Below are 116,912 nucleotides of genomic sequence, written 5' to 3'. Positions count from 1 at the left end.
CAAATTGGTGCAGCCACTCTGGAAAACAGTGTGGAGGTTCCTCAGAAAATTAAAAATAGACCTACCCTATGACCCAGCAATAGCACTGCTGGGAATTTACCCAAGGGATACAGGAGTGCTGATGCATAGGGGCACTTGTACCCCAATGTTTATAGCAGCACTCTCAACAATAGCAAAATTATGGAAAGAGCCTAAATGTCCATCAACAGATGAATGGATAAATAAATTGTGGTTTATATACACAATGGAGTACTACATGGCAATCAGAAAGAACGAAATATGGCCCTTGGTAGCAACGTGGATGGAACTGGAGAGTGTGATGCTAAGTGAAATAAGCCATACAGAGAAAGACAGATACCATATGTTTTCACTCTTAGGTGGATCCCGAGAAACTTAACAGAAACCCATGGGGGAGGGGAAGGAAAAAAAAAAAGAGGTTAGAGTGGGAGAGAGCCAAAGCATAAGAGACTCTTAAAAACTGAGGACAATGGCTTTTTAAATCCATTCTACAGATAGATGATTTTCCATTGGAAGATGTACTCCATTTGCATTAAATGTAATTAATGACAAGATAGGATTTATGTTTACCATTTGGCTACTCCTTTTCCGTACGTTTTATGTCTTTCATTCCTTTATTCATTCAATATTGCCCTTCTTAGGGGTGCCTGGGTGGCTCAGTTGGTTACACTTGGTTAAGTGTCTGACTCTTGATTGCAGCTCAGGTCATGATCTCACTGTTTGTGATATCTAGCCCTGCATTGGGCTCCGTGCTGACAGCACTGGGCCTGCTTGGGATTCTCTCTCTCCTTCTCTGCCCCTCCCCCACTCACGCTCTTGCTCTGTCTCTCTCTCAAAATAAATAAACTTTAAAAAATTGCCCTTCTCAAAGTTAAACAGATACTTTTATTATACAATGTAATTGCCTTATTGTCAATTTTACTAAATTCTTGAGTTATTTTCTTCATGGTTGCCCTAGAGATTACAAGTGACATTTTATCTTAAAATAACCGAGGATAGAGTAATACCAACTTAATTTCAGTAGTAAACAAAAACTTTGTAACTATTACCATTCCCTCCTTCTTTCTTAGAGCTACTGGTGTTATATATGTTATGGGTGTACATGTTATAGGCCCACTGATGCAGGTTTATAATTATTTTTTGTAGAAGTGTGTCTTGAATCAGCTAAGAAAAGAGAAACAAACAAAACTCCATGTGCTCTGTCTTTATATTTACCTATCTAGTAACATTTGTTTGCACTTTTTATCTCTTCCTGGAAATTAGAGTTTTTGTTTGGTGTTCTGTTATTTCAGCCTCAAAGATTCATTTTAATATTGCTTGTAGGAAATGTCTGCTAGTGACAGGGTCTCTAGGTTTTTGTTTATGTGTAAAGGTCTTAATTCTTCTTCAATTTTGATGGATAGATTTTTTTTTTAGATATAGAATTACTCATCGACAGTCTTTTTCTTTCAACACCTGAAATACATCATCTTGCTGGCTTTGGGTTTCCATGGTTGTAGAAGAGAAGTAAGGATCTCTCATATGTAAAAAGTTGCTTTTCTCTTGTTACTTTCAAGATCTTCTTTTTGCATTGGGTTTTGAAAGTTTAATTATATTGTGCCTTGGTGTATCTCACTTTGAGTTCATCCTACTTGGATCTATTGAATTTCTTGAAGGTGTAGATTAACATTTCTCAACTAATTTGGGAAGTTTTGGTGATTATTTCCTCATATACTCCTCCTGCCCTTTCCCCTATCTCCTCTATTTCTGAGACTCCCATTATGTGTATGTTGACATGCTTGATTTTTGTTCCATAGGCCTCTGACTCTTTGTTCTTAATATTTTTCTTTCTATTCCTCAGTCTGGATAATCTTTATTGACCTACCATCCCATTCACTGATTCTTTCTTTTGTTAGCTCAAATCTGCTATTGAGATCCCAATGGGGGAATTTTTCATTTCACTTACTGTGCTTTAAACTCAAAATTTTCTACATTTTAAATGTTTATTTATTTTTGAGAGAGAGAGAGAGAGAGAGAGAGAGGGAGAGACAGAGAGAGGAAGAGGGAGAGAGAGAGAGAGAGAGAGAGAGAGAGAGAGCACGAGCGAGCAGGGGAAGTGTAGAGAGGGAGGGAGACACAGAGTCCAAAGCAGGCTCCAGCACAGAGCCCAATGCAGGGATCCAACTTATGAGCCCTGAGATCATGACCTGGGCTGAAGTTGGACTGAGCCACCCAGGTGCCCCAGAATTTCCATATTTTAAAATTATGTCTCTTCATTGATATTTTAAATTTGGTGAAATATTGTTCTCATGTTTAACTTTAATTATGTAGACATGCTTTCCTTTAGTTGGTTAAACACGTTTATAATAGTTGTCTTACAAAATCATAATGAGATGACATACCCATATGTCAGAATGGGTAAATTAGAAAGACAAGAAATAATAAGTGTTTCTGAGACTGTGGAGGAAGAGAAACACTTTTGTACTGTTGGTGGGAATGCAAACTGGTACAGCTGCTGTGGAAACCAGTATGGAGGGTACCCCCAAAATTAAAAATAGAAATACCATATTATTCAGTAATTCCACTCCTGGGTATGTACCCAAAGAAAATGAAAACACTAATTCAGAAAGATATATGCATCCCCTATGTTTATTGCAGTAGTATTATTTATAATAGCCAAGATATGGAAGCCACCTAAGGATCCACTGACAGATGAATGGATAAGGAATATGTGATACACACACACACACACACACACACACACACACACACACAGGCTAGAATATTACACAGCCATAAAAGAGAATGAGATTGTGCCATTTGTAACAGCATGGATGGACCTAGAGGCCACTGTGCTAAGTGAAATCAGTCAGACTGGGAAAGGCAAATACCATATGATTTTCATTAATATGTGGAACTTAAAAAAAACAAAACTAGTAAATAAACAAAAAGCAGAATCAGACCTATAAATAAAGACAACAAATTGATGGTTGCCAGAGGGAAGGGGGATGAGGGGATGAGTAAAGTGGATGAAAGGGAGTGAGAGATACACCCTTCCTATTATAGAATGAATAAGTCATGCGAATAAAAGGCACAGCATAGGGAATATAGTCAATGGTATTGTAATAGTGTTTTATGATGACAGATAATAGCTATACTTGTAGTGAGCATAACATAAGGGGGGGAAAAAGTTGAATCACTATGTTGTACACCTGAGACTAATGTAACACTGTGTTTCCACTATACTTAAATTAAAAATATTAAATTAAAATAAAATAACACAAAATCAAATTTAAAAGAATAGTGGATTTAAAGTCTTTGTTTGGTAAATCGTATGCCTAGGCTTCATGAGGAACAGTTTATGTTCGCTGTTTCTTTTTCCATGAGCCATACTTTCTTGGCTGTTTGCACAATATTGTAGTATTGTGTGTTTTTTTTTAAAGTTGAACTTTTAAAATAATACATCGTGGAAACTCCAGGAGTCACACTATGCCTCCCTCTCCAGATTCATTGTTATTGTGTGTTCCTTTTGTTGTTATTGTTTAATTGTTTATTGTTTAACTTTGCCTAAATAATTCATTAAAACCCGGATACTTTTTCAACTGTGTCCACTCAATTCTCTTGTCTGATAGCTTACTGATGAGCTAGTGATCATACAGAGATTTAATTAAATCCCTCGAACCAATAAATCTTCCAGTCTTTATCAGGGTACTTTGTGCGTATGACTTGAGATGGCTTCGATGCTCGGGTGGGCAGTTTACAACTCTGCCTGACCCCTTCAGGTTCTGCATGGACGGGGCATTCTTGTCAGCTAGAGGTGAGAGCTCGGCCTCCTCAGATATTTTCTGAGCACGCACACCAACCATTCTACACGTACTCATGACCTTCTAGATCCCAGTTATATGTTGGAACTTTTCAAAGCATCTTATGGACATTTCCTTTCCCAGTTTTTCATCTTTAATTTTTTGAATGGCTTCTTCTTATTAGCCCCAACTAGTAGCACCACATTTGGGAGCTGCAGTGATAAACAATTGCTGCTGAATATTTTTTCCAAATGCCTTGAGGATAGGCCCGTTTACACAAAACAGATTCTAAGGGAAAACAAATGAAGTCATGTCTGAGAATGGAACATTTAGAGAGCTGCCAGACAGGCCAAATATTGACAATCCTTTGAGGATGGGATTGTTGGGGAGCTCTCAATCTTTCTGCCCCTCCACTAGGTGCCAGGCTGCAGTCTCACGGGTCACACGATTTCAGATCTATCGCTTTTCAATGCTACCACAGATCTGGGGTGAAAGGGTTCAGAATAGGCCAAATTAAAATACCATACAGCTTATTGTTCATAATAAAATTGGGCCATTTTCCTTGAATAAATGTTCTTTGGATGACTGGCAGCGTTTCATTAATTTACAGAGTTCTGAAAATTTGATTTTGGCAATCTTTTCCAGTGTTCTCATTGCATATATGGAAGAACAGATTTTCGGAGGTCCTTACATCTCCATTCCAGAAGTGCTACTCTAACTCATTTCTTCATCTCAGTAAGTGTTCCTTTTAGTTGTAGAAATTCCATTGTGATCTGTTTGTTTTCCTTGTAGTTCCACCCTACTTTTTTAAAGTTTATTTATTTTGACGGGGGGGGGGGAGAGAGAGAGAGAGAGAGAGAGAGAGAGAGAGAAGGAGTAGGGGATGGGAAGAAAGAAAGGGAGAGAGAGAATCCCAAACAGGCTCCATACTGTCAGCATGGAGCCTGATGCAGGGCTTGATCTCACAAACCATGAGGTCATGGCCTGAGTCAAAATCAAGAGTTGGATACTTAATGGACTGTGCCACCCAGGTGCCCCCACCCTACTTAGTTTTATAGATTCCAAAATTATGCTGTCATGTCCTTACATTTTATGATGACTAGTTTCTTCCATTAGAATAAAACGTCTCTCCCAGGTTCTCTGAAGGTTATTTGTCACAAATTATAGTTCTTGGACAGACTTTGCTATATTTGCTTTGTTGTCTACATGTGTTTTCTCTATTTTTTGTCCCTTTATAGGCTTTTAAAAAGTAAAATTGAGTTGCATACCTGAATCGTAAGGTCATCCTTCTTGTAAAAATTTCAAGCATTATGAGAATACTAAAGTCCTGTTTTACCACCTGTCACCATCTTCATTCTTCCTCACTTCATATGTTAGCCCATCATCAGACAATGGTATATCCTTCAAGACCTTTATTATGTAGATTTACATGCCCTTGTGTATTCTAGGAAATATATTCTTTTCTTTATACATATTTGTGATTTTAAAACAGAAGATATAATTTAGTACTTGTTTGCAATCTTAATTTCACTTGAATTGTCTTTCTATTTGTTATGTTTGTATCAGCCTCATGCTTTCTTCTTTTTGTAATGTTTATTTCTGAGAGAGAGAGAAAGAGAGTGCGAGCGGGGGAGGGGCAGAGAGAGAGAGGGAGATACAGAATCTGAAACAGGCTCCAGGCCCTGAGGTGTCAGCACAGACACCGATGCGGGGCTCAAACCCACGGACCCTGCGATCGTGACCTGAGCCAAAGTCAGATGCTTAACCGACTGAGCCACCCAGGCGCCGCAGCATCATTCTTTCTAATTGATGCATAATATTCCATTTTCTGGGTAGACTACAGACTATTTTTCTTTCATACTTTGATAGTCACTCTAACTTCATGAAAGGACATTTTCTTGTTATTACAGAAGATAATGCAGTGAATAACCGTGAAAACATCTCCTTATGACAACAAGACACTGTGTGTACCGAGCACCATTGAGGATTCTCAATAGGTGAGGAGAAAATTACCTACTCCACTCTCCTGGAAGTCATAATGGAGGTCTTAACTTTGGCAAAGGATGAAATGATTCTTGCCTTTTTAATATAAAACGTCATTCAGTAACTTATTACAGTAAAAGGGATTTGGAAATTCTCGGCCATGGCAGAGCATGAAAGTAGGAATCCACAATAAGAAGACATGGGAAATTCACAAAAATTAACAACACAACCCTAAACGACATGAATAAAGGAAAAGAATCGCATTAGAAATTAGAAAATACTCTGATATGAAAGAAAAGGAGAAGACAAAATATCAAAGCATGTTTATAATAGTTGTCTTGCAAAATCATAATGAGATATCACCTTACATCTGTCAGAATGTTAGATAAGTTAAAAAGATAAGAAATAATAAGTGTTTCTGAAGATGTGGAGGAAGAGGAACACTCTTGTACTGTTAGTGGGAATGCAAACTGGTACAGCTGCTGTGGAAACCAGTATGGAGGGTACCCCCAAAATTAAAAATAAAATACCATATTATGCAGTAATTCCACTCCAGGGTATGTACCCAAAGAAAATGGAAACACTAATTCAGAAAGATATATGCATCCCCTATGTTTATTGTACTACGATTTATAATAGCCAAGATATGGAAGCCACCTAAGGATCCACTGACAGATGAATGGATAAGGAATATGTGATACTCACACGCACACACAGACGCAGACGCAGACACACACAGACACACACACACACACACACACACACACACACTCACCGATGTATTACACAGCCATAAAAGAGAATGAGATTGTGCCATTTGTAACAGCATGGATGGACTTAGGGGGTATTATGCTAAGTGAAATAACTCAGACTGGGAAAGGCAAATGCCATATGGTTTCACTAATATGTGGAATCTAAAAAACAAAACAAATGAACAAACAAAAGGCAGAATCAGACTTATAAATAAAGAGAACACATTGATGGTTGCCAGAAGAAATGGAGATGAGGGGATAGGTAAAGTGGGTGAAAGGGAGTGAGAGATACAGCCTTCCTATTATAGAATGCATAAGTCATGGGAGTACAAGGCACAGCCTAGGGAATATAATCAATGGTATTGTAATAGTGTTTTATGATGACAGATAATAGCTACACTTGTGGTGAGTATAACATAAGGAAAAAGAAGTTGAATCACTATGTTGTATACCTGAGACTAATGTAACACTGTGTGTCAACTACACTTAAAAATTTAATTAAAATAAAATAAAACAAAATCAAACTTAAAAGAATAGTGGATTTAAAGTCTTTGTTTGGTAAATCTTATGCCTAGGTTTCATGAGGAACAGTTAATGTTCGCTGTTTCTTTTTCCATGAGCCACACTTTCTTGGCTGTTTGCACAAATTTGTAGTAGGGTGTGTGTGTGTGTGTGTGTGTGTGTGTGTGTGTGTTTAAGTTGAACCTTGAAAATAGCACATTGTCAAAACTCCAGGCGTCACAGTATGCCTTAATGTTACACAATGTTCCAGACCTTTAGCTAGATTGACCAAGGAACAATTTGAGGAGATTTAAATTGAAAATATCAGGAATGAAAGAAGGGATGTCACAGTTGTTAAAAATAAGACAACAGACCCAAAGTGAATCATTTATGTTAAGCCCCATGTCTGTCATCAAACCAAGACTGAACTTAAATACAGTTTCAGCTCTCTCAGAAATGGAAACTTAAACCAGTCAATCAGGAATCACCTAATCAGCACTAGATAGGTAATCTGCCTGATACACCACTGCCATCCTCAAAAGGAAAGTGCCTTGCTACAACCAATCCACGTTTTCCTCGCTAACTTCCTGGTGCCTGCTCCCTTCTGCCTATAAAACTCTTTCATTTTGCACAGTTCCGTGGACCTCTTTTCTATCTGCTAGGTTGAATGCTGTCTCATTCATGAATCATTGAATAAAGCCAATAAGCTCTTTAAAATTTATTCAGTTGAATTTTGTTTTTTCACACTATGGACGCTACAAAATTAAGGGGGATTGAAAGGTAGGGCTATGAAAAAGTGTATTCCAACAAATTAGGTAATCTGTATGAAATGCATAAATTACTGGAAAGACACAAAGCAATGAGATTGACTCAAGAAGAAGTAGAAGATATGAATGGACCCTATAACAAGAGATTGACTTGCTAATGACCGCGCCCGCACCCACACCCCAACACACGATAAAAAGCCCAGGACCAAATGGCTTCACTGGTCTACTCTATATTTAAAAGAGACCTAACATTGGGGTGACTGGGTGGCTCAGTGGGTTGAGCAACCGACTTTGGCTCAGGTCATGATCTCACCGCCCAAGGTGTTTGAGCCCTGCACTGGGCTCTGTGCTGACAGCTCAGAGCCTGGAGCCTGCTTCAGATTCTGTGTCTCCCTCTCTCTCTGCTCCTCCCCTGCTCATGCTCTTTCATTCAAAAATGAATAAACATTTAAAAAATTTAAATAAATTAAAATAAAAGAGACCTAACATCAATCTTTAAAAACTCTTCCAAAAAACAGATGAGGAAGAAACATTTCCCAACTCATACCGTAAGTCCAGTATTACCCTAGCACTCATAGAGTCAAAGTAATAACAAGAGAAAAAAAAATCCCTGCATGTCAAAATTCCTTACAAATAGAGATGGAAAAATTATCAACAAAATATATATATTACTAATCCAGCAGCATAAAAAAAATAATGATTTACCATGGCATTGTGGAATTTATTCCAAGAATAAAACATCAAGCAAAATATGAAAATCAGTCAATGTAATTGTGGGGAAAAGTACTTGTGCACAGTCCATTCATCCCTGATCCACTGCATAAAAATGGGCCTTGGGATTGTGGTCTAAGACGGTAGAACAGGAGGATCTTGAGCTCGTCGTATCCCATGGACACACTGAAGCAACACGTACATCTATGCAATTAACTTTGTAATCGACCTGATGACTGGTAGAACAGATCTTCCACAGCTAGTCATAGAGAAAAGACCACACTAAAAAGGGGTTAGGAAGGGTAGAAATGCAGTTGGAAACCAAACCCTCAGTGTGACTAAGCACCAATGGGAGAGACATTACAAGCACAGAAAAGTGAGAGGACCAGACCCCTCATCAAGCACTTCTGGCACTGGGGACCCTCACTGGGAGGACAAGTCTCCATTATGTCTGGTTTGAAAACCAGTGGGGGTTAACTTGGAAAGCTTTAAAAATCAGTGGGGCTTAACTCTGAGAGAGTCAAAGGGTGATAGACAACCAAGTCCCCACCTCTAAGGAGCTAGCATACTAAATAACTCAGCTTGAGACACAGCACAGAAGCAGTAGTTTGAAAAGTGCCCAGGCTATATAGTGAAGACTTATTGACGAATCTTAGAACTTGTGCCAGAGGGGCAGGGATCTGCAGGAGATTTTTCCAGGAACAAAAGTGCTGGTGGGTGCCATGTTTCTTCCCTTCCCTCAGCCTAGATAGCCAGACACTTGCACGAACCACTTCCAACACTCCCCATCTATCTTGCTAGCATGGCATGCCCTGTCCCAACATTCCTCTGTGGATGTGTCCCACCCAAGCCACCCTCCTCAGCAGGCATCTCGTCAAAGTGGTTCCTGCCTCTGCCACACCTGGCAGGCAGCCAGAGCCAGGACTAGTGCCACACTAAAGTGATTCCTGCTCAGGGGAGGGGGAGAGATACCCCCACACCCCAGTTCACCCCTAGTTCCTGCAACCAGACCTTTCAACAGCACAGGGAGCAAACTCTGCCCAGCGCACCCACTATAGGCAAAGTGAGTCATTGCAGCTGACTGGGCTGAAGGCAATCACAGCTCACACACAACAGGGTGGTGCATGCAGCCCATACAGTGGACACCCCTGGAGTTCCTGGTTCTCTGCTGACTGGGGAGGTGTGCTGTAGGGCAAAACAGGACCTCTTCTACATGAGGCCACTACTTTTGAGACTGGGAGATGTAGCTGATCTACCTAATACATAGAAACAATCACAGAGAATTGGACAATTTAAAGAAACAGATGAATATGTCCCAAATGAAAGAACAAGACAAAGTGACAGTAAAAGAGCTAAATAAAGAGAAATATGCCTGAAATTGTTCAAAGTAATGGTCATAAAGATGCTCACTGTACTTGAGAAAACAGTGGGTGAACTCTGTGAGAACTTCAGACAAAAGACAGAAAATGTGAAAAAGAACCAGTCAGAGCTGAAGAATTTAACAGCTAAAATGAAAAATACACTAGAAGAAATCAATAGCAGATGAGAGGATGCACAAGAATGGATCAGTTATCTGGAAGACAGAGTATTGCAAAGCAACCAAGCCAAACAGCAAAAAGAACAAAGAATAATCAAACAATGAGAATAACTTAAGGGAGCTCTGCAAACTAAATTAAGCAAAATACCAATAGCATTTCACAGATCTCAGAAAGGGAAGAGATAAAGAAAGGAGAAGAAATGTTATTTGAAAAAATAATAGCAAAAAATCTTCCTTAATCTGGGAAAGGAAAAATACATCTGGGTCCAGGAATCACAGACAGCCCTAACAATATGAACCCAAGAAGGTCCACACCAAGGCACATAGTAATTTAAAAGGCAAAACATAACGATAAAGAGAGAACTTTAAAAACAGCAAGAGAAAAGAAAATAGTTATATACAAGGGAAACCCCACAAAGCCATCAGTTGAAGTTTCAGCAGAACCTCTGCAGGCCAGAAGGGAGTGGCATGATATATTTAAAGTGTTGAAAGGAAAAATAAAACCAGGAATACCTGGTTATCATTCGGAATAAAAGGTTATCATTCAGAATAAAAAGAGGGATAATGAGTTTCTCAGACAAACAGATGTTAAAGGAGTTTATCATAACTAAACCAGCCTTAAAAGAAATGCTAAAGGGGATTCTTTGAGTGGGGAAAAAAGACATAACTAGAGGAACATTATGAAAGTTATGAAAAGTTCACAAGCAAAAGCAAACGTATAGCAAAGGTGGTAGATTAATCGGTTACAAAGCCGGTATGGAGGTTATAACGCAAAAGTAGAAAATCAATTTTATCTGCAAAATATTCATCAATGGATACAGAAAATAAAAAGGTATAAAATATAGCATCATATGCATAAAACATGGAGGGGAGAGTGAAATTTAGCGCTTTTAGAATATATAGCGACCTCCAACTGCTATACACACAAGATGCTAGATGTGAACTCCATGGCATCTACAAGTCAAAAACCTATAATAGGTACAAAAAAAATAAAGAAAGAAATTGAAGCATAACCCTAAAGAAAGTCATCAAACCACAAGGGAAGAGAGCAAGAGAAGAAGAAAGGAACAGAGAAGAACTACACAAAGAGCCAGGAAACAATTAACAAAATGGCAGTAGGTACATGGACTAAGTGCTCCAATCAAAAGACATAGAGTGACTGAATGGATTAAAAACACGACCCATCTGTAGGCTGCCTACAGGAGATTCACTCCAGACCCAAAGACACATAAGGATGAAAGTGAAGGGATGGAAAACGACATTCCATGCAAAAGTAAGCAAGAAAAAAATATATATATACACACACACACACATATATACACATAATATATATCATTGGTGACAGCAGTACTTGTATCATATGAAATAATCTTTAAGATAAAGAAAGAAGTATATCACATAGTAATACATCTATCGATCCAACAAGGGATATAACAATTGTAAATATCTGTGCACCCAATATAGAAGCACCTAAACACACAAAGCAAACTTGACATAAAGGGAGACATTGACAACAATAAAATATTAGTAGGAAATTTAACACTGCACTTCCATCAATGGACAGATCATTAGACAAAAAACCAACAAGGAAACAGTGGCTTTGAATGATACATTAGATCAGATGGACCTAAGAGGTATATACATAACATTCCATCCACAAACAGCAGAATACACATTACTTCCAAGTGGACATAAATCATCCGGTAGGCTGGGGCACCTGGGTGGCTCAGCTGGTTGAGTGTCCGGCTTTGGCTCAGGTCATGATCTCACAGTTTGTGAGTTTGAGCCCCGCATTGGGCTCTGTGCTGACAGCTCAGAGCCTGAAGCCTGCTTCAGATTCTGTGTCTCCCTCTCTCTCTGCTCCTCCCCTGCTCATTCTCTCTCTCTCTCTCTCTCTCTCTCTCTCTCTGTCTCACACCAGTCAGACTGTGGCCCCAAAATTGGGCTTGGGGCAGACAACTGGTCTAACTGCAGGCCCCATCCACCAATGAAATATTCTCAGACAACAATACAGGGAATATGCCCTGAAGTTTGGTGCTACTGAATCTTGTAAATGCCTCCTCTGGCTCAACTCAAGCCCAAGGTGTCTCCAGACTGGCCCACTACCACCACAAGGACCAAAAACTGCTGACAACAGGCAAAGAGATCCACTATAGATTACTGGCCTGAAGGAAGAAGTGGCTTAGCCACAAGAGCAAGGCACATGCAATACACATAGGACAACCTCTGAAGTGTCAGGTTCCAGTGACCAATGGACACTGCACAGCAGGCCACTATAAGACCTCTTCTTCGTAAGGCCACTACTTTCAAAAACAGGAGGCATAACTGAATTTCCTGCCACACAGAAACAAACACAGAGAGGTAGACAAAATGAGACAGAGGAACATGCTCCAATTGAAAAAAAAAAAAAGACGAAATCACAGCAAAAGACCTAAGTGAAATGGAAATAACTGATATGCCTGATGGAGAATTTAAAGTAATGATCATAAAGATACTCACTGGATTTGAGAAAAGGGTGCTGGACACAGGTAAGTTGCTTAACAAAAAATAAAAATAAAAAAGAGGCAATCAGAGATGAAGCACACAATAAATGAAACTAAAAATACATTAGATGGCATAATGGAAGACAGAGTAATGGAAGTAATCAAGTCAAGTAGGTGAAAGAAAAAAAATGTGCACAATGAGAATAGACAGGGAACTCAGCAACACCATCAAGCATAATAACATTGGCATTACATGGATCCCAGAAGAAGAATATAGAAAAGGGGGACAAAATTTATGTGAAGAAATAATAGTTGAAAACTTCAAAAATCTGGGGAAGGAAACAGAAATCCAGATCTACGAGGCACAAGACCCCCAACAAAACCAGCCAAAAATAATCACCCCAAGGCACATGGTAATTAAAATGGCAAAAAGTAGAGATAAAGAGATAATTTTAAAAGCAGAAGGAGAAAAGAAGACCTTTACATACAAGGGAAACCCCCATAAGATTATCAGCAGATATCTTAGCAGAAATTTTGCAGGCAAGAAGGGAAAGGTACGATATATGCAAAGTACTGATCTACTGGGTTATTTTTATTTTATATTGTTTATTTCTGCTATAATCTTTATTATTTCTCTCCTTCTGCTGGCTTTGGGGTTTCTTTGCTCTTCTACTTCTAGTTCCCTTAGGTGTGCATTAGATTTTGTATCTGGGATTTTTCTTGTTTCTTGAGATAAGCCTGAAAGGAAAAATATCTCAACCAAGAATACTCCGCCCCGGAAGGCTATGAACCAGAATAGAAGGAGGGAACCAGTGTTTCCCAGACACAAAAAAAGTTAAAATAATGACCATAAAGTAGCCTTTCAAGTAATGCTAAAGGGGACTCTTTGGGTGGAAAGGAAAGGCCACAACCAAGAATATGAAAAGTCAGAACCAAAAAATAGTAAAAGTAAGTGTATCTGTAAAAATCAGGCAAGGGACTCACAAGATAAAAGAATGGAAAGTGTCATACCATATACCTAAAATGATGGGGAGGAGGAGGTTCAAACTGAAGCGACCATCAGTTCAATAGAGACTGCTATATGCAGAAGGGTTTTCATACAAATCTCATGGTAACCACAAATCAAAACCATTAATAGACATGTAAAAAATAAAGAGAAAAAAATCCAAGTATATCGCTAAAGAAAGCCACCTGATCATGAGAGAAGAGAACAAGAGAAGAAAAAAAGGAAGGCTACAAAACAACTACTTAACAAGTAACAAAATAGCAATAAATACATACCTATCATAATTACTTTGAATGTAAATGGACTAAACACTCCAATCAAAAGACATAGGGTGACAGAATGGAAAAAATGCAAGACACATCTATATATGTTGCCTACAAGAGGCTCCTTTCAGACCTAAAGGCACATGCAGATTGAGCATGAAAAGATGGAGAAGCATTTATCATGCAAATGAATGTGAAAAGAAAGCTAGAGCAGCAATATATATATCAGACAAAATAGCCTTTTTAAAAATTATCATTTAGTTAGTTAGTTATGCTTCGAGAGAAAGAGAGAGTGATTGGGGGAAAGAGGCAGAGGGAGAGAGAGAGAGAATCTTAAGCAAGCTCCATGCACAGTGTGGGGCCCAATGCGGAGCTTGATTCCATGATCCTGAGATCATGACCTGAGCTGAAATCAAGAGTCAGACACTCAACCAACAGAGCCACCCAAGATCCCCAACAATATAGACTTTAAAGCAAAGACTATAACAAGAGACAAAGAAGGACACTATATAAGCACAAACAAAACCCTCCAGTAAGAAGATATGACAACTGTAAGTATTTATGCACCCAACATGAAGTCACCCAAATACATTAAGCAGTTAATAACAAACATAAAGGAATTAATCAATAGTAATACAATAATAATAGGGTACTTTAACACCCCACTTACATTCATGGACAAATCATCCACACAGAAAATCAACAAGGAATTGTTGGATTTGAATGATGTCTCGGAGTAGATGGATCTAATAGATATTCAGAACATTCCACCTTAAAACAGTAGAATACACATTCTTTTCAAGCACACATGGAACATTCTCCAGAATAGATCACATATTAGGCCACAATAAAGTCTCAACAAATTCACAAAGATCAAAGTCATAAGAGGCATCTTTTCTGGACAAAAGAAAAAAAATCTGGAAAGAGCACAAATACATGGAAGTTAAATAACATGCTACTAAACAATGAATGGATCAACCAAGAAATCAGAGAGAAAATTTAAAAATGCATGGAGACAAATGAAAATGAAACAGTGTGGTCCAAAATTTGGGGAATGCAGGAAAAGCTTTCCTACAAGAGAATTTTACAGCAATACAGGCCTAATGTAAGAACCAAGAAAAATCTCAAATAAACAACCTACCTTATCACCTACTTGCTTAATCAGAGGAGCTTGCAACTCTTGATCTCAGGGTCATGAGTTTAAGCCCCATGTTGGGTGTAGAGATTACTAAAACTGAATGAATGAATGAATGAATGAACAAACTTTTAAAAACTGAAAGAAAAAAAAGGAAAAAAATCAACCTAACCTTAAATCTAAAGGGGCTAGAAAACACAAGAGCAAACAAAACTGAAAACAAGTGGAAGAAAAGAAATAACAAAGATTATAAGCAGAAATAAATTCAATAAAAACTAAATAACAAGACAGAATAGATTGAAGAAACTGGATCTGGCTCTTTGAAAAGATGAATAAAATTGATAAACCTTTAACCAGAATCATCAAAACACAAGGAAGAGGATTCAAATGAACAAAATCACAAGGAGGAAATGAGAGATAACAATTGACACCACAGAAATACAAAGGATTGTAAGAGAATATTATGAAAAATTATATGCCAAAAATTGGACAATCTAGAAGAAATGGATAAATTCCTGGGAACATAACCTCCCAAAACTGAAGCAGAAACTAATATAAAATTTGAAAAGACGAATTCCCATAAAGGATATTGAATCAGTAATCAAAAAATCCCCCCCAAAAAAGTCCAGGTCCAGATGACTTCACAGGTGAATTCTTCTCACACTATTTCAAAAAAATAGAAGAGGAATAAAACCTTCCAAATTCATTCTATGAGACCAGCATTACCCTGATACAAAAACCAGATAAACACTTCAAGAAAGCGAATGACAGGCCAATATGCCTGATGAACATAGATGCAAAAATCCTCAACAAAATATTAGCAAACCAAATCTAACAATATATTAAATCTCATTCTTCACAATCAATGTGATTTATTCCCAGGATGCAAGGGTTGTTCAATATTTGCAAATCAATCAACATGATACATCACATAAATAAGAGAGAAAGAATGAAAATCATATGATCATTTCAATAGATACAGAAAGTTCGTTTGGCAAAATACAACATCCAAACATGATAAAAATCTTCAACAAAGTAGGTTTAGTGGGCCCTTGGGTGGCTCAGTCGGTTAAGTATCCAACTTCAGCTCAGGTCATGATCTCACAGTTGGTGAGTTCGAGCCCCACATCCGTCTCTGTGCTAATAGCTCAGAGCCTGGACCCTGCTTCGGATTCTGTGTCCACCTCTTTCTCTGTTCCTCCCCCGCTCGTGCTCTGTGTCTGTCTCTCCCTCTCTCTCAAAAATAAATAAGCATTGAAAAAAACAATAACAAAGTAGGTTTAGAAGGAACATATCTCAAGAAAACAAAGGCCATATATAAAGAAAACCTCACAGCTAACACACCATACCCAATGGTGAAAAACTGAGAGGTTTTCCGTTGAGGTCAGGAACAAGACAAGGTCTACTCTCATCACTTTTATTGAACATGGTATTGGAAATCCTAGTCACAGCAATCAGACAAGTAAAAGGAATAAAAGGTATCCAAATTGGTAAAGAAGAAGTAAAACTTTCACTACTTGCAGGTGATATGACACTATATATAGCAAATCCTAAAGACACCACCAAAACACTTCTAGACCTGATGACTGAATTTAGTAACGTCACAGGATACAAAGTCAACATACAGAAATTCCTTTCATTTGTATATACTAATAATGAAGCAGCAGTAAGAGAAATTAAGAAAACAATCCCATTTACAATTGCACCAAAAATAATAAAATACCTAGAAATAAACTTAATAAAGGAGGTAAAAGACCTGTACTGTGAAAACTATAAAACATTGATCAAAGAAATTGATGATACAAAGAAATGGAAAAAGACATCCCATGCTCATGTATTGGAAGAACATATATTGTTAAAATGTCCATACAACTGAAGGCAATCTACATGCTTAATGCAATCCCCATCAAAATACCGACAGCATTTTCCCGAGAACTAGAACAAATAAACCAAATTTTATGTGGAACCACAAAAGACCTCAAATAGCCAAAGCAATCTTGAAAAAGAGAAAGAAAGCTGGAGGTATCACAATTACACATGTCAAATTATACTACAAGCTTTAATAATCAAAACAGTATGGTACTAGCACAAAAATAGATATTTTGATTGATAGAACAGAATAGAAAATAAAGAAATAAACCCACAATTACATGATCAATCAATATTTAACAAAGGAGGGAAGAATATGCAATGGAAAAAGACAGTGTCTTCAACAAATTGTACTGGGAAAACTGGATAAGTATATGCTAACAAATAAAACTAGGCCACTTTCTTTCACCACATACAAAAATAAACTCAAAATGAATTAAGGACCTAAATGTGAGACCTGAAACCATTAAAAGCTTAGAAGAGAGGACAAGCAGCCTTGTCCCTAACATTGGCTGTAACATTTTCCCATATATATCTTCTGATGCAAGGTAAACAAAAGCAAAAATAAACTATTGGGACTACATTAACAATGGAATACTACGTGGCAATGAGAAAGAATGAAATATGGCCTTGTGTAGCAACGTGGATGGAACTGGAGAGTGTTATGCTAAGTGAAATAAGTCATACAGAGAAAGACAGATACCATACGTTTTCATTCTTATGTGGATCCTGAGAAACTTAACAGAAGTCCATGGGGGAGGGGAAGAAAAAAAAAGAGGTTAGAGAGGGAGAGAGCCAAAGTATAAGAGACTCTTAAAAACTGAGAACAAACTGAGGTTTGATGGGGGGGTGTTAGGGAGGGTAGGGTGTGTGATGGGTATTGAGGAGGGCACCTTTGGGGATGAGCACTGGGTGTTGTATGGAAACCAATTTAACAATAAATTTCATATTTAAAATAAATAAATAAATAAATAAATAAATAAATAAATAAATAGCTTCTTCACAGTGAGGGAAACAAACAACAAAATAAAAAGGCAACCTATGGAATTGGAGAAGATATTTGCAAATGACATATCTGATAAAGGGTTAGTATCCAAAATCTATAAAGACGTCATCAAATTCAATATCTAAAAAACTAATAATCCAATTTAACAATGCGCAGGTAGGGGCACCTGGATGGCTCAGTCGGTTGGGCGTCCGACTTTGGCTCAGGTCATGATCTCGCAGTTTGTGAGTTCCAGCCCCACATTGGGCTCTGTGCTGACAGCTCAGAGTGTGGAGCCTGTTTCAGATTCTGTCTCTCTCTCTCTCTCCCTCTCTCTCTGCCCCTCTCCCACTTGTGCTCTGTGTCTCTCAAAGATAAATAAATGTTAACAAAAAATTAATAATCCGCAGGAAACATGAACAGATATTTCTCTACAGAAGACATACAGATGGCCCATGGATACATGACAAGATGCTCAACATCACTCATCATCAGGGAAATGGAAATCAAAACCACAATGAGATATCACCTCATACCTGTCAGAATGGCTAAAATCAAAAACACAAAAACAAGTGTTGATGAAGATGTGGAGAAAAGATATCTCTTTTGCATTGTTGGTGGGAATGCACAGTTGTGCAACCACTGTGGACAGCAGTATTAAGCTTCTTCAAAAAATTAAAAATAGAACTATCCTATGATCCAGCAATCACACTACTGGTTGTTTATCCAAAGGATATGAAAACACTAATTGAAAAAAATGTATGCACCCCTATGTTTATTGCAGCATTATTTACAATAGCCAAATTATGAAGGCAGCCCAAGTATCCATGGATAGATTAATGGATAAAGAAGTTGTGGTATATATTTGCAATGAAATATTATTCAACCATAATAAAGAATGATACCTTGCCATTTGCACCAACATGGTTCGATCTAGAGAGTATAATGCTAAGCGAAATAAGTCAAGAAAGACAAATATGATATGATTTCACTCATCTGTGGAATTTAAGAAACAAAGGAAAAGAACAAAGGAAATAAAAGAGACCAAAAAACAAACGCTTTACTATAGAAAACAAATAGGTGATTACCAGGGGGGAGGTGGGAGGGAAGATGGGTGCAATAGGGATAGGGGATTAAGGAGTGAACATACCTTTTTAAAAAAAAAAATTTAATGTTTATTATTTTGAGAGACAGAGACAGACAGAGTGCGAGTGAGGGAGGGACAGAGAGAGAGGGAGACACAGAATCTGAAGCAGGCTCCAGGGTCTGAGCCATCAGCACAAAGTCCAACGTGGGTCTCGAACTCATGAACCGTGAGTTCATGACCTGAGCAGAAGTCAGAAGCCAAACCGACTTAGCCACTCAGGAGCCCCAAGAGTGCACTTATCTTGATGAGCATGTAGTAATATATAGAATTGTTGAATCACTATATTTATATATCAGAAACTAATTTAACACAGTATGTTAACTATACTGGAATTAAAAAAAAAAAAAGTATGTGTGCTCTTTGAGGCCTGACCACAGGCAATTACAAAGGCTCTCCCCAAACCAGACTTGTACAATGAACTGAAGTCTCTAAAGGGAGTTGCTGTCAAGAATTCAAGTTGTCCTGGCTGGCCATGCTGTTACACAGAGCTGCATTCCTAGCCCAGGCACCTCCATTTGCTTTGGCAGAGACCTTCCTTGGGTACCTCATCTGAAATCTCCTTAGAGGAGATGGAGAGGGAAGGAAGACTGAAGACATTTTTTCTTCTTTCTATATTAGTACTCATTACACTCTGAGCCCTTTCCCTTCCAATATTCCTGAGATTTTGTATCCATAAAACTACAGGAGCATTTTTTTCAGGGGTCCCTCCACAGTGACACAATCCTCACTTCTGTGTTCATCAATTTGACCCAAACTGGTGCTCATCCACAGGCAAGAATGGAACAGAGAGGAGTCCACACTCTCTCCAGTTTAGCTTTTTGCTTTTTTTATGCAGTAAGTGATTTAAGGCTTCCTTTCATTTTGGTTTGTTGTATAAAGCATCTACTCTGACACATGGCAGATTAGCTTTCTCTCCAGGTCAACTGAGCTCCTGACAAATTCATGTAGTGAGCCAGGCAATTATCCACAGTGCCATTTGAGAGAAGCAAAAAGCCCACAGATCCCATGAGGTACCTTTGGAGAATATTCACATAATCTCTAGGGCATATCAGAAGGGTGCTAGTAGATAATTTCCAGAGTCTTAATGTCCCATGGGGCGTTTTGTCAGCCATGCCTATGGGTCTTGAGGAGTGCTAGAGGAAAACCATGCAGCATTCTTGGAAGGTCTTAGCAGATTTTTACTATAAACTTTTCAGTTCTGGGGGAGACCTCTTTAGTCTCTGACTTTCCAGCCTATCATTCCTGGCTGGTCAGATAAGTGATAAGCCACTGCTTAAGGCTTTCCAACGATGGCACTAGAGTGGGGATGGGGACTCTCACACCACTGAGTAACTCTAAGTATGTTGAAGTTGTTAAAACTTCAAGAGAGAACAGTGTAGTACCCTTCCAGATTGCTTTGTCCATCAGCCCTGAAAAGACCTTAGAAACTGACTTATATTCCTCCAGATGTAATCTGGCTAAAGTTAATAAAGGGAGAGAGGCATAAGTGGAGTGTGTTACTTCAAACCCCCTGCTTCAGAGTGTCTGTATAGCAACCGTTGCCAGGATAATAATGCAAACAGCAAAAGCAAAAACAGCTGCAGGCTTCTGGTTGTTGCCTCCCTTCAGAGAAGCCTGGGCTCTGCTTGAACAGACCTACCCAGCATGTCCCCAGGAATCTCAGCCAGGAAAAAGCTGTCCATCCAAGCCAGTTGCTTCACCCACTCTCTGTTATTTCTCTCTCTCTCTCCAGAAAACTTTAGACCAAATGCAGTGAGGTGGCCCTACTGGGGCATGTGACTAATGTTGGTCCTGTTCACTCCTCCTGTCCTTGTGAGCTTCAGGATAGATTAAAAGGCCCAGCAGCTTTTGTCTAGTCTCAGCTCTCTTATTTCTTCTTTTTTTTCTTACTATTTTTTTAAGTTGAGGTACGATTAACATATGACATTATGTTAGTTTCACATGTACAACGTAATGATTCAATATTTGAATACATTGTGAAATGACCACAAGAAGTCATTGAGGCCTAACCATAGGCAATTACAAAGTCTTTATAGGTTTTCCTGTGATGAAAGCTTTTAGGATTTATTTTCTTAGCAACTTTAAAATATGCAGTATGGTATTATTAACTATAGACACCATGGTGTACATTACATCTCCATGACTTACTTGTTTTATACCTGGAATTTTGTACATTTTGTCCCCCTTCAACCATTTCTTTTACCCCTACACACTGCCACTGGAACCATCAATCTGTACTGTGTATCTGAACTTTTTTGTTTATTTCTGTGTTGATTTTCTATTCCACATATAATTGAATCATACTGTGTGTTTGTCTGATTTATTTCACTTAGCATAATGCCCTCGAGGTCTATTCATGATGTCACAAATGTCAAGATTTCCCTTTTATGGCTGAGTAATATTCCATTGTATATATATACCTTATCCCTCCCCATTAATGGATACTCAGGTTGTTTCCATATCTTGGCTGTAATAATGCTGTAATGAACATGGGGGTGAATATATCTCTTTGAGTTAGTGTTTTCATTTTCTTCAGATGAATGCCCTTAAGTGTAATTGCTGGATCACATGGTACTACTATTTAGTTTTCCAAGGAACATCCATACTGTCTTCCATAACGGCTTCACCAATTTACATTCCCACCAATAGTGAGCAAAGGTTCACTTTGCTCCACATCATTGTCAACACTTGCTGTTTGTTGTCTTTTTGGTAATAGCCATTCCGATTTGTGTGAGGTGATATGTCACTGTGGTTTTGATTTGCATTTCCCTGATGATTAGTGATATTGAGCACCTTTCATGTTCCTGTTGGCAAGCTCTCTATCTTCTTTGGAAAAATGACTACTGGAGTGGCTGGGTGGCTCAGTTGGTTAAGCATTCGACTTTGGCTCAGGTCATGATCTCATGGCTCATGGGTTCGAACCCTGCATTGTGCTCTATGCTGACAGCTCAGAGCCTAGAGCGTGCTTTGGATTCTGTGTCACCCTCTCTGTCTCTGCACCTCCCACACTCACACTCTGTCCCTCTCTCTCAAAAATAAACATTAAATTTTTTTTATATGACTACTTAGATCTTCTGCCCATTTTTAAATCAGATTGGTGTTGTTGTTGAGTCATATAAGTTCTTTATATATAATTTCTTTATATATATTTAGATATTAAACCTTTATCATATATACATTTGCAAATATTATCTCCCATTCAGTACGTTGTCTTTTCATTTTGTTGATGATTTTCCTTGCTTTGTAGAAACTTTTTCTTAGTTTTAGGTATTTGTATTTGTTTATTTTTGCTATTATAGACTTTGCTTTCTGAGTCAGGTCCAAGAAATAATCACCAAGGCCAATGTTAAGGAGCTTACTGCCTATGTTCTCTTCTAGGTGTTTTATGATTGCAGGCCTTAAATTCAAGTCTTTGATCCATTTTGAGTTAATTTTTGTTTATGGTATAAGAGGGTGATCCAGTTTCATTCTTTTGCATGTGGCTGTCTAGTTTTCCCAGTACCATTTATTGAAATAAATTTCCCCACTGTATGGTCTTGGCTCTTTTGTCATAGATTAATTGCCATATATGTGTAGGTTTATTTCTGGGCCCTCTGTTCTGTTCCATTAATCTATGTGCTGTGTTTATGACAATATAGTTTTGATTATTAAAGCTTTGTAAATATACATTGAAATCTGGGAGTGTGATGCCTCCAGTTTTGTTCTTTCTCAAGATGGCCCTGTCTATTCAGAGTCTTTTGTGGTTCCATAAAAATTTTAGAATTGCTCTACTTCTGTGAAAAATGCCATTGTAATTTTGATAAGGACTTCATTGAGCTTGGATAAATATCTTTGGGTAATATGAATATTTTAACAATATTCATTCTTGGAATCCATGAGCATGGAATATCTTTTCATTTATTTGTATCTTCTATTTCTTTTACCAATGTCTAATAGTGTACAGGTCTTTCATCTCCTTGGATAAATTTAATTCTAGGTTGTTTATTCTTTTTGGTGCACGTGTAAATGAAATTGTTTTCTTAATGTCTCTTTCTGATAGTTCATTATTTAGTGTGTAGAAATGCAGCAGATTTTTGTATATTGATTTGTATCCTACAAATTTGTTGAGTTCTTTTATTGTTTATAACAATTTTTATGGAGTTTTAAAGGTTTCTATGTATATTATGTAATTTACAAAGAGTGGCAGTTTTATTTCATCATTTCTATTTGGATGCTTTTTATTGCTTGTTCTTGCCCAATTGCTCTTGCAAGGGCTTCAACTACTATGTGAAATAATAGTGCCAGAGTGGGCATACTTGTCTTATTCCTTATCTTAGAGGAGAAGCTTTATGCTTCTCACCATTAAATCTGATGTTTGCTGTAGGCTTTTCATATATGGCCTCTATTATCTTAAGGCATACTCCATCTGAACCCACTTTGTTGAGAGTTTTTATCGAAAATGGATGTTGAATTTTGTTAAATGTATTTTCTGCACATATTGGGATGATCATATGATTTTTATCTTTCATTTTATTAGTGTGGTGTATTACATTGATAGATTTGTGGATGTTAAACCATCCTTGCATTCCTGGAATAAATCCCACTTGCTCATGATGTATGATCTTTTTAACTATATTGTTGAATTATGTTTGCTAATATTTTGTTGAGGTTTTTTGCATTCACATTCATCAAAGATATTGGCTATAATTTTCTTTTCTTGTGGTGGCCTCGTTTGGTTATGGCATTTGGGTAATAATGGCTCCTTAAAATATGTTTGGAAGCATTTATTCTCCCATTTTTGGAAAAGTGTGAGAATAATTTTTATTAATTCTTATTTGAATGTTTGGTAGAATTTACCAAATTCTGGTTCTTGAATTTTGTTTTGGGGGAGGTTTTTGTTTACTGATTCAATCTCTTTACTAGCAATCTGTCTGTTCATATATATATATATATATATATATATATATATATAATCGTTTAGTCTTGGTAGGTTTATGTTTCTAGGAATTTGTCTATATTTTCTAGGTTGTCAAATTTGGTCATGTATAATTTTTCATAGTAGTCCCTTATGATCCTTTGTGGTATCGATTGTAACATCTCTTTCATTTATGATTTTATTTATTTGAGTCCTCTCTCTTTCTCTTGGTGAGTCTAGCTAAAGTTTTATCAATTTTGTTTATCTTTCCAAATAACCAGCTCTTAGTTTCATCATTCTTTTCTCTTATCTATGTAGTCTCTATTTTGTTTATTTCTGCCCTGATCTTTGTTAATTTCTTCTACTTTGAACTTCATTTCTTTCTTCTTTTTCTACTTCTTGAGGTGTAAATTTAGGTTGTTTTAGATTTTTCTTGTTTCTTGAGGAAAGCATTTATGTCTATGAACTTCCCTCTTAGAACTATTTCTGCTGCATCTCAAAAATGTTGGTATGTGTTATTTCCATTTGCATTTGTCCCAAGATATTTTTACTGCTTCTTTGATTTTTTTATTTTCTACTTTCTCATATTTTCCATCTTTGTTGAAATTCTCACTGTGTTCAATTTTCTCCTGAGTTCAGTGAGCATCTTTATAATGATTACTTTGAACTCCTTCTCAAGTAAATTAATTATCTCCATTTCATTAAGGTTTTTTTTTTCCTGAGGCTCTATCTTGTTACTTCATTTGGAACATATTCCTCTGTTTCTTCATTTTGTTTGACCCTCTGTGTTAGATTCTATGCACTCAATGAAACAATTACCTCTCCCAATCTTGAAATATTGCTTTTATGTAGGAGATGAAGCTTGCCATTCAAGCTTGCCTTAGAAATTTTTGTCTCTCAAACCTTTAAGAATGGCCAAGCAGCCTATTATATTTTTAATAGCTTACAGTAGTCAGGGGTGTACCAAGACCTGTTAGTGTCCCGAAGTCAGAATCTAGATTCAGGCTGATTAGAACACAGACCTGTAGGCATCAGCTTTTAAAGTCTGGAAATATATACAATTCTATAGGAATACAAACATAAGCCCCACTAGCCATTAGAGTCGGGAAATATGGAAGTGTCCCATGGGTGGCAGTTGCAAAAATTGAGGCTCCAGACAAGTGTGTAAGCTCTTTTCTGGAATATACCAATGAGTTGTAGCAAGGCAGAGGGAGAGAACACAGATGGCATCATTAGCCTATGTTCCTTGAGAGCAGCTCTGTAGACATCTAGGTGTGAGCTGAACCTGAAGCCTGCAGTCTACAGCCATAGACCCAGGACAAATAGGCCTCTTTCACAAAAAGACTAGGAATGTGTTTCAGTCTGTTGGTTGTGCAGTCTCCTCTGGTGGTAGCCTGCTTAGAATCTTCTGATTGTTATTGTACCATGGGACCCAGAAATATAAGCTTCCCTGGCTACCAGAGCCAGTGGTCATGAGGCATCCCATGAGTAGCAGTGATAAAACATAGGTTACCAGGGGTGCCTAGATGGTTCAGTTGGTTAAGTGTCCAAAACTCTTGGTTTTGGCTTAGGTCATAATCTCATAGTTCATGAGTTGAAGCCCCACATCAGGCTTGGTGCTGCCAGTGTGGAACCTGCTTGGGAGGTTCTCTCTCTCTCTCTCTCTCTCTCAATTTATCTCTCTGTTTCTCTCTCTCTCTCTCTCTCTCTCTCTCAAAATAACCTAATAAAAAATAGGTTACCAAACGTATAAACCAGGGAACTAGATTTGTGTAAGAGTTCTTCTGTGATTGATACTGGTACTCTGAAGCATGGAAGAGAGAGAGTGTGAAGAAAGCACCCACCCTCTGATATGTGTGGAAAGGATTATTATTAACCCTTAGATATGTGTTTAATTCAAAGCCCATCCATCAGACTGCATCTATGCTAATAATCTTCTTTCATAGAGACTGAGATCCTGGGTCTGTTGCCTCTTGCTATTCCCTGTAAGTGGTAGCTATTTAAAAGCTCTTTTTCCATTGATTAGAGTCCTGTGGGACCTGTGAACATAAACCCTGATGGCTACCAGACACACGCCATGTAGATGTGTCCCCTAGTAGTAGCTTCAAAAATCAGGGAACCGGACAAGGATATAAGATCCTTTCTGGGAGATACAAGCAAGCTTAACAGAGCTGAAAGAGAGTACAGAGACTGCATCTACCAGCCTCTGTTCCCTGAAATCACTTCTTAGGCCACTACATGTATGTCAAACCAGAAGCCTGCCCCTCAAACCAAAGTTCATAGAGAAGCAAATAGGCTTTTCACAGAAAAACTACAGTGTGTTTCAGTCTCCTGCCCATGCAATGCCCTCAGGGTGGTAGACTGCCAAGAACTATCCTTGGGATTGTTTCAGTCCCATAGGACCCAGGAATGCAAACTATCTTGGCCTCTAGGGCCAGACCATGAAGGGGCTTCCACTGGGTGCTGGCTGCAAAAGTCAGGGCACCAGATGCATGTGAAAGCTCCCTTCTGTGAGATACTGGTGCTCTGGAGAATAGCAGAGGGAGAGTGGGAAGATGGCACCACCTGGCTGCAGTGAGGCAGAGAGGGAACATAAAGATGGTACCCACTGAGAAAAGAAAATGAGGGGGGAGAAAGATGACACCCTTGGCTAGAGCAAGGCAGAGGGAGAGTGCTAAGGTGATGCCCATCAATCTTTGTCCCCAGATAGTGTCTTTCAGATTCTTAGATATGTGTGCTAAATTAGATGCCTAGCCCTCAACACTTTACTATACACATATGAGTCTCTTTCTTTTAAGGTTGCAGTGAAACTGCCTCTGAGCTTGGCCCTGGGATGGGTGAGCCCAAGTGCATGAGTCCGTTAAGAAGTTTTGCAGTTCACTACAGTCTTGTGGGTCTTGTGAATACTAGTTGCATTGGTTTTCAAAGCCAGATATTTTAGGAACTTTTCTCTCAGGTTCAAATCTTAAAAATTAGGGTGCCTGATGTGAAGTTCAAATCCTTCATTTCTCAGAGAGATGCTCTTGGGTTCTAAGGCCCTTCCCAATATGTAGGTTGCCATGTTGTGGGTGGGGTTTACAGTGAAATTGTGTTCCAGCCTCCTCTTACCACTTTGATGTAGTTTTCTTCTCATTTGCCCAATGTGTAGCTTTTGCTCAGCCACCCGTTCAGTTGTTTTCGGAGGAAATTCTTCCATGTGTAGCTGTAAACTCATGTAGTGTGACTGTAAGAGGAAGTGAATTAAGGATCTTCCTACATCACCACCTTGAACTAGAGCCTGACATCTCAGCTTTTAAATATAAACAAGACTAGTGGGCAAGCCAATGTCGCTCTGTACCCACCGGAAAGAGGAGTTCCTATACTAAAGTTTAATATGTGAACAAATTAAACTCCTTGGCCTTCTAGGTATTATTTCATAGATGATTGTGGTCCCCACAACCCCTGGCACCAAGATGAGAGAAAAGTTGGTAATACACTCTGGTTTGGAATCTAAAGCCATAACCATAAAGACCCTTGCCCAAGCTGGCCTATAGGTGGGTCTCTTAGGGCTTCTAAAAAAAAATCTCTATTTTAATGGCCCCTACTAATGACTGTTATTGATATATTATCCGCATACATCCCTGCTAGTCTTGCTCTCAATCCCTGATGGGAATTGCTACATTTAGTGCCAGTTAGTGAGACATGTGGAAGACATGAAACTTATGCAACTCATGGGATATAGCTTGTGGCGTAGACATGTTTCAGGCCACTAGCAAGCCTCAGACTGGCATGAAAAAAAAGCCCCCTTGTGAGGCAGAGACTTTTAAATAAAAATCAGTTCTCCATAAAGTTTTTTTATTATCCATGTTGACACTCACCAGAAAGGCCCCTAATAGTAATAAGGGATAACATATTCAATGAGTAGATTATGCTTATCAGTTAAATACTGAGACCAATGTGTCCTCTGCATTAGAGCAGGTAGATGTGTGATAGATTGCCTCTTAATCCACAAGAGGACGGTCAATAGAAACTCAGACACAGTCCTAGACTTGGTCTACACACATGGAATGCCACTACCATCAGAAAATGCTGAAGCAACATGGAAAAGTTGTCACACCTGCCAAACGCTGGCCAAAGCTAAAAACACTGCCCAGGAACAAATTTTCCACAGCTATGTGCCAGGACATTCTTAACCATATTGAACCTCTGGTCCTATTTAGAGGGTTTTAATAGATACTGACTGCTATTGACATTTTCTCTGAAGTTTTTGGCCTAGCCATTCCTGTGTATTCCGCTGACATGGGCCATATTATCCAGGACCTGAAAAACCATTTCCCTTTAAGTTTTCCTGAACACGTTGTATCCAATAATGGCTCCAGATTCATGAGCCAAACTGCTCATCAGTGCATCCAATCATGGGTGCACGATATGAATCTCCATGCTTTATATCACTCTCAAGCCACAGAGGTGATTGGGGAATCTGAAGTATAATTAAAGGATAGGCTGATGAAATGGGACAGGATCATCCCAGTTTGGACTACATATCTCACATGAGTAGTCTGGGGTATCAACAATAGCAATTTCCCCAAAAAATCACTTGTCATTTTTACCATATGTTTGATCCATCTCTCTACTCCCTTCCTTCAGTTGTGTACCTTTCCCTTATAGTACTGACACTTTGGTCTCTGTATTAGACCCTACAAAGGCCTTCCATATCCTCTTACTCTTTTCTAAATACCCAAATATGTGAGAAATAGAAATAGCCATTAAACATGTACTGGTTTATTATAAAAGATACAATTCAGGAATAGTGAAGTAGAAGAAATGTATAAGCTGATATATGGGATAGTTGCATGAAGCTTCTTTGCCCTCTGCAGGCATTCCACTTTCCCAGCACTTTAGTGTATTCATCAACCTAGAAGCCTCCCCACATTCTGTTGTTTAAGGTTTTGTAATGGAGATTTAATTACATAGGCATGATTGATCAATCATTGGCCAGTGGTGATTGAGGTAGGTCAATCTCCAATCTCTCTCCCCTCCCTAGAAATTAGTGTGTGGGGCTAAAAGTTCTAACCCTGTAGCCATGGCTTGGTCTTTCTAGTGAACAGCCCCAATCTTGAAGCTATCTAGGGTCCAGTTAAATAACCTCATTAGCATAAACTGAGATATAGCTGAAAGGAGCTTGTTACGAAAAACAAAAGAAGTTTCCATCATTCCTATCACTCAGGAAATTCCAAGGGTATAAGGAGCTCCGTGACAGGAATTGGAGACAAAGACTAAATATATATTTCCTATTATACTATGCTTGTGCAACTTTGTTGTCCCTTCAGAACTTGCTCAAGCCAATTCTTCCATTTTCAAGCTATACTACTGTCATTCATTGATGAAATGCTATTGTTCACCTCCAACTTTATGGTTTAATGGTCTAAGTAACATTAGTTCATCATGAGTTTAGGTCACATTAGTGTTTGGTGGTCCATGGTCAAGTAAATGGTTTATTCTAGAATTCAGGATCAAACAAGAAGCTTCTCTCAGACAATAATGAAGAAAAATCTAATTGGGCAGTACTTCCAACAGTGTACCAGATTGCTTATTTTCCCTGAAAAGAAATATGAACATATATTTGCATCTACCTTAATTCATGAATATTGATTAATGGTTTGCCTGGATGTTTGGGGACATGAAAAGGACATGATTGGAAAATAAGTGATAAGGAGGTCTGAAAAAGACATATGAGAGTAACTCTCTGCAAACGGTAATGAAGCGTGGATATTTGTCTCATGTGAATATTCACCAAAAATTAACATCAGCAGAGGAGACGTTTAATTATCAGGTGCATTAGATGATGCATCCTGTGGATGGCAGTCAACTGCTTTTCCCAGTTATTCCTGGATGAGTTCATAAAGAGTGTTGCGATGCCAACTGGGATAAAGTTTTATGCATGGGTCACAAACATGGACAAAAAAAAAAAAAGACCTCCACTTACCAAAATCGACATTGTTGTCATCACAGCATATACCAACACTGAGATTCAAACATGGCACAATTCCTCACAGGGACTAGCAAGCTGCTTGATTTTAGCTTGATTACATTGCACCACTTCCATTATAAAATGAGCATTATTATATTCTCACAGAAATAGACATTGACTCTAAACATGGCTTTGCCTTTCTTGCCTTCAATGTTCATACAAAAACTACCATCTGTGTACTTATAGACTGCCTGATCTACAATCATGGTATTCTTTATTTTTTTTATTTTAATTCCAGTATAGTTCTAAAACAGTATTATATTAGTTTCAGGTGTACAATATAGTGATTAAACAATACTATATATTACTCACTGCTCCTCAAAATAAGTGTGCTCTTAATCCCCTTCACCTATTCACATATTCCCCCTGCCACCTCCCCTCTGGTAACCATCAGTTTGTTCTCTATATTTAACAGTCTGCTTTTTGCTTTGTCTCTTTCTTTTCCTTTGTTCATTTTTTGTGTTTCTTAAATTCTGCATATGAGCAAAATCTTATGGTATATGTCCACCTCTGACTTATTTAGCTTAGCATTATACTTTCCAGGACCATCCATGTTGTTACAAAAGGAAAGATTTCATTCTTTTTTATATATATATAAATGTCTAGGCCACAAGCTATATCCCATGAGTTGCATAAGTTTATAGTCTTCCATATGTCTCACTAAATGGCAATAAATATATATATGTATATGTATATATATATATATATATCCAGATATATATAAATATCTTCTTTATCTGTTCATCTATCAGTGGACACTTGGACTGCCTCCATAATTTGGCTATTGTGAAAAATGCTGGAATAAACACAGGAGTGCATTTATCCCTTTTAATTAGTGTTTTTGTATTCTTTGGGAAAATACCCAGTAGTGCAATTGCTGGATCATAGGGTAGTTCTGTATTTAACTTTTTTAGGAACCTCCATACTGTTTTCCACAGTGGCAGCACCAGTTTGCATTCCCACCAACAGTGCACAAGAGTTCCTTTTTCTTCCACATTCTCACCAACACTTAACGTTTCTTGTGTTTTTGATTTTAGCCATTCTGACAGGTGTGAGGTGATATCTCATTGTAGTTTTGATTTGCATTTTCCTGATGATGAGTGATCATGAGCATCTTTTCATGTGTCTGTGAGACATCTGTATGTCTTCATTGGAGAAATATCTGTTCATGTCTTCTGCCCATTTTTAATTGGATGATTTATTTTTCTGGTATTGAGTTGTATACGTTCTTTATATATATATTTTAGATACTAACCCACATCATTTGCAAATATCCTACCATTCAGTAGGTTGTCTTTTAGTTTTGTTGTTTCCTTTACCATGCAGAAACTTTTTATTTTGATATGGTCCCAATAGTTTATTTTTGCTTTTGTTTCCTTCGAGTGAAGAGACATATCTAGAAAGATGTTGTTATGGCTGCTGTCAGAGAAATTACTACCAGGTGCTGTCTTCTAAAATTGAAAATTTTAGTGGTTTTAGGTCTCACATTTAGGTCCTTAATCCATGTTGAGTTTATTTTTGTGTATGATGTAAGAAAGTGGTCTAGGTCCATTCTTTTACATGTGGCTGTCCAGTTTTCCCAGTACCATTTGTTGAAGAGTATCTATTTCCCGCTGCATATTTTTGCCTGCTTTGTCAAAGATAGATTGACCATATAATTGTAGGTTTATTCCTGGGCTCTCCATTCTGTTGCATTGATCTAGGTGCCTATTTTTGCGCCAGTACTACATTGTTTTGATTTTTACAACTTTGTAATATAATTTGAAGTCTGGAATTGTGATGTTTCCAGCTTTTTCTTTTTCAAGACTACTTTGGCTATTAAGGATCTTTTGTGGTTCCATACTAATTTTAGGTTTGTTCTAGTACTGTGAAAAATGCTGTTGGTATTTTGATAAGGATTGCATTAACTGGATAGATTACCTTCAGTTGTATGGACATTTTAACAATATTTGTTCTTTCAACCATGAGCATGGAATGTCTTTCCATTTGTTTTTGTTGTCTTCAATTTCTTTCATCAGCATGTTATACTTTTCATACTACAGGTCTTTCACCTCCATGGTTAAGTTTATTTCTAGGTATTTTATTATTTTGGTGAAATTGTAAATGGAATTGCTTTCTTAATTTCTCCTTCTGCTGCTTCATCATTAATGTATACAAATGCAACAGATTTCTCTACATTGCTTTTGTATCCTGTGACCTTGCTGAATTCAATGATCAGTTCTATCAGTTTTTCAATGGAGTCTTTAGGGTTTGCTATACATAGTGTCATGTCATGTGCGAATAGTGAAAGTTTGACTTCTTCTTTGCCAATTTGGATGCCTTTCATTTCTTTTTGTTTTTTATTGCTGTGGCTAAGATTTCTATTACTATGTTGAATAAAAGTGGTGACAGTGGACATTCTTCTCTTGTTCCTGACCTTAGCAGGAAAGCTCTCAATTTTTCACCATTGAGTATGATGCTACATGTGGGTTATTCATATGAGGACTTTATTATGTTGAGGTATGTTCTCTAAACCTACTTTGCTGAGGGTTTTTATCACGAATGGATTTTTTACTTAGTCAAATATCTACATCTATTGAAATGGTTATATGCTTTTTATTCTTTCTCTTATTGTTGTGATGTATCACAGTGATTGATTTGGGAACATTGAAGCACATTTGCATCCTGGGAATAAATCCCACTTGATTGTGATGAATGATTTATTTAATGTATTGTTGAATTCAGTTTGATAATATTTTGTTGAGGATATTTGCATCTATGTTCATCAGAGATATTGGACTGTAGTTCTTTTTGTGTGGTGTCTTTATCTGGTTTTGCTAACAAGGTAATACTTGACTTCATGGAATGAATTTGGGAGTTTTCTTTCTTCATCTTTTTTTGGAAAAGTTTGAGAAGAGTAGATATTAACTCCTCTTTACATGTTTGGTAAATTCATCTGTGAAGCTGTCTGGTCCTGAAATTTTGTTTCTTGGAAATTTTTTGATTACTGATTCATTTTCATTGCTGGTTATTGACCCTTTCAAATTTTCTATTTCTTCCTGTTTAAATTTTGGTAATTTATATGTTTCTAGGAATTTACCCATTTATTCTACGTTGTCCACTGTGTTGGCATATGTTTTTTCATAACATTTTCTTACAAAACTGTGTGTTTCTGTTGTGTCAGTTGTTATTTCTCCTCTTTCATTTCTAACTTTGTTCATTTGACTTCTATCTCTATCTCTATCTCTATCTCTATCTCTATCTCTTTTATGTGTGTGCCTAGGCTTATCAATTTTCTTGAACTTTTCAAAGAACTAGTTCCAGGTTTCATTTATTCCATTGTTTTTTTAGATTCTGTACCATTTATATCTGCTCTGATCTGTATTATTTTCTTCCTTTTTCTGGTTTGTGGTTTTGTTTGTTCTTCTTTTTCTAGATCCTTTAGGTAAAATGTTAGGATGTTTATTTGAGTTTTTTTCTTGCCTCTTGAGATAGGTCTGTATTGCTATAAACTTACCTCTTAAAACAGCTTTGCTGCATCCTGAAGATTTTGGACCATTGTGTTTACATTTTCATTTGTTTCCATGTAATTTTTTTGTTTTTTCTTTGATTTCTTGGTTGACCCATTCATTGTTTAGTACCATGTTAGATAACCTCCATGTATTTGTTCTCTTCCAGATTTCCTTTTGATTTCTAGTCTCATAGCATTGTGAACAGAAAAGATGCATGGTATGACTTCATGGGTTTTTTTTTTTAATTTGTTGCTACTTGATTTGTGGCCTAATATCTAATATATTCCAGAGAATGTGTGTTCTGCTGTTTTAGGATAGAATGTTCTGAATATATCTGTTATATCCACCTGGTCCTGTGTGTCATTCAAAGCCACCATTTCCTTGTTGATATTTCATTCGTATGATCTGTCCAATGATATAAGTGAAGTGTTGAAGTCCCCTACTATTATTGTATTACTATTGATTAGTTCCATTATGTTTGTTATTAACTGTTTTATGTAATCGGGTGCTCTCATGTTGGATGCATAAATTTTTACAGTTGGTATATCCTTTTTTTGGATTGTACCCTTTATGATCATATAGTGTTCTTCTTTGTCTCTTGTTGCAGTCTTTCTTTTAAAGCCTATTCTTTTCTGATATAAATATTCCTGCCCTGGCTTTCTTTTCATATCCATTTACATGATAAATTCTTCTCCATCCTCTCACTTTCAATCTGTGTGTGTCTTTAGCTCTGCAATGAGTCTTTCATAGGCAGGATATAGATGAGTCTTACTTTTTTATCCATTCCTTCAATCTATGTCTTGTGATTTGAGCAGTTAGTTCATTTACATTCAAAGTAATTATTCAGAAGCATATATTTATTTCTATCTTGTTACTTGTTTATGGTTGTTTTTGTAGTTCTCTGTTCTTTTCTTCTCTTTCTCTCTTCTCCCATGGTTTGTTGGCTTTCTTTAGTGATATACTTGGGTCCCTTTCTCTTTATTTTTGGTATATCTAGTACTTTTTTATTGTGTTTACCATTTGTTTTATATGTAAAGCTTCTACATATATCAATCTATATTAAAGTGATGGTCACTTCACTTTGAATCCATTTTTTACTCTTTTCCCCCTGACATTTTAAGTACATGATGTCATAGTTTACATTCTTTTATTTTGTGAGTCCCTTGAGTGATTTTTACAGATATGCTTATTCTTACTGCATTTTGCTTCCTACTTTTCTTACTCTTACTTATGGTCTTTCATTTCCACTCAAAAAGTCCCCTTTAACATTTCTTGAAGGGCTGCTTTTGTTGTCAAGATTTACTTTAATTTTTGCTTGTCTGGGAAACTCTTTATCTCTCCTTCTATTCTGAATTATAGCTTTGCTGGATAAAGTATTCTTAACTGCAGATTTTTCACACTCACCACTTTGAATGTATTGTGCACTCCCATCCATCCTGGCTGCAAAGTTTCTGCTGAAAAATCCCGATAGCCTTATTCAGTTTCTCTTGTATGTAACATTCTTCTTTTCTCTTGCTGCTTTTAAAATTCTCTCTTTATCACTCTCTTTGTCATTTTAATTACTATGTATCTTGGTGTGGACCTCCTTGTGTTGATCGTGTTGGGGGATCTCTGTGACCCTTGATCTAAATATCTGTTTCCTTCCCCAGATTTGGGAAGTTTCAGCTAAACGATTTTTTTTTACCCTCTTTATCCTTATTTTTTCTTATTTACATAAGATGTGTTAATTATGACTAATTTTTATTTCAGTAGACAAGTTACAAGATGTCAAAGAAAACAGGGAAGAAGAATGAACATCACTCTAGGTGGATAAAAAGGAACTTGTAATATCTTTTATGAAGAAGGTGAGTGTGTTCTCAGTTGTTCATGGGATAGTTGTATCAAGATAGGCAGCAGCATGGCTTTGCTCTTTTCTTTAGTTGTTAGTGTTTATGTGTGCCAAGTTGACAAGGGCTGGACTGTAAAACTTATGTAATGTGTCAACTTGGTTAAGTGAAACCACATTTCCCAGAATCATTTATTTTGCATGTTTTCAGTTAGGGTTGGCCACTGTAAAATTTTGCCTAAAATCTAGAAAACAGAAATGAAATAGTAGCCATGTTTCACTCTTGGAAGGATGATGTAGATCAAGAGCCGTGTTGTAGATCACTCACTCTTTTGTGCATCTGCTATTTCCCCTTGTTGGAAATGGCTGTAGCCAGGCTCACAACTTTTGCTACCAGTCATAACCTCCAGCTTCTCTATTTTCTGGACCAGGTTTAATGGAGGATTTGTAGTAGGAGTTCCATTTCTCCTGCATGTCTTTCATGGCAGGAAATTTTTAGGCTGGAAAAGAGAGAAAGTCTGACCTGGAGTTCAGTGAGAGAAAAGATGCAGATTCCATCTTATTTGCATACTTCAGTTTTCCCTACATTCTCCCAGTTCATTTTCATTGTTACTTCCTGAATATGTGCCCTGTATGTTGAGGATCAGCATAAGACTCCAAAGAAACAGCTGGACCAAGATTATTTTACCAGTTTCTATAGTAGTGCAAATTCAAATCTCTATTAGAATTACTTTCTACCACAGAAAGTCACGAATGCTCTGGGAAGACAAGGGCATTCTGAAGAGGCAAAGTGAAATCTGTCTTATCCATTTAGAGGTCTGCTATCTTTTGGTGTCTACTTTAAGTCCTCCATTTTTTCTTGAGAAGAGCCCACCCACTGTGACCCCTTCTGATTCTTCCAACTACACAGTTTGTAGTCAATGTACTACATGTAAAGATAGTTTAGTTATGGATTTACTTCACATTTACCCTTTTCTCCAAGTCAGATTTTGGGCCTGTTGTCTCCTGGGACTATGGAACTTCTTTCTCAGTCCCTGAAAATGTTTTCAATCAATGGTGGAAGGGCCATGCTCGTGACAGCTTGGTCTGGTCCTTTCAGATTCTGCCAGTCAGGGCCATTGACTTTGTCTGTGGCTGGTTAATTAACCTTTAGTTGTCATGATTTCCCCCAAGCTGCATAGAAAAGAAGCAATCCTGTCTTAAATGCAAATTACACATGAGGAAATCTAGATGGGATACTTGACTCTGCCACTAATTTGTGTGACCTTTGGCAAGTCAATTAGGTGCTCTGTGCCATTGATTTTTTCCTTCTTTCTGGTTAGTTACCTACTATATTTCCTTCAAATTTAAATCAATGTTTTTGGACATTGCCATGCTCCCTTCTTGAAGTGGGATCAGAGACAAAATTAAACACATTGAAAGTGGGCTTGGCTGATAAAAGGGATTTCTCAGTGTTATTTTCTGAAATGTGATGTTTCTTAATTCATTTGCAATGGTTTTAGCTAAAATATTTTCCAGAGTTGTATAACATTTTGCTTTTCTGGACAAATGTGAAAAATTTCTTGATTTATCCATCATTGTAAGAACTTTTTTATAATTGATCTCTTTGTTAGTGTGTCTAAATGCAACAGAAACCCTTAGTTTACTCAGATCATTATAGCAAGGTGCCCTTTTAAAGTCTTTACTGGTTGCCTGTAAGTGTCTCTTTTTCTGTATTCGTATTGTAAAGGCTTGATATAAAATGGAAGCATTTATTAAACACCTCAAAGCTCCCGTTTTTAATATTTCTTCAACCCTGTTCTGACTGAGCCCATTTTAATTTTATATGTTCTTTATTAAGCAGCTTTAATAATGTTCGTATTTCTTTTCTATCTCTCTTCTTGGAGACTTTTGCCACTGCTGAGATCTGAGTTTTGCAATTTTTTATGACTCTGTCCCTACTGACATAAGTTGTCTCTAGATGGAAATTAGGGAACAGGGGTGGGGATCACAGTTCCTGTGCTGCAGGGTACAGTCACATTGGAACTCTACAGATTGCTAAAAATAGTGGAATTAAATGGATAGGACTTTCATGGGCTTAAAACATAACCCAGACCTCTAAGGTCTCAAAGGTATAGATTGTGAGACTAGAACCAAAAGGCTTTGATCATTCACTGGACCCCAGGAATGTCAATCCTCACTTCCCAGCAAATGAATTTGGAGCTTTCAATGACAGGATGGGCCCTTTGTTGACCCTTACAAGCTCTGCCTCCTTTCATCTGCTCATCCAATTTTTCCCACCTTCTTAAATGCCATCTCAAGTGCAATGTTGGTTGGCCACTCCTCTAACAGCCCTCCTGCCATTCCTGTGGTAGGGCCTCCACAATTTTAAAGACTGTTGTCGCCCTTTCAGTCATATTTTTTGCTGCCCCCACTGCCTCCAGGCAGGCTCCATTGTCAATAGCCTCCCCTTGGCAGCAGTCACCTCACTTAGTTGTCATCTTCACCACAGTCATCACAGCAACAAGAATACCACTCAGGTCCAAACACAGACCCAGGAGCGAGACCCAGCACAGGAGCGAGACCCAGCACAGGTCACCAGGAGAGAGCTGAGGGTGAAACAGACCATGACCCCAGGCTCCTCAAGGTATCTGGTTCCTGCAAAAGTGTTAGATGGAATTTGGGGGACCATGACCTTTTTGACTTCCCAGGAGGTTGTGAAAGCCCTTCTAGAGGAAGAGGCTGGGGAAGAGGCCTCCCAGTCCACAGTTGAGGAGAACAGGGACATTCAGTGAGCAGAAGAAGGGTCAGGAGGAGGGCAATGAGGAGGCAGAGGAAAAAGAGGAAAAAGACTATGATGGTGAGGAGGAGGAAGATGAAGATGAAGGAAAAGACCATGACAAGGAGATACAGAAGGAGAGTGTTGAAGTCGTCCTCGTAGGGGCTCCTAAGTTCCCCACAGCATGGTTTTGGTCCCTGTTTCATGATCTGGTCTGTTCCATTCTATACCCTATCCAGAATAATGACCCCCTCCTGGTTCAACCCCATGGAGGCCACATGTTGGTAAGTCATGGTCCTTGGAAATCTGAGGATCCAGTAGAGGGACCCACACTTCCAGAGGACAAGGACATGCAGAGGGAGTGGAGAAGTGAGAGGGTGAGTACCTGGCAAAGGCAACCTACACCCAAGTGTCTGAGGAAACTACAGAGGGACTAAAGCCAGAAGGCAGAGAATCAGAAGAGGTCAGGGTCCAAGAAAGCAAGTCCACAATACAAAGGTATTTTATGAGGTGGGGCCTGTGCAGTCAGAGGGACTGAAGCTAGCAAGTGGCAGTAGTATCCTCAGGCCCTTGAAACCCCCATTGTGGTATCCAGCTCAAAAGCAAGGGGTGTTCAACACTTTCCTTTAGCAGGTAAGCAATGGGTCAAAGCTCTCAAAAATCTTCAGGCCCAATATGCTCAAGTAGAAGCTCAATTCTATAAAAAGTTTCACGATCTTGAGAAAAAATATGATGCCTTCTATCATCCTTTGTTTGATAAAAGATCTGAGATAATCAATGCAATCCATGAGCCCACAGAAAGTGAATGTCAGTGGCAAGGAGGTGTTCAGGAAGGCGTGGAGAGGGGATGGAAAGAGAGCCTGCAGGAAAAGAGCAAACAAATGGCATACCTCACTTTTGATTGACAGATTTTAAAAATGTGAAGATCGGGGCTCCTGGGTGGCTCAATCAGTTAAGCTTCTGACTCTTTATTTCAGCTCAGGTCATGATCTCAACATTGTAAGATCAAGCCCAGGTTGGACTCTGTCCTGACAGTATGGAGCCTGTTTGGGACTCTCTCCCTCCTCCTCTGCCTGCCTCTTCATATTCTCTCTCTCTCTCTCTTTCAAATAAATACACTTAAAAAAAAATGTAAAGATTCTTGGTAGGATGATCCAAAGAAATGATGAACTTCTACTTAGAGCACTTGAAACATGTAAAAATTAAATTTTCAGAAGTTAAGAAACCAATGTGCTTCACCATAGAATTCATCTTTAAGTGAAACAAATACTTTTCCAACGAAGTCCTGATGAAAACACACCGAATGCGATCAGACCCAGATGACTCTGATCCCTTCTTCTCCAAAGGGCCAGAAATTATCAGCAGCACAGGGTGTGAGATCCACTGGAGAGACAGGGGATGTGTCACTGTGAAAACTATCAAGCTGCAGAAATATGAGGGCCACAGAAGTGTTGTATCTTCCACTAGGAAGATGCCCAGCTATTCTTTTTTTTTTTTTTTTTTTTTGATGCCTAGCTATTCTATCTTCACCTACTTCTTTCCTCCTGATCGTCCTGAAGGTAGAGTACTGAATGTCGCCACTGGTCATAAATTGGGCTATTTTTTCCATGAAATTCTGCTCCTGAAGTCTGTATTATTCTTCACTAATGAAGCAATGTATATAAGTATGAAAGTTCTGATGATGAGGCCCAAGAAGCTGGAGGTGAAGAAAAGAAAGTAGAAGTGATCAGAAATGAAGAACCTGGGGCGCCTGGGTGGCTCAGTCGGTTAAGCGGCCGACTTCGGCTCAGGTCATGATCTCGCAGTCCGTGAGTTCGAGCCCCGCGTAGGGCTCTGTGCTGACTGCTCAGAGCCTGGAGCCTGTTTCGGATTCTGTGTCTCCCTCTCTCTCTGACCCTCCCCCGTTCATGCTCGCTCTCTCTGTCTCAAAAATAAACGTTAAAAAAAATTAAAAAAAAAAAAAAAAAGAAATGAAGAACCTGAAAAAGGACCTGAAGAAGATATGAACCCAGAAGAGAGCAGACCCTGAGAACTCAGGTATCTGTGTACAGCTTTGTGTAACATTCATCCATTTCTGACATACATCACTGAAATAGCTGAAAGTGAGGAGAAAAGAATGGATAAAAATGGAAACCAGAAGGACCTGAAAAGGAGCCAGATCCAGTAGAATATAGCCTGGGACAGTGCATGCTGAGTATCACCCAACCATTCTTGCCATATGCATGTTATAATCTTACATTTTTCCAGTAAACTTAATAATTAAAAAATATTTTAAATTTAATTTTATAAACCACTTTTAGTGTTAAAAATGTACATATATACTAGATCATATAGAATGCAGGATGTTCTGAAATATATTTCTTTCACAGGCATACTACTCTTTGAGCTGAAACTATAAGACTTCTAAAGGTAGGAAATTTCAGACCTGGTAGTTGATATCACATTTGTTTAGAATGCAGTTACTAGAACAAGTGGCTAAAGTGACTGAAACATACACTAGATGGGCCTTCATCTTTGGTGGTCACTTATGTGGTCTCTGGAGACAATGCCTTTGAGAATGTGTCTACCTAAAAACTTGTAAAAAAAAAAAAAAGAATTTCAAGTAGGACCACATTTAAAGATTGATTCCTAGCTATTCATTCATTTTAAGTTTTGTGTTTCATGTGATGTCAAAAGAAAGATTACTCATAGTAAGATTTTGGTTATCACTGAATTGTTATTTTAACTTACATATCATCATTTATTTCCCTCTTTTCTTTCTCCTTTCACAGACATGAACACTAAAGGCCTGGGAGGTTAAGAGATTATGGTTTATGAAAGAAGCAAAGGCTTCTAAGGTGGAGAAACATTTATAACCCTAAATGGTCTTCCCCACCTCCCACCAAAAAAACAAGAATTTTTGGTGTTTGGCAAGTGGGAGGTGAGGTTGGTGTGATCAGATGATTGAAGACATCAAATGATGCATGAACACCCTGATACCCAAAAGTCTGTGTTGCAAGAGGAAAATTGCATGGTTTTCTCCTGTTGAGACAACAGATATACACAAGATTGACTATGCTTATATTTAGAAAGTCATTGGTGTATGTTAATTATGTTCAATTGTTAATATTCTCTTATTTCTTTGTACAGTGTGAAAGCATAGAAAGACATGGATGAGGAAAAGACAATGAATTTATTCTTCACCAATTTCAAGATTTTCTGATTTCAGTAGTCCATGGGAAATTTTATCAACACTGGATTTGCTCCAAAGTTCTTCACCCAAAAAGTAACATCCACTGATATCTGACTTTTCTCTTATATCTTTCAGATGTATCTGACAGTATTTTTTCAGGTTAAAAATAAAAGTTTGCTTAAGGGGCGTCTGGGTGGCTCGGTCGGTTGAGCATCTGACTTCTGCTCAGGTCATGATCTCACGGCTGGTGGGTTCAAGCCCCATGTCAGGCTCTGTGCTGACAGTTCAGAGCCTGGATCCTCCTTCAGATTCTGTGTCTCCCTTTCTCTCTGCCCTTCCCCTGCTGGGCAGGGGCTCTGTCTCTCTTTCCCTCTCTCTCAAAATAAATAAACATTAAATTAAAAAAAATTTAAAGTTTATTTGAAATATATAAGCTTCAGATCTTTTAGATAAATAATGCTCACCCAAATCTATCTTTATATATTTTGTTTTGTCTCATCTTAGCATAATTGAAAAAATTCACTTTCAACCATGTTTTAACTTATTTTACTGTAGCCACAAATTAATTAAAATATCAAGTTATAAACAATTTATGTGAAGAGATATGGGAGAGTTGCCCTTCCCTATTGAATTTTGTTGAAATAACTTAATGGATGACCTAGCTTACCTGAAGACCAAATGGTGCTGGGTTGGTACTGGGCTGATGTGGACAAGTAGCACTAACATTACATGGGAACTTGTTAGAAATACAAAGTCCCTGGCCCCACTCCAGACCTACCTAACTGTAAATTTGAAGACGTGCCTATAATTAGAGTTTTACAAGTTCTTTAGATGATTCTGAAATATACTAAAGTTTGAGAACCACTGGTTTGAGCATCATCTATGTTATGACCAGCCTTACTTCACTGTCTTGAGATTGTTTCAGGTAAATGAACAGGGTAATAAAAATTGGACTTGGGAAGAGACTAGAATTCTCAGAGGTAGAGACACAGAGAAAGACCTACAGGTGCAAAGATTGGGTGGCAGCAGTGAAAAAATGGATAAGGTAAAAATCTAGTTCCAAAAGTATACAAAGTTTATAATGCCATGTATGCAAAGTTTAAAAAACATTTTTAAAGTGCCATGAATTTATTACAATAAATATACATGTACTAAAAATAATACATAAGAATCATGCATGCATATGTAGCATGCAGAAAGTCATGCATGAGAATAACTTAGGACAGTGGCAACATCTTGTGGAGACAGAGTAAAGACAATTTAGTTGGGAAGGGTTACATGGTGGCCTGCAACTTTGAAAATGGCCAAGAGTCCAGTGTGTGGGATTAAGAGGATATGCATACCCAGAAACCATACCCCCTATCTTGAACCATGCTCCATATATATGAGGCCCTGAATTTTCTCCTCATGTAGCCCTAACTCCTAAGCCCCAAGAGCCTTGCATGCTCCTCTTCAATGGGTCCTCATGCTCCGCTTCTGGGGGTTGTATTTACTTCCAGGGTATAAATATTCCCATGAGTGCAAATTGACTAATAGGTGGTGGTTGTATACAGGGAACAGAGGATAAGTGGGCTACATTATCCACATATATGCACATGAAGCCTCTTAAGGTGAGGAATGGAGCTAAGTGTGTGTGGAGAAGGGACGGAGGAGAGGCTGGGCCCTAGAACCTGGGACCTGGAATGAGGACCACGGGCTAAGGGTGGGGGCTCCATTCTCCCTACATCACTTAAATAGAACCTAGAGGAGTCCAAGTATTGTGCACAGGCCATAAGCTGGCCCCAAATAATCCCCACTTTCCAGTATTCATACTTGTATAATCCCCTATTCTTGAGTTTGGAAGCACCAGTGACTTCCTTCCAACCAATAGAATATGGATAGAGGGGTGCCTGGTTGTCTCAGTCAGTGAAGCATCCGACCTCAGCTCAGGTCATGATCTCATAGTTCATGAGTTCAAGCCCTGCATCGGGTTCTCTGCTGTCAGTACAGAGCCCAGTTGGGATCCTCTGTCTCCCTCTCTGTCTGCCCCTTCCCCACTGGCTCTCTCTCTCTCTCTCTGTCTCTCTGTCTCTCTGTCTCTGCATATTATTTTTTAAGTTTATTTCTTTATTTTGAGAGATATCCTTTGTATGATAATTTGTTATATAACAACAGGAAAGTAATACACTGCACTTAACAGTCGTGGAGACTCCAGGCATCTATATGTGTGATCTTGGGTATCACCCAACCATTCCTGACATGAACCTGTTACTGAAAACTTTGTGTTAAAACTCCTTCAATAAATTATATAGGAAAAAGAAACATTAAAATACACTGAATAGTCTAATTAGAACCTGGCCATTCAGATTAATACAAATTAATATATTTTTCATGGTAGAAAAGATATTTTATTTAACAGTCTATTAGTTTATTTAAATCTTTCACATATTATACATGGCAGGTAGGCCCCCAATTGAACTCTTACTCTGAAACCTTTGAACATTATGTGTTACAGGTGGTCCAAATTAAATATTTGGTGTATCACCCCCTTCTCCATCCTCACTCCCTGTCAACTTTGTTTCCTAAGTACAGAAAGAGTGCTACCCTTTGCTCTGGAAATAGCCTCTGCAGCTGAATCCCATGGCCTATCATTCTACAGGGCTTGGACCTATGGACCTAATTCCCAAGCAAAGCTAAAGTATAACCACCAACCATCCTTCCCCTCTGCCCATCCACCCTCTTTCCCACACATCTCACTTTCTCTACATATATTGAGTACACAAATTCTGTTATTCAAGACCACTTATGTCCCATGAAAATAGCCAGCTAAAGGCTACCAGTCATCATCTCATTCAGGTACACCTGTATGGAACCCATTCAGGATCATACAGAACAATCCTTAAGAACAATTCTTCCGGGAGAAGATATTTGCAAATAGCATATCGGAAAAAGGGTTAGTATCCAAAAATATATAGAGAACTTAAACTCAACACCCAAACAAAAAAATCTAATTACAGATGGGCAGAAGACATGAACAGACATTTCTCCAAAGAAGACCTATAGATGTCCAACAAACACATGAAAAGATGTTCATCATCACTTACCATCAGGGAAATACAAATCAAAACTACAATGAGATATCACCTCACACCTGTCAGAATGGCTAAAATCAGCAACACAAAAAACAATAGGTGTTGGCAAGGATGTGGAGAAAAAGGAAGAGTCCTGCACTGTTAATGTAAATGCAAACTGGTGCAACAACTCTGAAAAAGAGTACAGAAGTTCATCAAAAAGTTAAAAATAGATCTACCCTATTAACCAGCAATTTCACTAATGCAATAATTGTACTTTGTACCCAAAGAATACAAAACACTAATTCAAAGGGATACATGCATTCCTATATTTATTGCAGCATTATTTACGTTTATTTATTTTTGAGACAGAGAGAGACACAGCATGAACGGGGGAGGGGCAGAGAGAGAGGGAGACACAGAATCGGAAGCAGGCTCCAGGCTCTGAGCCATCAGCCCAGAGCCCGACGCGGGGCTCGAACTCACGGACCGTGAGATCGTGACCTGAGCTGAAGTTGGACACTTAACCGACTGAGCCACCCAGGCGCCCCTATTGCAGCATTATTTAAAATAGCCAAGATAATGGAAGCAGCCCAAGTGTTCATCAATTGATGAATAAAGAAGATGTGATATATATACATACATATGTATATGTATAAAATGTAATATTATTCAGCCATAAAAAAGAATGAAATCTCATTTGCAACAACATGAATAGAGCTAGAGAGTATATAATGCTAAGTGAAATAAACCAGTCAGAGAAAGACAAATATCATATGATTTCACATATGTGGAATTTGAGAAACAAGACAAATGGGCAAAGGGGTAAAAAAAGAGAATGAGAGACAAATCAAGAAATAGACTCTTAATTATAGAGAACTTACCGTTACCAGGTTGGAGATGGGTGGGGGTATGGGTGAAATGGGTGATGGGGATTAAAGAGTATACTTGTAATGATGAGCACTGGCTAATGTATGGAATTGTTGAATCATCATATTGTATAATTGAAACTAACATAACAGTGTATATTAACTAACTGGAATTTAAAAGAAATACATTTCTAAGGACTGAGAACAAACTAAGGGTAGATGGGGGTGAGGGAGAGGGAAAAGTGGGTGATGGGCAGGGAGGAGGGCACTTGTTGGGATGAGCACTGGGTGTAGTATGGAAGCCAATTTGACAATAAATTATATTTTGAAAAATAAATAAAAGAAATACATTTCTGTGGTTTGTAAGCTAAACAAATTTAAAAATTAAAATAAAATGGGAGTAACTACAATTGATGCACTCTTTTGCAATCTTTTGGTCTGACATGTCAATATCTTATGTGATTTATCTCCTCTATTACACATATTGAGAAGGGCTACAGAACAGTTTCTATTTTTGCAAATGTAGGTTTTTTTTTCTAACAGAGCAAAAGACCGAGGAAGCTACAAAGAAGTTGGAAAACATTAGAATGTTCTTCTGTGAATTAAGAAATCTTTAACCTCTTTATTAAAAATAAAAGTTATATTGTTAATTTTAGAAAATAAAATATTAATGTGGGAATTGTTAGAGTGAGAATAACCTCATACTGGTCCCCTCTGAGAAAAAGCAAAGGGGTGGGAAGTAAGTCAGCTAGTATACCACCATCATCTGTAGAATAGTATCAATCTAAATAAACTATTTGCCATAGATATTTGAAAGATATATAATCAAACTATCACCTGTAGGGGTCTGAAAAATTATCCACCTAACATTCTGATTTGCCACAATCACTGCAAGTACCATTGCATCTGCTAAACCATATTCACCAAGTGGCAGAGCAGCTAGCATGGTAGCTTGGGTATACTACAGATCCTTTTCTTGTTCTGGGCCCCACTCGAAACTGACAGCCTTTTAGCATACTCCCTAAATGGATACAATTAGCACTCCCAAATAAGATATATGATGGACTTCAAAATCAAAAAAGCCCACTAGGCATTTTGCCTAGTAGTAGGGGCCAGTTGCTACAACTTGTTCTTCCCCTTGAGGGGTATTTCAACATTCTCTTTAACTCTGAACCCCTGGAATATTCAACAAGGAGGCCAGCCACTGAATTTTTTGTGGGGTTCATTTTCCATTTCTCAGGATGTATTCATATTGCCAGGATTGTCGCTACATCCTGCTCATCAGGCCAAATCAACATGATGTCATCAATGTAATACGACAATATAATGTCCTGTGGTATAGAAAGTTGATAAAGCTCTCTGTAGATTAGATTTTGACATAGGTCTGGAGAGTTAATATAGCTCTGAGATAGAATGTAAAAGTAACTTGCTGGTCCTGCCAGCCAAAATCAAACTGCTTTATATGGTCTTCACTGCTAAAAAAAATAATAATAAAAAAAAATTTTTTTTTAAAAACCCTTCATACCAGGCTTCCGGGGATATGTTTCTTTCCTCCAGCAAAGAAACCACATCTTGAAAAGCATGTACATTTGGAGTCATCATCTGACCACTTTTTTTAAATATGAAATTTATTGTCAAATTGGTTTCCATACAACACCCAGAGTTCATCCCAACAGGTGCCCTCCTCAATATCCATCACCCACCCTCCCCACCCTCCCACCCCCATCAACCCTCAGTTTGTTCTCAGTTATTAAGAGTCTCTTATGGTTTGGCTCCCTCCCTCTCTAACTTTTTTTCACTCCCCTCCCCCATGGTCTTCTGTTAAGTTTCTCAGGATCCACATAAGAATGAAAACATATGGTAACTGTCTTTGTATGACTTATTTCACTTAGCATAACACTCTCCAGTTCCATCCACGTTGCTACAAAAGACCATATTTCATTCTTTCTCATTGCCAAGTAGTATTCCATTGTATACATAAAGCACAATTTCTTTATCCATTCATCAGTTGATGGACATTTAGGCTCTTTACATAATTTGGCTATTGTTGAGAGTGCTGCTATAAACATTGGTGTACAAGTGCCCCTATGCATCAGCACTCCTGTATCCCTTGGGTAAATTCCTAGCAGTGCTATGGCTAGGTCATAGGGTAGATCTATTTTTAATTTTTTTGAGGAATCTCCACACTGTTTTCCAGAGTGGATGCACCTGTTTGCATTCCCACCAACAGTGCAAGAGGGTTCCCGTTTCTCCAAATCCTCTCCAGGATCTATAGTCTCCTGATTTGTTCATTTTAGCCACTCTGAATGGCATGAGGTGATATCTGAGTGTTGTTTTGATTTGTATTTCCCTGATGATCAGTGATGTTGAGCATTTTTTCATGTGTTGTTGGCCATCTGGATGTCTTCTTTAGAGAAGTGTCTATTCATGTTTTCTGCCCATTTCTTCACTGGATTATTTGTTTTCTGGGTGTGGAGTTTGGTGAGTTCTTTATAGATTTTGGATACTAACCCTTTATCTGATACATTGCTTGCAAATATCTTTTCCCATTTCTTCAGTTGCCTTTTAGTTTTGTTGATTGTTTCCTTTGCAGTGCAAAAGCTTTTTATCTTCATGAGGTCCCAAGAGTTCATTTTTGCTTTTAATTCCCTTGCCTTTGGAGATGTGCCAAATAAGAAATTGCTGCAGCTGAGGTCAGAGAGGTTTCTTCCTTCTTTCTCCTCTAGGGTTTTGATGGTTTCCAGTCTCACATTCAGGTCCTTCATCCATTTTGAGTTTATTTTTATGAATGGTGTAAGAAAGTGGTCTAGTTTCATTCTTCTGTATGTTGCTGTCCAGTTCTCCCAGCACCATTTGTTAAAGAGACTGTCTTTTTTTCTACTGGATATTCTTTTCTGCTTTGTCAAAGATTAGCTGGCTATACTTTTGTGGGTCCAATTCTTCAGTCTCTATTCTATTCCATTGGTCTCTGTGTCTGGTTTTGTGCCAATACCATACTCTCTTGATGATTACAGCTTTGTAGTAGAGGCTAAAGTCTGGGATTGTGATGCCTCTTGCTTTTGTCTTCTTCTTCAAAATGACTTTGGCTATTCGGGGCCTTTTGTGGTTCCATACAAATTTTAAGATTGCTTGTTCTAGCTTGGAGAAGAATGCTGGTGCAATTTTGATTGGGATTGCATTGAATGTGTAGATAGCTTTGGGTAGTATTGACATTTTAACAACATTTATTCTTCCAATCCATGAGCTTGGAATGTTTTTCCATTTCTTTATATCTTCTTCAAATTCCTTCATAAGCTTTCTATAGTTTTCGCCATTCAGGTCTTTTACATCTTCGGTTAGGTTTATTCCTAGGTATTTTATGATTCTTGGCGCAATTGTGAATGGGATAGGTTTCTTTATTTGTCTTTCTGTTGCTTCATTATTAGTGTATAAGAATGCAACTGATTTATGGACATTAATTTTGTATGCTGTGACCTTGCTGAATTCATGTATCAGTTCTAGCAGACTTTTGGTGGAGTCTATCAGGTTTTCCATGTACAGTATCAGGTCATCTGCAAAAAGTGAAAGCTTGACTTCATCTTTGCCAATTTTGATGCCTTTGATTCCTTTTGTTGTCTGCTGATGCTAGAACTTCCAACAATATGTTAAACAACAGTGGTGAGAGTGGACATCTCTGTCATGTTCCTGATCTCAGGGGGAAAGCTCTGTTTTTCCCCATTGAGGATGATATTAGCTGTGGGCTTTTCGTAATGGCTTTTACGATGTTTAAGTATGTTCCTTCTATCCTTTCTCGAGGGTTTTTATTACAAAAGGATGCTGAATTTTGTCAAATGCTTTTTCTGCATAGATTGACAGGGTCATATGGTTCTTTTCCTTTCTTTCATTAATGTGATGTATCACATTGATTGATTGGCGAATGTTGAACCAGCCCTGAAGCCCAGGAATGAATCCCACTTGATCATGGTGAGCAATTCTATTTATATGCTGTTAAATTCAATTTGATAGTATCTTGTTGAGAAGTTTTGCATCCATATTCATTGGGGATATTGGCCTGTAGTTCTCTTTTTTTGCTGGGTCTCTGTCTGGTTTAGGAATCAAAGGAATGCTGGCTTCCTAGAATGAGTCTGGAAGTTTTCCTTCCCTTTCTATTTTTTGGAAGAGCTTGAGAAGGATAGGTATTAACTCTGCTTTAAATGTCTGGTAGAATTCCCCAGGGAAGCCATCTCGTCCTGGACTCTTATTTGTTGGGAGATTATTGATAACTGATTCCATTTCTTCACTGCTTATGGGTCTGTTTAAGCTTTCTATTTCTTCCTGTTTGAGTTGGAATTGTGTGGGTGCTTAGAAATTTGTCCAGGTTGTCCTGTTTGTTGGCATATAATTTTTCATAGTATTCCCTGATAATTGCTTGTATTTCTGAGGGATTGGTTGTAATAATTCCATTTTAATTCATGATTTTATTTATTTGGATCCTCTCACTTTTCTTTTTGAGAAGCCTGGCTAGAGATTTATCAATTTTGTCTATTTTTTTTTTCAAAAAACCAACTCTTGGTTTCATTGATCTGTTCCCCACGTTTTTTAGATTGTATATTTTTTATTTCTGCTCTGATCTTTATTATTTCTCTTCTTCTGCTGGGTTTGGGGTGTCTTTGCTGTTCTGCTTCTATTTCCTTTAGGTGTGCTGTTAGATTTTGTATTTGGGATTTTTCTTGTTTCTTGAGATAGGCCTGGATTGGAATGTATTTTCCTCTCAGGACTGCCTTCGCTGCATCCCAAAGCATTTGGATCATTGTCTTTTCATTTTCATTTGTTTCCATATATTTTTAAATTTCTTCTCTAATTGCCTGGTTGACCCTTTCATTCTTTAGAAGAATGTGTTCTTTAATCTCCATGCTTTTGGAGGTTTTCCAGACTTTTTCCTGTGCTTGATTTCAAGCTTTGTAGCATTGTTGTCTGAAAGTGTGCATGGTATGATCTCAATTCTTTTAGACTTTTTAAGGGCTGTTTTGTGTCCCAATATGTGATCTATCTTGAAGAATGTTCCATGTGCACTCGAGAAGAAAGTATATTCTGTTGCTTTGGGATGCAGAGTTCTAAATATATCTGTCAAGTCCATCTGATCCAATATATCATTCAGGTCCCTTGTTTCTTTATTTATTATCTGTTTAGATGTTCTATCCATTGCTTTAAGTGGAGTATTAACATCTCCTGCAATTACTACATTCTTATCAATAACGTTGCTTACGTTTGTGATTGTTTTATATATTTGGGGGCTTCCGTATCCAGCGCATAGACATTTATATTTGTTAGCTCTTCCTTAAGGATAGACCCTGTAATTATTATATAATGCCCTTCTTCATCTCTTGTTACAGCCTTTAATTTAAAGTCTAGTTTGTCTGATATAAGTATGGCTACTCCAGCTTTCTTTTGACTTCCAGTAGCATGATAGAGGGTTCTCCATCCCCTCACTCTCAATCTGAAGGTGTCCTCAGGTCTAAAATGAGTCTCTTGTAGACAGCAAATAGATTGGTCTTATTCTTCTTTATCCATTCTGATACCCTATGTCTTTTGTTTGGAGCATTTAGACCATTTAAAATCAGTGTTATTATTGAAAGATACGGGTTTAGAGTCATTGTGATGTCTGTAGGTTTCATACTTGTAGTAATGTCTCTGGTACTTTGTAGTTCTTGCAACATTTCACTCACAGAGTCCCCCTTAGGATCTCTTGCAGGGATAGTTTAGTGGTGATGAATTCCTTCAGTTTTTGTTTGGGAAAACCTTTATATCTCCTATTCTGAATGACAGACTTGCTGGATAGAGGATTCTCAGCTGCATATTTTTTCTGTTCATCACATTGAAGATTTCCTGCCATTCCTTTCTGGCCTGCCAAGTTTCAGTAGATAGGTCTGCCACTAGTCTTATGGGTCTGCCTTTGTAAGTTAGAGACTGTTTATCCTTAGCTGCTTTCAGAATTTTCTCTTTATCCTTGTATTTTGCCAGTTTCACTATGATATGTCATGCAGAAGATCTATTCAAGTTACGTCTGAAGGGAGTTCTCTGTGCCTCTTGGATTTCAATGCTTTTTTCCTTCCCCAGATCGGGGAAGTTCTAAGCTATGATTTGTTCAGGTACACCTTTAGCCCCTTTCTCTCTCTTCTTCTTCTGGAATTCCTATGATATGGATATAGTTCTGTTTGATTGCATCACTTAGTTCTCTAATTCTCCCTTCATACTCCTGGATTTTTTTATCTCTCTTTTTCTCAGCTTCCTCTTTTTCCATAATTTTATCTTCTAATTCACCTATTCTCTCCTCTGCCTCTTCACTCCATGTTATGAGTGCCTCCATTTTATTTTGCACCTCATTTATAGCATTTTTTTAGCTCCTCATGACTATTTCTTAGTCCCTTGATCTCTGTAGTAATAGATTCTCTGCTGTCCTTTATGCTTTTTTCAAGCCCAGCAATTAATTTTATGACTATTATTCTAAATTCTTCTTCCGTTACATTACTTAAATCGTTTTTGATCAATTCGTTAGCTGTCGCTACTTCCTGGAGTTTCTTTTGAGGAGAATTCTTCCATTTCATCATTTTGGGTAGTTCTTGCAGTGGCTCCAAACTGCAGGGCACTTCCCCTGTGCTGTCCAGGGTAACTTGTGTTGGTGGGCGAGCTGCAGTCAGACCCGATGTCTGCCCCCAGCCCACCACTGAGGCCACATTCAGACTGGTGTGTACCTTATCTTCCCCTCTCCCAGGGGCAGGACTCACTGTGGAGTGGTGTGGCCCCTGTCTGGGCTACTTGCACAATGCCAGGCTTGTGGTATTGCTTTGATGGGATCTGGCCAAGGGCATATTAGCTGGGGTGGATCTGCAAGGTGCACAGGGGCAGGAGGGGCAGGCTTAGCTTGCTTTGCTGTAGGTGGTCCCCTGTGGGAGGGGCCCTGCAGCGCCAGAAGGGAGGCAGGCCCATGGGAGGGATGGATCTACAGAAGCACAGCATTGGGCGTTTGCGCCATGCAAGCAAGTTTGGTGATGGGAACTGGTTCCCTTTGGATTTTCAGCTGGGGGATGGGAGAGAGAAATGGTGCTTGACAGTACCTTTGTTCCCCCACCAAACTGAGCTCTGTCTTCCAGGGCTCAACAACCCTCCCTCCCAGCGTCCTCTTGCCTTCCCTGTTCTCCGAGAGCAGAGCTGTTGACCTTTAACATTCCAGATGTTAAGTCCCACTGGCAGTCAGTACTCACAGAGTCCGGCCCTTCCTCTTTTCCAAGCCAGACTCAGGGGCTCTGCCTTGCCAGGCTGGCTGCCCCTCCACTGCCCTGGCTCCCTCCCGCCAGTCCACATAGCAAGCACCGCCTCTCCGCCCTTCCTACCATCTTCCGTGGGCCTCTTGTCTATGCTTGGCTCTGGAGAGTCTGTTCTGCTAGTCTTCTGGCGGTTTTCTGGGTTATTTAGGCAGATGTGGGTGGAATCTAAGTGATCAGCAAGACAAGGTGAGCCCAGCGTTCTCCTATGCCACCATCTTCCACCATCCCAAATATCATCTGACCACGTTTACAATAATCCCCTGTTAATCTAAAAAATCCATCCCTCTCCTGCACAGGCCAGATCAGAATGTTGAATGGGACTGTTATGATAATCTCTACTCCCTGAATATTTCAAGTCCTTGATGGTGGTGCTAACCTCTGAAGTTTCCTCCATTTGCTTTTGATTTACTATATGGATAGTTAGAGACAGTTTTACTATTCTTCATTTGACCTTCCCTATCATAATAGATCATATTCTATGAATCAGGAAACCAGTGTGGGAATTGGTTCAGTTCAGTTTCTAAGTATGTCTATTATGCTTTATGCCTTCTGTGAAGGAGATAACAACAGGTTAGCAGGAGCTGTGTCACTTACTTGAGTGAAAATTCCAGTGGCATTTTGGGTCGCCAGGATTTAGAGTTACTTCAGAGTCAATGTCTAGTAACCTTTGACAAGTCTGATTTCTTCCCTGTTTCCTCAATGCACAGTTGTCCTGGTAAGTGGATGCAAGTCCTTTTAGGGAAGACCAAATGAAGATTTACAATATTTATTTTGGCTGGGTAGCATAATCCTTTTTCAAGGAGATCTGGCTTCTCCCTTTTTATAGGGCATCCCGTCTGTGAAGTGGCTCCAGTATGGAAACTGATGAGAGGCTGTGACTATTATAGTGATTTAAGTTAGATTTCAACTCATTAGATATAGAGTCATTTTATTTATACAGATGAAGAATTGAGTAGGCTGCCCATCTAGGGACACCATAATCAACTTGTCAATACCAAAGATCACTGTGAGTCAGAAAATTATTATTACTGCTTGAGCTCTGCCACCTATTATAATAATAATACTCATCTTGTCTTTGGCAAATATATGTCTCCACTTGGCTCCTTCCAAACCAGGAACACAATGTCCTTTTTCAGTTCAGGAAGCCCAATTCGATGGTAGCAGTTTCCACTCTTATCATGCCCTAACAAGATTATACCTCACAAAGCCTTCAATAATTCTGGAGCTCACCTCAGGAATGTGTTTCTGACAGCTTTGGTAAAGAGAATCTTCTGGGCTTTTCCGGACACCATTGTGGAGGTATTAAGTGATAAATCCAGTCTATCCTTTCAAACCCTCTAAACCTTTGGATAGTTTTATCTCTGCTGTTCTAAGGAAGTTATGACATTTTAATTTCATTTACTATAGGATGTCTTTGGGTCCATGTTTCTGTTAAATAACTAAGAAAATTGTTAGGTTCACTCTTGCCACTCTATCTGGCATATTAAATATGAGGTCTCTACTCAGTGAGACCATATAAGTAAATTTGGCCCAATGCTACACATTTTTATCATCTGACCTAACAACTTTAGGATCTATTTCTGTATATGTTTCTTTGGTTTCCATTAATATAAGTGAACACGATCATATAAGTCATTTTATGTATATCACATTTATTCATAGGCTATACTTTTGAATTCATGTTCTGGAAGCTGCTAGGACTTGAATCTGGTTATAGGTCTAAAAGCAATGGAAACTGTTACATTATGGAGGTGTTAACTAACACTATAGTAGTAATCATTTTGCAGTACAGTAGCCCCCCATTGTCTGTTGGCAGATATTTTCTAATATCCCTAGACACCTAGTGGGTGTGTGAAGCCATGGATAGTACCAAGCCCCATATATATTATGTTTTTTTCCCTTACATACAAATCTAGGATAAATTTTAATTTATAAATTAGGCATAGTAAGAGATTTACAATAATAAAAGAGAACAATTATAACAATACACCATAATAAAAGTTATGTGAATGTGCCTTCTCTCTCTCTGTCTCTCTCTCTCTCAAAATATCTTACCTTACTGTACTCATCCTTTTGTGATGATATAAAATGGTAAAGTGCCTACATGATGAAATGAAGTGAGGTGAATGACACAGGCATTGTGACATAGTGTTAAGCTACTATTGGCCTTTTGATGATTTGTCAAAAAAAAAGGATACTCTACTTTCAAACTGCAGTTGACCACGGGTAACTAAAACCGTGGAAAGCAAAATTGCAGATAAAGGGTGAAGGACTAATATATATAAGTATATCAAATCAACACATTTTAAACTTCCATGTATTATATGTCAATCATATCTTAATAATGTTGGAAAAAATAAAATGAAAAATAAAAGCAATGGTACATTGTATGGGTAGGTCCTAAGGTGAATCAGTAGTCACTTGCAAGGCAACTACCTCAGGTAAGCCCATTAGAAGTTTTTCATGCTAGAGGAGACTGATCTTCTCAGACATGAGTGTAAAGGCTGCTACTAGTAGCAAAGGCAGAGCAGCAGAATTTAGGATTTCAAGGATTTTAGATTAAACCTGATTTTCCTGTATGTCCTTGTCTAAATCCTCATTGTTTAATCTCTTCCCTATCAACATTCTAACTTTAATGTAAGAGAACCTATGAGGTTGAAAACTAAACTTGTATCATACTTCAGCATTCCACAAGATTACACTTCAGTTTAACTTTTCAGAAATCTTAGCCTCATGACTACAAAAGATGATGACTATTTTTTAGAACAGTCAGAGGTGTGGTTTGGTTCCCTATCCAAAATTTGATATAGGAATTTAAAGCCCTGAGCTCATCATTTTCTTTCTCAAGTTCTCTGGAACATGTAGAAGCAAAAAATCTTCCCTTTATAATACTTATTTTCACTAACCTGTTTTATAGCTACACATGTGTTGTGGTCACCCAAAGTCTTGCCATAAATATGCATTTGCTTCCAGGTGTCTACAGGTGATAATATAAAAAACTGTTTTGCTGATGTACACCATGAACTATCATTGTACCCTTTGCCAATGGAAACAGAATCCTTGATGTCTTTAAATATATTAAGATCAGAGAACCAATTTCCAATTATCAAGAACTAATTCAGAGAATGCATCCTTAAAATGGTACCTCTAGAAACACTTCTGATGTCAATTCCTATTCTGGTTATTATTACATTTAACAAATCATCCAAAATATAGTGGTATAAAACAAAAATTGTATTATGCTATCAGATTTTCTAAGTCAGTAACTCTGAGATGGAACAGTAGAAAAGACATCTCTGCTCCATTATATCTGGTGCCTCAGCTTGATAGACTTGAAATTTAGGAGTCACTCATTTGCTGGGAAATGAAATAATATAAAGGGACATTCACTCACACATATGATACCTGGACTGGAAGAACTCAAATGCTGACTGTAAGTCAGAGCTCATGTTTGCACATGAACTCTGTACATGACTTAGCTTCCTTATATCATGGTGGCCTCCAGATAATTAGACTTATTACATGGCAGCTCAAGATTCAAAAGCAAGTGTCCCAGAAAGCCATATGGAAGTTGTATTGACTCTTATTGTCTATCCTTGAAAGTCAAATAATGTCATCTTCACCAAACTCCATTAGATGAAACATTCTCCCAAACCTGCCCAGTTGGAAGGAGAAGGAACATAGACTCCCCAAGCCTCAATGGTGTATAACAATGTTCTTAAACAGCATGTAGGATGGAAGATGAGGTAGTAACCATCTTTGGAAAATAGTCTTCTACAATCTTCCATATGGCCACAATTATTTATATTCCTTCAGAATGCAAATTACACTTGTCTCCTTCAAGACCTTCCAAAGTCTCTTACCACTAAAAATTCTGCTCAAGACCAAGATCTTATCTCAGTTAGGTCCCAGTGCACATGAGGCTCTTCAGGTATTGTTCTTCAGATTCACCTATTTGAGTACCATTCTCAATCTGAAGACCTGTGAGTTAATGTGACAAATAATTGCTACCTCCCTTCCCAACATAAAATTTGAGACAGGTACAGGAAAATTACTATATACACTACCATTCAGAAGGGGAAATAATAGGCACATAACAGCCACTGAATATGGCAATTCAAATTCTAACTAGTCTCCTCTTGACATTCCTTGACTAGGGATTAGTCCTACCCCCTGAGATCTACTCTCTGTGGTTCTTCATTTGCTTTGTGGATCTTGCTTTTACTTTCTGAGTTATCTTTATTTTTCCCTAAGAAGCAGACTGTGTTTAAAACTGAGTAACCAGAGGTTCTTGGGTTGCTCAGTTGGTTAAACGTCCAACTCTTGATCTAAACTCAGGTCATGATCTTCTCTGCAATGCCAGCATGGAGCCTGTTTGGGATTCTCTTTCTCCCTCTCTCTCTGCCACTCCCCCCCTCTCAAAATACATAAGCAAACTTTTAAAATGAATAAATAAAACTGAGTAACCTGTCTTCTACACTCAGAAAAGTTTGAGTGTCCATATGCCTCTTTTTATTTTGTATAATCCTTATCCCTTTCTTTTTTTTTTTTTTGAGAGTAGGGGGAGGGGCATAGGGAGAGAGAGAGAATCTTAAGCAGGCTCCATGCTCAGCAAGGAACCAAACACGAGGCTTGATCTCACAATGTGAGATCAGGAACTGAGCCAAAATCAAGAGTCAGAGACTTAACCAACTGAGCAACCCAGGCCCCCCAATCCTTATCCATTTCAGTTCAAGCTGAGGTGATTTCTTTAAAACATTTGGGACCTTCCTGTGTATCAATTTATAATCTACTCCATGAAAGCAAAAGAAATTCCTTCTGTACCTTGGGATTCTAAGAGGCTGCTATGGCATATGTCTTTAAGACTATGAAAAGCCTTATAATTTAATTTGAAATATAATCTTATGATCCTTAAACGATGTTTTGTCTGTCTGCTAGTGTCTATGAGCCGCTGACTTAGATCATTCTATGATTAGGCTGAAGTCTCTTACATAGGGTTAAATGAGGGTTAATAAATGGGTGTGTGAGGGTGTGTTTTGTTTAAGGTTGAGAGTTTAAAAATATATGAACGTATGTGAGTGAGTGTGTAAGTGTGAGTATGTAAGAATGTGAAGTTTTGGAAGCAAGAGCTTAAGACTGAATATGTGAGTATGACAGTAAGAGTGTGAAAGCATGAGAGTGTGAGGAAGAGTGTAAAAATATGATAGACATGACCAAAAATAGTCAGAGTTCTACCAAAGTGATCATCAAGGCCATAAAATTAATCAAAACCTATGCTGAGGTTATAGTCACAAATTTTCTCATTCTATGGATGAACATCATCCTGGCTCCTACCACAATGCCTGGTTCCTCACAAAGGTTTGGGGAAAATGTGGAGAGAACACACTTGACTACTTGAAGGAGTCAGACCTCGGTCCAGGTTGGGCTTGCCTACGTCCCACCTGCATGACTTTGGGAACATGCCTGAGAGTGGCCTTTTCCTCACACCTTTGCTAAGCTAATGGCCTAGTAAGTCATTCCAAATAAGCTTTAATAAGTGGAATAACACTGCTATTTATCCTCTCAGTATTTTATTTCTGAATATGGATCTCCTTTTATGTGATTCTTCTTACCAAGAATAGTAAAAACTGTTCTGCTTGGCAACATATATAATCTTACCCTGGATGGCTCTTCTTTTGTGTTTTCCAGAGGTATGAGATGGCTTCATCTTGTTTAGAGTACCCAAGCCTGAACAAAGAGGGTATTTTCTATTAATGTTATTAATTAAAAATTAAAATTAATGTTTGTATTGATCTCCCCAAGTCAATCAAAGCCATAGCACAGTTGTGTCTTTCTAACTGGAATAACTCAAATTTGTGTAACATGATGCTAATTAATGCACTCTGATGGTGAGGTTGTGAGATCCTTTGCAAAGCTACTTACTTATTTGTTTGCTGGTTTCATCACAGAATGATAAAATTTACTTAACTCCACTACAGAGTATAGGTTTAGCATTTCCTAAGGAATGCAATCTCCCAAATATGACAAGCTCAGTTTCTCTCCTTGTAGTCACAACAAAATACAGTACTTTGTTAGAGTTCATTTCTCTTCTCCATAAGCTTAAATATTTGTCCACTTTCATCATACACATTTGTCCAATAATTATCTACACCATTTGGCCTTAGCATTGCTTCAGTGTTGGTTTGTTTTCTCTGTACCTATGTAGCTTGTCTGCATTAAATTTTCTCCTCCTTATTAAAGTTATAGTGACTGTTGTAACTGGGAAATTTTCACTCTTGATATGGATCTCTAATAAAAATTTACTCACATATGTTACTTAGGTTCTCCTTTGTCATCTGAGTCTTCGTTATCTCCAGGTTTTAACTTTTTCATATTTTCTTATCCATTCATTCATTTCTAGCTTTGAAAGAAATGTGTGACCATTGAGAAGTGTTTTAAGGAAGGGCTTGTGAAGGTGCCATAGAAAAGCTATGTTAATGGTGTTACACATGTAATTATGCCCATGCGTAGGTTAATCTTGTGAACCATCTGTATTATAATTTTTATGTTGCCTGGGATAAAGTAATTTATGTTTGGAGGTCCAGATATTGAACACAATTATTCACTGAAGTTTTATGCTTTGTACCTTGATATGATGTTGAGAATCCCTAATGACTCAATCTTTGCAGATTTTAATGTGTGTGTTTGCTTGGGGATTTAGACTGAGGGTCCAAAGCCCATTAGTAAGTGACTCCGACCTGAAGCTTTTAGGGAAGGTCATCAGACATATCTAAGACATGTCTCCATTCTCTCATCTTTGGATCTTGAGGTCATTTATGGAAAATGAGTGTTGGGATCGGATTTGGGGCTTTGTGGGCTTTAAAATCTGTTCCACCATAGATATCTGTTACAGCCATCCTTAAAAGGCACTGAAACCCATGTATATGTGTCTGTTGGAAAGGATAAACCTGTTAATGTCCCTTTGTGTCCTCCATAACCCACTGTTTGAAAAGCTTTAATATTTTATTTACTAATTCATTAATGGATTAGGAAGGTTATGTTTAGTTTATGGCTCATGTTTAGATTAAGGGTCTACCTCTGAGGATGAAATTGTATTTTCTAGTTTGCATAGAAAACAAACAACAATCAGAACTTCATAATGACATTCAGTTTTCTACAATACCTTGGTTATGCCCTTATATCCTGGAAACAGAAATATGTAGTAGCATATTTACAGGCAGGAAAAAGAGTAATACCTGCATCCACACCATTTCTATTGAGTATCTACCACTATTATGAGCTTTTGTATTTTTTAAGGGGCAGGTATTACTGGGGCCAAGTGCCATCTGATCCCTTCTCTTGTGTGGGGGATGTTGGTTGCTCCTGCCAAAGGATGATTGATGTTCTAATTGTGTCTGTACACCTCTTATTCTGTGACTTAAGATGACATGACACCTGTGATGGGAGGGTCTTGTGATTTTTGAGTTCCACAACTAGAGGTTTTAAAAATGTTTGAATAACCCCAATCTCTTCCTCTTTTTTCACCTTATCTCTGGTGGTGGTAACTGATCCCTCTGTTTGTTACTTCCTCTGTGCTATCTCAAATTCTTTTTTTGTTCCCTTTCATGATTCTAACTTTTAAAAATTTTTATATATGCACATATGCTTTTAAAGCTTATTTATTTTGAGGGGTGTCTGGGTGGCTCAGTCAGTTAAGCATCTGACTTCAGCTCAGGTCATGATCTCACAGTTTCTGAGTTCAAGCCCCAGGTCGGGCCCTGTGCTGACAGCTCAGAGCCTGGAACCTGCTTCGGATTCTGTGTCTCCCTCTCTCTCTTTCTCTGCCCCTTCCCCACTTGTGCTCTGTCCCTCTCTCAAAAATAAATAAACATTAAAAAAATGTAAAGTTTATTTATTTTGAGAGACAGCAAGAACATGTTCACAAGCAGGGAGAGGCAGAGAGAGAGGGAGAGAGAGAACCCCAAGCAGGTTCCATGCTGTAAGCATGGTGCCTGATATAGGGTTCAATCTCATGGACCATTAGACAATGACCTGAGCCAAGATCAAGAGTTGGATGCTTAACCAACTGAACCACCCAGGCACGCCATGATTATAACTTTTTAAAAACAATGCATCATTAAAGTCTATTTAAATAATGTGTGCTATCTTTTTTCCTTTGCATTTGATTTTCAATAATCGCACCATAATGTGTTTAGGTGTGATGTTCTTTGTATCTGCTTTGGAGTTTGTAGCACTTCTTAAATTTTTGTTTGGATGCCTTTCAGTATCTTTAGAAATTCTCTGCTATTTTCATTTCTTATATTTCTTCCATTCATTCTGTATTCCATTTCATCCTGAGACAGCAATTACATCTCCCCCTTTAGCCCTTTGCATCAAGGCTGTTATGCCTAAGGCAGAGGACCCTAATTCAAGCAGGGATTCAAAGCCGGGATTCAATCTTTGAGAGGGCTGATCAATTTCCAGTTAATTTTTATTCTTAGTACCCAGTTCTTCATAATTCTTTACTGAAATTTTGGGGCATTCATAGGAGATTTTTCTGCGTATCAGACCCAAAAATCCAGTTTTTGTTTCTCAAGCCCCATGATGCTGCTGGAAGATCTATTCAGATCCAAAATATCTTAGATGCTGCTTTCAAAATCAGCAAATATCTTATGGGGAAACACCCTGTCAAATTCGGGCAGAGTCTCACCTCTTCACATTTTTTTGGGATTCTTGTCTCCTGCAAGTTTGATTGCCTCACTAATTTTCTTATACTTTCAAACAGGTAGTTTTTATCCTTCTTTCTTCCTCCTTATATGTGTTTCTCAAGAAGCTAGGTTGTAATTTCCAAAAACAAAAATCTAAATAGGCTCATTTTATTTTTATTATTTATTTTACTTTATTATTTCTTATTCAAGTATAATTCACATACAGTGTTATGTTAGTTTCAGGTGCATGCTATAATGATTTAACAATTCTATACATTATTCAGTGCTCATCATGATAAGTGTACAGTTGATCTCCTTTATTATTTCAATCATCCCCACTCACATCCCCTGTGGCAACCACCAGTTTGTTCTCCGTATTTAAGAGTCTACTGTTTTGTTTGTCTCTTTTTTCTTTCTTCATTTGTTTTCATTTTTTAATTTAAATTCAAGTTAGTTAAATACAGCATAGTCTTGGCTTCAGGAGCAGAACCCAGTGATTCATTCATCTCTTACATATAACACCCAGTGCTCATTCCAAAAAAAGTGCCCTCCTTAATGCCCATAACCATTTAACCCATCCCCAGAAACTCTCTGTTCTCTGTAGTTAAGAGTGTCATATGGTTTTATGGTTTGCCTATCCCTCTGTTTTTATTTTATTTTTCCTTCCCTTCCCCTATGTTCATCCGTTGTGTTTCTCAAACTCCACATATGAGTGAAATCATATGATATCTGTCTTTCTTGAACTGACTTATTTAGCTTAGTATAATACCCTCTAATTCCATCCACGTTGTTTCAAATGGCAAGATTTAATTCTTTTTCATTGCTGAGTAGTATTTCATTGTGTGTGTGTGTGTGTGTGTGTATATATATATATATATATCTCACATCTTCTTTATTCATTCATCATTCGATGGACATTTGGGTTCTTTCCATCATTTGTTTTCTTTCTTTTTTAAAAAATTTTTTAACATGTATTTATTTTTGAAATACAGAGATAGAGCACAGCAGGGGAGGGGCAGAGAGAGAGAGAGAGACAGACAGAATCCAAAGCAGGCTCCAGGCTCCAAGCTGTCAACACAGAGCCTAATGTGGGGCCCGAACCTACAAACCATGAGATCATGTCCTGAGTCGAAGTTGGACACTTAACTGACTGAGCCACCCATGCACCCTTATTTTCTTTTGTAAATTCCACATATGACTAAAATCATATGGTATTTGTCTTCTCTGTTAGACTTATTTCACTTAACATTATACTCTCTATGTCCATCCATGTTGTTACAAATTGCAAGACCTCATTCTTTTTTTTAATGTTTATTTATTTTTTGAGAGAGAGACATGAGTTGGGGAGGGGCAGAGAGAGAGGGAGACACAGAATCTGAAGCAGGCTCCAGGCTCTGAGCTGTCAGCACAGAGCCTAACATGGGGCTCAAACTCATGGACCACGAGATCATAACCTGAGCTGAAGTTGGATGCTGAACCGAGTGAACCACTCAGGTGCCCCATTCTTTTTTTTAATAGCTAATATTCACATCTTCTTTATCCATTCATCTATGGATGGACACTTGGGTTACTTCTATGTCTTGGCTATTTAAAGAATGCTGCAATAAACATAGGAGTGCATATATCTTTTCAAATTAGTGTTTTAATTCTTTGGGTAAATACCCAGTAGTGGGATTAATGGATCATATGGTAATTCTGTTTTTAATTTTTTGAAGAAACTCCGTATTGTTTTCCATGGTGACTACATCAATTTGTGTTCCCTAGGTAGGCTAACTTTAAATGTATATAGAGACTGCTAATTTTCCTTTCAAGGTGCTTTGTTAAATTCCCTACCTAGATTATGCAACTTATGTGTATACTCATTTCTACACATCCTCGTCAAGATGTAATATTATGAAGCTTTAAAAATATTTAACCCAATGGATGCTAGTGGTACATCATTGCTGTTTTAATATATATGTTTTCCAATTACTATTAATGTTAAGCAAATTTTCATATCCTTTTTGGACATTTGCTTCTCTCATTAACCCTTTTTTTGGAAGTTGTAATATGTTAATAATTCTTTGAAGTTGTTCCAAATCATGATCACTTGATCTGCAGAAATATTTCCTACATAGTTCCTATCTATATGTACATGTAATTTATTTTTCCTGTATTTAAAATATTTTTGCTACATTTCCAGATATGTAGTCTTAAATGAATGTATTTGGTTGTTGATGACTGAAATACAAGTTGTATTAAAAAATGGTAGACTGGATGACATAAAAATTTTTGTATTTTAGGGTATATTTTGTGAATGTCTTGCCAAATTTTGTCAATGTTATAACATAAGTGTGTAAAAAATGTGAATTCTCAGGGCACCTGATTGGGTCCTTTCCCCTTTCCTTTTTCCATTCTTTTCCTTTGTTTTGCTTTATTTTTTTCTTTTCTTTTTTTGCCACACTTCCTGAAAGTACAGCAGCAACAGTGGGGAAATGGGATCCTCAGCAGGAACACAGGCTTCTCAGTGGAAGTGTAGTCTCCTTGGTTCCTACTCAAACAGAAGGGTCCCAGCTATGGTGACAAGTCACAGATGTTCTAACAGCCTAGGCAGCTATGTGCTCCTGGCTCTTGTTTTAACAGTGGCCTTGGGAGTTCCAGAAGGTTTGGTAACACAACACTTGTATCCTCTGATCCCCATAGCTTCAGGGCTCTCATGGGCTTTGGCTCTGATGAGAAAAGTGGCAAGTTACTTTGAGCTTGTGGGCATCTGTAACACCAGTGTTGCTTTCTCTTGCACACATGAATACATACATACATACTTACACCTTAAAGTAAATTAACAATAGTTAGAATGTGATGATGTTGGGGTGTTATGATAAGACTCTTATAGTTCTTTTCTTTCAAGTATATTCCATGCATGAGGCCTTTGTATGATCCCCACTCTCTTCATTCTCATACCTCTACTATATTCTCATTGACAAGTTTCTTTCTTTGAATCCCTGATGAACATAAATGTAAAAATTCTCAAAAAAATACTAGCAAAACTAATCCCACAATACATTTAAAAAAATCATTCACCATGATCAAGTGGGATTTCCTTCTGGGTTGCAGTGTTGGTTCAGTATACATAAATCAATCAATGTGATACAACACATTAATAAAAGAAAGGATAAGAACCATAGGATCATTTCAATAGATGCACAAAGAGCATTTGACAGAGTACATAATCCATTTATGATAAAAACACTCATGTTTTAGAGAGAACATACCTCAACATAATAAAGGTCATATACGAAAAACACACAGCTAATGTCATCCTCAATGGGGAAAAACTGAGAGATCTTCCCCGACAGTTGGAAATGAGACAGGAATGTCCACTCTCACCACTGTTATTTAATATAGTACTGGAAAGTCTTAGCCACAGCAATCAGACAACAGTAAATACATAAATAAATAAATAAATAAATGGCATCGAAATTTGCAAGAAAGATGTAAAACATTCACTATTTTCAGATGACATGATACACTATATAGAAAACCTGAAAGACTCCACCAGAAAACTGATAGAACTGATAAGTGAATTCAGTAAAGTCACAGGATACAAAATCAATGTAAAGAAATCTGTTGCATTTTTATATACCAATAATAAAGCAGCAGAAAGAGAAACTAAGGAATCAATCCCATTTACAATTGTACCAAAAAAACAATAAAATACCTAAGTATAAACCTAACCAAAGAGGTGAAACACCTATACTCTGAAAACTATGAAACACTGAAGAAAGAAATTGAAGAGGACACAAAGAAATGGAAAAATAGTCCATGCTCATGGTTTGGAAGGACAAATATTGTTAAAATGTCTATATTACCCAAAGCAATCTGCACATTTAATGCAGTCCCTATAAAAATACCACCAGCATTTTTCACAGAACTAGAACAAACATTCCCAACATTTGTATGGAACCACAAAAAACCCTGAATAGCCAAAGCAATCATGAAAAAGAAAGGCTAAGCTGAAAACATCACAATTCCAGACTTAAGCTATATTACAAAGCTGTAGTGATCAAAATAGCATGGTACTGGCCCAAAAATAGACACACAGATCGATGGAACAGAATAGAAAACCCAGAAATAAACTCACAACTATATGGACAATTAACACTTTGACAAAGCAGGAAAGAATATCCAATGGAAAAAAGACAGAATCTTCAACAAATAGTGTTGGGAAAACTGGACAGCTGCATGTAAAAGAATGAAACTGGACCACTTTCTTACAGAATACACAAAAATAAATTCAAAATGGATTAAAGACTTAAATTTGAGACCCCAAAGCATAAAAATCTTAGAAGAGAGCACAGACAGTAATTTCTCTGGCGCTGGTCATAACAACATATTTCTAGATATGTCTTCTGAGCCAAGGGAAACAAAAACAAAAATAAAATAAAAGGACATCACAAAATAAAAAGCTTTTGCACAATGAAGCAAACAGCAAAACTAAAAGGCAACCTATAGACTGGGAAAAGATATTTGCAAATGGTTATTGCAAATGATATTGCAAAAGATAAAATGTTAGTATTCAAAATGTATAAAGAACTTATAGATTCCCTTCCTCAGCCACAGTTTCTTGCAGCTTGGAAATGGTCGGATTTGGTGAAATTTGGAGAAATTTTGGATTAAGTACCAGAGTGCAGTGGAGAAGAAACTTTCAGAGTACAAATGTAATACCAACACAGTAATTGAACTAAAAATAGCTCATTTTCCTGAAGATCTTGAGAATTAAATTAGAACTTTCTGACTTGAATAAATCCATCAACTCTTTGGGGATGATGAAAATGATTTTGTTACAAGGATCTGAAGAACCTATCATGCTATATTGCTTGTAGCCTGTCAACATTGTTTCATGTCAAATATGCATCTAGAGTTGATGAAGACTTTGACTGTGTAGAGGCAGATGATGTAAAGGGCAAAATTGGACAAATCATTCCACCTAAATTTTGTACAAACACGAATTATTTTCTCTCTTTGCTGGGAAAAGAAGTTGATTTCAAGACATTTGGAATCATACTGCATACATACTCTATTCTCAGTCCAACAAGAGGAGAAAACTTTACCTTTCAGATATACAAGTCTGGCATGGCATGTAAAAGCATTTGAGAATATCATTAAAGGCTTCAGTCATTTTTGATGTGGTTTATTGAAACTGCTAGCTGTATTGACGTGGATTATGAAAGATAACACTAGTTTCTAGTCGTTGAGAAGTATAATAAAGATGGGGCTACACTCTTTGCAACCACAAGCTACCTGACAGTCTATAATTACTATGTGTATCCAGACAAAATCCAGTCATATATAATTCAGATGCTGATACTGAATCTATTTCAAGGTCAAGGCCATGGTCCTCAAATTCTTGGAAACAGCTCATAGATACCACATTTTATCTCCTTCTGTTCTTGATATTACAGTGGAAGATCCATCAAAAAGCTATGTGAAATTAAGAGACTTTGTGCTTGTGAAGCTTTGTCAAGCCTTGTCATGTTTTTCCCAGGAAAAGTTGATGCAAGAATTCAATGAAGATATAGCAATAGAGTCCCAACAGAAGTTCAAAATAAATAAGTGCATGCTAGACAGGTTTATGAAAATCTTCGACTACTGGTAACTGACATGAGTGATGCTGAACAATTCAGAAGCTATTGACTGGGCATTAAAAGAAGATGGATTAGCCGGTATAAGAAAAAGCAGAGAGATCGTGCTAAAAGGAGAAAATATCTCAGACCAGAAGAATTGACAAAACAGATGAATCAAATAGAAATAAGCAGTCAACATGAAAAGCTGCAAGAAAGCTTTTGGGAACTTGTGGAAGATTACCAATATGTTATTGAACATCTTGCTCAAGAGTAAAGATTAGTCTGCTCTGTACAGGAAGTTTGCACATTTCTGTACATAGTGTTATGGAAAATCTGATGATGACTTTAATTTTAAAAGCTTGTAACATTTTCTTATATTACATTTTTTAACGTTTTTTATGTATTAGAGAGACACAGAGCATGAACATGGGAGGGGCAGAGAGAGAGGGAGACACAGAATCCAAAGCAGGCTCTAGGCTCTGAACTGTCAGCACAGAGCTCGACGCAGGGCTTGAACTCACAAACCATGAGATCATGACCTGAGCCGAAGTTGGACGCCCAATTGACTAAGGCACCCAGGCGCCCCTTTCTTATATTAAAAGCTATCTATCTTACCTGTAGTTGAATATTTTCTTTTGGAGAGATTTTATATTTTAAAATACTGTTTAGAGTCTGTTATATATATACTGTTTATATATATATATATATATTCTGAAATACCACTGCAATTGCTCCACTTAACAGAATAATAAATGTTTAGTTGTGATTAAAAAAAAAGAACTTATGCAATTCAACTCCCCAAAAATGGATAATACAGTTAAAAATGGGCAGAAGACGGGGCACCTGGGTGGCTCAGTTGGTTAAGCAACCAACTTCGTCTTAGGTGATGATCTCGCGGTTCATGGGTTCAAGCCCTGTGTCAGGCTCTGTGCTGACAGCTCAGATCCTGTGTCTCCCTCTCTTTCTGCCCCTCCCCTGCTTGCTGTCTCTCTCTCTCTCTCTGAAAAATAAATAAACGTTAAAGAATTTAAAAACAAAATAAATAAAATAAAAAATGGGCAGAAGACATGAAAAGATATTTCTCCAAAGAAGACATACAAATGGCCAACAGACATGAAAACATGCTCAACATGACTCATCATCAGGGAAAGACAAATCAAAACTACAATGAGATACCACCTCACACCTGTCAGAGTGGCTAAAATCAACAACACAAGAAACAACAGGTGTTGGTGAGGATGTGGGGAAAGGGGAACCCTCTTGCACTGTTGGTGGGAATGCAAAATGATACAGCCACTATGGAAAACAGTATGGATGCCCTTCAGAAAGTTAAAAATAGAACTACCCTACAATCATCCAGTAATCACACTACTAGGTATTTACCTAAACAATACAAAAATACTAATTCAAAGGGATACATGCACCCCCATATTTATAGCAACATTATCCACAATAGTCAAATTATAGAAACAGCCCAAGTGTGCACTGATTGATGGATTGATAAAGAAAAAGTGCTATATGTATCACACACACACAATGGAATAAAAAAGAATGAAATCTTGCCATTTGCAGTGACGTGGATGGAGCCAGAGAGTATTATGCTAAGCGAAATAAGTCAGCAGAGAAAGACATATACTATATGATTTCACTCATATGTGGAATTTAAGAAACAAAACAAATGAGCAAAGGGAAAAAAAGAGAGAGAGGCAAAGCAAGAAACAGACTCTTAACTATAGGGAACAAAATGATGGTTACCAGAGGGTAGGTTGGGGGGGGGGGTAGGTGAAATAGCTGATGTTAATTAAGAAGGGCACTTGTGATGAGTACTGGGTGTTGTACTGAAATGTTGAATCACTGTGTTGTACACCTGAAACTAATATTACAATGGAATTTAAACAAAAACTTTTTAAAATATCCCTTCTTTGATATAGACATTTCTTTGCTGATTCTTCTGCTCTGTCCTGTCCTTAACACAGTATACAGTCCAATTAAAACAAAGTTTCAACCTCCTCAGAGTTAAAGGAGTAAAAGACAAGGTGAGGGCAATTAGTAATCCTAAAACAAGAGTCTGATTAAAAGCACTGCTTTAGTAGAAAACCAGGAATTAAACACAGATCAATGCCCCAAGGATTTTTCTAGAGCATAGAAAATCCATGCTGGATTTTTCATCTATATTCACATACATTAGTAGACTATGTGTATCTTCAGATACTCTGTAATTCATTTGAGGCTTCATTTTCCCTTTTTTTTCTATGCTTGCTATGCCTTCATTAGCCTCTTGCTATACACCTAAGTAGGTTAGCACTAAACAGTTTCAATCATTGTCACTTTGTTTATGTGGCTTCATAAATGATAGCATTAGTCTTCTCTACTTACAGTTCTTTTTTCAGTAGTTTCCTGGAAATTCTCAGATGGTTTCATTTCAAGTGAACATTTCAAGTTGTTTTGATTCCTTCTATCAAACCTAGAGGTAGGTATTAAGATTATTCACATTTTGTCTTTGTATGTACTTTGTACATACAAGTGAAAGAAGCTACTAAAGATCACATGACTAATAAGTGGCAGAGCTGGGAAATAAATTCTTATCTATAAGATCGCCTGTTATATTGAGAATATCAAATATGTAACCATCCAGTAATAAACCTCCCAATAATTTCTAAAGGCTAGACAGTGGACCTTGTGAATAGTCTCATATATATATATATATATATATATATATATATACACACACACACACACACTGGAAAATGATGATGACCTGTATTTAATATGCATATAAGAATAATTCTGATCCAACCTAGTCCTTCTTTTAGGGGTCCCCTAGAGAGTCAGATGGCTCCTTCTTGTTTTAGAGTCCTCCAGAAAGACCACAAAGGGTCCTGTTCTTTGTTAATCCCAAGAAGAGCTGTGTCTATACTGCAACTGTAACCTGTTATCTCAGAGTGTGACAAGAGCTTGTGGTTGTGAACTGTGCACTGTGATAATGTAGTTGTCAGTCTTCAACAACTTCACTTATATCTTTTTTAAAATCCTACTGTTAAATCACTCTAAGTGGTCTACCCCATAGTTTCATTAGCAATTTGCAATATGTAGGTTTTAGTATTGACTCAGGAACACAAAATCCCCAAAACGAGTCAAACTCAAACTTGTGTCCCTGCAGGCAATGTGTCAGAGTGAGTTCATTTCTCTCCACTGGAAGCATTTTGTCCTTCACCACCATGTTTCCACACATTTGACCAGAAATTTCTCAGCCCCCTTTGGCCCTGGAAGTGACTCACTTCTGTATCTGAGCACTCAACTCCAGGAAGTTCTTTTCTTCTGCTCTTGTAGTAAAGGTGTGCAAACAAGATACATTTTTATGACCATACTATTTACTTATAGCCAGTGTTGGGTATTGGTCAAGGCCTATGCCTTCACGATTGTTACATGCTTTGTATATCATCAAGTAAAAATTTGCTTTAAATAAGTTTATCTCTAAGGTGTCAAATTTCATTAACTCACTAGTAAGGGAACCAAGAAGATGACAAAGTCATTTAAAAGAGAGTGTGCCCAGTCAGAAAGAATATTGAAATGGAATGATTACAAATTTGGAGACTAGGAATGCTTACATAAGCAAGTAGATTTTTATACCAATTAAAATCTTCTTTCACAAAGTCTTAAACACATAATGTCTTTAAACATATAATGTTCCAGTTATTACAAAGGAAGCTTGTAGCAGGATGGTACATGCTATCAGTCAGAAGATAACAAGCAAATGCATTTAAGTAGCAAATGTTCAGAATATATCTGCCTGAGATTGGGGCTCAGTTTTATTCTCCAGCAATGTGCATAATAGGGACATCTATCAGGAAAGCATGAAACATAATCAACAGAGATTGGAAACAAATCACTAAATGATGGTAGTGCCAGTAATTTTTTTCAAGCTGAAACAAAGATGCAGAATATAAAGTTTACCCATTTCTTAGTTTGGGGACAATTGTTCTTCTTTGACTGACACTCCTTTTGGTTTCCTCCTCCAAAAAACAATAATCATTCTCATTTTGACTTACTCTTTGATTTATGTAAGTTGTGTCTGCCCATGCACCTAAGAGCATGTTTCTACATATCCTAAAGGGACAGTTACTGAAACATATTTACATCAATAGTACTTCAGTTATACAAAATTAATGTAGGAGTTGATTTCCCCTCTTTGATTTGACAGTTTTTCTATAAGGTGTATCTGAAACAATAGTGGCCCCTCTAACACTGTGAATCTAATTACAAAATAAAGAACATAAAAAATATACTTGTCTGTTTTTCATTCCTTCTTTTATAAGGTGAGGGAATAAGCCTTTTGTATTATCTTCTAGGTATCTAGAAACTGCTAAAGTTGATTTGGGTATAAGAGACATCTTGACAGTTTTATTACTCTACATTTAGGGTTAGATTTTGGAGAAGAAAATAACAAAAGGGTCTTTTAGGGGAAACTGGCTGCTCAGTTCAAATTTGATCATAGGTATCTGAGAATAAGGAACAGTTTTATCATTGGCTACCTTGTTAAACCAAGTGACAATGCAACATTTAAAATAAACATAGCACCTGAAGTTAACAGATATTGTATGTCAACTACACCTCAATAAAAAAGAACTACAAAGTATAATAAAATAAACATAGCAGAAAGAAGCAAATCAATGAGTAAAAACTTTAGCTTTTCCTTAAATGCAGAATCTATGAATACAATAAAAGACAGTGTAAAAGGATACAACTTAACTGTTCTGAGTTTAAAATATACAAACAGAGAGGGGCGCTTGGGTGACTCAGTCTGTTAAGCATCCGACTTCGGCTCAGGTCATGATCTCACAGTCCATGAGTTCCAGCCCCGCGTCAGGCTCTGTGCTGACAGCTCAGAGCCTGGAGCCTGCTTCAGATTCTGTGTCTCCCTCTCTCTCTGCCCCTCCCCTGTTCATGCTCTGTCTCTCTCTGTCTCAAATATAAATTAAAACATTAAAAGAAATTAAAATATACATACAGAGAAAGACAGATATCATATGTTTTCACTCTTATGTGGATCCTGAGAAACTTAACAGAAGACCGTGGGGGGAGGGGAAGGAAAGAAAAAAAAACGTTAGAGAAGGAGGGAGCCAAACTATAAGAGACTTTCAAAAACTGAGAATAAACTGAGGGTTGATGGGGGGGTGGGAGGGAGGGGAAAGTGGGTGATGGGCATTGAGGAGGGCACCTGTTGGGATGAGCACTGGGTGTTGTATGGAAACCAATTTGACAATAAATTTCATATTAAAAAAATAATAATAATAAAATAAAATAAAATAAAATACAATAAAATAAAATATACATACAGGTGAGGCATATTAAAACTTTCTGCAATCTGGATAGAATAAAGGAAAAATAAATAATAAGTCTATACGATCTCATTGGGAAGGGAAATTGTACATTCTAAGATCAGTTTTCATTTTAACTGCTTAATCCTCTCCTTTCTATTATTCCTAGGTTGCTCTTATTTACATTAATGTATCATTATATGTATATATTTAAACATACAGCCCCAGATACATGAAAAGGTTTAACCTTAAGCTTTAAAATATAATTTTAACTGCTGAAAATATTGCCATTTTAATTAGAAATATATAAAAAGTAAATAATTTTATACATAAAACTGTAATTAAAAATTATTGCATTGCAACTTGGTATGTTTGATGCTCTGTGTTTATGGATTCTGATCTTCTGAGGAATTTCCCAGGTATCCAAAAAATATTCCCTCATTACTTTTGAGGTCTTAAAGTCAACTAGAGAACTTAGAAATTAAATTGACATTAAAAAAAAAAAACCACAATCATGGGGCACCTGGGTGGCTCAGTCGGCTCTTGATTTTGGCTCAGGTCATGATCTCGTGGTTTATGGGTTCGAGCCCCATATCCGGCTCTGTGCTGACAGCAAGGAGCCTGCTTGGGATTGTCTCTCTCCCCCTCTCTCTGCCCCTCCCCCGCTTGTGCTATCTCTCTCTCTGTCTCTTTCAAATGTAAATAAACATTTAAAAAACCACAATCATTGTTAACATTAAAATTTTGGCTGTATAATATTTCAGTGAAAACCTATACTATAATATATTCCAAATAGAATAATTGTAGGGCCACATATTTTGTAGCATTGTCTGAAGTTGGCAAGAACTGATCCTTTTGTGAAAACTTGGCTTACTGCAATTCAGTTTCTCGTTATTATCTTAAACATTTCATGAGTAATGGCAACTTCTATGAGCAGCAAAATCAGTAATTGAGGCAATCTAGGAAGTTCAGATTAATTAGCCTTTTTATAATATAATAGTCCCAAACAATGCAAATCAAGAAGTGGAAGGACTAGGTCAGCTATGAGGCCCATAAAGCAGAGATTTCTACATATTTTTTATTCTCACTACTGTGAAAAATTTGTTGAAGCCCCCCAGTTCATATTTTTATAAAGTATATATTAGAGTAAAAATAACTTATTATGAGCATTTAAAAGTGTTTATAAATAAAAGCTTATAAATAAAATGAAAAAAATGAAAAATTTTGAACATTTGCTTCCTAGGCCCGACTGGATGGTCTCATATGTGCTCTGGAGTATATGTATCTCTCTTGGTGGAGATCATTTCTCTACCACCTATTTAGTCATGCCACTCTGCTACCAAAAGCCCTAAATGTTCTCTGTTAATCTCTATAATGTTCAACTTTAGAGAATCACATCAAACATTTTTCGAAGTACTAATTCCAGTTTACAGTCAAGCAGTGCATGAACCTTTAGTTTCCCCTTATCTTCACCAACACTTGGTATATTCAATATTTTATATTTTGGTATATTTATTGTCTATATTCCACTGGTTTCTTTTTAAAGCATTTTTTAATACCAAAGAAAATTACAACAGTATCAAAAACAATAAAAAAGCAACGCTCAGAGTAGAACCTTTTTGTTCTGAATAGCAATGTTTCTCACAGTTTTTCCATTTTGAAGAACAAAGTTGACCAGTTCTCTGTTGTTAGTGTTGCTATGTTTCAACGAGCAGTTTCTTAGTATTATGTCCTTGATAAACAGCAGAGCCGCTTCCACAGTTTTGTAAAGATTCCCATGAACAGGAACAGTTTTCATAGAATTGCAATACTGAGAAGATTTGGTTTTCAAAATTATATTAGAGCCCTTGAGAGAATGTGCTGTTAGAAATCATATCAGATATTACAAGACCCAAATAAAAAGACTTTAATCTGGAAGGGATCAAAATGTTTTGTATGTTAAAAGAGCCTCAGGAAGAGCTGACCAGCATTTTTCTCCTACTTCTGATAGAGCTACACAAAAGTTTCTTACTTTTCCAGCAATGTGTTTACATTATTATACATTTTGAGGTTAATTGTAGATACATAAAAGTTTATACATCTTGGAAACAATGAACAAATTGCAACAATAGCAACAAAATACATGAAATAGCAGATGAAACAAAAATGTCAGCTTTATTAAGAGAGGAAAGAGAATTGCAGGATATTGCTCGTTATGAGAGTGAAATGGTACTAACAGACCCCATGGTTTAAGCAAACTATCCATCAGCCTAGAGGCCTGTTTAGTCTAGAAGAAAAACCTTCTAACTGCACTACTTGTGCTTTCTTCACAGGGAAATAAATATCAGGAGTAACGAAGAACCTTGTGAATTGTTTTGTGTCCTTTGCCAGTTTCTCTACCTTACTGTTCATTTCTTTCTCAATGAAATATAAGAACTAGTTTAGGGATATTTTTGTTTATGCAATCATATGGATTGAAAAGCATTCTAAGTTTGTGGTTGAATTTTTACTTTTGCTTATTGTGATTTTACTATTGACACATATGGTTATTTTTTTTCAATTTGAGTATAGCTAGATTTTGTTTCAGGATTTTTGTTTAGAAGTGACTTAAGGAAGGAAGTATTAGATCTAAGTGAAAAGAAATACATATTATGTCCCAGGTTCAGATTCAAAATTTTAAATAATTAATTCTACCTAAAATAAAGTATTCATTCATTACAATCCCCATCAAGACACTTAGCATGCTTTTGTAGTGGACCTTGACTAGCAGGTTTCAAATTTACCAGAGATAAAGTATAAGAGAAGGCCTGGAAAAAACGTGAGGAAATCTTTAACTGCATCTTTATTAGAGGAAAAAGAAATTTGCTACCTCTACTTCTTTTCTTTTTTTTTCTTTTTTGTTTTCAGGAAATCACCCACCCTAGGGGTTTGAATGGAAACTGAACAGACATGTTTCCATTACACTTCAAAATTGTTTAGAAGGGTAAGTTCTTCCTTTTAACTGTATTTCTGTTTAACTTGTGATTCTCCTCCCTCTAAATGAAGGAAGCACCTCCTGCTTTCTCCATCACAGGGAGGGGGCGGAGCATTCTCTAGAAGCTTGGATGTGAGCTGTGCCTGGCCAGTCTTGGGGGAGGAGCCGTATTAACATACAGACTTGGAGGCTTCCGCTGAAGAGAAGCTTGGAGGTAATGGCTGTCGTAAAACCTAGTTATTTTCGGAGATTTCTGGAAACTTCCGAGTAAAGGTGAGAAAAGAAGGGACTGCTGGTTTGGAGTAAAGGGAAAGGAGTGTCTTTTCGTGGGAGTCGTTGTTTCTGTGAGGGAATTGATATCTGGATTTTGTATTCCTCCAGATATTTTAAAAGTCCACATTTTGAAAGTGGGGGAGGTGGTGATCAGATTACACCTGCAGGAAAAATAGTTCATGAGGTTGCCAAAGCTAACTTCTGAATAAGGCATTTTTGGTTTGAAACAAAAAGCAGTGGTAACAAGAGATAAATGACGAAACAAAAGTTGAGAAATTAATCTTTCTTCTTGTGAAAAAAGACTGTGATAATCCCAAATGAAAAATGAAGTTAGTTGGGGGTGTTGGCTTTTTATATTACTTTGGTTGTATTGTATTTCTAACAAATCTTACTGTTGTGGTGGAGTTTGTATGGTAATAATCTGAAGTAATGTATAACTGTGCAGATTTAAATACTTCTGAAAATTAGGAGTTTGGTTATTTGTCAAGGGATACTCAATGCCTTAAAAGAATTGCCTTTTTATGTATGTTTAGAAGACCATCTTTGTCTACATCTCTACCTATCTATCAAAAGAATGATGTATTCCTTTATTTGCTATAATCTGAAAAATACCTGAAAAATCATAAGCTAAGGAATAATGGACATATATTAATATAATAAAACACAACAAACACTATGTCTAGTAATAAAGGATGTCTGGAGGAAAAGAAGAGGAAATTTTCCACTTCTTCCTTCCACATTTCACTTAGCATGTAATACTTATGTCAGCATAAAAAACGGAATTTTAAAACATGGGGGAGAAAACTATCTTCCCCAAAATGTGTGCGTGTTGTGTGTGTGTGTGTATAAACATGGAAAGATATTCAAATATATGGGTGAATAAATGTAATCTCTGATAGTACATTCTAGAACATGTATGATGAGGGAAATAATCAAAGGGATTAGACCCAAATGTAAGCAGTAAACGTCTCAGTGGTTGAAGTAATGATGGTGTGTATTTTCTTCTTTAGATTTTATGTACCTTTAGATTTTTTTGGAAATACATAATGGAGCTGAAAAGGAAAATCCATTTTGTTACCGATTTTAAATAGATACCATGCACACTCCATTGTCTTTATCTGGAGGTGTATCTGAGAAGGCTGGTTATCTGTTTGCTTGGGTTTTCTTGCAGTTCAGATATTTAGACTACAATCCAGATTTGGGTTCAAGCAGAAGGTATTTATTTTTATTTTCATGTACTCTTGGGAAATAATTCAAAAAATGCTTAAAACATACTATAGAATAGTTACATGGGATAGTGCATACATAATGTTGAGTACTATGCAGCTGTAAAAAGAAGCTAATGCATTGAACTAAATGCAATAATAATAAAAAGTGTCCATGATATATTCCAAAAATAGGCAAATTTCAGAATGGCCTATATTATGTTAATACAATATATGCCAGAAAAATCTGGAAATATGCATGCTACTTTATTAATTGGGGATATAGGTTTAGTTGCACAGACAGCACACTTCAATCTTCTATATATAATATTTCTCCATTAAAAAAATCTTACTTTGAGGGGCACCTGGGTGGCTCAGTCAGTTAAGCATCCGACTTCAGCTCAAGTCATGATCTCACAGTCCATGAGTTCGAGCCCCGTGTCAGGCTCTGTGCTAACAGCTTAGAACCTGGAGCCTGCTTTTGATTCTGTGTCTCCCTCTCTCTCTGCCCCTCCCCTGCTCATGCTCTGTCTCTCTCTGTTTTTAATGTTTTAATAAAAACATTAAAAAAATTTCTTAACCTTATTTTGAAAATAGTAACCTGAAATAATTTTCATTATGAGAAAATGAGATAAAATTTTAGAAATATAGACAACTTGTTTAAAAGTAATTCCTACTTATCCCAAGGGAAAGTGGAATGGCAAGATAATGCAGAAAATATTTATTGATGTGGAGAGATGATAAAATACATTCTTGTTTAAAAAACATACACATTTATAAATATCTGTAGAAAAAAATCTAGAAATATATAGAGCGAACCATTATATTTTGACCATTATGGTGGGGATTTGCTTTCTTTGAAAAATTAAAAGATGAAGTAAGAACTACAATAATGCATGAGAGATATTATAATAAAAGCCATTAAAATGAGGAATTATGATTCCATTTTTGTCTAACACAATTCTTAAATTGAGGAAATATATTATGTGTGTGTGTGTATGTATATATATATATATATATATATATATATATATATGTACATATATATATAAAAGAGAAAGAATGAAAACATATAGAAGCCTAAGGCCACTGTCTGCATAACTGTAGGTCCCACTCTTCCCCCACGAAGGACCAGGGTATCTGCAGTTCTGTTTACAGTCACAAGATGGCACTTGCTAGGTGTCCTAATTTTTCTCCAGGCACCCATTTTTATGAAGTGGATGAACAAAACAATGAAACTTATTTTTCATCAGCAGATTATGAAACAATACATAGAATTTGATTGTAGTTCCATTGAAAATTTTCACATGTATAACAGAAAAAGCATCCATACTAGGACCGATGTTAGAATTCAAACAGAAAGCATTAAAAAAAAAAAAAAGTAGCTATACAGGTTTGGATGTGAAAGACACAGGCAATTGTTATGTCCCTTCTTTCCTGTCCCCAAATCATACTTTTCATGAGAGGGCTTATTTTAGCATGAACCAAATAGCAATTGTATCACAGAGAGCATTTCAAATAACAACAAAATGGGTAATGAAGATAGCATCTTCATCACAGATGAAACTTCACTTCATTTCTGTGCTTCAGAATAACACATCTGCTAAAGTTTTGGTAGCGAAGTTTCTTTATGCCTTTTCCATTTAATTGGTTTGATTCCCTCTCTCTTTTTGGGCAGAGTAGGTTAATATCAAAGATGCACATGACTTAGGAAATCTGCATGTGGTCTCAGTTGAGCCCTAGAAAGGCAGTGCGACCTTAGAAGTGCTGAGCAGGGAGAACGCTCTGCCGGACAAGCATTTGGAGTAAGAATCAAGACAGGAAGATCACAGGACCAGCCTTCCCATAATTTATGAGATACTGGGTAAAGCTTTCCCCATTTCATGAAATATTTCATGTTAAAAACATGTTGAGAACTTGGAATTTAATTCATTTTGCTTCCTGCTTTCTAGCCATAGCATTTTAAATTAAAAGCCACATTTCATATTAAAATTACATTAGGTTGAGAATTAGAGGTACAATTAATATTCTTCCCTATTCTGTAATTAAGAGTCAAAGTTTCTCATTTGGGGGTGGGGGGAAATCTCATGTGTCAAACCACTGTGAGGAAAATTGTGCAAGAGTCTATTCAGGTATCTACCTGAGGTTTCAGCCAATGGCCTGACTCTCTATTCTTTCACCACTATTTTAGGTTGTCATCACCACATCCTAGATAACATAGCTACAAAGATTTCTTAAAACCTGCTTAAGGTCTTATGACCTTCCTTAAATAGACATCTGTATAGTCTTCTGAATAGTATCTTATAGTGGTTTAACATTTAACTCTTTCTCAGCAGCGATCACGAATCCGACTCCTAAAGTCATGCTCTTAGTGAGGTTGGTGCTGAACCCTCCTATCTGTGTCTGTGAGATCTTTCGTTGCTTTGGACAGATGGGGCAGCACTCGAAGCTTAGGAAACATAAAGCCAAGCTTTCCCTCATGATAACCCAGTGGGGTCCAAAAGGCCCAAATTATCCAGAAACACAAATAATGTCCCTGATACTGCCAGAGCCTCTCCCACATACGTTCCCTTCTTATATTACATTAGAAATAATAAAGATAGGATATTGGGTTTGTTACCATAATACTTCTTCTGTTTTTGTTCCTCTCCCCCAAAATGTGTTCCATATCTCTGACCTCCACTGATACTCACTAATTCTTCTGATTTTTATGTTATCTTCATCCTTATTTTCCATGTTCTTTCTGCTTAGCAAAGTAAACTTTTATTTGATCCCTTTTCTTTTCCACTATGTTTTAATCTAATTCAGTTGTCACCCATTGAAAACAGTTTATTCAGGCTATTTTTTGAAGTTTCAGAAGGATAAGAGGCTACAGCACGTGAGAACCATTTACTAGCCCTAGTAAGAAGAGTTAAGGGTTCCTTAAAAACACTGCTTTTTGAGAAAACCAGGTAGCTAAAACCAGATCATTGATGTAAGGATTTTCCCAGCATATAGTGTATCTATTGATTGACTTCTTGTCAGATGCATTAATTGAACATGTGCAAATTCAGTTTCTCTGTGATTACGTTAGGACATCTTTTACCCCCTTTCCCATACTTCCTGTTTCATCTGTCTCTTTCTACTCACTTATACAGGTAATAAACTCTTTTTTATTCTAACATTAAATGTGATTTAATTTTTAGACAACCTAGGTTAATATCAGAGATAACGTGTGACTCATGCGTCTTTCTTAACTATGTTATCTAATATGGGGAGATGACAACTTAGCATAGTTGCCAAGGATTTGATATTTTTCTCTCCACTGAATTAATAAAGGTCTCAAACCCAAAACTGTCTGCCTGCTTGCCTGTTTGAACCCTTCAGAAACGTAACTCTGTCATAATGCCTCCATGACAAATTCTTAAAAGCTAGGCATTGGATTGTGCCAACAAAAATCCATATCTCCTCACCAAACAGCCCTTGATGTCCTTTATTCAGATTGGTTAGCAGAATTATTTTGACCCAGCCTAACACTGCTGTTATCTGTCTCTGGAAGAATGATGGCTTCTTCTTTCTTCAGAGTCCCCAGTGCAGTTTTCTTTCTCTTGTTTGCTAATTACAGGAAGAGCTGTGTCATACTGCAGTTCTGTTTCTGTAACCTGAATAGTCAGAGGTGGCAGGAGGCAGGAATTGTGTTTACTCGTTCACTGTGGTAATGGATAGGGTTGTGAGCATCTCACCAACTTTACTTATGTTTTATAATTTTTTTGTTTTTAAACTTGGCATAACATTATCTTAAGAGAACGAACCCTCTGAATGATCCACTGGTAGTGTGTAGGTTTTTGCACTTCCTGGGAAACAACACCTCTAAGTTAAAAATCTAAATTTAAACCTTAATTTCTTGAATATTTTATAAACACAAAAGCTCAATAAAAGCAGATAGAAAAATGATTTTCTAATATTGAACTAGAATCTGCAAACCACAAAAGCACAAGGAGTTGACAAATGTAAAATGAGGATGGAATAAACTGGGGCATTTCTCTACCTAACAAATGATTTCCAGTCCCTGCTATATCCTAAGGGAAAGGTATTGCCAGGCTCTGAAACACAAAAGAGATATGTCTTACCTACTCCGTGGCCAAGTGAATGCTATCATGCAGATATGGTCAGTGCAAAAACATAGTGCAGAAAAATATTTTTAAATTTGTGTGGGAATGTGGATGTATATAAAAGATGGAGAGTTTATATATAAGTATGGTAGCTACTGAAAGTGGTTGTAGTTCACCAATGTGTTTACCAGAAGGGACATGAGATTAAGCAATGCTCACTCTGGGGCTACATTTGCCAATTTCCTCACAATCTGAAAGTAAATGACATCATCCTTGGTTCTACCAAAGAGTCAGGACTCCAAGCCCAGGAGGCAGGGAATACTTGTAGAGAAGATCCTTTTGTTTGGGAGTCAGGTAGACTTTGGCTTTAATTTTGTTTTGACCTCTTTCCAACTTCATGACCTTGCACATGGGTAAGAGTGCCCATTTCCTCATTTTCTGGTCAACTGTCCATTGTATCATTTCCTTGCATTTTCGTGATTTAAATTAGGTAGAAAAATCTCATTTCTGTTTTTGTTTGCATCTGTTTGGTGATTAGGGAAGGTGAGTATCTTCCATGTATGGCCCAGTTTTAATTTTTATTTAGAATGTTTGGGTTTGGGGAAGGCCCATGAATAGCACTTTCTTTTCTCCACTGAACAAATTGAGCAAATTGATATAAAACAAATAAATTTGCAGATGGGAGCCAAAATGTCAGCTTTGTACAATGGGGAAGATAAGTTGCAGGGCATTGATTATTGTTAAAATCAAGTGGCCCTTATAACACCACATTTAAATTTTTTTTTAATGTTTATTTTTGAAAGAGAGAGAGTACAAGCCGGGGCGGGGCAGAGACAGAGGGAGACACAGAATCCAAAGCAGGCTCCAGGTTCTGAGCTGTCAGCACAGAGCCTGACACAGAGCTCAGACTTAGGAACTGCAAGATCATAACCTGAGCCAAAGTTGAACACAACTGACTGACCCACCCAGGTGCCCCAACCACCACATTTAAACAAATCTAACAAACAGCCTAGAAGCTTGCAACCATACAAAAAGGACAGAGATACCTGTAGTTGAATTACTTGTGCTTGATTAGAGGAAGTAAATATTAGGAGCAGGGAAGAACTATTCCCTCAGAATATTGTGAACTGCCTGTTTATATCCTTTGCTCTTTTTTTTTTCATTTTGCTGTTTATTTCTTATTTTTCTTAATTTTTTAATGTTTATTCATTATTGAGAGACAGAGGGAGACAGAGCATGAGCATGGGAGGGGAAGATAGAGGGGGAGACACAGAATCCAAAGCAGGCTCCTGGCTCTCAACTGTCAGCACACAGCCAGACCTGGGGCCCGAACTCACAAACCACAAGATCATGCCCTGAGCTGAAGTGGGACACTCAACTGACTGAGGCACCCAGGAGCCCCCATTTTGCTGTTTATTTCTTATTAATTTGGAAGTGCTACTTTAGAAATTTTTTTAATTGAAAATGGTTCTCTCAAGTTTGTTCTTCTGTTTTCAACTTTGGTTTATTGTGTTTTTACCATATTTTTAAATTTCAGTATATTCAGAGACATATATCTTTTCTCTAAGGATTTTGGTTGATGTTTTATGTTTAGCAATGACTGTACTTGAAAACAACTAGAAGATATTCTGAAGGATAAATGAGACAAAGACATATCATGTCCCAGAGCCAAAATTGTAGACAATTAATTCTTCACAAAATAATGTGAATAATGTGCTCTTTTTTATGGACAGTCACCAGCGGGGTCTTAAAATCTTATAGAAATAAGGTGCCAAAAGCAAGAAAAATATGCAAGAGCTATTTTAACTGGGTCTTTATTTTATGATAAAAGGATTTGCTACTTCTTTTCGGGAAATCACCTTACCTGTGGTTTGAATGGTTATTAGAGAGACACGTGTTGTCATTTCACTTTCAAGTCTTTTAAAAATGAACGTTTTTCCCCTTTAAGTGAATTTCAGTTAACTTGGCGATTCTCCTCCCTCTAATTGAGGGAAAGCCCCCCTACTTCCCCCATCACAGGGAGGGGGTGGAGCATTCTCTGAGAAGCTTGGAACTGAGCTGTGCCTGGCCAGTCTTGGGGGAGGGGCTGCATTTCAGGAGGCTGCAGCTGACAAGAAGCTTCAAGGTAATGGCTGTCTTAAAGCTAGTTATTTACTGGGAATTTCTTCGGGCTTTGGTGTTACGGTGAAAAAAACCAAAGATTGTTGCCCGGGGGAGGTGGGAATGCACTATGATTTGGGGAAAATTGCTGTTACTGTGACAATCAATCCCTTGAAAATTTAGTTTCTCGATATTTTTTGAAGTCCACAGTGGGAATGAACGATCAGATTACAGCTTCTAAATTCTAAATTCAGTGAGGCATGCTGTTCATGTTAATTTTTTACGTGGCATGCATGTTTCTATTTTTGTTAGATTGTAATTATATTTTGATGTAAACATTTATTATTCTACACAAAAAGTAACTGAGAAAAATGTAAACATAAAAAGTGATTGGCACATACAAACACAAATATAAATGTGCACAATCGAATGTGGAAGAGATTCATATATGCTGTTGAGTGATAACACTTGTGAAAAATATATGCATTTTCATTAAAGAGAGAGCTAGACTCCCATGCTAACAGTCAGCATCTCTGAAGTGTTTAGATTACTGGGGATTTCAAAATACATTTTTATTTGGTTTCAGCATTTTTAGAATTATTTTGTTCCATGATTATTTTTATACTTAGAAGAGCAACATAAAGCTGAAACGATGTACCTGTCTGGTTTCAGACACATAAACGTTCACAGACACAACAGACATGCAAACATACCCCCCTCCTTGTCTTTTGACGATAGTGGAAATTTTCCTGGACCTGATCAAGCGCGTAGCCTGGTTGCTGTGTTGGCTACCACCCTGCCTGTGTGTCCTCCTTGCAACTCATTCTTTCAGGCCACAGGCATGGCTGTGGTCAGCAAGAACCATTTTTCTATATCTTTTAAGTTTATTAGTGGGACAGGGGATTTGGCTTATTTCTATGAGCATTTTTAAAAATATGATGTGGCATGGTGCATCCATACAGTTGAATGGTATATAGGTGACAAATGGAAGTATAAACATGTGATGATTTGAAAAAATGTCTGAGAAGTAATATTAAGTGAAAACTGGAAATTACAGAATGGCAAGCACTATATTATGTCATTTAAAGATAAAGGACTGCTTTAATACAACATGTATGACAAAATCCCCCAAAATATAAGGCCAGCTGCTAATGGCATTGTGTGGTTGTAGACATAGGACAGTCTTTACTATCTCTACGTAAAAATAATCCTTAATACATAGTTATTCATTTTTTAATAGTAGCAGGAAAAAAGTTTGAAGTAAAATCTTATAAATTAGGGGGAAATTACATTTGAAGCAAGTCATTAAAAAATCACATTGAAAATACTGATATGGGAAAACTTTCAAACCATGCACTTGAGCATGATAAAAAAGCTGGTCTGAAATCATATGCATTCCGATATATTTTTAAATAAGTATTATGGAAAAATATTCAGGAAACAATAATATTATTTTTCTAAAATTATACTTTCTATTTATAAATCACATCTTTTCAATTTTCATTAAGTATGCAATTTTTTATCAGACCATTGGAAGTAGACATTAGCATTCCATTTTTTGCATAATGCATAACAAAACTCTAAATTTAAGCATGGTATATTCTAGAAGCCTGAGAAAACTGCTGGCTTGGCAGCATGTAGTTCCCACCCTTCCAAAAGGATCTGGCAGTAATACAGTGCAGTTCTGGTACTGGTCACAAGATGGCGCTTGCCAGATTTTCCAAATTTTTTCCAGGCAACTGTTTTTATGAAGTGTGGAAACAAAGCCATGAAGCGTTTTGTATTAGTAGACTATGAGATGGCATGTAGAATGTGATTATAGTTCTATTGAAAAAAAACGGATGTGTCTAGAAGAAAAAACTCCACATGAAGACTGATGTGAGAACTCAACCAGAAAGGACTCTTTTTAAAAGTAACTGCATAGAATTTGGCCTATAGAAGACACAAGGCAATTGTTATTTCCCTACTCTTCTGTCCTCACCTCACCTTTTACTAATAAAGATGATATCAGTGTGAACCAAATAACAACTGAAATGCACAGAGAACATTTCAAATAAGAACAACAAAAGAATATAAGCATGGCATCTATATCATAGATGAGATTTTGTCTCATTCCTGTTTTTCAGAATGACACACCTGCTAAAATTGTGGTAGGGAAGTTTCTTTACACCTTTTCCATTTTTAAAAAAATTTTAATGTTTATTTTATTTTTGAGAGAGAGAGAAAGGGAGACAGAGGATCCAAAGCAGCCTCTGTGCTGTCAGCAGAGACTAATGTGGGGTTCGAGCTCACAAACCGTGAAATCATGACCTGGGCTGAAGTCCGACGCTTAATGGACTGAGCCACACAGGCGCCCTTTATATTTTTTTAATGTTTATTTATTTTTGAGAGCGAGAGAGAGAGCGTGAGTGGGGGAGGGGCAGAGAGAGAGAGGGAGACACAGAATTTGAAGTAGGCTCCAGGCTCTGAGCTGTCAGCACAGAGCCTGAGAAGTGGCTTGACCCCAAGAGCTGTGAGATCATGACCTGAGCCAAAGTCAGAGGCTTAACCGACTGAGCCACCCAGGCTCCCCACACCTTTTCCATTTAATTGGTTTGATTCCCTGTCTACTTTTGGATAGTGTAGGTTAATATCAAAGATGTGCATGACCTGGGGAATCTGCATGTGATTTCAGTTGAATCCCAGAAACACAGTGTAACCTCAGAAGTGCTGAGCAGGGAGATGGCTCTGCTGGACAAGCAACTGGAGTGAGAATCAAGACAACCAGATTACAGGACCAGATCCTCCATGATCCACGTGACATTGGGTAAGACTTCTCATTTCATGTTAAAACATGGTTAAGTTGAGAATATGCAGCACACTTTATTTTTATTCTGGCTCACTAGCCATAGCATTTTAAATTATAAGTCAGAGATTCTAGTGTTAGGAAAGAATTAAATATGTTAAACTCCTATGAAGAAATTATACAAATGGAAGTGTACTTATGGAAGACTTTCAGGTCTCTGCCAACTGTCTGACTCTCAATAAATCCTTGAGAACTACCCTATTCAGTAGGTAGCTATGGCAGCCTCTCAAAATATCTAACTCCTAAGCTCATCTTCTTAATGAGGTCATGGTGCTGTACAAACCCCAGTATCCGTCTGACTGCCTTGGGTAGATAGAACAGCACTGGCAACTTTAAAAAGTTAAGATTACCCTAGAATTAACCTCAAGAGGCCCCAAAGTATCAAAATATCCAATAAGAGAAATGGTCTCCCTGACACATTCCCCAACACCCCCCATCCCCTACCATACATGTACTCATTCATATTTTATATGTAATAGCTACAATAAGTATTACATAGTGGAGAATTATAGATCTTTTTTTGAACTTTCAAATATTTTTCCCCAACCACAATATGGTTTTTTTTGGTGCCAGGTATTTATTCATCTTTTTGTATGTCCTCTCCATTTTCATTTTCTACCTTCCTTCTTTGACAGAAGAAATCCTTTTGCTTATTTTCTTTTCTCTTTGCCTTCTGTTTAAGTAAATATTTTCTTATTATCTCCCATTCAAAATTACGAATTCAAGCTTCCTAACAAGTTTTCAGCAGGATATGTATTAGTACTGAATGAGAAAACTATTTAGTAGCTCTAAGGCAATAGAGGCCTCTAAAATCACTGTTTTTGTGGCTACTTGGGCAGTCAAACATAGCCCAATGACCTAAGGATTTTTATAAACGATTCAGATTTCTAATCTATATCCAGATGTACCAGTCAATCACACACAGATTCAGATCTTCAGTGATTCATTTTGAACTCCATTTTCCCTTTCTTATGTTCATATCCTTGCTATGCACACTTAGACTGTTACTGAACTTTTACAAATTATTTTTCCTTGTAATATATTTTTCTATCTTTAAAATTTTTTAATGTTTACTCCTTTTTGAGAGGCAGAGACAGAGAGCAAGTAGGGAAAGGGCAGAGAGAGAGAGAGACACAGAATCTGAAGCAGGCTCCAGGCTCTGAGCTGTCAGCACAGAGCTTGATGCGGGGCTTGAACTCACAAACCACAAGATCATGACCTGAGCTGAAGTTGGACCCCTAACCAACTGAGCCACCCAGGCACCCTTCCTTGTAATATATTTTGATATCTAGTAGTACCAGTTGCCCCTCCAGTCAGGTAGTAAAGTTAGAACCTGGTCCCAAACCCATGTCTGTTTATCTATTTGAAAACTTCTAACACATAACAACCTTACCGTAATGCTTATCTGAGAAACTCTGAAATTTAGACATTGTATCTTTTAGTAGTCTGTCATATGTCTGAAAAACTGATAAAACTGATAAGTACATTAAGAGTGGTAACAAGAAATAATTTTGGTTCAGCCTGGATCTTTTCCTATGGGTGTCTCTGAGAATAATGGAGTGTGGAGGGGAGAGAACAGGAAGGGGATTCCTTTTTTAAGTTCCCCAAGGTAGAGCCCATACAGTTCTTTCTCTTTGCTTGTTAATCCTAAGAAGAACATAGCTGAGTCTCTCTACTTCAAAGTGTAGGAAAGCTTTGTTTGATATGTGCTATAATGATGAAGTTGTGAGGTCCTCATCAACCTTTCCTTTATTTTATTTCTTTTAATATATTTCCCATTTCATCATCCTGAATCTTAATTTCCTAGCAGCTTCAACTGTTAGCACTGTGTAGGTTTTAGCATTATCTGGGGAATACAAAATCTTCAGGCATGGCAGGTTTATCTTCTTGTGACCCCTGAGTCACTGTTTTTTTTTTTTTTTTTCTTTTTTCCCTATCATGGTCACATACACTTGACCAGAGATTATGGAGTCCCTTTGGCTCTGGCAGGGATGCACTATCTGGCTAGCCTTTTTTCTTACCTGAGATGTTCATTCTTAGTAAGTTTTCTTCTAATGTTCCTCCTCTTCAGATGGGCTCACATTCAGCCAGTGAACGTTAATAATAAGATTTTAACTTTGTTTATAGCCAGTGTCCATTATTTGTTTGTGCCTATTCAATATTTTGTATATCTGCAAATTCCTTGTAGTATCTGCAATTCCTTGTTTTACCAGTGCTCATGGCCCCCTCATGGTTTTTTACGAGTGTTGCTATTTGTTTATTCTATAACCATTCTTTCTCTTGTATATTACTTGGCTTATATTTTCTCATTGAGGGGCATACTTCTTATCCGGATCTCTGTCTCCAGATTATAACACTTTGGCTTTTACTGCTTCTTTTCCTTCCATTCACATAGTTGAGTGGTTATGTGAGAACTTCAGTGTAGTTAAAAGCTCTGCCAATGAGGATAAGTTTACAAACTGTAAGGTGCCGATGTCATCTGGATTCTTGACATTTGTCGTGTGTTAACTAACATCTAATGAATATCAAACTCTTGTATGTATCCCCATTACTTACACAGTAAAATCCAGTCTTCTTATATAGGTCATATTCTGATTTTGAATACCTTTTTTAAGGCTCAGATTTATTGAGGTGTAATTTACATAGACTTAAAGACTTTTAAGTGTATAGTTTGATGGGTTTTCACAAAGATCTGTAGTCATGTAATGATGAATACAGTCAGGCTATAGATCATTACTATAATTCCAAATTGTTCCCTCTTGCCCCATTGTAATCAATACTCACTCTAATTCCTGGTGACCACTGATCTAATTTCTGTCCTTATAGTTTTTTATTTTCAAAAATGTCGTATAAATGCAGCCATATAATACATAGGTTTTTTTTTAATCTGGATTCTTTTACTTAGCATGATGTTTCTGACATTTACCCATGTTGATGTTTGTATCAGTAATTTGTTATCATAGCTTAGAAGTGTTCTAATATCTACAATTTATGTATCTACTCACCAGTAGATTTATAATTTGGGGTGATTATGATTAAAGTTGTTATAAACATTCCAGAACAGATCTCTGTGTGTATATAAGTTTTTATTTCTCTTGGATAAATACCTAGGAGTGGGATTCTGGGTTATATGGTAAATGTGTGTCTAACTATGTTAGAAACTGCCATACTGTTTTCTAAAGTAACTGTGATATCTTGTATTTTCACCAGCAGTGTATGAGTTCTAGTGGCTCTGCATCATTGCCAGCAGTTGATACTGTCAGGGTTTTTCTCTTTTTAATATTAGCCATTCTTATAAAGTGATGTCTTATTGTGATTTTACTTGCATATCCTTACCTGTTAATAGTGTTGAGCATCTTTCAATGTGTTCACTTGATATTCATATATCTTCTTCGATGATGGTCTTATTTAAATTGTCCATTTTTTATTGGGTTGTTAATCTTATTGTTAAATTATAAGAGTTTCTTCTATATGCTGAATAAATGTTCTTTATTAGATATGTGTTATGCAAATATATCCTCCTGTGGATTTTCATCTTATTTTTCTAAAAGCAGAAGTTTTCAAGTCCAATTTATCAAATTTTTTATGGTGCATGCTTTTTATGTCTTAAAAATCTTTGTTTAAATGAAAGCCTCAAAGGCTTTCTACTTTGTTTTCTATAGAAGTTTTATAGTTTTTGCTTTTACATTTAGGTCAGTAATTTATTTTGAGTTCATTTTTGTATATGGTCATAGGTAAGGGGTCAAGACGAATATTTTTGCATATGATGTCCAATTTTTCCAGCACTATTTGTTTAAAAGACCATCATTTCTCCATTTATTACCATTGTCAAAAATCTGTTGACCATATTTGCTGATCTATTTATGTTCTATTTATCTGTGTCTATTTAATGTTAATAGTACACTATAATAATTAATAATTGATAACTAATTAATAATACACTTGATTGCTGTAATCTTAAAATCAGATAGCATGAGTCTTCAAATTTCATATTTCCTTCCCAAAAATGGTCTGCCTATTCTAGTTCCATTGCTTTTCTGTGTATAGAGATAACTTTCCAATTTCTACAAAAAAAAAATTTCTGCTGGGATTTTGGTTGAGATTATAATGATTCTATTGATAGGTTTGGGAAGAAGTTACATCCTAAAAATACTTAGTCAATGAACATGACATATTCATTTATTTAGGTCTTCTTTAATATCTTTCATCAGTGTTTTGAAGTCTTCAGCATACAAATTGTGCACGTATTTGTTAGATTTGTTCTATCTTAGTATTTCCTGGTTTTTGATGATATTATAAATGGTACTTTTTAAAACTTCAACTTCCAAAATAACCTAATATAATTATGGGAGTGAGTGACATCCCATCACTTTTGCCAAATTCTATTGATTAGAAACAAGTCACAGGTTCTCTCTATACTTATCAAGAGGTTCTGTCAACTCCCAATACATAATTATTTCAACATTAACTAATTCACCTGTTCATCCAGGCACATTTACAGAGCATTTTTCCATTTGCAGTGGGGTAGGTACAGTGTATCTTAGTGATTAAGAGCATGGACTCTAGAGTTAAAGTACTTGGATTAAAATTCCATGCACCACATGCTCTCTAGATATCCTTGTAAACATTCATTAACCTCTCTAAAGCCTTATCTACGAAATGGGAATACTCATAACACCCACCTAACAAGATTTTGTGAGAATTAAGAGAGATGGTGTATACACAGCACCTGGTAGAACACCTGGCACATGGTAAGAAACACTTCTGGCTTCTATAATTTTTATCAATTTTTTTAATGTTTATTTATTTGTTTTTGAGAAAGAGAGAGTGAGAGGGAGGGGCAGAGAGAGAAGGTGAGAAAGAATCCCAAGCAGGCTCCACGGTGTCAGTGCAGGACCCGATGCGGGGCTCAGTCTCACAAATGGTGAGATCATGACCTGAGCGAAAATCAAGAGTCAGATGCTTAACCGACTGAGCCACCTTGCACCCCAATTTTTGTCGTTATTCTGAATAATACTACTGTTGTGCAGAATGAGTTAGTTATGGGACTCTCCATGAAATAACCATCTGATTATTAAATGAGATAATATGTTGAGTGCTGGGAACAGGTATTAGATATTATTATATTCATAATTATTATATATCTTCATTATAATAATAGCAGTAATAATAGCTTTTTTATTATCGGTTATCATTCCTTTCCACCTCCTGCTATATAGAACAATAAAACATAAAATATTATCGAAGGAATTAATCTTTTCCTTTGCATTTTGTTTGGAAAATGGTAAGGTAATGTAGCATTTCTTGATTCATGTGCAATATAGAAAATAGACAAATGAAAGAAAGTATAGTTTTGATGTAATGGCCATACTTTATTTGCATTTGTTTTTTTCTAAACATGTGAAATGAGAAGAAAGGATAATAAATATTTCATTTATAAAATATATAGTGGAATCTCTTTACATTATATAGTAATACCTTGAAAGCTTTGAAAAGTATTAATTCTGTAATAAAAATGATATTATTTTTGTTAGTGATTGCAAGATCGACTGTTTTGTTCTGCTACTAGAAAGAGAGACTGGAAAACATAGTGATTTGCATAAGATAGAAGTTTATTGTGTCATTAAGTTATAGGAATGAGCTGGCCCCATTATTGAGGGGTTCAGGATCTTCCATCCCTAGTGAGTTTCATCTTTTTTCTACATCACTTGGTCCAGAATGACTGTCTGAATTCCACCATGGTCAAATTCTAGGGAGGAAGCAAGAGAAAGAAGGAAAGTGAAAAAAGCCCAAGTTGGCTGTTTACTCCATCTGGAAGTACCTTCTCTGGAATCTTTACAAGTATTTCTGCTTACATTCTTTGGCAAGAAATTCCATCATATGACCATGGCTTGTACAGTAAGAGAGTCTGGAAAAAGTACTATTTTAAGAGTTTACACTGTACCCTGAATGCGACTGGGGTTCTGCTAATGAGGACAAATGGAAACAGTGGATTTTGGGTGAGCAACTAGAAGTTTCTGATGCAGTCATTATAACTATGATATGTGGTTGTAAACAAAAAAAGCATTAAACAATAAAGGAAATCTATAAAAGATTGAAAGGGAAAACTTTCAAAACTTTGGCAGAGAGAATGCTAAGGGGCTCACCAAACTCCATTTCATTTTTCTCTTGGGTCACAGGGAGACTGCCTCCCCGAGGCTCTATGGCAGTTCTAGCTAGTTGACTGTGACTAGCAGTGATGTTTGCTAGACCTGTCCCTAAAACCTGCCACAGTATTCTCCAGCCTCCCTCTTTATAAGATTGCTAGCCAGATGCAAAAAAAAATGCAGTTGAGGACTTCAAGGCTAAAGAAGATGGTATAGCCATAGGATGGAAGAAGTTTGAGTCTCTTAATGACTGCTTGGAATAGAGCTCCCTGCCTATAATAGCCACATGATGACTTGCATTGTATTTTGACATCAGGAAAATAAACTTCTGTGGCTGAGCCTCTGAGATTTAGGGGTTGTTTATATACAGAACATTACATACTCTAATTGTTAGGGCCCCCAATAATATACGAGTCTAGAGATGACCTTCATTAATTTATTGATACTTACTGTTCCAATGTTAATCCTTATATAATGGTAGATTTTTATAATATATATGTTATATATTACATGATAGAGTGGCCAAATAAAACATGTCATCCTTAAATATCTTCATCCCCAAATTATCACTAATGATATTGAAAATTGGCTTTCTAAGTTAAATCAGGAAATCTAAATTTAAATTTAACACAGGAAAATTTTAATGAATAAAATTTGCAAAATACCTTTAAAGAGTACCTGGGTGGCTCAGTTGGTTAAGCGTCTGACTTCGGCTCAGGTCATGGTCTCACAGCTTGTGAGTTCTAGACCCACATCAGGCTCTGTGATGACAGCTCAGAGCCTGGACCCTGCTTCTAATTCTGTGTCTCCCTCTCTCTCTGCCCCCTCATACCCTATCTTTCTCTCTCTCAAAAATAAACAAACATTCAAAAAATTTAAAAAAACAACAAAATACATTTCAGACATACAAAGACATGTAAATTTTTATAAATTAATTATCCCCACATTGAATTGCCTGAGTGAAAAATACCAACAAAATAAAAGAAGGAATTTCCAACTATTGATGAGGGTATGTGAAATGGGTACTTTCCTGCAAAACCAGTGATTCTCAGCCTTTAGTCAGAAATATCCATGCTTGTGAAGAATTCTCTGAAACTTTTCTAAAGCATTTAATAGAAAAACAATAAAAGGAGAGATTTACCATGTCCTGGAAAAAGAAAAAAATATATAAAGCAATCTCTCTAAAATAAGGTATAGTTTTAGTGCATTCCCAGTCAAGACCCCTAATGAGCTATTTTATTGGAGGTTTAACAGCTGGGCTGTAAAATTTACCTGTAAAGGTAAAGTACAAAAGAAGGCAAGGAAAAAAATATGTTAGGAATATTTTAAACTAAATTTTTGTGTTTTAATAAAGTGGTTTGCTAACCTCTTTTTATCCAAAAATTGCACACTCTCATAGTTGAGTGGAAATTAAACAGGCACTTGTTGCTATTCCACTTTAAAGTTCTTTGGGGAAAAAAAACATTTTACCCTTTCATACTTCACTAGTTTAACTTGGCAATTCTCCCTTCTCTGATTCAGGGACGTGCCTCTGTCATCCCCATCACAGGGACTGGGCGGAGAATTCTCTGAGAAGCTTGGAACTGAGCTGTGCCTGGCCAGTCTTGGGGGAGGAGCTGCATTTCACCAGTCTGCAGCTGACAAGAAGCTTCAAGGTAATGGCTGTCTTAAAGCTAATTATTTTCTAGGGACTTCTCAGGGCCCTGGAGTAGAGATGAGAAAAACAAGGAGGGTGGTCTTGGAGTGGTGGGAAAGGTATGTGCTTTTCAGAGAATTGCTGGTGTTTTGAAGGACTTAATCCTTTGGAAATGTTGTATCTCCCAATGCTTTAAAAGTCTATAGTAAGAGAAGGGGTGATCAGATTACAGCCTCTATATTAAGGCCTCTGTGCAACATGGCCGTTCATGCTAATTTATTGACTTGGCATCACTTGTTTATATTGTTAGACATTCTGTTACTGTTTGAATTTTTAAGCGTTTATTAAGTTACACACAAAAATGATAGATAAAAATATTTAACAACTTGGGAGGAAATACTCCTGTGAATTGATTACCATATAGAAATACTACGTATGTGTCATATGTACATGAATATGGAAAGGGGAGCATGTATGTAGTTGAGTGAAGACATTTGCACATATATATGCATGTATATATGTGTGAGTAGAAGCAAAACCTGGGAGAAAATAAACTCCCATGTTAGCATTTCTGGGTGGTCAGGTTACTATTTCAATGTTATTTTTTAGTGTATTTCAGCATCTTTAGAGTAGGTTTTCCCATGATTTTTTTTTTCAAAATTTAGAAAATTTTATTTTATTTTTTTAATATGAAATTTATTGTCAAATTTGTTGCCATGATTATTTTTATAATCAGCAAAGAAAAATAAAGCTGAAGCAACATGCCCATTTTGTTTCAAACACATAAGCAAGCATTCATAGATACATGCAGACATGCAAACATACCCCCCCCTTTTTTTGCCAATAGTGGAAATTTTTCTAGACCTGATCAAACATGTAATCTGGTTGCTGTGTTACAGGCTACAGACCTGCATATGTTCTCCTTGCAGCTAATTCTTCCAGACCACAGATATGGCTGTGGTCAGCAGGGGTGTGATCTAAGAGTGAGATACAGTGGTTTATTTCTATAAACAGTTTTTAAAATTGTTACAAAGCATGGTGTACTATGTATCTGGAGAATAGAAACATGAACTCCTACATCTGGCGATTTGAAATGTCTGAGAAATAAATGGTATGAAGTGAGAAAACCAAATTAGATCATAGCATTTATCATATAACTTCACTTAAAATTAAATATGTATGTTAGTGAAACATGTGTATGCTACTACAGGACTTGCAACCAAATCACGGAAAATGTGTCTGCCACAGAATTAATGGGATTATTTGTGTAGTTGGAGATACAGAGCTAGCTTTACTGCTCTCTATTTAAAATAGTATTAATATATGTTTATTCATTTACTTGATTTTACATCATAAGGGAAAATACTAACATAAAATGTTGCAAATGTGGGAAAAATATCATTTTAAGTAATTCATGAAATATCATGTGGAAAATAATTTATGTAGAATGATGTTCAAACTCTGCTCTCGAGATCTGAAGTTGGTTTGAAATTATATGCATTCATTTATACATGTAAAAATTCTGGAAAGAAAAAATATTCCTAGTGAATATTTGTATAGAGCTGTACTTTATTTTACATATATCTTTTTGTATCTTTTAAGTTTGCTTCTGGATATTTTTATAACCAGAAATATTATAGTTGAAGACATTATAATCCTGTTATAATTCTATACAATAAAATCCTTGAGGTTATAACAAAAAATTATAGAAACCTGGGAAGGCTCCTGGCTGGCTAAATGCAGTTCCCACCCTTCTCTCATGAGAAGGATCTGATAATGATTGAAGCCTTGTCTGTACTTCTCCAGGAGGCTGCAGTTCTGGTTTTGGTCACAAGATGGCACTTGCCAGGTTTCCTGAATTTCTCCAGGCAACCATTTTTTGAAGTAGGCAAACAGAACAATGACACATATTTTGTATTAGTGAACTATGATACAGTATATCGAGTGTAATCAAAATTCTGTTGAGAAAATTATATATTTAAAGAAGGAAAAATACACATGGTGATCGATGTGAAGATTCAAACAAAAGTCTATAGTCTGGCTTATAATAGACACAAGGTAGTTGTTACTTCCCTTCTCTCTTATCCCTACCTTACAGTTTTCCTGAGAGATTATTTCAGCATGAAACAAATAGCATAATTGTATCACAGAGAGTGTATTTAAATAATAAGAACAAGAAGGAAAATAAACATGGTATCTATGTCATAGATGAGATTTCATCCCATTTCTATGTTTCAGAATGACATGCCTGCTAAAGTTTTGGTAGGGAAGTTTCTTTATGCCTTTTACATTTAATTGGTTTGTCTCTTTTTGGACAGCTTCTCTCCTTTTAGAGTACAAATGGAGACAACCAGATCATAGGGCCAGACCCTTCACGAGTCACAAGTTGGGTAAGGCACTTTCCATTTCATGAAACATTTCACATTAAAAATATGTTGAGAACATGTGGTGTAATTCATGTTTCTTCCTGCTGTGCAACCATACCATTTTAAATTAAAACCCACATTTCATATTAAAATTATGTTTGTTTGAACATATGAGGTATAATTTATTTTGCTCCCTGTTCTATAGCCATAACATTTCATAACTAAGCATCAGAGTTTCCAGTTTGGGGAAAGAATCTCATGTGTTTAACCACTATGAAAAAATTATGCAAAAGGCTATTAAGATTTCTACTATGAGGTCCTAGTCAGCTACCTGACTCTCAAGAAATCCTTGATAACTATCCTAATAACTGAACATAGCAGTCATTCTGAATCTCGGCCTCCTAAGTTCATGCTTTTAACAAGGTCATTGTATGTTGTCTCAGTCCAGGAAATACATAATCCTATTATCTTTGTCTGCCTGCTTTGGGTGAACGGAGAAACATTTGTTTACAGCTTAAATATTATAAAGCTGTTCGTTCATCTAGAACAGTGCTTCTCAAGGAGTTCTTGGACCAGAAGCATTAGAATCACTTGAGAACTTTTTAGAAATATAAAATGTTGGGTCCTATCTAGACCCTCAGAATATAACTCTCAGGATAGGAGCTAGAAATGTAGTTTTATCAAGTGCTCCAGATTATTCTGATGCGTGCATAGAGTCCCACTGGCCTAGGTAAAACATTAGGGGACACCTAAGTCCCAAAGCAGCTAATAACATAGATTCCCTGACATATCACTGCAACCTCTTCCACCTCTGCCATTATGTATACAAATTTACTCCTTAATAATCATGTGTAGTAATAAGGGCAAGTTTTTGACTTTGAGATATTATAAAACCATTCCTCCAATTCTTGTCCCCCATCTTACATTATGTTGCTTTTTTCTCCTCCCAATTGATACCCCATTGAGCATTGTTCTTTCTTTTACTTCTCTGTTTGCAATTGCCCGCCTCTACTTGGGCAAAAACTTGCTGATACCTTTCTTCTTTTCCTTTGACTTATTCTAGTATCCTCCATATTGTCCCATTCAAACAACATGTTCAAGCATCCTTGAGAAATTCAGCTGGAGAAGAACAGGTGACACAAGCTGTATATCCTTTGTAGTCCTAACACAAAAGAGGCTTTGGTCAGAGTATTGCTTTTGGTTGAAACTGTCTTAGCAGAGTCAAGAATAGCCAGACACCTCAATCTCTGATAATAACCTCTTGGCACACATATATAAATCATAATGGATGCTGAGTATGTCCTGTGCAACTGGAAAGACCAGTTATGGCCGGCAAAAGTTTTGTCTAGATATGAGACTTCATTAAACAGTAAAAGAAAAAAGACATTTTCCCTAGAAGTTCAAATACTCTCACTAGATGAAAAAATTAAAGTGGAAAGCACGGAAACAAAGATTCTAAATAAATCTCAAATTGAAGCCATTGCCTCCTCACTAGCAGCACAGTCAGAAGTCAGCACTCCACCTAGAGAGGAAACAGCCTATGAAAGGTCATTAAAAGTGGCACTGGATATTCTGAATGAAAGAATATATTTGAGTCAAGCAAGCAGTTCATATGACAAAGCAACCACTACTCTGTCTCAAAATGATCCACAAAAACTTTCTGATTCACCCCCTCATAAAAAGTACCGGAAGCATGAAGGAGACTTATCAGAATGTCTTGAGGAAAGTGAAAATGCAACATCCTCGTTAGTATCATTAGAGAATAATGATTCCCTGTATGATGATAAATCACAGGTGCATGCAACCATTGATACTCTTCCAAGTGAAATGGAAACAAAGTCATCAGAAAACTCCAGCTGGTGCCAGAGATTTCCTTCACTTTCAGAAGATGATGATGAAAAGGAAAGCAAGAAAAAGATTGATATCTCAACAGTTATGCCTTTGCATTCCACAATCAAAGAGGAGGATGTATGTGTTAAAGATGAAAAGTTCACTCCAACTTTGCCATTAGATACACTCACTGTGCCCAAAGCTTTGAAAGAGGAGGCACAGGACATTTGCCCAGAGACCCAGGCTATTTCCTCTGAATGCTCTTCCTTCTCAGAGAATATTGAAGATCCTGGAGAGGGCCCTTCAAATCCGTGCTCAGATACCAGCCAGAATCAACCTGTAGAATCAGAAGCAAGTGCTGTGACATCCCCCAGGCATTGTTCATGGGAATGTCAAGTTTCATTTAGTGCCTCTAACAATGTCTTGGATTATTCACTCCTTCTTGTGAATAATGAAAGAAATCCTCAGAGACTGGATTTTGAAGAACTTGGAGAAGACCTTCAAGCTTCTGATAAGTCAGTGAATCTAAATCCTATTGATACTTCCATAGTAGATGAGAATGAGGAAGATGAAGAACTTCCACGCTTTGTTTTTAATTATGAGCCTCGTTCATTTGAAACAGGAATGATAGTCTGGTTTAAATATCAAAAATACCCATTTTGGCCAGCAGTGGTGAAGAGCATCAGGCGAAAGGAGAGAAAAGCAAGTGTGCTTTTTGTTGAGGCAAATATGAATCCTGAAAAGAGAGGTATTAGGGTGCCTTTTAGAAAATTAAAGAAATTTGATTGTAAAGAGAAACAAGCACTAGTGGATAAAGCCAGAGAAGAATACAGTGAAAGTATTGACTGGTGCATCTCGCTGATTTGTGACTACAGAGTAAGACTAGGTTGTGGTTCTTTTGCAGGCTCTTTCCTTGAGTATTATGCTGCTGATATTAGTTATCCGATTAGGAAAGTAATCAAACAGGATACCTTCAGGAACTTATTTCCTAAGCTTCATAATGAGAATCCTGTGGAACAGATGGTTGTGACTTCCCAGACCAAGAAAATGTCCTTCCAGAAAATTCTTCCTGACCGAATGAAGGCTGCTCGGGACCGAGCCAACAAGAACTTAGTGGACTTCATTGTGAATGCAAAGGGAACAGAGAACCATCTTCTAGCCATTTTAAAAGGTACAAAAGGATCCAGGTGGCTGAAATCATTTTTGAATGCAAATAGGTTCACTCCCTGTATTGAAACATACTTTGAGGATGAAGATCAGTTGGATGAGGTGGTGAAATATTTACAAGAAATCTACAAACAAATAGATGAAAGAATGCTGACTCTGATAAGAGATGATAAAATTAAATTTATCCTGGAAGTTCTTCTGCCAGAAGCTATCATTTGTTCAATTTCTGCTGTTGATGGATTAGATTACAAGGCAGCTGAAGCAAAGTATCTAAAGGGACCATCCCTAGGATACAGGGAAAGAGAATTATTTGATGCAAAAATCTTATTTGAAAAGAGACGGAAACCATTAACAAATGAGTCTCATTAAATCTCTTGAGAGTCCCAACCATAACAGAAAAATTACATACATATTAGTTTTAAAAAGTCGCTGAGCAATTCTAACATATATTTTCCAGAAATGAGAAAGTTTGGGTAATGTATTCACTTTTTTTTTAGATCTCTAGGATTTGTGACTATTACTACATTTTTGTTTTCTTTTCTTACACTTCTTCAAAGTCAATTTTACTAACATATGTCAGCAGTTCTACTTTCCCATACATTTTTAGAATGCATAATTCCTAAATTATTTTTAAGGGAAAGTACTGTTTTGTTTTTTGACATTTTTGTGTCTATGCTGTATAGTTAAATACAGTGTGCACAATCATTTTAATATTAAAATTGTACTGGTGTTAGATATTAACAGAGATAATTAGAAAAAAGTCTAAAGAACATCACATATATTTTTTGCCTAATTTTTATAAAATATTGGGTTTTCTCTTAAGATAGTTGAATTATTTTTCCTGCCATGCCTATTTATTTTTGGAAAAAAATATCTCTGAGACATGGAACCAAAGATAGAGAGATGCTTTGCTATATACTATAACTAACTGCAATTGCTTTTGCAAGATAACAGTCTGGAATTCAAAAATAAAGTAGATTACCTGCATGCAGTCTTTATGTGTGTTAATAACATCTCAGCATGCAGAAAATAATTTTGGCAGCCTTGAACAGGATTGTTCATTTTATGTTTCCCTGAAATTCCATTTATGGAGTGTCTTTTATTCAATAGCTGAATGGTTTCTTGCCTTTTGGCTGTCTTCATTAACAGTGAGACTGTATCTTAATATAGCCGTCTGACCACATGTGAAAGGCAGCTAGAGTCATTGTATTCATGGTCTGGCTACTCTAGATGAATGAATCCGGGCTGACTGCTTAAAAGCCCATCTAATTTGATATAAACTATAGAAATGCAAGCACTTTAATCTGAGTCTTGTATCTCTGAATATACAGTCATTTGTTTCAAACCAACCAATCCTTATCATCTGGCTTATTCGTAAGATAGTTCTAGTTGGTTCCAGTAGTATAAATGCCAACTGGTACGTTATTCCAGGCTACTAGAAAGAGTGGATGGACCAGAATCTGTGAATTTGGAAATGGGTCACAGAAAAAGCCTTCATTTGGCCAAAATTGGCAGTTATCTGAATATGATTTAAAATATACAATTAAAAGTTAAAGTTTGAAGCCAATGAGTTGTTTATTCTAACTTGAAACAAGACTTTAGTGAGAATAAATATTAGGAGAGCTGCTTTATTTTTAAAAATAGATGTAAAAATAAATGCTAAAGGCTTAACATTTACCTGTCTGCATTTTTACTGAGTGAGACACATACCATTCTTGGGTTTTTGTTATGTGTTCACATGGCCACATGTTTATGTAAAAGTTACAAATGTTTTATGTTTTGATTTGCAATAAAACTATTACACCTTTCACTTTGGATTGTCACTTTATCATACTTCAGATTGTGCAGCCTCCAAAGTACTGTTTCTGTAAAAAAAATTATACACACACACACATATTATAATTTGGAATTTTTGCCTATTGTAGTCGTCATAAGTTTAACACTTGTTATACATTATCATTCTAAATAAATATTCACTTTCATGATTGATTTTGTATTATTTTAAAAGAAAGCCATCTAAATTGTATAAGCTTCAGATTCCACAGAACCTTCTTTGGACCCTGCCTGACAAAGACCAAGACTCTGGGCATACAGCCAAATCAATCCATATAGCTTCTTCATGGTTCTGAGATGTATTTGACAACAGACATCACCACACTATATGTGACCTTGTACCCTGAGAAAACACTGTATTTACTCTATAAAACTGTGTCCCTTTGATTCCAATCTATTACCAACCTTCAGTTTTCTCAATGGAGCCAACTCTATCACTTGGTTCCAATATTTTCTTTCCTACCTCATTCATTCATTCATATGGTTGTGAGTCAGGAGAGCAAACAATGTGTGGTTTAAAGCTCAACTCTGAGGATTTAAGGTACCCCAAACGACAGGGTTAGATCTAAGGTGAACCAGATGATAATTTAATTTCTAAAATGATTAGGATGCACTACATCATAATAGTGAGAAGTATTTATTAACCTTGTGGACTGCTTATATTTCAAAACAAGAGCCCCAGGCTTCCCCATATTTGAGTCCTGAGTATATGGTTTGGAGTAAAAGGAGGGTAACTGACTCCTCCTGGGATGTCATGTTGTAGCATTTATTGCAGTGAGGGAAATGTGCTTCAGACATGCATCTATTCTCTTTAAATGGGTTGGCATTTGAGGTATGGGAGTGAATGAATTTGGCTTCCAACTCAGCGTGGATTCTGAGATACCTTTCAGTCTAAAGTGGTTGTTGGAGCAGCCTCTAAGACTGCCCTAATCTGAATCTCTAACCCAAGTTTGTGTGTCTAGTAAGAATGCCCAACCTGTCATCTACACTAACCCATTAGGTTAAGGAGACCTTCATCTCCTTCAGTCATAAAGAAGACTACTGAATATAAGGCACAGGTACTAATTGTAAGGCTAGAAGAGTTTCATGGAAACTGCATTCACATTACATGTCTCTATATCAATGTATGTATTCTAATAAAGAGTAGAACTCTAGGAGTTGGAATGGTAATGAATATGAGAATCTTGAATATCTACAATCCCCTGAATCCTCAGCCTGGCAAAAGCAGCCCCTTAACCCTTATAATTGGAGAGCAGACTCTCTGTTCCTAAAGACAAGGCAATAACCTCATCTAAGGCAGCTACCTCAAAAGAAATTGCTTGTCTTCCTCAACACCCAGCATTGATATATTTCATTACTTCTAACTCTTAAGGGTGAGGTATCACAGCACAAAGAGCAAAATGTAGTCTTTGTTTAGGTGGAAAATCCAGAAGGAACTACAGAGACTGGCTGATATGTACTAGCACGAACCGGGATAATATATGTTGGAATTGACTTTGAGGATAATGAATTATCAAGAGAAGGAAGCAGAAAAAAAGCGAATATACAAGAGTACTTACTAACATGGGAATGCAAAACTATGACTCAGAATTCAGTGACCTAGAGCTGCCTTAATATGCTGCTCAGGTGACATCTTTAAGCTTGGACAACAACCTATAGTAAATGAGATAGCAATACTGGAACTTCCTTGCCAGAATGATGAAGAATTGGTGAAAAGGTCAAAGGGAGTGAAAGTATTAGAAATGATTTCTAGTGTGAGACAAGAGGACCTATCTCTAAACTATTTTCCCGTGGGGGGGGGTGGGCAGAGAAGACTCTACTATAATGACTCTGTGGATGAGGGGAAACACATTTTTTTAGAAGCTCAATATTGGCTCTCCTCTGCAAACCATGATTGGAAGTAAACTATGCTGCAATAAAGATGATAGGATTCCAGGCCCAGGTGCCAAGCACAAAACTTCAGGACATCATTACCATAATGGGAAACAAGGTCAGAGTGGAGCGAGGCTTTTTGGACTGACAAAAATCTGTGGCGATGCTTTATATATTGTATTCCAGGGCTAAATGTATGGACAGGTGTCCATTTTGTCTTTGATACAAAAAGGAAAACATGAGACTTGGCAAGGCAAAGTCTGATGTTAGCAGGTCTGGTGGAATATCATGGTCCCCCACCAATTTTTCAGATCTGCAGTGCAAGTTGTCCTGCTACTCTGACCGTATGATTCAGCATATCTGACAGTGCTTATGGTGGTATCTATGGTAGATAAGGATGCACTATCTAGTCATTCTAAGCCATAATATGGGAGGCACAACACAGAATCCTGGGATTCTGAACAAAATCCATATATTCTGTGCCTGTAAACTACTTGTTATTTAAAAAACAGCTTCTTGGGGCGCCTGGTTGGCTCAGTTGGTTAAGCATCTGACTTTGGCTCAGGTCATGATCTCATGGTCCATGAGTTCAAGCCCTGGGTCAGGCTCTGTGCTGACAGCTCGGAGCCTGGAGTCTGCTTTAGATTCTGTGTCTCCCTCTCTGGCCCTCCCCTGCTCGCACTCAGTCTCTCTCTCTCTCTCAGAAATAAATAAACATTAAAAAATTAAAAAATAAAAAATAAAAACAGCTTCTTGGGGTGGCTGGGTGGCTCAGTCAGTTAAGTGTCTGACTTCAGCTCAGGTCTGATCTCACAATTCGTGATTTCAAGCCCCCCGTCGGACTCTGCAGTAACAGCTCAGAGCCTGGAGCCTGCTTCAAATTCTGTGTCTCCCTCTCTCTCTGCCCCTCCCCAGCTCATGCTCCATCTCTCTCTCTCTCAAAATAAATAAACATTAAAAAAATAAGTATTTCTGAAAAGTCTTTAAAAAAGAACAGCTTCTTATATGCTATTAGAGGCTTAGTAGCTATAGAGTGCCTAGCCAAGAGAACAAATGACTATGTATAGGAGCACTCCACCATAAGCTGTACATTATAAGATGCACCAAGTGATAAGTTATGACAGGTTTAAATAATTTTTTTAAGTTTATTTATTTTGAGAGAGACAGAAAGTGCAAGCTGGGGACAGGCAGAGAGAGAGGGAGAGGGAGAGAAAGAATCCCAAGCAGGCTCTGCAGAGTCACTGCAGAGCCCAAAATGGAGCACAAACTCACAAAACTGAGCCAACAAAAGTCAGAGGCTTAACTGACTGAGCCACCTAGGTGCCCCAAGGTCTGGCAGGTTTAAGAGCAGTCCACCCTATGGTGGAAATGCTACATTCAAGATGCAGTCTGAGAAGGGACAAATAAATCAGCAGATTTCACAAACCCCTATGACATTGGCCATTGTTGCAATGATGTCCCTCCTGGGGTATGAGGTGATGTACGATCAGCTAATGGAAGATAGTGTACAATGTGTCAGCACACTAAATATTGATGATAGTGCAAAATGTGTCAGCACATTAAATATTGATGATAGCTGTAAATGATCTGCCACCATACTTCAGCTTCAGTTGGAAAAGCCCTAAAGGATAATGTTCAAAGGAGAAACCTACCAGTTGGCAGAGCTGTGAGTATTCCACCTGATCCTTCACTTTACATGGACGGAATAGTAGCTTGAGGTGATGTCCTGGACTGAATAGTAGCTTGAGGTGATGTCCTGGACTGTGAAGAATGATTTGGTATGTCAAGATCTTGGAAGAAAAATTGGAAATTGAGGACAAGAAAGTTTGGATAAGAGGCATGTAGAGGGACTATGGGAATGGAAACAAAGCATATGCATCTCTGTGCCTCATAATAATAACTATCCAAGGAATTGACTGTAAAAAAGGCACTTAACCACGTGGATCTGATGCCTCATGCTGTGGATATGAAACAGCTTCTGTCCTCAGTCATCTTAGTTCTGGCACAAGGAATGATGAATTGTCATGGTGACAAGGATGGAGTTCAATAGCTTTGGATCTCCCTCACTAAGAGTGATTAAGCTACTGCTACTGCTGAATGTATAACTCCCTAAGAGCAACAGCTGATTCTGGGCCCTCAATTCTGAAACCTTCCTTCAAGGATATCATTCAGCTACCTCATTCCACTTTGAATGCACTACACTCATTCTATCTTAGAATAGATAGTGGTAGTTATTTGTTCTCACAAAAATGCATACCAACTTTGGACCCACAGGTCACACAGAACCCACAGGATCAACTACGCTTGCCTATAGTGGTGTGAAACTTCATAACACATCTTTGATCTTTCCACTTTTCTGTTTCACCCCTCATTTTCCTTACTCTGACTCACTGGAACCATTTACCCAAATGAACTACTCATGTGGAAACTGTTGTATTGCATTCTCTTTTGTGGGCACTCAGGCTAAGACAACCAGCAATAATTCTGTTTATATTTTATAAAATATAATTAGGTACTTATATATCAAAAATGTATTAAATTAGGTACTTATATATCAAAATTAGGTACTTCTATATCAAAATATATCATAATTAGGTACTTATATATCAAAAATGTATTAAAGATTTTAAATTTATTCATAAGTGAAAACTATTAAAAGTACATTTTCCAGGGGAACCTGGGTGGCTCAGTCAGTTGAGCGTCCAACCTTGTCTCAGGTCATGATCTCACAGTTTGTAGGTTCGAGCCCCACATCAGGCTCTGTGCTGACTGCTTGCTCCGAGCCTGGAGCCTGCTTCAGATTCTATGTCTCCTTCTCTCTCTGCCCCTCCCCTGCTCACGCTTTGTCTCACTCTTTTTCTCAAAAATAAATAAATGTAAAAAAATTTTTTCAAAAAAGTACATTTTCCAGGAGAGGCTGGGAAAATGCAGAGTAAGAGGACCCTAAGCTTGCCTCATCCCACAGATACAACTAGATAACACTCACATCAGTGTAAATAACCCAGAAAATGACTTGAAGGCTGGAAAAACAAACTCCACAACTAAAGGTATAGAAGAGGCCACATCAAAGAGGGTAAGAAAAGTAGAGATGTGCAGAAAGCTAGATGGACCATAGCCATCTATAAGGCGAAGAAGCCATAGGCACAGAGAAGGGGAGAAACAGACTGTCATACCAGGGTGCACACACAGGGAAATATCTCCATAACACTTGGCTTTGAAAGTGAGAGGGGACAAATTTTCAAATTTCATGAGTTCTTACAACCAACAGGACTTAAAACCTGGAATTTTAAAAATTGGACTCCTGTCTGGGAGAGCCCAGAGGGCAAGAAGAAGCTGAGTCCCCACCCTTAAAGAGACAGCAGAACAAATAGTTCACAGAGATAAGCCTGGGACATACAGGAGGAAGAGTAGCTTACTCATTTCAGAGCACATCTTAGAGGGGCAGGGATCACAGGAAGATCTCTCCAGGAAAAAAAGAGCTGACAAGCACCATCTCCCTCCTCTGCCCCCCAGCATAAACGCAAAGCCACCTGTAGGAACTATCACAGTACGAGCATTCACACTACCTAACTTGCTAACAATGTGTCCCTCTCTCCCACCCCCAGCTTTCTCTGATCCTCCCTTCCCAGTCCTGCTCACCGCAGTCCCAACACTGTGGGTCCCCTCCTACAGAAGACCAGTGCAAACCTTGCCAATACTGTGTCTCCTGACTGGCACATTTTTCAAGTCCTTGGTCTCAGTGGTGGTGGTGGGAGCAGCAGAAGCCAGTCCTGCAGAAGACCAGTGGGTACCTTGTTGAAATAGCACGCCCGAAGCACATGGGCTTTGCAGATCTTCCCAGGCTAGCATGGGGCCTCGGAGCCACAACAGCAGATATCATTTTGCAACTAGACCAGCAGTCGCCATGCTAAAACTGCATACCCCATTATGGCCCAGTCCCAGAAGCAGCACATACCCTCCAATATGCCCTCAGCTAGAGCCCATCCAAAGCATTGCCACAAGCCTGGAAGTGCACAAGCAGCTCCAACAGAGGCCAGCACCACTCCAAAGTGACTACTGCCTAGAAAGAGGGAAAGATAACCATACATGCCAGTCACACTGTAGCCCCAGAAGTGGGATGGAGGCAGACAGCTGGTCTGAATGCAGGCCCCGCCCACCAATGAAAATTTTTCAGTGAACAGCACAGGGAAACTGCCACACAGTTTGGTACTACTGCATCTTTAGCAAAAGCCTGGTGTGACTCAACTCAAGCCCAAGGCGGCTCCAGACTGGTCCACTAATAACACAGAGACCCAACATGCCTACAGCAGGCAAAGAAAGCCACTGAAGATAACTAGAATGAAGAAAAAAGCAGCCAAGACACAACAGCAGCATGCAGCAGTTGTGTGCATGCAACACACACAGGAGACATTCCTGTAGTCAAGTTCTGGTGAACAGGGGACACTGCATTGCAGGGCACTAAAGGACCTCATCTTCATAAGGCAATTACTTTTAAGAGCAGGATGCAAGATGACTTTCCTAACACAGAGAAACAAATAGAGTTAGACAAAATGAGGAAACTATGAGGTATATGTCCCAAATGAAAGAACAGGACAAAACCACAGAAAGAGACTTAAGCTAAATGGAGAAAAGTATTATGCCTGACAGAGAATTTAAAGTAATGATCATAAATATACTCACTGGACTTGAGAAAAGAGTGGAAGACATCAGTGGGACCCTTATCAAAGAGATAGAAAACATAAACAAGCAGTCAGAGATGAACACAATAAATAAAAATAAAATACAATAGATGGAATAAATAGCAGACCAGAGGAAGCAGAGGGATGAATTAGTGACATGGCAGACAGAGTAATGAAAAGCAATTGAGCTAAGCAGGTAAGAGAAAAAATATGAAAAATGAGTATAGACTTAGGGAATTCAACAACTCCATCAGTTGTAACATTCACATAATGGGGATACCAAAAGGAGAGACAGAAGGGAGAAGAAAATTCATTTGAAGAAGTAGTAGCTGAAAACTTCTCTAATCTATGGAAAGAAACAGATATCCAGATCCAGGAGACAGAGATCACCCAACAAAATCAATCCAAGGAGGTCCCCCCAAAAAACACACTGTAATTAAAATGGCAGAAAGTAGTGATAAAGAGAGAATTCTAAAAGCAACAAGAGAAAATAAGTTACATAACAGGGAAACCCAATAAGGCTATCAGTGAATTTTTCAGCAGAGACTTTGCAGGCCAGAAGGGAATGGCATGATATATTCAAAGTGCTGAAAGGAAAAAAAAAATCTGCAGCTAAGAACACTCTGTCCAGTAAGGCTATCATTCAGAAAAGAAGGAGAGATAGAGTTTCCCAGACAAATAAATGTAAAGGAAATCATGACCACTAAACCAGCCTTATAAGAAATGTTAAAGGGAACTCTTTGAGGGGAAGGATGGACCATAAGTAAGAGTAAGAAAAGTAGAAAGGATAAAAGCACTAAAAATAAGTATATCTGTAAAAATTAGTCAAGGGCTTCACAAAATAAAAGGATGTAAAATATGACAACATATACCTAAAACATGGCGGGAAGAGGAGTAAAGAATGGGTTCAAACTTAAGCGACCATCAACTTAATATAGACTAATTAATGTATGTTATATACAAACCTAATGTTAACCACAAATCAAAAACCAGCAAGAGATATGCAAAAAATAAGAAGAAAGAAATCCAAGTATATCACTAAAGCAAGCCAGCAAACTGAGGGAAGAGGGCAAGAGATGAAAGGATCAGAGAACCACAAAAACAACCACAAAAAAGGTAACAAAATGGTAAAAAAAAAATACATACTTATAAATATTTACTTGAAATGTAAGTAGACTAAACACTCCAATCAAAAGACATATGGTGATGGAATGTGTAAAAAAAAACAAGAATCATATATGTGCTGCCTACAAGAGACACATTTCAGACCTAAAGACATGCAGATTGAAAGTAAATGATGGAGAAACATTTCTCATGCAAATGGTTGTCAAAACAAAGCTGGGGTAACAATATATCAGACAAAATACTTTAAAACAAAATGCTTTAGAGGTGCCTGGGTGTCTCAGTTGGTTGAGTGTCTGGCTTCGGCTCAGGTCATGATCTAACGGTTCATGAGCTTGAGCCCTGCGTGGGGGTCTGTGCTGACAGCTCAGAGCCTGGAGCCTGCTTCAGATTCTGTGTCTCCCTCTCTCTCTGCCCCTCCCCTGCTCTCTCTCTCTCTCTTTCTCTCTTAAACATAAATAAACATTTAAAAAAAATTTTAATGAAAAACAGCTTCTTGGGGTGGCTGGGTGGCTCAGTCAGTTAAGTGTCTGACCTTGGCTCAGGTCTGATCTCACGGTTCGTGAATTCAAGCTCCCCGTCGGACTCTGCACTGACAGCTCAGAGCCTGGAGCCTGGAGCCTGCTTCAAATTCTGTGTCTCCCTCTCTCTCTCTGCTCTTCCCCCACTCCCACTCTCTCTCTCTCTCTCTCTCAAAAATAAATAAACATTAAAAAAATTTAGAAAGAATAAACTTAACCAAAAAGATGAAAGACCTGTACTCTGAAAACTATAACACATTGATGAAAGAAATTGAAGACAATGCAAAGTAATGGAAAGACGTTCCATGCTCATGAATTAACAGAAAAAATATTGTTAAAATGTCTATACTACCTAAAGCAATCTGCACATTTAATGCAATCTCTATAAAAATAGCAACAGCATTTTGCACAGAAGTAGAAAAATCTTAAATTTTTTTATGGAATCACAAAACACCCCAAATAACCAAAGCAATCTTGAAAAAAGTTAAAAAAAAAAAAACTGGAAGCATCATAATTCCAGGCTTCAAATTATATTACAAAGATTTAGTAATCAAAAGAGTATGATACTGGCACAAAAATAGACACATAGATCATAGAACAGAATAGACAACCCAGAAATAAGCATACAATTATATGGTCAATCTTTGACAAAGGAAGCAAAAATGTGTAATGGGAAAAAGTTTGTCACTTCAACAAATGGTGTTGGGAAAACTGTACAGCTACATGCAAAAGAATGAAACTGGACCACTTTATTACACCATACACAAAAATAAATTCAAAATTGTTTAAAGACCTGAATGTGAGACCTGAAACCATAAAAATCCCAGAAGAGAGTACAGGCAGTAATTTCTCTGATATTGGCCATAGTAACTTTTCCAGATAAGTCCCCTGAGGTAAGGCAAATAAAAGCAAAAATAAACTGTTGGGACTACATCAAAATTAAAAGCTTCTGCACAGTGACAATCAACAAAACTAAAAGGCAATCTACTGAATGGGAGAAGGTATTTGCAAATGATATATCTGATAAAGAGTTAGTATACAAAATAACAAAATAATTCAAATTAAAAAGTGGCAGGAGACATGAACAGACATTTCTCCAAAGAAGACATCCAGATGGCCAACAGACACATGAAAAAAATACTCATCATTTATTATCAGGGAAATGCAAATCAAAACTACAGTAAGATATCTCCTAATACCTGTAAGAATGGCTAACATCAAAAACTCACGAAACAAGTTTGGTTAAGTATGTGGAGAAAAAGGAACCCTCCTTATGCACTATTGGTGAGAATTAAACCTGGTTCAGCCACTCTAGAAAACAATACTGAGGTTTCTCAAAAGTTGAAAATAAAATTACCATATGATTGAGTAATCACAATACTGGGTATTTGCCCAAAGAATACAAAAACACTATTTCAAAGGGATATATGCACCCCTATGTTTATAACAGCATTACTTACAATAGACAAACTACAGAAGCAGCCCAAGTGTCTGTCAGTAGATGAATGGATAAAGAAGAAATGATATGTATACACAATGGAATATTATTCAACCATTAAAAAATGAAATCTTGCCCTATGCAATGACATGGATGAAGCTAAAGAGTATAATGCCAAGCAAAATAATTTAGTCAGTGAAACACAAATACCATATGGTTTAAGTCATATGTTGAAATTAAAAAACAAAACAAGTGAGCAAAGGAAAAAACACAGAGAGAGAGAGACCAAGAAACAGACTCTTAATTACAGAGAACAAAATGATGGCTACCAGAGGGACGGTTGGTAGGGGGATGTGTGAAATATGTAATGGGAATGAAGGAATGCACTTGCCATGAAAAGCACTGGGTTATATATGAAATTATTGAATCACTATATTATACATCTGAAACTAATATAACACAGTAAAGTAACTATACTGGAATTTAAAATAACTGAGTAAATATATACTAAAATAAGAAATCAGTGAAGGGGATCAAGTGTATCATGATGAACACTGTGTAATGTATAGAATTGTTGATCATTATATTGAATATCTGAAATTAACAAAATGCCGTATGTTAATTACACTTGAATTTAAAAATAATAACAAAATTATACTATTAGAAAAAATACGACTAGTCTACAATCCAGTAATCATACTACTGTGTATTTACCCAAAGAATATGAATCACTAATTTGAAGAGTTACATGCACTCTTATGTTTATTGCCTCATTATTTACAATAGACAAACTATGGTAGCAGCCCATGTGTCCATTAGTAGATAAATGGATAAAGAAGAACTTCCATATATATATATATATATATATATATATATATATTATTGTATATATACAATGGAATGTTATTCAACCATAAAAAACAACAAAATATTGCCACTTACACAAATATGGAAGGATCTAGAGAGTTGGAGAGTATAATGCTAAGCAAAATAAGCCAGTCAGAGAAAGAAAAATACTATATGATTTCACTCATACATCAAATTTAAGAAACAAAACAAAGGAACAAAAGAAAAACAGAGAGACAAAACAAAAAAATGCACTCTTAACTGTAGAGAACAATCAAACGGTTACCAGAGGGGAGCTAGATGGCCAGATGGGTGAAATAGGTGAAGGGGATTAAGAGTATACCTATCTTGATGAGCACTAATAAATGGAAATGTTGAATCACTATATTATACAACTGAAACTGACATAATACTGTATGCTAGCTACACTGGAATTATGAATGAATGAATCAATGAATGAATCAATGAATGAATGAATGAAATGTTTTCCTGCTCTGGATAGGATGGAGTCATACATTTCCCCCATTCATCCTGCCAAAATCAATAACTTAAGTTCTTACCTTAGAAAACTAGAGAAAGAAGAGCACATTATGTCTGAAACAAGCAGAAGATAGAAAATATATAGTGGAGCATAAATCAACAAATTTGAAAACAGGGCAATATAGAGTAAATCAATGAAACCTAAAGCTGATTTTTGGAAAAGAGCGATAAATTGATAAGACTTTAGCCAAGGTAACTAAGAAAAAGAAGACACAAATGATCAATATTACGAATGCAAGATGGAATATTACTGCTGACCTCATGGACACGAAAAGGATCATAAAATATTATCAATAACAATATATACACAAATAACTTAGATGAAATGGACCAATTCCTCAAATAATTTGAAAGGGAAGTATTTTATTTTATAACATTTCTTTTTACCGTACTTGATATTTTAAAATAGGATTCATATTTTTTATATGAAAAGGCACTGGTGTCAGATATTAAACAGTAATAATTTTCAAAACTTAATGTATATTTTCCTGAAATATATATTGAATTTTTCCCTTTTTTTCATTGATATAATCTGTTGATTTTTTAAACATAATTCTTAAATTTCCCTATAATGCCTATTTATTTTTGGAAAAATCACTTTAAAGAGACATCAAGCCAATGACAAAGATGCTTTATTATGTGTTATCACTAACTTCAGTTGCATTTGCAAGAAAACAGTCTGCAATTAAAAAATAAGGTTAACACATTATCTGTCTGCAGTGTGTATGTGCATGAATGAAATCTCAACATGTAATAAATCAATTTTGGCACCCTTGATAAAAATTGTTCACTCTACCTTTCCTGAAATTTCATTTATGGGAGTATCAATTCTTCAATGGATGAATGTCTTCTTAAAATAGACAGGCTTTTTTTTGGTTGCCTTCCTAACTGAAAGCGACTGGATCCTCTTAATATAGCCATATGACAATATGTGGAAGATAGCTAGAGTCATTGTATTCATGATCTGGCTACTCTAGAATATGAGTCCAGGCTGACTGCTTAAGAGCCTATACAGTTTGCTCTAAACTGTAGGAAATATAAGCACTTTGTTCTGACTCTTGTATCTCCCAAAACATAGTCATTTGTCATAAACCAAGCAAGCTTTGTCATCTGGCTTATTTCTAAAGTATCTCTAATAGGTTACAACAATAAAAATGCGGACTGGTAAGTTACTCCTTTCTGCTAGAATGAGTAGATAAGCCAAGATCTAAGAATTGGAAATTTATGATGGAAAAAGCCACTTGGCTAAATTTGACAGTTATCTGAATATGGTTAAATATAAAAAATTAAAAGTTAAAGCCTGAAGCTGAATGTTTATCTTAACTTGAAACACTACTTTTTGTGAAAATAAATGTTTGAAAAACTGTTGTATTTTTAAAACTTGATGTGAAAATAAATACTAAGGACTTACCCTAGACCTAACTATATTTTTTTACCTTTTATGGTAGATTAACTACAACTGACATGTGAAGTCATTTACATATATTTTTTTCACAGTAATGACTATGGAAGTTGAATTTGTGGGAAAAATGAGGCCACTTCCCTAATTGCCCCCTCACTTTACAGAAATTCCTTTAGTAAAAATTATACTGCATTTTCTATTGGATGGGTGGTTGTCCATTTTCCTTTCAATTAGTAAGTTAATGTTTTAAGAGGAATACAGACTTTCAGTCAAAATAATTACAAACAAAATTTGAAATATGTTATACCCATTTTCTTTTTTAATGTTTATTTATTTATTTTGAGAGAGAGAGAGAGAGCAAGGGCATGGGAGGGACAGAGAGACAGGGAGAGAGAGAATCCCAAGCAGGCTTCATGCTGTCAATGCAGAGCCCAACATGGGGCTTGATCCCACACTAAGCCAAAATCAAGATTTGGAAGCTTAACTGACTGAGCCACCCAGGTGTTCCTGCTAAACCCTTTCTCAATGTTGATTTCAAAGTGTGATATAGTAGTAAAAAATAGTCTAATGGCATTGCTGAAATTGTGAGGTAGAAAAGTCCAAGTCTCTTTCAGTCTACTGAAGCAAACTATAAGCTCGCAAAAAATTGTCAGAATCAACTTTTTGGAAATTCTGGAATCCAATAAAATCACAACAGCAACCCAAATGTCCATTGACTGAAAAATGGATAAGGAAAATATTGTGTATACATGCAATGGACTATTATTCAACCATAACTACCATATAGATGAACCTTGAAGATATTATGCTAAGTCAAATAAGCCATTCACAGAAAGACAAATACTGTATAATTCCACTTCTATGAGGTATTCAAAGTAGTCAAATATATAGAAACAGAAGTAGAATGGTGATTACCAGTAGCTGGGGAGGGAAGAAAAGAGGAATTGCTGTTTAATAGGTATAGAGTTTCAGTTTGTAAAGATAAAATCTGGAGATCTGTTTCACAACAATATGAATAGACTTAATGTTACTGAACTATACACTTAAAGATAATTATGACAGTAAATTTTATGTTACATGGGTTTTTAAGCATAATTTTAGAAAATATACAATCATGAGATCCTTAAAAAAGAAATAAGCTGATAATTTTGGGTAAGAGATGGTTAAGGCATTTTTATTTACCTATCATTTGCCACTTGCCAGCTCGGAGGTGACCATGAGAATGATAGCTAGCCTACATGCCCTGTATGGCTTGCTAGTGCCAGAGGAGTAATGTGGACCTAGTTTTCAAAGAATTGTGGTTGTCTATTTTTACCTATATGGCAGGTCAAGATACTGAACAGTTCCAACACTAAAAAGACCTGTTTTGTTGCTCTTTTGTAAACATGCTTACTTCTCTCTCCTCCTTTGTCCATCCCTAACCACTAGCAAACACTAATCTGTCTTCCATTTCTCAAATATTATTTTTAAAGTGTTACGTAAATGAAATAATAATGTTTATAGCCTCTCGTATTTATCTTTTATCACTCACCATATTCATTCAAGTTGTGTGTAGAGCTTGTTCTTTTTTATTGTTGAGTGGTATTCCATAGTATGGCTGTTCTACAGTTTCTTTAATCATTTATCCTTTGAAGGACATCTGAGCTGTTTTCATTTTAGACTACTACAAATAAAGCTGCTGTGAACATTTGTGTGAAGAATTTTTGTGATTGTAAATTTTCATTTCTCTGAGATAAATGCCCAAGTGTGCACTTGCTGGGTCCTTTGGTAATGGCATGTTCAGCCTTACAAGAACTTGCCAAAAAAAATTCCCCAGACTGTATGTACCATTTTACCTTTCCACTAGTAATATGTAAGTGATACCATTTCTCTGCATCTTCGCCAACATTTGGCATTGGCATTACCTTTTATTTTAGCCCTTCTAATAGGTGTATAGTGATACCTCATTGTTATTTTAATTTGCATTTTTCCAATGGTTAAAGGTATTGAATACCTCTTCATGTGCTTGTTTTTCACCTGTATATTCTATTTTTTGAGCATATTCCAATTAGCATAAATGCTAGTTCTTTGTTGGATGTGTACTGTACAAATTGGTTTGGTCAGTTTGTAGCTTTTTTATTTCTTTGTTTTCTTTTTAAAGTTTATTTTCTTATTTTGAAAGAGACAGAGACAGTGCGAGTGAGGTAAGGGCAGAGAGAGAGGAGAGAGAGAGAATCCCAAGCAGGTTTGGCACTGCCAACAAAGAGCCCGATGTGGGGCTCAGACCCATGAAGTCATCAGATCATGACCCGAAATGAAACCAGGAGTCAGACACTTAACCAACTGAGCCACCCAGGTGCCCTTGTAACTTTTCTTTTCATCCTCTCCACATGGACTTTTGCGAGCAAAAGCTTTGAATTTTGTTAAGGTCTAATTGATCAATTTTTCCTTATTTCATTATGCTTTTAATGTAAATACTAAGAACTGCTTTGGCTTAGGTCCTAAAGATTTTCTCCTATGCTTTATTTCTTGTCTAGAAATTTTATAACTTTGTGCTTTACATTTAAGGCTATTCCATTTTAAGTTAAGTTTTTTTAAGAAACTGTGATGTTTATGTCAATGTTCTTTTCTCTTTTTTTGTCTATAGATGTCCATTTTTTCCACACCATTTGTTGAAAAGCTTATCTGTCTTCTACTGGATTATTTTTACAACTTTGTCATAGATCAGTTGGGCATAGTTGTAGGAGTCTATTTCTAGGTTGTCAGTTCTGTGAGGTTGAGCTATATATCTGTCTCCACACCAGTACAACAATATCTTAATCACCATATAGAAGACAGAGATAGAGATAGTGATAGAGATAGAGATAGCAATAGAGATAGAGGTAGATAGAGGTGATATAGAGACAGAGCACACACACACAACATTGGGAGGAGTGGTGTTATTCTTCTTTTACAAATTTGTTTTGGGTGTGCTAAATCCTGTGCCTTTATACATACAATTTTGAATAAGATTATCTATGTTTATAAAAAAAAGTTCTAATATTTTTATAGGAATTGCAATCAATCTATAGATAAATTTAGGGAGAATTTACATCTTTACTATTTTGAGTCTTCCAACCCATGAATGCAGTATGCCTTTCCATTTTAGATCTTCTTTGATTTCTTTTATCTACATTTTGTAATTATCAGCCTACAGATCCTGTACATGCTTTGATAAGTGTACACCTAAGTATTTCATTTTGTTTAAAGTTATAATAAATCATATTGGTTTTTTTTTAATTTCCATCTTTGCACGTCAACTGTTTGCATGTTGATCCTTTATCCTGTGATCTTGCTGAACTGACTGATCAGTTCTATGCAGGTTTCACAAGACCCACACAATTCCTTTATATGAATAAGTGGTAACAGCTCTTATGGCATAGGATTAAAAATGTATGCTCATGAAAGTGTCTGGAAACTGTCACTAGACAAAACCCATATGCACTAAGTATCATCATACCAAAATCATGAGGCTCAGAGTATAAATGGAAATTAGGAGGATTTAAATGTATTGCATAGTAAAGATAGGAACCTTGGGTAAGACAGTGAGTGGGGCTATTAATTGTTGCCAATTTCTAAACTTAGAAGATAGCAATGTCTCAAATGACACCCTCTGATAGAGGTAACAGTATTAATGAGTGTTTAAATAACATGATTCTATAATTGACTTCTTAAATGGATATCTCTTTCATTGAATTTATGATTAGACTTTTCATCTAAACAAGTTGCATAAAATGATCAGCAATACTGAAGCCAAGATTTTGTTCACATACTCTCTTTTCATCAAGTGCCATTCAACTGTTGCTATAGTCTTTGGCAACATCATGTACTGTGCTCTAGGAACATAATTTTCCATGAGATAATTGCCTTAAAAATATGGAAGTATCTTCTGTTTTCTACTTGTACACATGATGAGCTTCTTAGAATGCCAGCTTCAGGGCCGCAGAGATTATTGTCTAACTAACTTCTTTTTTTTAAATTAATTTATTTTAAGAGAAAGCACACAGGAGCAGGAGCAGAGAGAGATAGAAAGAGAATCCCAAGCAGGCTCCCTGCTGTCAACACAGAACCCAATGCAGGGCTCAATCCCAGGAACCTGTGAGATCATG

At 37.1% G+C, this 116,912-nt stretch overlaps 1 protein-coding gene and 1 pseudogene across 4 annotated transcripts; both read left to right on the top strand.

The window, feature by feature from the left end:
• Window positions 1-39,220: 39,220 nt before the first annotated feature.
• On the top strand, window positions 39,221-66,876 carry LOC102964484 (annotated as a pseudogene).
• An 8,185-nt stretch (window positions 66,877-75,061) lies between these two features.
• On the top strand, window positions 75,062-100,342 carry PWWP3B (PWWP domain containing 3B). Of its 4 annotated transcripts, none has more exons than XM_042975020.1 (5): window positions 75,062-75,146; window positions 85,217-85,348; window positions 93,055-93,188; window positions 95,488-95,559; window positions 96,599-100,342. In XM_042975020.1, exon 5 carries the CDS (start codon window positions 96,820-96,822, stop codon window positions 98,899-98,901), a length of 2,082 nt encoding a protein of 693 aa, XP_042830954.1. In that variant the 5' UTR covers window positions 75,062-75,146; window positions 85,217-85,348; window positions 93,055-93,188; window positions 95,488-95,559; window positions 96,599-96,819; the 3' UTR covers window positions 98,902-100,342. The 4 variants fall into 4 exon arrangements, 3 of the variants coding, with proteins under 3 accessions (XP_042830954.1, XP_042830956.1, XP_042830957.1); XM_042975022.1 differs by lacking the exon at window positions 75,062-75,146 and adding an exon at window positions 82,416-82,567; XR_006213536.1 differs by lacking the exon at window positions 96,599-100,342 and having other exon boundaries at window positions 95,488-95,663.
• The last annotated feature ends 16,570 nt before the right edge of the window (window positions 100,343-116,912 follow it).

The sequence above is a fragment of the Panthera tigris genome, chromosome X (assembly GCF_018350195.1).
Source record: "Panthera tigris isolate Pti1 chromosome X, P.tigris_Pti1_mat1.1, whole genome shotgun sequence".
Classification (NCBI taxonomy): Eukaryota; Metazoa; Chordata; class Mammalia; order Carnivora; family Felidae; genus Panthera; species Panthera tigris.
This window is presented reverse-complemented; position numbering and strand designations above follow the sequence as displayed.

Excerpts from the sequence above, each read along its gene's own strand:
- PWWP3B (XM_042975020.1), top strand. The coding sequence starts at position 96,820 with ATGGATGCTGAGTATGTCCTGTGCAACTGGAAAGACCAGTTATGGCCG.